We start from the raw sequence: 139624 nt of genomic DNA, 5'->3' as shown, positions 1-139624 counted from the left end.
TGTGTCTCCAGTGCTTGGATCTGCTCTCAGTGATTTTATGGTAGAATGATTCTCCATAAAAATGACACCCAGAGAAGGCAGGTTTTACGTCTTCTGCAGTGGGTGATGGAGCTGACTGCTTTTCTCCACGTATAGCTGAGGCTGGAGCCACTGAAAGAGGGGGATGTTTGTAGCCTGAGGAAAGCAGAGCCAAGATCTTTGGGAACCTAATCGCTCCTTCAGTTCAGGGCCCTTTCCGCCATTTCTGAGTCATGGTCCCAGCCTGGGAGCCAGTTATGCCGGTGGGTCATCAGGCAGCAGCAGGGGCACCCGGCATTTGTTGGTGTGTGGGAATTAGAGGCTGCAGGCACCAAAACGTCCACGCATTGAGTTTGGCATGGTGTCCTACGTGCTCTTTGCAGCAATTGCCTGCGAGCACAGCACCAGCCTCGCGTGACGGCTGGCATGTCCCCGTACCTGCCTGTGGGTCTGTGGGTAAAGCCCGCAGTGTTGATTGTCACCTGCAGAGCTACGAGCAGTGCTGCTGAGTCAGGCAGGATTTAGAAAGCAGAAATGCTGTCAGGGTGTCCACAGAGGTGCAATGGCTGGCTATTTACTGCCTGTCGCGTTGGCTGACACAGCCTGTTAATGTCTGGTGGAGCTCTGGTGCTCACGAGAGAGGGGCTTCGTCCTGGACTGAGCAGTTTTAGCCTGCGTGGTGAGCACGGGGCTGGCGCTGGACTGCAAGCAGCACCCCGTCCCGCAGAAATCACGGTGGAGGGACTCATTTACAATCGCTATAAGGAGAAAAAAAAAGAAAGGAAACAAAAAAACTTGCTGTAGCAAAGGGAAAATCTGTCACTGGTCTAGCCTTACTCTTCCTGTTTATTCCTGTTCCTTGGCTTGGTGTTTCTATTTAAAGAAATAAAGATATTTAGTGCCTGAGATAAGCATCCATTTATAATATTCTTGCAAAACAGCTATATGCATTTCCAACTTTTCAGGGCATTACCCATAAAAAATCAAGTTAAATAAATATACAAAAGGGAAACAACGCTGTTCTCTCTGGGGAATAATTTCTCTTGAAAATAGATGATCATGCAACTGTCAAACTACTCTGCATCAGCCAATTTGAAAAACTCTTGAAATTCTTCCTCTTTAATAGCTTGAGAAGACATCATTTTATGAGAGTGAGGGAGAGATGATCTGTAAGTAAGCTTTTTGAAAAAGCTGCATTCAGAAACTCATTCTAGGTCTGTCAGCTTAATTTAACAGAATTACATCTTCACATGTGGATATAAAATATAAATATGTAATGTCAAAAGTAGGGATGGAACCCAGCTATTAGATAACTTAGGTTATCATTTATGTTTGCATTAATTCCCTGAGCCTTTATTAAATGTTTATTCTTTCTGCTGTGTAGCATTAATCTGAAGAGGGGTTTGCTGTTTGAGAGGAGACAAGAAATAAACACAAGACTTTCCTCAAGTTCAGTGTTCAATGGCCATAAATGGAAATATCTTGATTTATTTTTTATTTCAAAGGGCGCATTGCACACATTGTGCATATTTGCACAACTTCAACACTGTGTAGCTTCAAGTCAAAGCTCAGGATCCGCAGGGAGGTTGGGCCAGTAGGTCAGACATATGAGCAGCGGTTATGTACAAATAACTAAATGCAGAACAATCTCTCTTTTTATGACACTCAATAGCGGGTGTCTCAGAAGTCTAGTGATCATCACGGATGAACTGAGCATGATTTTCAGATATTTCTACCCTTCTAGTGTACTAAAGAGACACAACCATTGGTAAAGGCTTAATGCCTGCCTTCTGCTTGTGTACGCTGCGATGCTTCTGTTGTCGCCGCTGGGGCGGGAGATGGGTTTGTAGGTACTGACGGCTGCTGGGGGCTTCTTGGGAGCAGTAGGCTTGAGGCCTCCTACTCGAGTAGGAGGCAGCAGGACTTTCCAGGAGCAAAAAGGGGAAGCTCCGTTCCTTCCTATGGGAACAACCCAGACCTGGCCTCAGGAGCATGTCAGCAAAGTGTGAGAGGGCAGGTAAGAGCCACTGCAAGAAGCAGGGACGGAAGCAGGCAGGAAAGGAGGAATTACAGATACTTCTACAGCCAAAAAGTTTAGAAGTCCCAAAACTGGCCTCATCCTTCTTCACACATTTCAGTTTAACTTCTTTTACATTTATATGTAAAGGGTTGGTCCCGTATCCCTTAAGCAGCAGACAGCATTTCAACTAAGAGAGTTTAAACTCTTTTGATTTACATCTTGCAATACAGATACGCTTTGCTTTATTTCAACAAAACATAACGCAGTGTTCTCTTCAAATAGCCTCCAAAATTTATTTGAAAGGCTATGGACTATCATGGATACCCAGTGCAGTTAAAGAGTAGGAGGAAAACAAACTGTGCAAAGAAATGCAAGTTGTTTTAAAGAATGCTAGGAAAGTGGTGGTGTGTCCGCTCATGACCCCTTGTTTTGTATCCATCTGTGCTGAGGTCTGAAAGGGATTTAGAGACACTGTACCCAACCATACCAATGTAAACCATGACTTTAGCTTGTCTATCCTTTTCTTAAAACTTATCGTTGATGAAGAGTCTACCACCACCCGTGGCGTGTCTATCCTTTCTCTTACAGGTTTTTCTGCTCTCTAGCCTGGTTCTTGCTGTAGATTAACCCATTGTTTTGGTTGTGTCCACTACAGACATGGGGGACAGATTATTCTCTTCTTTGCAACAGCCTTGTGCAAACTTGAGAGTTTAACTCTGTACCAATTGCCCTTCACTCTTTCAGCTAAACAGTCCCAATTCCTTCAAGCTTTTCTCCTAAATTTTGTAGGCTCCTATGTTGAGTAGATCGCCTTTTCCTATGGACTGTGCACCTCTTTCCGGAAGAGAAGTACACAAACACCTCCCCGCATCAGCTGACCAGCATAGGCTACTACGGCACTTGTCTTGCAGACTGTATTACTCTCTATATCATAATGTGATCTTTGTCTGATCCTTTCCTGCAGAACTCCTGTCTATGCAATTGTTTCCATTTTGTATTTCTTTAGTTGGCTGTTCCTGCCAAGTATGGGATTTTACCTTTGTCTTAATTGAGTTACCTCCTTTTTTTTATTTCCCCCACTCCTTATTGTTTCTCCAGCTTGTCACGAACATTTTGAATTCTAATCCTTCCCCACAGTGTATTTACAGCCCTTCCAGCTTGGTGTCAGCTGTGAATGTAATCAGTTTACTTTTTGTTCCGTCATCCAAGTCATTAACAGAAGGGCTGAATAAAACCAAATCACAGACAAACTTCTGCACCCGAGGCAGGCTGTCCTCCCCATTGGGAACTGACTCGTTTCCAGACTGGGTGCAGATTTCCCACTGTCTCTCTGTACCTGCTTTATAGAAGTGTGATCAAGATAATTTTTTTTCCCCAGCTTGTGTGTAAGAATGTCATGTGAGATAGTAGTTAAGATATTTAGTAAAGCAAGTAAAGTTAAGATAAACATCGACTTCTTCTCTATCTGCAAGACTTCTTATTCTCTCTTAGAAAGAAAATAAAAAGTTCCTGATGTCTTGTATTTATTTCCCTTTCTGGCTTTCAGGTGAACGTAAAAAGTGCCTCTTTTAGTGGTTTTTCTGTGGCTGTGACTCCTAGCATCGCCTATCCTCCCTGAATCCTCAGACTTCATAGGAACCAAAATCCTTTACTGGCCCTATCTCAATGTATCTGCATTACCACTATTCCCCTGGGAGGGGCGAAGTGTCTTTGAAGTGCTGCCTGACACTAAGTGGTGTCTGAACCCTTAGGCGTCCAAAAACTAATGAAAAGCCACCTTTTATGTGCACGTCCCCACATTGCTGTATCTCCCTTCTGCCAAGAGTCGATGGGACCCATTGTATTTTAATGTTACATCAGCTATGGAAGCAAGGATGAGGTTAATTCATGCAACTAGACTAAATACATTTCCAAAGGTTCACATTTCTGACCCCCTTACTGCTCGCAAGCAGCACCTGTTTGTAAAAGTCTCCCAGTTTGTCCTTGTTCCTCATCACCTTCATTACAATTGCCAATAGCGTAAGGCACACTTCACCAAAACCAGGACAGCTATGCCCACCCCTAAGTTTGCATTTTAATGTAGAGTCATATGTGCATGTCAAGTTACTAAATAAAGTGAATAATTATGAAGTTTTATTTACAAACTCAGAAGGATCTTGGTACTGCTGTGCCACAGACAAGAAGCATCCCCTTAGCACTTAAATTCTTGCTGAGACCTGCGGGCACCAAAGGCTCTGCTTTGCACGGGAGCAAGCCAGAGCTCAGCAGAAGCTGAGGGCCATCATGTTTTATGAAGATAAAAGCCCACCTGGCTTTGACAGGAGACAGCAGTTCCTGCTCTGGTAAGAGCCCACCTGCAAATGTCGTATGTGGAGGCAGGTGCCATTGACCAGCAGCTGTGAAAGGCGACAGCCCTGGGCTTTTGCTGAAGTCATCAGCGGCATCTGGGAGGCTCCTGAGGAGGTTCCTCGTCCTTGAACACTGCAGGGTGCAGGAGAGCAGGTTGAGTTCCTGGAGGCTTTCTCAAAACAGGCCTTTCACCACAGGTGGTGTGGTATGCTACTATTTAAAAAAAAAACAAACCAAAAGTATGGCTTATTGTTGATACTCATCTCCTTTGACAATTGCACAGAGCAGTTCAGGGCTTGAACTTCTGAGTACTTTACAAAGCAGTTTGTGGTAAAAAACATTGTATTTGTATCTTTTGGAACAGCAGAAAAAGAAAAAAAAATGCATTTTTTTTTAGAGTAAAAATTGTTTTCATGGTAAAGTGGTTCCCCACCTTTTTAGCCGTATTTATTCTAGTGGGTTGATTTTTGTAAGCGTAACTGAAACCCTGGGAGACTAAAGAAGTTTAACAATGTGTGTTAATTATATCCACTTTTGTTGTCTCAGTGAAAACACGGGATCCTAAATCCTATTTACAATCTGAAATGTCAGAGGTTCCAGACCCTCATCGGACATTAACACCTCTTAGTTTCAGGCAGCTTTTGTAAGCCTGTGCACACATTTAAGTTCCCCCGTGGAGAATGGTTTTGGAGATCAGATGTTCAGGAATTAGGAACACAAGAGTTTTTTACCTTGCTTAAAATCATTTTGACATTTTAGTGTAAGTCATTAAGATTGTTTTCTTGAACTGTCAAACAGGCCACAGTATGGGTGAACAATTTTTAGGAAAATTAAATAAAAAAAATTGAATTTCTAAATGACTCACCTTTAAGAATTTTAACATAAATATTTTGCACACCCTGAAGTTTCTATCTAAGGTAAATGTTGTCACCTGAATTCCTCCCCTGGGAAGATTAATTCACAACTAAGTAAATAATAAAGTCAGGGCCCATCCTGAGGGACAACAAGTAGGAATGGTCACTTCTATCTGAAGACGCTTTTAGTATTGGTTATATTTGCATTTGCTTTCCTTTTTTTTTTTTCTTTTAGCTGTGCTGTGAAACAGTTTCCCCAAATGGTGTGAGGTTTTAGGATCTCTGCAGAGATGCAGCGTGGTTCTGCGGATTCTGATTTCAGACCAGGTGAATCCCATTAGTTCCAACCCAGCAGCACAAAGGATTCGAGCATCTCTGAAGCCGGGTGTTTGGCTCTAGAAAAACAGAGGATAGGTAGGAGGCAAAACACATGAAGGGACTATGTTTTCGCCAGCTCCGATGTATGCATTAATACGCAAGACTGAGAATGCCACCTGCTTACAGAAAGGTTTTCAACTCGCAGGGCATGGAGTTTTTAATAGTATTCCATTAGATATAATGAGGTATGCTGGTGCAGATTTCCCCCATGAAGTTATTACACATTTGTACAAAATAAGGCTCCTGCTGGGGTGCTTTATGAATGTGAAGTCTTTCAGTTCCACTTAAATAGGATAACCAGCTGTTTTCCAGAGCACATGGAGAAATCCTTGGCTTGGTTGTTCCTACTTTCAGCATTAGGATGCCTGCAAAAAAAAAAAAGAATAAAAACACAGAAATATTTCAGTGTGGCCTCCTTGAAGGGAAAGCAATCCTTCAAATGCATCAGAAATCCTTCTAATAGATGCAGGAAAAAACAAAGAGAAAAATCCACTTTCTTTGTCCTTTTATTTTGTTACAAACCTGCCTTCCATTTTCAGCCTCCAGGTTTTCCTCCCATGAGTTGTCATCTGTTTTGTCACTTGCAAGACTTTATTCCCAAAACCTGCAGATGTTATTAAAACTGAGGATTATAAGGTTATGTAGTGTGTGGTAGAAGTCAGATACAGATTGGATGTTTTTATTAGAGGATTACCAAATTTTGTTAGCAGGAGTGCACCTGAGTAATTCCACTGGACGCTCTGCTGTGCTTGTTATGAAATGTCTGACCCCGAAGCAGATACAGAGCTGCACCTTAGCAAAGTCCAGTTCTCTCACCACGCCGAGGATAGGTCATGTTTGTGATGTGTAAAGCTGGATCATCACAAACCATGTATAATGGTTTCAGTGGAAAAAGTGTAGTAGTCATGGCAGAAAGTATCTCACCTACCATAAAATGCCAAATATCCAAATGTCTTGTTCACTTCAGAATCCTTTCCCACTGCTGGTACACATTACAGGCAACAAAATCAGCATATGAGGTATGTACTTCAATGTTAGTTTTAAATATAGTGAAAATATCTAACACTTTTTGTAGCTTTCTATAACTTGCATATCCCTAGTACATGACACTAGCAAACTTGTTGCTCCTAAGGCATGAGATTAGGATGACATATAACTAACTCTCTTAATGTCAATACATTGTTGTGTTTATGAGTGAGGGGCTAACTCGAGTTAGTGAGCCTAAAGCAAGAAATCAGAGGAGAACATCAACACTAAAAAAAGAAATAAGATCTGACCTTAGAGCCACCAGTTTCTCACAGTGATGAACTTGTCTAACTAAGGCCACCCAAGAGCTACTGAGGTGGTAATTTGATTTCTACAGGCTTTTCATTTAAGAGGAGGGTGAGTCAAGAAATTTCCAGAACCTTCTAGCATTTTGCATAACGACTTGTACCCTGCTGCGGTGGGTTAACCCTGCTGGGCAGCCTAGGAGCACCCAGCCGCTCGCTCGCTCCCCCCAACATGGCGGGAGAGAGAATTGGAAGGGCAAAACCAAGCAAACTTGTGGAGTGAGATAAAGGCAGTTTAATATGGGGGGGAAGGCAAAGACAACATGTGATGAAAAAGCAATCACTCCCTACCAGCAGACCAGTGCCCAGCAGTCCCTGAGTCATGGCAACATGCCCCTAGGTTTATTGCTGAGCATGATGTCATATGGATTGCGGAGTACGACATCATATGGTATGGAATATCCCTTTGGTCATTTGGAGTCAGCTGTCCCAGCCGTGTCCGCACCCAACCTCTTGCCCACCCCCAGGCTATTCGCTGGTGGGGCGGTGTGAGGAGCAGAAAAGGCCTTGATGCTGTGTAAGCACTGCTCAGCAATAACTAAAACATCCCTGCTTTATCAACACTGTTTCCAGCACAAATCCAAAACACAGCACCATATGACCTACTGTGAAGAAAAGTAACTCCATCCCAGCCAGACCCAGTACGCCTGCAAGGCTGGATGTTGGCATAGCCCTGTACTGGAAGGAAAAAGAGAAAACAGATCCGTAAGTCACAGCTAATGTGGTTTGCAATTCCAACACGGAAGTGAAAGGTATTGACTAAGGACTTTGTTTTGTACTTCCAGGTACACCTTTCCTTCCGCCACAGGCCTGAATTACTGCTTCTATGATAATAAAGTCCACTTGATTTATCTAAGCAGACTCCTAATCACTTAATAAATCACTTTAAAAGTTATTTGGTAGAGTGGCAAATTATTAACTGGCTGAAGATCCAGCAAGCAGCAGCTGTTTCGTACTAGAAACTTGACTGGGAGAACTGGCCCAAGAATGCCCATGTTCAGTGCCATAACGATGATTTTTTCTAATTTTTAAAGTTGTTCCCCACTTGTATCCACAGGGAAAGGGAAAAATTGGGGTCCAGGTATATAATTTTAAAGTGTAATTAGTGGCATAAATGAACATTTGCTATTTATACTATATTTATGTATTTCCTAGCTGTGAATTAGTCATACAGATCCTGCTCTGCTCTGAATCTAGTCATCAATTTCAGTTCTTGTGGTTACTCAGTTTATTAAAACCCAGTTGTATGTTTCTGCAGGAAGGATGAGTATCTTTTGCCTTGGTTATGGAAATTTACTGATGTTTCTGACTAGATCTAAGATGGCATAGTAGGATTCTTAGCTTTGTTTTTGATTTAATAGATAATTATGAAGTTTAAGATTGCTCTCAAAATATCCAACAGGGTGGGGATTTTAAATCCGCTTTGGGGGAGTTCAGCTAGAATTCCACTACGAAATTCAGATTTTAAAAAAACGTCACATCAGACAGTAAGTCTATCTATGAGGTAGAATAGAGGATGCGTGCTATATGTAATCTCATAGTTACACGTTCCTCATTATAGCCATTTAGTCTCATTTTTCAGACAATAAAAGAGAATCTCTGTCCTGAACGCTTCTGATATGGTGGTACTACATAGTTTGATAATTGCTGTATGTAGCTTCATCAAAGGATATTGTCACATCACAACAGGAAATATGGTCCTAAGATTAAAAGCAGATCTGGATTCCGGATGCATTTTAGTCAGTGTCTTTCTCTTGACATGGAATAAGCCAGCTAACCTCCTCCTACCTCCAATTTGCCCTCTTCAAAATGTTGATAACAATGACTCACTTCCTCATGGGGGTACTTTGAGGCTTAGATGAAGTCTGAGAAGTTGTTTTTGACCCGGAGAAAATTGATGTCAGAAATTGCAATATTGGAATGCTAATCTTTCATGGATTGGATAAATAATTGTCCACAAATGAAAAGCTATTTTCTCTGCAATTTTTTGGCCCCCTCTATAATATTCCTTGAATTAGCAGAGTCCAAACTTAATACAGACAACAGAGGAGACAGTGGACACTGCTTGCTTAAGTAAACAACAGCCAGAGCCCAAATTACTAGTAAATACCAAGGCTTCATTTAGGTTGAATAACGCTGCAATCCAACAAATAAATGAGCCATCAAGTTTGAATTTATGTAGCATACGAAACACATTAAAGCCATCTGACCATGACAAAGGCCTTTTCTGCTGTGAATAATGAGGCCAACACATTATAATATCCTTTAGATGAGACATTAAACCCAAGGTCCTTTCTGTTTGTCTCTGGTGGCTGTCCAGGTGGAAGTTAAAGACTCCATGGCATTTTGCTAAAACCATAGAAAATCTCCAGCCCCCAACGGTATTGCTTTCCCTGTAAATAAATAAAATAAATTAAAAAATTAGAATAGCCAAGGCTGTGTATGAGTGGAATATCATCAAACAAAATGCCAGTTTTGCTATCCATGAGGACAATGGGGAAAGTTCTCTTGCTTTAGTGGGAGCAAGGTCAGTGTCCCTGGTACGAATGTAGGACTTGGAAAGTCCTTTGGGTTCCTGAGAATGTAAAGCACAGAAAAATGCTTCATTCTGATCATTAACACATACTGTGGTAAAGAAGAACAAATCAAAATAATTATGTTTGCATGTGTCTGTACCTTACACGTGTACTGTCCAAGAAGAAACAGTTTGGAGACAAACAGAAAATAATTATACCAGGAAAAATTTCTTACCTCAGCCTGTACAGGTGTGATTCACTTCACAAGTCCATCTCAATTTTCAGCTGCTTTTGTATAATCCTAATGATTTTGTATCACTTGAGGTATTTTAGGTATATTTTTAGTTTGAGGTGAGCCTCAGTGAACATTTATCTACCAAGTGAAAACCAGGCTCTTGTTCCCTGAGCCTGCATCTTAGTTACGTAGTTTCACACCAAAGTTTCTTAGCATTGGACTCTCATAAGGGTATGGCACAAGAAGTCATGTGAAAGGTAAATTTCAGAGTTCTCTCATATGCGTGAATCTGTTACCTTATTGTTATCACACTGACTGAACTCACTTAGTTGAATTTAAAGGAATTAAAGAGAGGGTGAGAACCCCTTGAAAGGAACAGAAGAATCATGCTAGAGCTGAACCCCCTTAGCAGCAGATATGATAAAGCCTTTAACGAAGAACTGGCTGATGAATCTGGGCATCTTTCAATTTTCTGAATAATGAGCCAGTTCTTCCCTCTTGCCGAGAAACATATGGGATGTGAGGAAATCAGCTGGAAACCCAGCCGTGTCTGTCCCATTCGCCATTCTCTCCAATAGAGGCAGGGAAGTGGTGCCTTATGAGAAAAGATGGTTTGAGGGAAACCTTGGTATTCAGTTAAAGCAAACTCGGTCTTCATGAGTCTTGTGCCCCTTGATGTCTGTTCCCCTTTTATCAACAGGAATGCCACAGAAAGGTGGGGTATTTGTCCAAGAGAGATCAGTGCTGGCTGGGCTAAGGAATCCATTCTGCTTCCTTTTTTTAACATGTACCTATTTGTTTGAAACTCCTGACCCAATGTAAATGTCCCACAGGCCGTATCTTTCAGGTTTATATGAGAAAGGCACTTTCCAAGTGAGGAGAGGAGAGGGTAGTAAGAGGAGGGATGTAAATCTTTCCTAGGTCTAAATGTCTGTCTATTATTTGTGACACATCTTAATATTGATTTAATTGACTTTCATTTCATTCATCTCCATATTGGGGATAGGAAGCTGTAGTAATGAGGACTGATAACACATGCTGGCTTTGATTTTTTCAAAAGGAGTTAAAGACCACATTTTAAATGCATTCAACGACACTTAAAGATGTAGGTTCGTTGTGGCTTTATTTTCAAAGTGCTAAGACCTTAGCAGTATAGACCACCTCACGCGGGACGCATGAAGGTTACTGAAACAAGAGAGAGACTGTGACACAGGACCAGTCTGAACGGGCTCCAGCAGTCTCACCCCTCACACTGCAGAGCAGAGATGTCTAAGCTTTCCTTGGGTGTGAGATTCAGAGTAAGATGTGAGTGGCATCCTAGGGGTTGATGCTGTGGATAGCAACTGCTAAAGGCTCTGCCCATGGAAAAAGGATGGCTGGTGCAGCTCTGAACATCTGATGAGGTTGCTGTTTCTGTACTGGTCTGACACACCGGGGATATGTGTGCCCTGTGACAGTACAGCTGGGTGTGATGCACATAACCTCGGCCATGGCAGAAGGAATGGCCACACAGTTGTGCAGCCAACCCTGTCCCTAATGATCATCGCATGACTCCATTTCACCCTGTCATATGAAAGCCTCAAAAGGTTAAAAAAAATTGTTCCAGATCTTCCTATCAACAATTATTACGTGTGCTATCCATGTTACTTGTCTAAATGGGAAGGACTACAAAGAAGATATTTAAATACCAAATGGCTTTTTAAACCATGCCTTTTCTTTCATGGAAGTAATTAAAAATGCTGTTCTAGTCTAAGGGGCCAGACTCAGCCCATGCTTTGTGACAGCCACTCTGCACCAGGTAACCACAAGCCTTGAAAGTAGCATAAGTGGCCTTCAAAGCAACAAGTGGAGATCTCTTTGTTGTGGGTCTCTCCTAAATTGACACAGATAAGAATTTGTCCCTTTGAATTCAGCTCACTAACATCTAAAAAAAATATTTCAGTGATCTGAAAATTTTGTCTAATTTTTCATACAATCTGGTTTGATATCACTGTGTACCCTTCCACAAATTACCTATGTAGCTTTATTCTATATCTTAAAATATATTCAGCATGAAGTATTCAACTCAACAGGATTTTTTGTAAAGTTACTGATTCCTAACCTTCTTTTTTGCCTCTTTACCGGCTATCCAAAAAAATGGAGGCAGGGTGCTCACAGCATAGGGTCTGTGATATATGACTGGATTGTTTGGACTCCATCCAGCGGAGGGTGGTGATAGACATCTGCCCCAAAGCAATTAACTGCAATGTATTTGGAGAGACAAAATAATCCAGTGGTGATTTACCACCTCCAGAAAGGGGTAGTGTTACAAACAGGGTTGATTATTGTGGATTTTTTTCAGCTGTTCTACTCTCAATTTTCAAGAATTAAGAAAAAGGGAAAGTTGCAAAATATTTTACCATATAACACAGACAACAATATGTAGAAGTAATTAATAGGGACATTTGAAGGGAAAACAGGGTCGCACCATTAGCCCCTAGTAAAATGCATCGGAGTTGATGAATTATTTTAATGGGACAGAATGACAAAAAAGGGACTGTTTCACCCAAGCAGGGACAGCTGGTCCCTATGACAAGGATACATTGCTGTCTTGTGGAGTCTGCCAGCCAGCAAGGCTGAAATAATAGCACTGAGAGAGGTGTGAACACTCCTCGTTCACCTTAATTGAGAGCTAATATGAAGTCTAATTATGAACACTTTGTATTAACTGCTTCATGTCTGAAGGCAGACGTCTGATCAATGGTCCTCCATCATGTCCAGGGAAGGCCTGCTTTGATTTTCTGGACCGTTACACATCCTGATGCCATGATGCCAGCTGTGTCAAACCACATCCAACTAACAACTGTCCCTACCAGTGGCTTTTGATCCTATTTCTGTTCCTGGGCAATGGGAGTTGGGGCAAAATTTCCATCTGGGGACCAAACTGCACGTATCTCAGAAGCAGAACTTCTCCCTTGCTGCAGCCTGTGGGGCCAGGCGGCAGCTCTCCAGGACCTTTACAGGCTGTGCCTGTACAGAAATCCCCCCTTGCTGCAAAGCGCGCTGTGCGTGGCAGCCCTGGCAGCCGGAGGAGCGGGGTTCATCCTGCTGCCCACAGCTGCCCTCACGCCGCTGCCAGGGAGAGCCACCGGCGACACGGGATGGAGGTGCAGGCACAGACCGCACCGGCCAAACCATCTGCCAGGACTCAAAGGACGACAGGTGGGATTAGAGGATTTAGGCGACTAATTGCAGAATTTACTTTCATACAAAGTGTTTGTGTGAGGGGGAGAGAGAGGAGGATTAACTTAACCGCCAGTGATTTCTCCAATTATTTGAAAGGTGGTTGTAAAATGACTATTTAATCTTGCACCTCACCTGCTTCTGAGAGCAAAAGTGCTTAAATTTAAAAATGCCAACTAGATGGGGACGGGATGGCTCAGGGGACTGAGAGTAAGGCTGCGGGGCCTTCATTTGTAAGTCCCATGACCAAGGCTAGCAAAGAATGCAAGGCACCCATCATTTGCTGTCTTTTGCGGACTGTGTTAAATCAGACTGGAAAGCACAGTCCAGTTCCAAAAGAATTAAGGACCTGATCCTTCTTCCACTTAAAACAGTGGTCCAAGATTGAGGCTTAGCGACCACGTTGCAAATCCTCAGTGCTCCTTTTAGCAGCTGTCCTGGCAAGTGGTGCGGAGAGGGCGAAGGCGAGCGGGCTCTGAGGAGTGAGCGCTCGGTGCTGCCTGCTGACCCAGGCTGAGCAGCACTGTCACAGCAGCGCTGGGCTCCTCCTGACGCTCAGGTTTGACAGGAAAAGGTGGGAACTCTCTGCTGTCTCCCGTCAGCATTAAAAAAAACCCCCAACAAACCTACGTAGGAGGGAGGAGGAGGAAAAAGAGGATGGAAAACAAGCTAAGAAAAAACAAAAGAACAAACACAAACAGCAAACCCATGCCAAAACCAAAGCCTTTGGTCCCCTGATCAAAACAACTTTGATCAATGCATCTATTCTCAGAAGCGCCTTATTTTAGAAAGCAGCTAGCTTTCTAACAAATAAAGAATTGCTCTGTGGTTTCTTTCCAAAGCTTAAATTCAGCTTTCTAGAGTAAGATGAAAAGCTAATTTTCTTGAAGTTTAACATATTTGTGTAAGCATGTCAGGTGAAATAAATGACATTGATATTCGGTGTGTATATAGGTGGCACCAGCTCCCAAAACTCTATCTCTTTTTCATCTTACTGGAACATTAACTTATGCTCCTGAGGGCTATGCAGCATGCAGAGCGAGAGTGCAAACTTAAGGATAATTTATCATAGCTCTCTCCTGTGTATCACTCTCTTTCCCTGAACTTTTCCATATCAGAATACAGAATAGGGGGAGTTTACTTTTGCCTCAGCTGCCTCTAATGGCACCCATGCAGGGTCTTATTCAAAACAATTGTTTGCATCCTCCAGATTGACTTCTCAGCTGTGGTCTTGCATGCTCCCTTGGTAAGTAGATGGGTGGACATCCTACCATAATAACTGGATCAAAGGAAGCTTAAGACTCGGTCTTTTGAATAACTATAGTAACAGTAAAATGTATCAAGAGCTTTAGTAAGGGCGGAGGAGGGGGAAGGAAGACAGGAATTTCACGGGAAAGTCTGTCATCGAGGCCAGTAGGAGCTGGTGACAGAGGGGATCAAGGAACATCATTATTTACTCCTTGCTCCAACCAACTGTGAGCAACAGCTCTGGAAAGGCTTGGACTCTCTTTTTATTATGCATTTATATACTGATCGGTGTGACAGAGGTGGTGTTCTACTAAAGGTGCTATCTGAATAAGCACAACAATTAACAAGAGAATAGAAATGTAACTTTAATAACAATGTAGATTATGTAGCACTGGCACCCAGTTTCCCATTTTCATATTAATATTGATAAATTACTCTGCATGAGTTACTTAAACTTATAGGTACTGATCTCTTCTCCCTGGTATCCAATGATAGGATGCATGGGAATGGTTCAAGGCTGTGCCAGGGAGGTTTAGACAGGACATTAAGAAGTATCTCTTTAATGAGAGGATGGTCAAACACTGGAACGGGCTTCCTAGAGAGGTGGTCGATGCCCCAAGCCTGTCAGTGTTTCAGAGGCATTTGGACAATGCCCTTAGCATCATGCTTGAACTTGGTCAGCCCTGAATTGGTCAGGCAGTTGGACTAGATGATCGTTGTAGGTCCCTTCCAACTGAAATAGTCTAGTCTATTCTACAATTTACCTTTCAAGTAGAGCTCAGTTTTGCAATTCACGTTTTGCAGAATGGGAAACTGAGTCACACCTAGGTTACATGACCTTTTTCTTCCTGGTCTACTGTGAGTTTAAAAAAAAATGATGTAAAGGCAGGAGTAGGAGTAGCTGCAGAACAGGTAGAAAGCAATGAGTGAGAGGATGCATGGCCCTTGAAGAGATGTGATCCAGAGTGCAGCGATTACCCTGAAGTATCAAGATCCAGAGTTATTGTTTATCTGCCTTTAGCTGTGTCTAGATGAGAAAGAGGCAGAGCTTGGCATAGGAGCATGCCTTGCAGATTTGCTTCCAAGGCCTTTACTTCTGTCCATCAGAGAGCCAAACCATAGAAAAATAGTCTTTAGAAAATCTAGCAGAATGTGTGACCAGACCAGCAGCAAGTTTTGAGGAGAAATCTGACTGTCACAATAGGTGGTATTAGACAGTCCTCAACACATAGAAACATCTGGGCAAAAATAAGCGCTACAAAGAAAAGTCTGTAAACTCTGAATATGCAAGGAGCTGAATGATTATGTGCGGACGGGGGGCACATAAGAGTGCTAAGCAGCACTCGTCCACCCATAGCCATACCTGTAAGAAAAAAAGCCATTTCACAAAAGCTTGCTGGTAAGGGGAACAGAAGAGTAGAAAACCAAACTCCACATAGCCTGGAGAGTGTATGCTGCTTAAAGATGACTGCACTGCCAGCTATGTGAGATTGTATCAGATTATGTTGTGAATATGGTTCCAATGGTGCGTGATAAAATAAGCTGTGGAAAATACAAGCCCTGTGGTTGGCTGAAGTAAAAGACTATTGATTGCAGAAGGCTTTGAGAGTATTCTCAAGAACGTTTGATGCTGTATTTGTCCTGTTCTTGCAATTTCTCCTTACTCATACATTACTGGCCATCATCAGCACAGGATGCTGACTAGTTTGACTTGTAGTCTGGCTGAGTACAGCCCTTCCTGTGCACCAGTGTTCAAGAGGACGTCTTCAGCCTTTAAGAAGCAGTGGTCATTGCGGAAGCCACAATGTAATGAGAATTTCCAAAAGTAACACCAGCTTTTGATACTGGTTGTTCTATGCAACATACATATCATCCCTGTAATAATCTTGTTAGAGTTTTGTTGGAGTGGAATGGACTGATTGTTCATAAATTCTTGAAGCAAGAAATGTTACATCTGCAATATAGGATAGGTAGATATGGACAAATCTAGACCATAGTTCAGAACCACTCTGTGCAGGGATAAATGGACCTAAATAGAGAACAAATATCAATGGATATTTAAAAAAAAAAAAAATTATCAAAAATATCTGAATGAAAAATCTGGGAGGACAGTTCCAGAAATTGTAAGACCATGGTCTAAGGTTGGCATGGATTTGTTTCTTTGCACTGCAGATGAATATGTATTGGGTTTGGATTATTACCATCATTGGCCAGAGTTGCAGTGTTTGCGAAGGCAGCCACAAAACAGGTAATCTCACGTGCATTGCCAGAAACCACTGGTGGTAAGAAATACGGAGCTGTTACTGAATAGTTATGTGTTTAAATATTTATCAGAAGAACATGATAACAAGCGCTCTCCTCTGAGACAAGAATAGCCAATGGTTCCATTGAAGATAACATTAACATGGTTAAAATAATGTTTTAAATAAAAAGCTAAGGAATGTTATACGCCTGCATGCAGACCTGTCACCTGCAGGAGCGTTGTTCAATAGAAACGTTATTTCCAAAAAACCTGACTGTTTAAGTGTGAATATTATTAAAAACAGGGAGTTGTGGAGTCTTTTAAACACTAGAAGCAAGCACACAGAAAACACAGAAATCACAAAGCACAATCTACAGTCTATGCTATGGCAGAACAATATGCATATTAATATGAAGAGTAAGTACAGGTAAAAAAAGCTTCTTTGGGTTTTTTTTGAAGTTGTTTTTATGTTTTTGAAACCAGAACAGACTAGGAAAATGAAGAGGATATGCCTTCAGAGGAGGAAAGGGATTTGGATGCTGAATCCCAGAATCAGGTGGTCATGGAAGAGCCTGACATCTTTACAAGGATGGACTGAGAAGAACAATGCAAAGACTAGAACAAGCAAGATGTTTTACAGCTCTAGAAGGCTAAGCCAACCACCTCACAGACTGAGAATATAACGTATGGTGTCTCACAGTCCGTACTTTGTCCTTTCCCTTTGGAAGAGAGAGTTATAAAGATAAACAGCTCTTCAGTGGTTTGTACCGAACCGTGGTCTTCCTGGTATAATATCTTGGCACAGCTGTTTGGAGTTAGTATTAGCAGCCTGACAGACTCAGAAATCCCTCTCCTTCTCTTATAAGCTCCTTCCACTGTTACCTGCTGGTCATTATAGCACAGACTCGTCACACCTATAGATGCTAGTCCAACAGGAAAAAGCTGTTGCAGAACAGGAGCAAACTACCACGATGGTAGTGACAAAAAGGTTGGCACTTTAAAGAAGTAGGGTTCAGCCAATCCATTTCTGCTTCTCTTTCACACAAATGCAGCACTTAAAAAAAAAAAAACAACGCCACAAAAAACAAACACAAAAAAACAAAATGAAAAAAGAGATGGCATCATTGTCATCTTCTGCTTCGCTAAAGTCAGCTCCCTTTGGATGTGTTTTTTCTTGAATAATTAGCATCAGCCATGGCTAAACATATTCATTGTACCTTAGACTGCTGACCCCTTTAAGAAGGACACTATTCAAAGTTTTTTCTCCTCTTTCACATTGAAACCCTTCGGTAGGAGGCACAAGGTTAGTAAAAGTCATCACAAAACCAGGAAACCAGCTGCCAAGTGTTAACCACTTTTCTATCCTGCCTAAAGAGCACTCACTGACTCCCCTTACCTTAAAGTCTCATTTCTTTTTTGTAGGTGTTTGGGAAGAGAAAAAGTTTCTATCATCTACTTGATTACAGTGAATGAAGGCAGTGAAGTGCCAGTCAGTGCAAATTCCTAACACATTCACCACAAAGAAATGTATCCAAATACATCCACCGGTCCACTAACACAGGTCTAATGTGCCATAGTGTTAAAAGAAAAAAGATTGACATTGTGTAGTGTAAAAACTATATTTTGTAGTTGCAGCTCACATTGTAAGAAGTTTATGATAATAGGAATGCACAAATACTGGTGCATTTATGTGCATGAAGCAGGCTTATGAGGCAGGACTGTGGAGAAGGGAAGGATTCTAAAAAAATCCATCAGGGTGTGCTGGTTTTGGCTGGGATAGAGTTAATTTTCTTCATAGTACCTAGTGCGGGGCTGTGTTTTGGATTTGTGCTGAAAACAGTGTTGATAAAGCAGGGATGTTTTAGTTACTGCTGAGCAGTGCTTGCACAGAGTCCAGGCTTTTTCTGCTCCTCACACCACCCCACCAGCGAGTAGGCTGGGGGTGCACAAGAAGTTTGGAGGGGACACAGCCGGGACAGCTGACCCCAACTGCCCACAGGGATGTTCCATACGTCATGTTCAGAAATCAAACTGGGGGGGCAGGTTGGCAGGGGGGGCCGCTGCTCAGGGGCTGGCTGGGCATTGGTCAGTTGGTGGTGAGCAATTGCTTTCATTTGCATCGCTGGTCTTTCTTGGGTTTTATTTTCCTCTCTCTTTTTTTTTTTTTCCTCTTTTCCTTATTTTTCTTAAATTATTATCTCTTTTTAATCATTAAACTGTTTTTATCTCAACCCACGGGTTTCTTTCTCATTTCTACCCTTCCCATTCTCCGCCCATCCCACTGCAGGGTGAATGAGTGAGCGGCTGTGTGGTGCTTAGTTGCTGGCCAAGGTTAAACCACAACACAGGGACAATGGTTTTCATTATCATTTCATTTGTCATAAACAAAGGATATTTGTTTATATCCAAGTATCCGGATGGTCTAGATGCTACATATTGAATTAATCACTTAAGCGTGTGGTAATCATCGGTACGTAAAAGTTGTTGATTTCCAAGGTAAAACTGGCATCATCAAGCACGGGGAGCCTAAGAAAGAAGGCTTATGATGTCTGGCTTATCTGCAATCATTATGCTGGCCAAACTAAAAAAGAACCAGGTGCGTAATGTTTCTCTCTCTGTCCAGAGAACAGGGGTGGCAAAGAAGGCAACAGCCACTCAGCTCCATGGTTGCTCTGAGCCAGCAGATGAGGCTATTGCCATTCTACCAAGAGTCCATTAGAGTTGTTGGCTTGCTAGGTCAACCAGTATTATCTATTTACTTATCTATCGTTAAGACAGGAATTATATAGCAATTGTAACAGGAATATTCATGCATGCGCTTTTTTTCCTTCTTTGTTCCCCACTATACTTCCTATAGCATCAAGACTGTGTTAACAAGGATGAGGTTGGGGTTTTTATAAATTGCTCTCTGAAGAGCAGTATTCTTAATACCATGAAGATCTGCCAGCAACCTTAGAAAGTAAAACCCAAGTCTTGGAATCTGAATGTATTCATCAGTATGCCCTCTTGTGCCTATGGTAATAAGTGAGTTATATATCTATGTACATAGAGCTTGATTTGAGAACTGTCTTGGGACAAGTTAAGTTCACATCAGCTACTGTTTAAAGTAAAAGTGGCCAATATATTATCAAGATGTAACAAAGATAGCATTGCGTGTGATGTATGCGTACACCTTTAAAGTATCCTTGCTATAGATGCTCCTCTCTGCTAGGCATTTGACCTCCAGGGTGACAACAATCTGAAATCTGACTTAGATTTTTCAAGTGCAGGCAGCAGTTCAAAACTCCATAGAGATTGCTGAGATGATGATGGAGTACTGGGTACTATAGCCAGCTGGCTCCAGAGGCAGCTTCTACACAAAGGAGGAGGTCAAGTGCAATCTTTTCTCCCTTCAAAGCAAAGTAGGTTTGTCTCTGAGGCTTCCAGCCTCTATGGCTAGCACACTAAAATTGACACCATTTTACCCATGTCTGTGTATAGCATGAAATCTTGTAGGTATCAGCTAAGTCACTTTCTGACTGGAAGCTACATAAAGATGTGCAAGGAGACAGCGTGAAATTCAATGATGAGCTGACCAAAGACACAATCACTGATTCCTTCTTATGTCCAAGGGTTCTGATCCTCCAGTCCTGCTCAGTTTTTCTGTGGTAACTGAAAGATTATCACCCTACTGTCTGCAATGCATTCTGAAATAAGTTACCATTTTGCCTGGATATGACAGCATAAGTAGTGCATTTGCTCTTTAGCTCCCATGGCTAGAGCTCAGTATGAAACAGTAATCTAGAGCATGAACTAAAGCAGTAGCTTATGGACTGATGTATGAACTTCAGCCACCACTGCATGCATCTAAGGGAGAGAAGAGTTGTACCAGACCTTTTCCACAGCCCACAGAGTGCAGCTGATACTCATTCACTCCCTTTGGCTCACTGACACCTTGCGAGAGGATAGAAGAACAATTACCATGTGTCACTGGAAGAGGACTGCAAGTTAGTCCCTCCAGAATGTCCTCCAGAATGACAGCATATTTTGGTCTTTGTAACACCCTTGGTTTTTCAGTGTTTCAGAAACTTGCCTCTCTGCCTCCCTTTTCCTTCTGCAGGACTTCCACCCGCAGGTCAGCCTGGATACTGCAGCTGAAGGGTGACCTGCACTGTGTGGCAAAACCAGCTGGAACAGCAGGTAGGTCCCACATTTCCAGCAGAAGGCAGGGAGAACTCTGGCTTTACTTTGGCAAGGTCCCCCAAAGTCAGGGACAGCTAGAGAGAGGGCCCATATCTGAGACACAGTCATTTCAGCATATGAGAGAAGTGCTGCACCTACCGGCTCTGTATTCCACACATGGGGATTCATCTTCCCATGGGCATAACATGAAGTACTCCTGGTTATTTTAGCCAGGTGGGTTTCAGAAGACAGCGAAAAGCCTGCGAAGCTCACCATTTGCAGGTGTGGAAACAGTTTCTATAACTGACAATGAGCTTTGGCCATTTCTTATTAATGTCTATAGATAATCTCCTCCAGGCATCAAATGAACTAGATAAGAACAGAGACTGTGTAGACAAAGAGCACTATTTGCGCTAACATTCACACTGTGCTCACTCTTAGGCTTCAGAGAAGCTTACCTATTAATTTGAACAGGGTAGGAGAGGCCCTCTTTGCTGACCTACACTGTATAAAATAAAATATAGTTGCTAAAGTGGGATGGCTGACTTTGCTATAAAGGTCCAAGTTTCTCTTCTCCCTTGTTTGATAAATGAGTGTCATCAGAATTACTGTGCTCTCCTGAAGCAATTAGTCATTATTGGATGACCAAAAGTATTTATCAAAACTTCAGGTGCAGTGCAATTGATCTTCATTTGGGTTGGAAGGGCTTCCTTGCTGGATTTTGGAGAAGGAATCCATCAGTGGCACAGCCATCAAACAGAAGGCAGCAGGTATATCCTTGTCAGAGAGATATATGACTATGTAGAAATTCAAAAAGGAGCCAAGAACTGCAGTAGCAGAGGTGGCTACCATCACCTGGCAAAGCTGTTGGAGTTTTGAGTAGGAAATGGAAAGAACAGCTAACCAACCCACCTACATCAAGAACACCATAGCCTACCTTAAAATGTGCAGAGAGGATTTTAATTAAAGGATTTATACAGCTGTGGAATCCTGAAATTCTCTGAGTAATGTGCGATGGACATCAATGGGAACAACATTTCAATATTTCAGAGTCACAGAATCACTAAGGTTGAAAAGACCTGTAAGATCATCAAGTCCAACCACCAAACCAACACCACCATGCCCATTAAACCATGTCCCGCAATGCCACACCCACACATTCCTTGAACACCTCCTGTGATGGTGACTCCACCACCTCCCTGGGCAGCCTGTTCCAATGCTTCACCACTCTCTCAGGAAAGAAATTTTTCCTAATATTCAGCCTAAACCTCCCCTGGCGCAACTTGAGGCCATTTCCTCTAGTCCTGTCACTCGTCACTTGGGAGAAGAGACCAACACCCACCTCTCTGCAACTCCATTCCAGGTAATTGTAGAGAGCGATGAGGTCTCCCATCAGCCTCCTCTTCTCCAGGCTGAACAACCCCAGTTCCCTCAGCCGCTCCTCATAAGACTTGTGCTCCAGACCCCTCAACAGCTTCGTTGCCCTTCTCTGGACACGCTCCAGCACCTCAATGTCCTTCTTGTAGTGAGGGGCCCAAAACTGAACACAGTATTCGAGGTGCGGCCTCACCAGCGCCGAGTACAGGGGCACGATCACCTCCCTGCTCCTGCTGGCCACACCATTTCTGATACAGGCCAGGATGCCGTTGGCCTTCTTGGCCACCTGGGCACACTGCTGGCTCATCTTCAGCCGGCTGTCAACCAGCACCCCCAGGTCCTTTTCCACCAGGCAGCTTTCCAGCCACTCGTCCCCAAGCCTGTAGCGTTGCATGGGGTTGTTGTGACCCAAGTGTAGAACCCGGCACTTGGCCTTATTGAACCTCATCCAATTGGCCTGGGCCCATCGATCCAGCCTGTCCAGATCCCTCTGCAGAGCCTTCCTACCCTCGAGCAGATCAACACTCCTGCCCAACTTGGTGTCATCTGCAAACTTGCTGAGGGAGCACTCAATCCCCTCATCCCAACCATTGATAAAGATATTAAGTAAGACCAGCCCCAAAACGGAGCCCTGGGGAACACCGCTTGTGACTGGCCGCCAACTGGATTTAACTCCATTCACCACGACTCTCTGGGCTCAGCCATCCAGCCAGTTTTTTACCCAGCGAAGAGTACACCAGTCTAAGCCACAAGCCACCAGTTTCTCCATTGAAAACCTCCAGAGGAGCTATTCCAACATGATGTGTTTTATCCACCTTACTCAGAAATCTTCACTTCAAGATACACAACCTGGATCACAGTAATCTACAACGTCACTGTAGCTATTACAACACTGTGTTCTTGAGCAATAAGTATGTTTGAGAAGACATCTCGATGGCAGGTCTTGATCTTGTAAAATGCTTTTCATGCTAGTGAAAGGTTATCAGGTTTCAGAATACTTATCTTCAAGGTTTTCTGGTGATCTAAATGGTTTGCAACTATGGGCATAGTGCAGAAACTCTCTTTGTATGCTAACCACTGTTTCCATAGGTGAAAGAGGTTAATGTTTACTCAGGAAAAGCAGCCTTGCTCCTTGATACACCAGTTTCCTCTTGCTATTCAATAATTCAAACACAAATAAATTAAATCCCCAGCTAAACTGGAAATACAGAACTATCAGTGGGAATTGCATTTGCAGTCATCTTCCTTCCTGGGGCAAGTATTGCAGCAACAAAGCATTATACACCAACTCATTTTGACCATTCAGTGAGCCGGCAAATTTTTCTTCTAATCAGTCTCTTTTCTTTCCTTTTTTTTCCCTACTCACTATTTATTTAAGCTAAAAGGGGCCAATTTTTGACTGTTTTTATAAAAAATCTAATCTAATGAATACAGTTGGGTTACTTTGTATAAACAGTGGTATAAATAACAGCAGAACTTGGCACAGTGTTTCCAAATTAATAAACCTAAATGTTTTTCAACTAACGAAATGGCTTGAATACGATCAAACAGATTTTGCTTTTAATCTGTGAAAGAAAAATGTGTTTGCTTGACCTGTAAAGCAAGTTATGCCAAATTTGATCATGAAACAATATTTATGACTAATTTTTAATGCACTGAAAACAACTGAAGTGGGAAATGCTGATACATTGGTGTAACTATGACTGTGGAAATGGAACTAATGTAATAACTAAAACGAATTGGTGTAATGAAAGAATAAACACACAGAGGTTGGTAATGCCTTAAAATGGTGTGATTTTGAGCCTAGTGTGTATGGGGGGGAATGAAGAAACAAAAATCAGCAGCTACAGCATGTGGCAGGAGTCTTTGCTGACATTTGCAGAGCATTGTGTTGTGCCAGCACTGTTTTAAGCGTCTGAGAGCAAGAACATTGTAAAGTAATGAACTCTGGAGCACGGTGAGAAAGAATTACATGTGTGTGGACATAAATGTGGTCAAGTTCAGCATATTTCTATTGAAATTGGCATAATAGCTGATGTAAAAAATGGACTCAGAACCTTTTCTCGGTGACATGCTATCCCTTCCCATTTGCTATACTTGAAAAAGAAAAAAATTCAGTTGAGGACATACATTTTTGACAGACAGCACATGTGATGGAGTGCTGACTCTGCGTATCACTGAAAATGGAAGTAATTGTACTGCAAAGTAAAACTTGATAAATGCAGAGAGAAATTACTTTCACTGAGAGCAGTGTTTCGTTCTGTTTTTAAAGTATCCTTTTAATGTTCTTAATAGATCTTCTTAAAAACAAATTATTTAAGGAGGCTTATCTTTAAAATACTACTAGAATTATGACTAGAAAACATATGAATCATTGCTGTTCTGTAGCACAATTAATTTTCATTGCTGTGTTTGTGACCTACTTACACAGACCGCAAACACTAATCTCACTGGATAATTAAAAGAATGTAAATATCATTTGTCCAGTCCCCGATGATTTGTTTTAGAAATCCAATGAGCTCTCTACAGTAAACTTGCAGATAAGAAGTCCTCAGTTACATATAGACTTCAATTATCACATACCACTAATGATTCTTAATACTTGGTTTCATATTTTACACTTAGAATAATACAAACTATATTTAACATGCAATTAAATATTTTCACCCATAATAAAAATTTTTCTCTAACTGCAGCATTCTGATGCAACAAGAGGTGGATACATTGTACAAAACAGACAAATATATTTGTCTTGTATTTAGTCTTGGATAAAATATTTGTAATATTTTTGTTGATGTAAATGAGGTTTTCTTTAAAATTTACTACCGGCCTTGTAAATACAGGTGTATATTTCAGGATTGGACCAAAGAAATCAGTTTCACAGTCAAGGAAATATTTGGGTAAAAGCTATCCTGATTCAGTGATAAAATAAACTTAGCAATTAGAAATCATACATATTAGTTGCATGTATAATAAATTACATCAGGAGTCATAAAAAATGGGAAGTGGTGATACAAATAGACTGAATGTTACAAGCACAGCAAATTGATAAGAGAAGCAAAAGAGAAGGAAAAAATCCATGACAGTGAATAATAATCTTATAAAGTATAGTAAGAATGACAGAAATCCCAGCAATGCTATGAGCTTGTAACTAGATAAAGATAGTAAATTTGTTAATAGTAATGAGGAAGTAGAAAGCATTATTTAATTTTGGGGGGCTTCTGTTGGAAATAAACTGGATGACATACTTGTATAGCATGAAATGCTTTCAAATCTTAGTAAACTGTGAATAGTGTAACCACACTTACTTGGTATGTCTCTGTTAAATGGATAGATAAATATGTCTTCTGTCCTTAAAAATAGCTTTGAAAAGCATTCCAAAGACAGATCGTGAGTCCTGCTGCATGTTGGTTATTAAATTATTTAAATACAAAGTAATTAAATCTTTGTTAAATACATTACAAATAGTTCCAAAGATCAAAGCTCCATGCCAGTAGTGCTCAAATTGTGGGAAAAGCAGTTAGTTCCAGGAAACACAAAGTTGGGGTGAAGCATGCAATGGCCTTCAGTATGAGACCTCAACAGGGGGTGTTAAGATAGTTGTTTACGTGGTACCTTACTGTGCTGTAACCAGAAGAGCATATGGTGTGTTTCATCCTTAAGCGTTCATTTTCTTCATCTACTTACAGAGTCCAGGTACCAAGCAATCACCATGTAACTTATGCACTTGTGCTGGTTTTGGTTGGGATAGAGTTAATTTTCTTCATAGTAGCTAGCGAGGGGCTGTGTTTTGGAGTTGTGCTGGAAACAGTGTTGAAACACAGGGATGTTTTAGTTACTGCTGAGCAGTGCTTGCACAGTCTCAAGGCCTTTTCTGCTCCTCACACCACCCCACCAGCGAGTAGGCTGGGGGTGCACAAGAAGTTGGGAGGGGACACAGCCGGGACAGCTGACCCCAACTGCCCACAGGGATATTCCATACCATATGATGTCATGCTCAGCATATAAAGCTGGGGGAGGAAGAAGGAAAGGCGGGGACATTCGGAGTAATGGCGTTTGTCTTCCCAAGTAACCGTTACGCGTGATGAAGCCCTGCTTTCCTGGGGATGGCTGAACACCTGCCCGCCAACGGGAAGTGGTGAATGAATTCCTTGCTTTGCTTTGCTTGCCTGCGTGGCCTTTGCCTTCCCTATTAAACTGTCTCTGTCTCAACCCATGAGTTTTCTCACTTTTATTGTTCCGATCCTCTCCACCATCCCACTGTGGGGGGAGAGAGCGAGCAGTTGTGTGGTGCTTAGTTGCTGGCTGGGGTTAAACCACAACAGTACCTTACCACTTTTTAGTTTTCTTTAAATATCTGGAATGCAGATGTGCTTTCAGTGTGAAATAAGACACTATTTACCTCCAAGTATTTAACACATGAGTTTCAAGACCTACCTTATCATTTAGTACAACTGAAAAACATGCAAACCTTCAGTAGAGAAACTGCTGAGAGCTGCCACTTGCGTCTCCTTCTTTATTGCCTATCATTTGCTCCCTCAATTCATACCAGTTTTCTGGTCCTCCCTACTCTCTTTACTCATGGACTAACTATGAGTGTTTGGAAACAAAGCTAGCCAGCCAGGTCGGGGGTCATATGCTGAGGTAGGTGTGACATTTTGGACACTGAGCTTTCCACCTATAAGGTCACCAGCTAAAACCAGCTCAACTGAACAATAATTAAAATTTCATCTCTAAGAGCTTCTGTGCAAAGAGACCAATATAGGAATCATTACGCTGAACACACTGGAAGCACATTAAGAATTGGAAAAGGAGTTTCTTCAGCTCCAGCTGGTGTTTTTACACTAGGAATTATTGTGGAAGAGCTGTTCCTTATTTAAGCTTGTACCTTACCTTTTCCTGGAGTAATGTTTGTGTGTACACAAGCCATTAGACCCATCCACAGAACTCTGTATTTGAAAAATTTCTGTCCCTAAATCATGTTATTATTATACTTCAGTATAATTTGCAGGTTCATCAAAGAGGCTGCAAATTCAATGAGAGTTGGAGACCAAATCAGTTATTTCCAGATATAGCCTTCTCAGACTGGGGTGCAGTCATATAGGCATAGTTGTATCTGTGGAAAGCTTTTCTTGTAGATAAACACAGGATTTAATTAAAAAAAAAAGCTATTATCTAGTACTTCTAATTGATACTAATTTATTTTTTAAACTGATGTTTGTAATTACTCTTATATATGCAAAACAGTCTATTTGCATAACATACACACAGAGCAACACAAAACACAGCAGTCTGAGGTTCTACATCTTCTTTCCCTGGCCCACTTTGTCATCTTTAATTTTTCTTTTGTCTCTTTTTGGCCTTCTCCATTCTCTTTTTTTCTTGATAGAAAAATTCTTCTCCCTTATTATTCTTTCATGACTCTTTCTTTTTTATTTCCTTGGTTTTCTTATTCCTTTTTTTGATCTATACCTACCTACTTGTTTCTTCATTTTTCCAAACTCCATCCTCTTCCATGAGGTAAAGATATCCAGCAGTTGTCTTAGAATTCTGGCTGGCCTATCTACTAGTTGGCATTTGCTTTCATAGAGGGACTGGGTGAAATTCCTGCTGTATCTGATCCCACAGAAGAGTGTTTCTCCTGTGATGGTTGTACACCAGTTGCCAGATGCTCAGTAGTATGATAAGGAACCACATTTTAGAAGTAAATGTAGTAAGTGTCGCCATAGCAGGCTCTTCAGGCCCTAGGTTTTTCTTTAGTAAGACTGATGGAAATAGTACATTAACCTAGAAACTATTAATAAGAATTGCAGATTAAAATATGTTAAGTGACTAGGTTTCATCCTGTATCCACAGTGCATCACCCTCAGGGTTCCTCGTCTCCAGGACATGTGTTCCCAGCCACCCCACTCCTATAAATCTCCCTGTCATCCTTGGCTTTCTGTCCATCACTAGAGGTGATGTTTAGGCTCATTTGCACTGCCCTGTCATGTTCAGACCATCAGGAGTTACTGCTCCACGTCCTCCGTCTGCCTCTTGGTCCTTCACCCCAAGTGTCAAGCTGGCCACACCTTGTGACACTGCAGAACTCAGTCTCTTCCCAGTCCCTTTTTCCCTCCTCCTTTCCCTTCTTTGAAGGCAGTTGTGCTCCTACTGGCTAAATGCACAGGTCCATATCAGTACAGTGCTGACATGAGACTGTAAAATGTTATAAAAAAGCCATGAACTCTTTATTTTACTTGATCAGTGGTGAAAGTCACAGCATAGTTATGTGAATTACCAGTTTCTTGCATGACTGTCTTGATATAACTTTTACAGGGGGGTTTACTAAGCACTGGAATTTCATCTCTCTCTACAGGAAAAGCTTACACTGGCTTTCTAACAAGAACAAACAGGCAGACCCTGCAAAGATATTGACATTCTTCCACACCCTAAGCTGAAGTGAATGCTATTTGGTCACCACTTGCTGTTGTCATAGCTCTAGCAAGAGTAAAGATGCAGACACTGAGCTGAGACAATAACACCCAACATGTGGAAATTACCATCAGAGACTGTTTTGAGAGCAAAAACTTACTGCAAGCAACACAGAGAAATCTGAAAAGAGGTTGCACGCAGTGAGATTATTCTTCAGCTGTGGCATGTGACATGCCTAAAGTGAATAAAAAAAAAATACTATTTTTGTACAATTTTCTCCTGCATTTAAAGAATTATTTTAGCAATTGAAAAATACTTCTTTACCACCTAGATGACTCAAAACTTGGTAAACAGGTTTTCTTTGAACTTCCTAATTAAATTAGTTTTGGGTAGAATGCAAGCACAATAAACTCCTGCTCTAAAGGTCACATTTTGGAAACATTATAAGCCACTTAACAACAGAAGCTTAGAGCGAGAATGCTTTCTCAGCCTTTATGACTGCCTTGCGATGCTGTAATAGCACTGGGACAGCAGTATTACTGTAATTAAATATCCTTTGCAACAGCCTGGAAAAGCGGAAACGCTCTGGTCATCTAAGATGTGTAGTAGAGCAACACCCTTGGGACTGCGATGTGCATAAGGATTAACTCTTTCTCAGGCATTGTAATGTGGCAGTATCAGCTCCCACATACATAGCTCAGTCAATAAGCCTGTACTGAGATAACGGTTGAATTTATGTATTTTATTGGTCAAAACTTTTATACTTACGGAAGAGGGAATTCTTAAAGCTGTTCGTTATGGGATTCAGGAGATGTAGCTTTAGCCATTTGAGACTGTTCCCCTCCTCACCCTTCTGTGGTTACCCTTTCAAGGGCAGAGAGAGTAGGACGGGATGTGTGTCTGTTACATAGTCAAAACAGCAGATAGATTTCCAGTTACAATACACGTGGAGTGGAGGGGTGGCAGAGGCACACAGAGGCCTGCCACTGGGCATGAGCAGCCTCCTACACAGAATGGAGAAGATGGCAGACCAGGAACATCCAAAACTGTCCCACCTGCATCCTCCAGAGCCTGTCTGTTAGGGTCTCACCACTACACCTATTTCACTTTAGAGAAAACAGCTACTCAGCTACTGCTCCCTGTCTTATTAGCTACAGGTTCTTAAGCACAAATCTGAAAGCAATAGGTACGTATCCATATGCAATACGAGCTTCTGTGCTCTCCAAGAATTCTTTGGTGACAAAAGGTAAGGACAAACTTTGGGAACTGCTCACTCCAGTAAGTGATGATTTATTCTATGGGAATAAACTTGTATACAGTCACACAATCATTATAATGAAAAATATAGGAATTTTATAGGAATAACATGGTTTCTACAGTGTAAAAAAAAAAAAATAGCTAAGGGATAAATTATGGGAGTAAACAAGACACTTTTCTGTCCTTCAGGTTCACCTGGACATCATGGCTGATTCAAGACTTGTGTACCACCTATGATGTACCTGACTGCATCCATGGCAGTTTTTGTATACCTTTGATAAACAGCCACAATTTGGGCTGATAGCAAGTTTGGATCTTAATGAAAACTGGAAAAAAATGCGTAGCTTACACACCAAACTATGAAAGTAAAAAGTATGAGAATACTATGCTCTCTGTAGAGAGAACATAGGAACACATTTAGAAAAGTGGCTTTCATGTTTCCTTGAGATATGCAAGTTCATTCTACATATCTCTATCCCACAGCAGCTTGAATCTTCTGGGAATATTTGCTTCTGTGGTATCTCCCTTCTTGACCAACACTGGAGGTTTTCACTGTTGCGAGCAGAAGTTTCTAAAACCTGAGCTTATAAGTGAGGCTAAGAGGTTTAGCTGAGAGCTACAAAGAGGAGGCTGAGGGGAGACCTTATCGCTCTCTACAATTACCTGAAAGGAGGTTGCAGAGAGGTGGGTGTTGGTCTCTTCTCCCAAGTGACGAGTGACAGGACTAGAGGAAATGGCCTCAAGTTGCGCCAGGGGAGGTTCAGGCTGGATATTAGGAAAAAGTTCTTTACTGAGAGAGTAGTGAAACATTGGAACAGGCTGCCCAGGGAGGTGGTAGAGTCACCCTCTCTGGAGGTATTCAAGGAGCGTGTGGATGTGGCATTGTGGGATGTGGCTTGATGGGCATGGTGCTGTGTGGTGTGGGTGGGTTGTTTTGGTGTGGGTGGTGGTGTGTTTTGTGGTTTGTGGGTGGTTTTGGTGTCTCTTTTTTTTTTTTTTTTTTTTATGGTTGGACTTGATGATCTTACAGGTCTTTTCCAACCTTAGTGATTCTGTGATTCTGTGATTCTGTGAACAGTCATCCTCTCTGGTTTGGGCATGGATGACATTGTACAATTCATACTGTAGAGTGAGTAATACTTGTACTGACTTGCTGCATTGCATTTCATGGCTTGTATTATATTCTGGTTCCAAATATAAAGTACAAAGAGTGGGATTATACTAATGTAGTAAGTTTGTTTCTACATGTTTTAAAAATCGGCATTTGTTGGATTGTTTACGGCTTACTTGTGCATTTAATTTATTGAACAGTCACATGTGATTTAAGTTGCAAACTCCAATACAGTATTTCTACATACTATAGAAATGTAGAAAATTTCCTCATGCCCTTCCCCCGCTACATATTCGTACGTCTTATGTCTGCCAGATGGTGTGGAGCAAATTATTCTAGCACTCAGACCATGTGAATTTTAAGCAGATGAATATAACAGTCTGCACAGCACTTTGCCTTCTTTTATCATTGACTGTGGTGCTGGCCTGTTTGATCACACCCCAGAACAAACAAAACTCATTAATCAGTGTTTTCCTTTTTTTTCCCTTTGGCTGCTTCTTTCTTTCCATTCACTTTTGGATAATTTCTTTGGGAAGCCTTGTTTTTAGAAGGAGATAAATTTTCCAGTCTGTTTGTTGTTTTATTTAAAAGTGAATTTAGCTTTAAGAAAAAGTGCCACCTTGATAAAACTGACAAATAGTGCAGTTCACATATAAATGAAACTTGGCCTGGACATCTACGATGTAAGTTATCCGCTAGTAATCTGCAGCAATTTACCTCTCTATAGTTGAAAGGGTAATGTGATTTAAAATCCATGTACCTTACATTACTAGGACTCTTACTGAAACTGTCATTGAAGATTCTGAATTATGCAATTCGAATATAGTTACTTCACTGCAAATGTCAGCAGCATCAGCCAAGCAATAATTCGATGATATCGCTTAATTCACTCTGCCATGACTGAACTGGTCTTGAAGCACTCCTGACTTTTTGTTTTACTTTCAGTTCATGGAGTCATAAAAATATTGGTCAGAAGGGACCTTTGGAGATCATCTGGTCTAACCTCCTGTGTGACTTGGGACTCTTGCCAGCACTGGCTCAGGTCAGCTATGGCTTTATCCGTGAGAGTCCTGAAAAGCCCTAAGGATGGAGATTTCACTGTCTCTCTGGGGAAACAACGATATGAACCTGCTCCAGTGCTGCACTGTCTTCCTAGTGAGTCCAAACCTCCCTAACTGAAATTCGTGCCCATTGCCCCTTCTTACGTTTTCTGTTACAACGGAGAAAAGTTTTCTCCGGCACCTTTGTGACTCCCCTTCAAGCATTGTAGGCTGGTAATAGATTGGTTAGCTCTCCTTTGCCAGACTGAACAACCCCAGCTCCCTCATTGCTCACTGATGGCCAATGACCAACCACTCCTCCTTTATGCCCCAACTGTCCTGGTGGCTCAGATGGACCCTCTCCAGTTTCTCCACAACCCCTTCAAAGTTGGACACAGACTCCAAGTATGCTCTGTTCAGTGCACCTCACCGACAGTGTTTGAATGAATCACCCTCTTCACAGCTGACTTAAGAAAACAGGTACTATTTAATACTGTTGGCTACCGAGTTCTTGCAGTAGTTTTCTTGTATTAGGACTTAGAACCATGAAGACCTATGGTTCTTAGAGAACTGTTGTGGAATACACAACTTTTGGTAGTCTTGGCTTTGCTTCTTCACTGTACCGGGGCTGCTTACAGGTTTCAGGAAGATCATTCCTGTAGGAAGTTTATCTGGTAGCACAAATACATTGGTTCTACTCCTCCTCCATACCAATAAGAGAAGTTAACAAAGTCAATTTGCAGGCCAAGGCACTATCACTTGAGCACATTTCAAATACATATTGAGCAAAAATACAGTCTTTTGCTCTGTTGTTTTCCCTAACAAGCTCTTTGATAGGGTGGGAAAGAGCTGGAGGTTTGGGGAATTTCCGGGGGAAGGCAGGTTGTAATGCTAGTTTCAAGAGCTAAATTTAATGACGAGGCAATTTTTTGCCATATAATAGTATGTACATATTTCTGTCAGTGAAGACCTACCCAGAAATGTAGAATCCACACTGGGAGGGAGTCTTAATGTTGAAGGTACAGGAATACTGTAATAAGTGATAAAGAAACCCTTACTTATCTCCTCTTCAAAATTAGAAGCCCTTGTTAATATTCTAGCACAGACCTGGTTTATGGAGCTGCTGGCAACAGCAGCAGATCTATTTGAATTGAAATGAAAGCTGATGGAAGAAATAAAAAATACAGTGCAGCAGCACAGTGCTGATAACCGTGTATGGTACACACCACATTGAGAAATGGGCAGGAAGGAAAAGGCACTAAGAGTAGCATCAGTCCTGACTGGGATGTGTTGCATCACAGGTGTCTTGAAAGAAAATACGATGAAACTCAGAAAGCTGTATTCACTGAACAGCAAGGTCAGAATTTAGGCTAATGCTTAGTTCTGATCTTGACTCAGTGTAGGGTAATTAGATTTATGTGATATTTAATACTAGGAATTTTTCTCTTCCTATTTCTTCTTTCCTTCTTATTCTCACCTGCCTCAATGACAAAGTCACAGTTGCATTCTACATAGCATCTGGGCTCATCTCCTGGGAGATCTGTGACATTGTACCTAGAACATATGGCCACTTTGCGCTTTCCCTGAACAAAGTTTCACCTGCAGCCTTCTCTCTTAATTTGCTCTATATTCTTCTTTTTCCTCCAATGAAATATTAGCTCTGCTTCTCTCCCCTTTGTGGTTTAGAGTTGATTTCTCAACATTGGTAACTTGCAAATTATTTTTAATTGAAAATACATGTTGGTGCGTGGGAGTATATATACAGCCTATGCAAGCCTGTGCATGCGTGCAGCACAGAGGAAGACTGCCGAGGACAGGCAGGGCTGTGTAGCCACAAGCTGCATGTATTTTAGAACATTAGGATAAAGGGGGAACAATGGGTAAGAAAGAGGTCTGAGGTTTGCAATTTCATACTAATGTGCTGGTGAATAGACACAAGCTTGCACATTACATGTTTGATGGGGGCTTTAAGCCAAAAGAAGGCTTTCCTTAAGTGATTTGTCTTTCAGTCTTACTTCCTGTGACTCTTCAGTCTTCACTTCAAAACTTTATCCCTTTAGAAAGTCTGAGAAGAGGCTCTGTTCAGAAGGCTGAATTTTTCTTCATCTTTCTTCTGTTTCTGCTTCTCTTTCTCTTCTAACTGTCAGCTCTTATGCTCTTCCGTCCCTTTACCACTATTGTTTTTGGCCTTGGTGTTCTCATCTTTTATACACCCTGCTCTCTTTCCTTCCCCCTGGGGGAAGACAATGTTGGAACTGAGATAAACCCAAAGAAGTTGTATTCCTCCAGGGAGCATCCAGATGATTGGCATGAGCAGAACTGGATGATTCTGTGAATGCAAGAGTGCATAGAACAAACTATATCTCAAAAACTTCATGCTGAAGTAAAATAGCATTTTTCATACTGACCCTATGAAACAGCACAATTTTCACATCGAGTCAGCAGTTGTTTTTGAAAGCACTGACACCAATCTCAATCTTAACTGTTGTGAATTTGTTATTAAGGTACGACAAAGTAGATCATGAACATGACTCTCGGCTATTTCTTAGTATTAACTCCTGAGAATATTTTAATTCAATAGTATTAATCACCATGGCATTAGCCAAGGGTGGCATTTACTCTCAGTTCGGATAGAGATGGGAGATGCTGTAGTTACAAATAAAGCTACCATAGACCACCTGCAGAATTTGTACTGGTTATTGTTCATTGGTATTCTTAAAGCACAAAGCAGCAAACCTCTCCTAGATCCATCCTGGGGATTACAAGACATTATTACCCTCAGCTTCCTAGCAATGTCCCTCTGCTGGACTGTTAACACTTTTCTGCTACCCTGATCTTCCAAGAAAGCCATTTATGTAAGTGCTTCCTAACTCATTTCTGTCCAAATGAGAAAGGTTAACTTAAAACAGTCCAAAAATCAGCTCTTTGTTAATGTGGCTTATTTGACAAAAGTAGATCAAAAAGCTTATAAAACCTACACCTATGGGAGAACTTTAGAGTTAAAGGATGTGTAGGAGAGATATTAGAGCTTTCTGTTGAATGAATGTCTATCAATAGACAGGCAACAGAGCTGCTCAAGTCTTGTTCTGGTTATTTTAGATTTATTTTTAAGTGTCCAAACAGATACTGTTAAAAAGATGAGCACATAAGAGTCTCAGTTGATTTAACAGCCTCTACAAGGTCCACAGTGTTTCAGCTATGTCTTGGAGGACTTGAAATGTTTTTTCCTACTTTACTGTTCCCACAGACCAACATGCTTTGCTGTAGGATACTGCATGCTTCTCATAGAATATGAACACTTTTCAGAGAATATTTGTACTAAAGATTCAGTCCTTACCCCATCACTCTCCCACACAAGGTGCTAAGCAGCACTGCCTTCTTTTAAAGGAAAGAAAATTCTCCAGGATTCTCCACTATATATTTTCTCCAACGTATTATTTAATGTCCACTGGAATAGATGGAAAAATAAAGCTAATGTCAAATATCTGAATATTTCTGAAAAAAATACTGAATAAGTGTTTTCCTAAGAACAGCTCATATTATTCATGTAAATGTATCCAAATCAATCAGGATGTCACTTTACTGTAGGATCAGTCATCTGGTATGGAAAAATGCATATTAAAAAATAGCTTTTACAAGAAAATACACAATTCTTTGGTCCTGATCCTCCAAAGATATATTCAAGTACTGAACTTTATTCACTATGAGCAGTGTCAGGCTGTTATGTCATGGATTTTTTCAGGCGATCTGGCAGCTGACACAGCGTCCTGTCTCTGGTTGCTTGTCTGTGTCCCCATGCTACTCCATCTGTTGTCCTTGTTGGGAAACCAAACAGGCTAAGAAACTGCTTTTATGTTGTTGTTGCTAGGCTATTTTTTTAGTCATATCAGTTTCACAGCCTGATGCACTGCATGACTACCCAAACAATCATGCCATAGTGAGGAAAAGGGTACTGCAGAGATGGGACTGAGCAGTCAGGATTGGGAAGGTCAGGGACTGCTTAGGTAGTGCTGCAACACAATCTTGAAAAACCTTGTTTACTCCTGGGGAACTACTTGCTACACGTTAAATACAGCATAAGACTGGGCTGTGTGTTACCTATTTCATGTACCATTGCATAGACAGAAGGTACTTCAAAAATGTTAAAATTGCAGAAGAAAGCACTTTACCTGTAATAACCTTAATTCTGCCTCCCTTTCTATTATAGTAGTATTACAGTAACAGTACAGTGCTGCTATAATGGTAGTATTACACATTCATATAGTACATGAAAAGACTATACACAATGCTATACAATACTATACACAATATAGTAGTATGACACATTCATAGAAGACAAAAAGAAGTTTGAACCAGCATTGCTTTATTTAGGCCATGTAGGCTGCGTAACACCTAACAAGCACAGCTGAGTCCCAGTCATTCTCTTTTCTGGAGGTATCTCCACAACAAGGAAATGTTCACTGACATAATGCAAGATGGAGCCCAAGAAAATGAAGCCTGAAAGCAAGCTGCTGCCTTCAGAACAAGTTATCTGCTTTGCAGTCCAGGTCCAAAGAGTCTGAGCAAGACTATGGCAACAGCATGCTCCTCACCATCCTCTCTCCCAGTATTTTCCAGATCTGGGCAGAAACCAAGCACTTACATAGTAAATCCAACCTGCACATGCATAGATCAACCATCCTATGTGCCCAGGGCAGGCCCAGTTATAAGACAAGAATGAGGCCATACATACAGCTCACCTTTCAGAATTATGTAGAAGACAAGGTCACCGCTACTCTAAACACAAAAAGGAGCCTCAGGGCACATGAGACAGTTCTTTATATTAACCTAGATACAGCTGTTACAATTTTTAAAATGCTGCAAGTATAGCATTCTCCTTGCTTTCAGTTGAGAGACAAGTTGCTCTACCTCTACAAAGATGGTCACCCACCAAAGTACTGTATCAGTTCTTTTGTTTTTGCAAGAAGGAGCAGCTCTAGCAGCACCCTCTCCTTTCCCTTGGGGAACAGTCTTGCTCATTAGAGGGAAGGATATCATTACACGGTATGCAATGTAATATAATAATGCATTAATCCCCACCTGCCAAAAAACCTCCATAACTTCTTTCAGCTCCTTTAGGACTCTTACACTGGTTTTCAGATTATACTAAGGTTGTTACTCCCAGCTGTAAGCAGGGGGTAAAATGACACACACTAACAAACAACCTCACTTTTACAAGGCTGGGGCTTTATGGTAATAAGGTGTCAAGACAGAGGCTACACAGCTGCAGAAGTTTAAATCTGCTTTCAGTGTTTTCATTGGCTGCTGCGGATTTTTCTGCAAGTGGTCTTTTAACACAGTTGGGAGAAAAAGTTTTGATCATCTGGGGAAAGAATAAGGAAGACCACTTGTTAAAAAATTGGGCCCAGCTGGGCAAGGTATGCTTGTTAATGTTTATGGTTTGTTACAAACTGTTTCTAGGATATGATGGATTTTTAGTCTGTATAATTTTCTACTGCTATTATTTTGTTAAGTAGTCTGGAACTTATTATGAAGATAAGGGTTAGTATTTACCACTTTAGATGTTAGCAGCCCATGAAGTTGAGGTTATCAGATCACCTATTTCACTGCTCACTAGCTTTTTTGTAATCTTAGCTTGTTGAAATGGTGTATGCTCTATACAGATAGCAGAAAACAAGAAAATAAATTTCCTAACACTTAAGCAGATAGTCAGAGTGAAGATGTACCACTGGTAGATCCAGCATGCCTATTCTTAAGCATGAATATGAATGTTTTACAGATTGTATTAAAGAGAGGACTTTTTTAAAAAAAAGTCTTATAGAGCTAATGCAATAGTGAATAAGAGATGATTGTACTCAGTACAAAAGGAATGAAAAAAATATACCAATGTAGTACATTTTTTCTTTCTGCTCATGTGAAAAATTTGCATGGAAAATGCAGGAAAGAATCAGACCTTTGCAAAAGAAGTGCCAACTGAAAAACTTCTATTTGCTCTTCTTCCTATATTCTAGCACAAGACCAAACAACAAGCTTGAAACTGTGGTTTTCTCAGACTTTAAACAGTTCCCCATGAAATAGTTACTGCTCCCTAAAAACACCTTATATTTAGGGAGCTTCTCCCAAGATTTCAGACTTGACCTAGAAAGCAGTCAGATTGTAAGGAGCTTAAAGGATAAACTGCTTTCACATACAACATATTAGCCTGTAGTTTCAGAAGTTTCCGAAGGTGGAAGGTATTGAAACAATGACACTTTAACCACAAAGATCTAGACGTTACCAGAACAATGTGTAAATTCAGTGTATAATAACTGTAAAGTAGACATGCAACCTAATTTACTGAGGGGTGATATTTTGTATTTACACTGCCTCTTCAACTTATTTTCAAAGTGCATAATGAATACTTGCTCTTGCAACGTTTCTCAGAGGGTACTACAGGTGACCATAAGGACTTAGCAGGTGACTAAGGGGCTTAGAATAGCAGCTGGTTGTCTACAACAATGTATTTCCTTCTACAGAATGGGGTTTGTTTTAAAAAGTAATTTGTCACTCCAGTAAATGTTCTAGTAGGTACAAAATCTGCAGTCTCTCTCCTTCTCTCTCTTTCTCTCTTCTTTTTTTAATTCTTTATGAAACTTTACCGAAACCATTCAGACCTTTCTGACCTGCAGACTTAGTTACAATGGTGGGATAACATGTAATAACCATTCACAAAATTCAGATAGTGCCTGTATGGCTGATAAAGTTTGCTGTCATGGCAATACTGCTGTTGCCATGCTGGCTTCCTACAGTGTACTTCCCAGAGCAATTCAAAGTGTTAATTTACATATATTTGAAGTGTTGCAAAGTTTAGTTTCTGTAATTACAGAGAAGCTGTCTCTTTTCTTCACTGCAGAAATTGAGATCAGTTCACGTATTCATCTTCATATTTTTAAATTTGAAAAATGTGGAAGTCTGACATTTTTAAACATACCCTGATTGTGGGTTCTTGTCTCAAGTATTCTTTCTCTGATGACATGACAGAACATGAGGATAATATCCATTTATTTACATGGGCTTGGTGGGGGAGGACAGAATGAGAGCTTGTCTGTGATGAGCATTTGCATTTAAGGCTCCTGTGTAATTTTTGAAGGGTATTACCCATTTTTATATATATATATGTATATATATTTTTTCTCTTAAAACAGTGATTGCAAAGATAATTATCCGAAATACTTCAAATTTTAATATTTTTTAATTAGTTTGCAGGAAATGACTTGATACCATGTTTCGTAGATTTATAAAAAATAGGGGTTAGACTGGTTTTTAAAAAGCAAACTATTAAAAAAAATATATATTGGCAGCACAAGTGTGGCCATAGCATGGGGAGCATATAGACTTAGGGTCTACTGCAAGCCAGCCAGCCATAGAAGAAATATGTACTACAGAGGTTTTAGGGCTCTAACACACAACCTTTAGCAGATTTAACCTCCCCTAGCTGTCTGACTTACAGCTCTGCTCATTATTATGGCTTCCATTGCAGCAGCGGTTTGTGGTTTCACTTCACCATCCCCTGTTTTAGCTTAAGCCAGTGAAGAAGGTGTGTTTCAGCTAAGATGCTAGTCTGGATAGATCTCTTTTTCTGCCCTTTATGGACTTGGTAATCTCTAGCAAAGGGGTGAAGCAATTAGCCACAGGCAATAATATCCTAAACTGTGACACCAGACTTCTCTGTCAGAAACCTCACCTGATCCAGGGTAGGTCTTTGAATTACAGCTTGTCTGAGACCCAGGTTTATTCTTTTGGGGAGAAGGCAATGCACAATCATTAAAAAAAAAAAAAAAAATTTACAGATAATGTTATTCTCCTAAGCCACTGTTTCAGTTTTGAATGTTAATGCTCCTTTCAACCCAAATATCATAGTAAGTATTATGCCCATACCAAAAGCAAAGAAATATTCACTGAAAATTGGCAAAGAAGATTTTGATACCAGTGAGTATCCTTTTTAAAACTAGGGTAAGAAATGGAGAGTAGAAGAGTAGATAGTCAAATGGCAACTCATATAAATTTCTCCTGTTTCAGTAATCTAAGATTTTCATTTCTACGGATGGATATAAAAGACTTGGGGGGGGGGGAGATAAAACTTTTATTTAACAAATGCCTTTGAAAAGGCAGAAAATATGCTTAAATATGCCCTATTTTACACATTCCTTTCATCCTTTAGGCTTTTGACGTAATGCTTATCACTTTGTCATTATGTCAATTTGTGCTTACCAATCTTTTTTTCTCATCTCATCTTATATTTAGGCTGTGATCCTGCAAACACTTACCTACATGCTTAGTTTTGCTACTCTTAGTAATCCCTTTGAAGTTAAAAGGATTATTTGCATTAGTAAAATAAGGCATGTGTGTGCTTGCAGGATGAAGGCCTTACATTGTAAACATTTTGGGATGGGACCAGATAATTTATTATGCAGTCGTATACCTCAAAGCATGGTTAGTGGAGGATGAGTTCAGGAGTTTGCAAAGTATTGTTAACAGAGTGAACTAGTAGTGGGATATCAGTGTGGGGCATAACACTCAAGTAGCTGCTCAACCCAACTAACACACAGTCGTCTTCCCTTTTTTTTTTGCATTTGCTGCTGAGGTAAAGCCTAAGATCTCAGACCTGCTGAGATACCTGCTCCTTTTTTCCTACCTCCTAAAGCAGAAACTTCGCTGGTGTTGGCCATGTGGTATCCTGGAGCAAGACTGTAAGTAGCTGTACGCTGCTGTGCATAGGGGAGAAGCAATCAAGGTCTGGAATGTACAGCTACAGAGCTCTCCAGGCTCCCGTTGTTGGACAGTTGCTGCCTTCTGAGAACCACACAGCAGTAGCTGCTCATCCCAACTAATGCATGTAATGCTTTTATCTTCTTCCCCTGTTTTCCCACTTTCCAGGGAGACCTAGCCACTATTTTCTTTTCTCCCTTCTCTGAGAAGCTAAATGTATGCTATTCAAACAGTCTATTTCAATAATTGCTTTTGATTAAGAGAGACCTTATTTAAAATCTGCTTGGGGAGATGTGTAGAAAGCTTTCCCTTAGCTGCATTCTGAGAACACAGCTCTATGTACACTGCCACAGCATCAGAAAAAATAAGCTTGATATTTGGGATAGAGAGAGACACCCTGTAACACTTACCCTCTGGTAACTTTTGACACAGATATTCCAGTGGTTTTTGTACTATAACTTGAAAAATTACCTTTAGTTTCACATGGAAAGCTCAAAATCCAGTTTTCCAGGAATATTTGTTTCAGTTGTTAACTCTAAGCAGACAAATGTCATTTTTATTACACCAGTGCTTAGAACTCCACAGTTGAGCCGTGGGTGCCATTTTGTTATATTATCTAAAATTAGGGACAGGAATGCTCTTCTACTAAAGAACATAGTCTAAGGACTTGTCTACATAAAATATTTTAGTAGTTATACTGATGAAATCCCAGAAAATCTTTGGAATATGAAGCTATGGACAAAAACCCACTTGCTGAGCTGGCTGTACTTGTGGAACAGGTCACTGCTGCTAGATGATCTTTCCTGACCACTTTTGTATTTGGTAGCTGAGCCGTTTATGTGAATGCTCCCTTGCTCTCACAGTCAGATACCATTAACAAAAGTGTATTATTTAAAACATTTGAACTCACCCAATTCCTTTGACCAAAATGCTTAGGGAGCGAGTGCTCACGCAAGTAGCTGAGCAAAGGTTGCGGAAATCTCTGGCAGAAGGGCTGTGAAGAGTGATGGGGAGCAAGCCTTGCAAGTTCATGTTTTTCAACAAATGTACCTAGATGAAGAGAGATACTGATATGATGGTAGTGCTTTTAATTTCTATCTTAAAACTACTTCTCTATGGTATGAATTTAAATCACTACAGTGGTGCTGAAGGAGCTTGAAATAGACTGGGAACGGAGAGGAGAAGAATAGAGAACAGAATGTCCAATGGTTGATGTTCTCCAAATAGCTGTCAGAAGTATCAAGAACAGTGCCTCTTGTGCCTTTCCAGAAGCTCTTAGAGACTGGCTTTTATGAGCTGCGCTGAAGTATCAAGTGACTGCACTGGAAGGTGAGGCAGCTGCTGAGACTTAGTGCTCGGAGAGCAGAAAAGGCTGAAGGAAGTTGCTGTGGGAGAGCAGAGGCTGGTCAGTTGAGCACTAAGTGTGCTTCTGACCTGAAGACATGGTCATTAGAAGCATTTCATTGCCTGACTTCATCTTCTCCTGCCCAGGCTCATCTGTGCCTTCAGTTAGAGAACAAGTTCTGTTTGTACAGACGGTTAAGCCAGATCTTAAAAGATGCTGGGTGAGGCAGGAGATGGGGAACACAGCTCAGGGGCACAAGGAACAACTCTGAGGACCAACCCTTCTGGACCAGGCTTAAGCCTCCAGACTTCTGCTGGTAGTTAACTCTGGTTGAAGTGTGAAAAATAACTAAATACAGCTGTAACTGTCCAAGCAAAATCTAACTTCAGTGAGGAAATGGCACTTGAACTTACGTTTCGTTTCTCTTCAGGAATTGTGTTACTAAATGCCATTGTAGCCGTGCTCACACTTACGAGACTTCGATGTAGTAAAACTAAACAGGCCTACTGGTTTTTGTCTTGCGAACATGGGCTTCCCTGGGTCTTTGAAAGACAGTTGAATTTTTTCCTCATGAAATACACTGCCATGAATACTTTTTCCTGACATTTGAGTAGTTAAAGGCTGTATATGCTTTTACAGTACGTAACTTTAATGTCCCTGGTTTTCTAACATTCCTGCTGCTACAGACGCCTTGTGAAAGACTGCCCTTTTCCACACGCAAGGCTAACGTACCCAGGGAGGTCCGCAATGGCCTGAAAGAGGGCTGTGCCCAGAGAGTTATCCTGATCTAAACTCCCTCTGTGCAAACTCCCGTTCCAGCACGCGCGTGCGTGGGTGAACAGAAAGGGCGGTGGAAAGGGGTTTTTCTTGCAGACCATCAACGGTAACGGGCAGGCTGCCAGACCCTAAGAGGGCTGCTCCGACCGGCGCACAAGGTCCCTGCGCGGCCCGGCCCCGCAAGCGCTGAGCGCGGCTCCGCCGCCATCATGGCGGGCCCCGCGCGACCGTTGGAGCGCGCGGAGCGGGGCTGACCATTGGGCGCGCGCCGAGGGAGGGCTTTTGCAGGCGGACGCGCCCGCGCGCGCTCGCGCTCCGCCCTCTTCCCCCCCCCCCGCCACCTCGCCGCGCGCGCCAGCGTCTCGCGCAGTCCCGGGGCTTCCTTCCGGCCGCCATTTTAGTCGCTGTGCCTGGCCTCGCGGCGCCGCTGCTGCTGCTTGAGGAGCAGAGAGCGCGCCTCGCCGCACCCAGCCTCGGCCGGCCCGCCGACCGACTGACGGCCGCATCGAGCGGCTGCTCGCCACCTCGCCCGCCGCCATGTCCAAACGCCACCGCCTAGATCTGGGGGACGATTACAGTTCCAGCAAGAAACGCACCACCGACGGGTAAGGGGCGGCGCGGCGCGGCCCGGCCCGGGGAGCGCGGCCTGCGGCGGGTGGGGGATCACAGCGGCTGCCGCGCAATCCGCTCCCCATCCTCGGCTCTGGCCGCTCCTGGCGGGGCTGGGTCTCCCCGGGGAGCGGGGCGGCCGCCATGCGGGGGGGGGGGGGAGGAAAGAGTTGTAGCGGCCGAATTCGCGCGGCGAACCTCCAGCGATGCCGCCTCGGCTGGGCAGGCCTAGGAGCCTCGGCGGCTCCCTGAAGCACTAGTCCTAGGCCCGGGATCGGCCTTTTTGTCGGGGCCGGGCCCCTCGGTGGGGGCGGAGGAGGCGGATGGCGGCAGCGCGGTGGTAGGGAGCGGGCGGTGAGAGCCTCGTGTGGCGGTGTTGGGAGGGGGAAGGGGAGGAAGCCGCCGGCCCAGCCGCTTGGGCGAGCTGGGCTGGGCTCCCGTCGCGGCGGAGCCGGGGGCGGCGCGCTGCTCGGCCCACTCCCGCGCCCGGCTTTGTCTGCGGTTCTTTTCGTTCTTTATCTCTTTTTTTCCCTTCCTTTTTTGTTTGTTTCCTTTTTCCCCTTTTTGGCTTGAGAGGTCTGGCAAATGTGGTCCTAGAGGTCAGCGTGAGGTTTGTTCCGCCTGCGTAATTAGTGCCTAGCCTCGTAGGAACGTTATTCCTTTGTTAACGTTCTTTCACTCAGTAACCGGCAGGGATATGCCTGACTTCAAGTAAGACTCGATGGTGAGGTGGCTTTTGGGGTAGGGGTCACGGTAGGGATTATATTTTTTCCCTTAGTGTTGCAAAGGTTAAAGTTTTAGGACTGTACTGCACAAGGTTTAGCAGGTTGTCATTATCCTTAAATGAAGTTGCAGGAACACAGACAATACACTGGCTGTCCTTTTATACACAGTTGTTTTAGAGCCTTCTCTGCATAATCTCTTAACCTCTAATTGGTGGGGAGGGAGGGTGGGCGGATCTTTAAAGTAAATTGCTGAAGTCTAAAGGAACACAAATACTATGTTTATCTGGTCTGTCCTTCTTGATGGAGCACAAAAGACTTCCGTGAATTAATCAATTTCTAAAGTCCAACAGCATTGTTTTGGACTAGAGTATTTATCTAAGAAAAATGCTTAATCTTGTTCTCAAAGCTTGCAATAACTAAAAGTCTACCATAGCAGTTAGTGTTCACTGGTAAACAGTCTTTGCAAAACTTGCCTTTTTTTTCTTTGAAGTGAGCTTGTATAGCTTCAGTTTTTCGCTCCGAGTTTGATGCATTTTTCTCTGTTAAACAAAAGCAGGTGTTTATTATTGAATATCTCTTTCCTGGATGTAGGATCACCATAATCTTATTTTTTAAAAAATATATATTGAGCTATTTATCTCTTTTAATACATTTTTTGCATGATTTGCCAGAAGCTGAAATAGCTCTTCTGTGTATACAGAAAAGTTACACATATGCAGCTTTTTTGTACATAGAGATTCTTGTAAAATTTTCAAATAGTTATGCCAAAACTGGGCATTATTTAAATGTGGTACAACTGTTACGGTTGGTTGTAGAGATAATCACAGGTCAGTGTTTCCTTGTTTGTATGTTGGTGAGTTTTGTAGTTTTGGTATGGTTTTATTTGGCATTGTTTTTACTGATTATCTACTGTCATCCTGAACTCTTAGTCTTACCATTTTGTATATACTTCAATCAGCTCCCACCAGTGGTAAAACTTTTAAACCAGGAATCTTTGACCTTTATGGCACCTGAAAACTATACAAGTGCTGGTCTTGTGAACCTTCTTTGTCCCCTCCTCTTCTGCCAATAAAAGCATTAAATGGCATAGGACTGAGAACAAGTCACTCTGAGCATAATTTTTGAGCGTGGTTACTTCTAATATTACTTGAAGTCTTAATTCATGTGGCACAAGCCATACCAATGTAACATTGTCTTGATTTATTTTAGGGTAGTTTGGTTTTACAGCTTATGGAAGGCTCTAAGAAAGATGCATGGGGAGATTCTTGTTAATAGCATGTATGTACATGTCTTCCTCTGTGCTGAGAGTGCCTTTATGCAATTTAGTTGGTTTTTGAGCTGGATTAAGCTGAATTAGCTCCTTCTGGATGGTTACCACTTCACATGCAGAATAGTAGTTTATCTTGCATTTAGGCTGGACCACCTGATGAAATATGAAAGTTGTATCAAGTTACCCTGTGGTTTTTTAGTTCCTTTTTAATTGAGGCCTGTATTGGTATGTGTTTTTAGTTCCTTTTTAATTGAGGCCTGTATTGGTATGTGTGGCTCTACATGGCAATGATGCCAGGCCAACAGGCTTATAATTGTTGGTGTAACCTTAAGCATTGGCACAACATCTGTTTTCTTCCAGTCTTGAAGTATCATCTATGAAGTAAAAAACTATTTGGAAAAATGGGAATTGTATGAAAGGTTTTTGGTTACAGTGTTTGTGTGAATTGCATACATATTACTTAAAATCTGTTATTTTTTTCCCAAACATACTTAACTTCAGTTGTTGCTGTGTAACATCACAGTTCCTGTTTTAGTGGGATGTATCATTCAGACTAATTGTACTTTGGTTTTTATGTATAGAACAGAAATCTTCCTTTAGCTGCATTGGCTTTTTTGCATCAACTGCAATCAACTACTGCCATGTCTAGTAATGGAGAAATAATGCTGATGTTCTATCAGATATGCTTAGACTATCACTGTGATGATCAGTGGTTTTACCTTGTGCTCTTTGTTTCCATTTTCATTTTTATATGCTTTTCATCCTCAGATTTAGTGATTGCTACAGGGTTTCTTTTGTATCCATGTGTGTATATATATTATATATGTGTGGACATAAGGAAGTGAAAGCACATAGCAGACCAGACTACTTCACTTGGAAAAAAAAGCAAAAAAACCCAACCCAAACCCTTCTGATTATGGAGGCTGTTATGGGATTCAGGCACAAGACAAAGGTGATGAAATTAGGATTCTTTTATTGTTAATTTCTGGGTTTGAGATCAATCTTCTCTGTGCAATAATGAAAAGTAATTTAAATGTGACAGTTCATAAATGAAGAACTGCAATGTTGCATTTTTAGGAAGTTTAGAAAATTCATATGGCAGCATAACTGTCATTCCTCTTTTCCCTTACTGACCAAAGGAGTCTGGATGTGTCTGCTAAGTTTCAGTAATAACGGGAGACTGGGAAACTTTTTTTTTTTGGGGGGGGGGGGGGAAGTGCTGCTGTAAAATGCTAAGTATTAGAGAGTAAATTTAAGGGTATGTTATACGTTGTGTTTTTTCTGTGCTGAGATCTGGTTGCCCCCACTTCTATTCTTTCTTTAAAGCAAGAAAGAGATACAGCTCTCTTGATTAAACTGTAAGTAGTTTTTTACTTCTGAAATGTAGATAGGACTTGATAGGTTTGTTTTCTTATTTGTACGATTAAACAGCTGTAAGAGTTCAATGAGGAAACTGAGAAATGGGTGATTAACAGGACTTCCCATTCTGGATCATATTTGTAGTCCATTTAATCTGCTGCCTTGTTCTTGAGGTTGTATTTTTATCCATGCTTTAAAGCCCACAGAAATTGCTAGCAGCACAGAAGGCGATAGTTGTCTCCTTTGTGCTGTGAGTATTTGGGAGTCTAGATCAGAGAACTGATCTGAGTTAGAATAAACATTGGTGGAGGGGGTCTAGGGAGGACTTGTTCTTCACAAGGCCGTTGAAATGCTTATACCAACACATGGGAAAAGTTGGCAACAGTGTGGGTCTGTTCATTTTAGCAATAGGCCTGGTTTATGTGAAGCATACCTGACTATACAGTTGATGATCTGCAATGTAGAGGCTTCTGACATCATACTGTTTAAGTAAATGGTTATGGAATAGTTTGCTTTGTTGGTTTTTTTACACTTCGACTAGATACTGATGAAGAATAAAAATCCTTCAGAAGTGCGCGCACACACATAAAAAAGCAACCCCAAAAAACCAAACCAAAAGCCCACTATTAGTAGTGCGTCTTACTCATTTCTTCAGTGAAGTGTGTGCTGTTACCAGGTTGTTGCATTTTACCCTGCCTTTACCATTCTTAAATTGCTTTTATACCTTAAGTTCTTTTTTTATTAATGATGTTACTGTCTAACCATGTGCTTGTTTATCCCTATACCTGCAGATATTTAAAAATCTGATTGTGAATAGCTGATTAACTACCAGACCAAAGCTTCGTTCCTGTCTGATACATGCTATTAGACTCTTCTGCCATTAAGTGTAGCATAATGGAGCCTAGTTCCTTCAGTTTGTGACAGGGGTAACTTTTCCATACCAGAGAATATGAACCTATTGGGTACTGCAATATTTGCCTGCCATTTTATGGTAAGAAGAGACTTCTAGCTTGTACAGTATTTGACTGTGTTAGAAGTAATGTTGAAGCTATGGTATCTCAGATTCAAGCAAATTATCTAAATGACAGTAAACGCTATGTTTTGTAATCCTTCTTTATTTTCAATGGGTCTGTATTAAAATAAGTCATCTTAAAAAAAACTTACTGTGACAATCTCTGAAGCCATAATGTGTTGAAGTATTGAAGGGGAAAAAATACAGCCTGCATAGATGACATTAGTTTTTACAAGAACAAGAGTGGTGGTTGTTTCCGATGTGCAGGACATTTTGAATTAGTATTTATAGAATCAGTGCTAATGTAATCTTGGTTACTTCATCTTCCCTGTAGGTAGGAATTTGCTTATTACTTCACCAGCTACATTTGAATGCCACCTGTATCTTTTAAAAAAAAAAATAAATCTGTGGAGAGGAGTGCTGGCCAGCAGTTTTATTTAGAAATTCTCTCTACTCTTTCTTTCAGGCATGCCTGAGTGGTGGTAAAGAAGAGGGAGAGGTTTTGTTTTCCCTTAATGACTATTCCTAAAAATGTTTATATGTGTATATACTACAAAGCTGGTGTTGACTTAGTTTGTTTTGCCTTTTTGATGGGATTTCAGTTAACATAATGCACAGAAGAAGCTGAAGCTGAGGTTATCTTCAGTTTTGCGGGCAAAGATGCCACTAATCTTTTGACTTACACTAGTTTAAAATGTGATGGAGTGTTTTTGTTATGTGGGGCTTATTTCAAAGTGCTGAATTAGGGTAAGTGTGGGATTTTTATTAAAAGCATGTAGCTATATTTCTTTGGGTCAAACTGGAGATTTCTTTGCAAGTGTTTCAGTGTTTTCAGGGAGAGTGAGATTATGTGCAAGAACAAGTATGTGGTTTTGCAAAATCAGAAACTGCCACTAAGACTAAGGCCAGAGATTGAAATTTGAGTGGATGACTATGGTGAAAATAATACTGTTTTTCTTTTGCAAGTGCGATGAACTTTTTTGACTTAGTATTTTGAACAAATGGGAATGCATAAGCGCTGGTTGTTTTAAGTGTGTGGTAGGAGGTGATACTAGAGAAGATGGTACAACTTGACAGTGTTAGGTTAGTGGTTGGACTCGATCTTAAGGGTCTTTTCCAACCTAAATGATTGTATGAACTGTAGTGGCTGGTTTTAAGTCTTAAGTTTCATACCCAACAACCTGTATATCAAAGTTATTGAGTCAGAATTGAATGGAAGACTTTGAACAAAAAAAGCTATAAAGTGATTGTGGGATGTTAAAATCAAACTTTTCTTCCAGGGCTCACTTGTCATATTGAGTGTTTTTGTGGGTGAGCGTAATTACCTTGCTAGGTAGGCAAGAAGACTATTTAGTGTTCTCTTATTTTTCTGCAGCAGCAAGTAGGGATGGGAACAATTGTGAGAAAAGTCTAGAACGTACAGCTGATTCTTTATAGTCATTAAATGAAGAGGGTTAAGATGATGCTCTCTTCAAAGCTTTCCTCATTCTTGCCTGCAATGAGAGGAACTGTGGCAGTGCTTATGTACAATGAGTGTAGCTATGTCTATTTAGTGTCCAGTACGCATCATATACTGTTGGTCTTTGATGCTTATCCTTCCAGGTAGCTCTTTGCAAAGCTCTTTAAAAGATTTGGTTTATATCCACTTTGTGCTAGATACCTTTAAAGTTGCGTTGTATTTAAATTCCTACTCTGCGTTTAAATATTCAAGTATCTCATTTTCTGCTGTGTCTCTTAACTCATTTTAGGAAAGATCGGGACCGGGACAGGGACCGTGATGACCGTTCTAAAGATCGTGACAGGGATCGTGACAGAGATAGAGATCGTGACAGAGAAAGGGACAAGGAAAAAGATTTGCGACCTACATCTAACTCTACATATTATGCGGCTGCTGGGTTACCAACTATAAAACCAGCAATGATTCCACACAGTATTAACCCTTTCACAAATCTGCCACATACACCACGATATTATGACATCCTGAAAAAAAGGCTACAACTTCCTGTCTGGGAATATAAAGAAAGATTTACGGATATTTTGATTAGGCATCAGTCATTTGTGCTGGTCGGAGAGACTGGGTCTGGTAAAACAACACAGGTGAGTTTTTGTCTATGATACAGCATTTGTTTTAAAGGTTGAGACTGTCGCTAGGTGTGTGTGGGGGTGAACTTGCTTTGGTTTCTTGAAATTAATTGTGTAAGAACACATCACAAATTGTGAGCAAAACTAATTTGATGAATGTTTTATTTGCTTAACGAATACAAAAGTGAGAAGAATCTTTCAGCATCTTCCCCTTTCACAATGTAGTCCAGTTCTCTGTCCCATACTTCTGTTAGGCTTTATGATTGGTAGTTATCTTTTGGGTAAAGGAAGATAGAGGTTTTAATGGCTAGATGGAAGTGTACTAATCCACAAACTGAGGTGATGGTTCCAAATTTACATCTGTAGTTTATTTACCTGTTTGTGTAGATAGCAGCTGGAAAGTAGGAAGAATGTTACAGAAGTAGGGACTTGTTAGTGTTTTATGAAACTTACAGATATGAACTTAAAGGGACTTGACATGTCAGATACAATTCTGACATGATCTCATTGGATCATGTGTTTTGGTGATATTCAGACTTGAGAGGAAGAGACTTGTGTTTCCTTGGTACTGAAACTTCTCAGAGGTCATATAGCTTTCCAGTGCTGCAGTTAAAATCACATTTTTTTTGTAGATTGATGGCTTTAAAAATCTTCCTCAGCACTGAAAATAGTGATAACAGATCTGCAGAGCTTCCTTAACCCTTAAGAAGAATTTTGGGGACCAGTAAACACGGAAGATCTAAGATACAGGGAACACCCCTGTGTGTCTATATAGCAGGACAAACTTGCTCAAAACTTTCATCTGTCCTCTTGATTTGCTGTTTAAAAAAATCTGTGTGGAAAAGTGATGTAAAAAAGTTCTTTGTTCCGTAACCTGATAAATTCCTTTTATCCAGGCAGAAAATAAAAACTGAGGAATATTTTAGTCTTTATAAAATGAATTATAGCTAACTTACAGGAAGTCTTACAGAAATAAATTTTTAGTCATAAAATAAAATTTGGATGTCTAGAAAATGTGGAGGACATAGTAATACCTTGGATACCTTTTATAGCTGTGCCTAAAACATTTGAATTTATATGCCCTTCTTGCTGCAAATTTTAGGAACCAGTGTCTTGTTTGGAAGGTACTTTATGGCATTATTTGTATTGCTTTTTTAACGTGTATAAGCTGAGACCAGGATTTTATAGAATACCTCAGAAAAGTTTGATTATCTAGTTGCATGGAAGAGATATTATTCTGAACATTCACGTAAAAAAAAAAAAATTGGTGCTTATCTGTATGAAAACAAGATTTCTCATTGCATGATGTGAGAATTTGAAGATCTAAAGGGTATGTGTTCTTAATATCTATGACTTAAATTTCAAATACATCTTACTGTTGAGTCACTCCACAGGCATAAAGCTTTTCCTGAATTGTCTTACTCCTTTACCCTCTTTCTGAAAGGACTTAAGAAACCTAAGGCATCTTTCCTAAAAATGGGATTTAAGCTACCAAAAGCACAAGAGCTGTCTTGGAAGCTTTACTGCTTCCTCTGGATTCTCTCTATGAGATTGCAGATATGTTTTGAAATGATTGAGAGTGTCTCTGTAGGAACATATCACTGAAAATGATTCTGCTGCCACTTAATGAAAACCTTGTTTTGCATGTGATAGTGTCACATCCTTTTTGTGATCAAGTGCTGTATTAAAACCAGTTGGGGGGTGGTGGTTTTTCTTCGCCTTACATTCACTGATCAGAGCAAGATAAATAATTATCCGTGGTTAAGAAACCCTCTAATGCTCAAACTGAAGGTGTATATGAACTATTTATGCTTGCTTTTATTGGTATAAAGTTGGCATTATTTGAAATATAATGAATGGTTCTTCCAAAATGATTATTTTCCCTTTCTTGGCGATAGTAGAAGGCTATGTAGTAGTAGACAATCTTTTTGAGAGCAAGCTGCTGCCTGTCAAGTCCCTTCCCTGATTATTATGTGTACGTTTTCCCTTTAGTCTTGTAGAGCACCCAGGTTTGGGAACGCTTGGCTGACAATGGAAACAACAGGAGATAAAACTTTTCTGAAAGTCTTGTTCCACATAGACTTAAAAAACTCCAAAGCACTGAAGAAGTATATTGGAAGTCAAGACCATTAATTTTGAAGTCTTCAGTGTTTGTAATGGCTTGATTTGTAATTTAAACTTAAGCTTTTAACTGTTTTCTCTAAGTGCTCTGAGAGTGCTCAGTGGTGGAACCGTGTGCTGAATTTCTTTTAGAAAGAGGTTAAGTACTTGCTGTAATTGCAACGTGTGCTCCCTTTTAAATGTGCGATCATGTGTGGTGCTGGTATAATAATTTAAATTTCTTCCATAGATGGAGTAGTAGAATAGCATCTGCTTTCACTTGAGAGTCTTAACTATAAAGGGTAGGATGTTCGTTGACATAACATAAGGGATGACACTTTGTCAGCAAGTTTTCTTGGCAGGTGAAGTTCAGAAGCAAGGTGATACTGAATATAGCTTAATCTCCTGCTGTCCTTGCAGTCCACAAGAGAATTGATACGGGTAAAAGTCTGACACCTTTTCAACTCATAAAAATTCTCATAATTCTACCATATAACTTTTAACAGAGAAATCTTTCAATAAATTGAAGTGGCTCTCAGAAAAGCCAGAAGGACAGAGCTCTTCTCTCTCTTACCCTGCATCCCTTTAAAAACATGACTTTCCCTTTGACTTCGGAATAGTCTTTAACAGCCCTCAGTGCATTTATCTTTGGATCTTGGAGGCCACTCTGTGTAGTCTCTATTTATGTTTATGGATGTTATATTTCAAAATATTGCTTAATTGAGGAAGTCCTTGAGAGTAAGGGGTGCTAACTAAAGCTATTCTTCATGCCTTTGATATTGATAAAATGGCTTTTTTAAGGACAGTCAAGGGTTTTAGTGATTTGTAAGTTTTTTTGTGTCAGTGGAGTTAACTTTATGTTAGGTTTTATAAGAACCAAATGATAAGTGTTCAGTATGTTTCCAGTCATGAGTGAAGTAGAAACTCGTATGGCATGGTCCTTTTTTCCTAGTGTTTGTATGTCTTTTAAAGCTGGACATGAAAAGTATTCTGGTGGTCCATCATCTAAATCAGCTTAACACATTGAAGTCTATGTTGCCTTCTTCTTTCACTTGGCACCAGTTCTGTAGGTTTTACTGTTTACTGAAAAACCACTTCTAAATTATTTTTATTTCATACTACTGTGGCCCGACAGATCTGCTGTTTTAAAGTTTATTTCAGGACTTGCTCTGTTTAAAGTCAAGAAGCTTCACCTACCTAATATGCTTGAGTTGAGTTTTTATTAGTGACTTGTGCAGTGTAGAGAAAGGAATTTGCTTCTCATTAGGGGAGTGTGTATGTGTTACAGGATAGGGTTTCAAGCACATGCTGTCAGTGTTCAAGAACTGCTATTATTATTAGTTTTGAATAGGGTTTCCAGAAATTTGAGTTCTTTTCTTCTCAGTAGTCTAGTAGTCTCCTGTCATATTTTGATAGTCTTTGCTTTCTTTTTTTTGTATTTGTAATGGAAGTATGTTCTTAATTTAAAAACAAAAAGTTGTTTTTCCTTACAGTCTACACTTGTCTGCTTGTGGGTATGTTTTAGTGTTCACTTATGTCCATTTTGCTATGGAAATACAGTATTTTAGAAGAAAAATTTTCCTGGTTTAATTTATACTGCTTTTTTCTGCATTGGTGCAATGTATAAACTTTTTTTTCCCTCTGTAAATGTGAGCTTTTAAGAATACTTGAAAAGCAATTACTAAGGAGGAGTGGATTTCATTTGATCTGTAGACTTGGAACTAGTGCCTGGAGATGTCTCCTCATAAAACTGAGAACATGTTAAGAATATTCTCTCTTCATCAAGCTGTTACTGACCTTAGAAATTTTTCAGAATAAGGCTGCTTATTTTGGGTGATTCTTACTGTTGCCAGTTTCCTTACAGGAGCAGAAAACTGCTGACTGACAAATAAAATGAGTGCTAACATAGGAAGGAAAACATAGGGGTTTCGTATCTGGTTGACATGTCAAAAGAATAATAATTAACCAAAATAACTAATTATTTGTTCATTTTATTTGTTGTGATTCCTGGCTAAGACAATTTTTATATTACTAAAATACTTCTTTTTGCTTAATATATTAATAAACATTACTTTTTAAAGCCACAAAGTATAATTTGGTTACTATAAAACTTAAAACAAGGAGCTGTGCTACGGATCTCAAAATTCTGAGTGTTAACTTTAATTTTGATTGCTTTGGAGCATGTTGGCTGCTGCTAAGCATCTGTATAAGGTACTGATCTAACAGTGCTTAAACATACTGTGAACATATGTATTTCCTTGATAAGTTCAAAGATAGTTATGTACATGCTTAATGTGGGTGCTTTATTTAGTGACACTGGGTCCAACTAACTAGTCTAGCTGCTCTCATGCTTTTGATATTTTTGTGCATGCAGTTGGCATCTCAGTGGAATTGTAACTAACTTTATTTGATGCAATAAAAAGGTTGCAAATTACATCTGGCCGTTTGAAGTACGTTTAAAACTGAATTTTATTCTTGGCAGATTCCTCAATGGTGTGTTGACTACATGCGCTCATTACCTGGACCAAAGAGGGGAGTAGCATGTACCCAGCCTAGGAGAGTAGCTGCAATGAGTGTGGCACAGCGGGTTGCTGATGAGATGGATGTCATGCTGGGCCAGGAGGTTGGTTACTCTATTCGATTTGAAGACTGCAGTAGTGCAAAAACCATTTTGAAGTAAGTATGGTAACTGTCAGGTAAAGGTATAACACACCCTACTTGGAGGTGGGGGGGAATCCCAGGGTAGTGAAGGGTGTGAGCCAAGTTACAAAAGGAGTAATGAGGAGGGGAGTCAATCTATGGACAGATACTTTCTGTGTCTGAGTGGAGAGACAGGAGCCATAGCATGAGTAGAGAGAAACCTGGGGCATGGGGCTTGAGTAGAATTGAAAATGAGTCATTCCTACTAAAGAAATTACTGCACCCTATGGAAATTAATTTCCAAGTGATCCATAAAGAAGAGGGTGATCTGAAGAAGTGTTTTAATGATTAAGATGCTGTTCAGAATAAAGCCCTTCAGCATTCAGTTTCTCTTCATGTTATGCATTCAGCTGACCTTTGTCTCTGGTATCTTTCTACTCAGGGTAATCCTGGTGAAGTTCAGTAGCTTACTTTTACAGAATCACAGAATGATGGGGGTTGGAAGGGACCTCTGGAGATCATCTAGTCCAACCCCCCCGCCAGAGCAAGTTCACCTAGAGCAGATTGCACAGGAATGTGTCCAGGCGAGTTTTGAATATCTCCAGAGAAGGAGACTCCACAACCTCTCTGGGCAGCTTGTTCCAGTGCTCTGCCACCCTCAAAGTAAAGAAGCTCCTCCTCATGTTTAGATGGAGCTTCCTGTGATCAAGTTTGTGCCCGTTACCTCCTTACTTTGGTAAGGAGAGTTTCAAAACTGGCCTATTCCTGACTCTGGGACACATTCATAGTGTTTTAGTTGTCAGCTGTTCTAGATTCCTGTGCTGTGTAGGTGGAACCAGGCCCACTTAATACATCATTTACAGATGACATTCAGAATGCTCACTTAAAAAGAATTCCACAGTGTGGTTCAAGGAATAGTGCTTTTCTGACAAAAGATGTCTTCTCTTCTGCTCATACAAGTAGTTGAAGGCTGGGAATAAAATTACTGTGTAAAAAGAAATTTAACTGAGACGGAAAAGCAAAAAAATGAAGATACGATCTGCAAACAGAAAAGGGGATAAACAGTTGCAGAAATAGTATTTCTAGGATTTCAGAGGGGTTTTTTTCCCTTTCTTTTCCGGTCTCTGATTGTAGACTAGAAGTCTGCCAGTTACAGTCTACAAACTAGTTATAAGTGTTGCTAAACCTTGTTTTCCCTTTCCCCTTTTTCAGGTTTCCCCTCCTTTACTCCCAGATTTCACTTATACTCTGCAGTAATTTCTATTTGAAAACTTTAAAATGGGCTTGTTACCTTGTTGGAAATAGTTTACTGATGTTTTCTATTTTTAAAAAGTTGATTAAAGGCCTAGTTCAAGCAACCTAGTGAATGATATGGAAGATGATTCTGCATCAGACTTACTAAATAAAATTTGCCTTTGGAATTTTTTTTGTGTTCAGGTATATGACTGATGGTATGTTACTTCGTGAAGCAATGAATGATCCTTTGCTGGAGCGCTATGGTGTTATAATTCTTGATGAGGCCCATGAGAGAACACTGGCTACTGATATTTTGATGGGAGTTCTGAAGGAAGTTGTAAGACAGAGATCCGATTTAAAGGTCAGTAATGGTGAAGGTCAACAGCATCTCCTTTCTAGTTGCAGGCACACCAAATAAGGTATCTGTGTGCTTTCCATTAGCTGATTTTTATAATCAACTAAAGTAGATCAACTGTTTTTTGATCTAATGATAATCTGTATTGGAAAGATAACCCTAGGAAATTCTTAATGCAGTTTGCATTGAGGAAAATGCTAGAAACAACGTAATCGTAGCTTAACCTTTTCGTATTTGACTGGGATTTTTTTTGTAACAAGGGTGCTGTATTCAGGCAATAAAAGCATGCTTAAATCACGGTCAGCAGTTGAGTTTAGTTTCTTACTATTACATATTGTATGCATAACATTTCACAAATTCTTGTTCACCTTTGGAGTAACTTTTTTTTTGTCCTCCAAACCTACAGGTTATAGTTATGAGTGCTACTTTAGATGCTGGCAAGTTTCAGATCTATTTTGATAACTGTCCTCTTCTAACTATCCCGGGTCGCACCCATCCTGTGGAGATATTCTATACTCCAGAACCAGAAAGGGACTACCTTGAGGCTGCCATTCGAACAGTGATCCAAATTCACATGTGTGAAGAAGAAGAAGGAGATCTCTTACTCTTTCTTACTGGACAGGAGGTACTTTCTTCCTTTTTTTTTTTTTTAATCCATTGTTCCATACAGAAACTGTTTTAAGGGGCTTGTGTGGACTGAAATGTTTAGTTTCCTTTTGTAGTTTATCATTTGAATGACCTGAGGCTTTCTACCTGCCATACACTCCGGGTCCTTAGTCATTGTATGTATCTGTAATAAGCATATGCTGTGCAAGCCCTCTCTAAAATGAAAATTCTCATCTTACTCATATACTTCTAAAATAAAAACCTCGAGTATGAACCCTGGGTTTGTACTGATGTGAACTCAGAATTTCTGGGTACCTGGTAGAATACATATTTTTACAGAAAATGTAGTTCTGTGCACTTTTGGATGTGTATTGTACAACTTATCTCAAGAATAACACTTTGGTTCTGCTACTTAGCTATCAGTAGTAGTTTTAATAAAAATGTTTGGGTTTTGTTTTTTATGAATAGATTTGAGTATTGCGTTGTAGTCTTTCTGTACCACAAATACTGGGAGTTATGTCTCAGAAATGGACTCAGTGCCTTGCAAAACAGGACTGTACAAAAGCACTTAATCTAAACTACATCATAGAATCATAGAATGGTTTGGGTTGGAAGGGACCTTAAAGACCATCTTGTTCCAAATCCCCTGCCATGGGCAGGGACACCTTCCACTAGACCAAACTGCTCAAAGCCCCGTCCAACCTGGCCTTGAACACTTCCAGGGTTGGGGCATCCACAGCTTCTCAGGGCAGCCTGTTCCAGTGCCTCACCACCCTCATGGTGAAGAATTTCTTACTCATAGCTAATCTAAATCTACCCTCTTGTCAGTTTAAGGCCATTCCCCCTTGTTCTGTCACTACATGGCCTTGTAAAAAGTCCCTCTCCAGCTCTCTTGTAGGCCCTCTTCAGGTGCTGGAAGGCTGCTCGGAGGTCTCCCCGGAGCCTTCTCTTCTCTGAGAGAGCCCAACTCTCTCAGCCTGTCTTCATAGGAGGGGTGCTCCAGCCCTCTGATTATCTTCGTGGCCCTCCTCTGGACTCACTCCAACAGGTCCATGTCCCTCTTATGTTGGGGGCACCACAGCTGAAGGCAGTACTCCAGGTGGGGTCTCACCAGAGCAGAGTAGAGGGGGAGAATGACCTCCCTCGACCTGCTGGTCACGCTTCTTTTGATGCAGCCCCCGATACAGTTGGCTTTTTGGGCTGCAAGTGCACGCCGCCAGCTCACATTGAGCTTCTCATCAACTGATACCCCCAAGTCCTTCTCCTCGGGGCTGCTCTCAATCCATTCTCCACCCAGCCTGTATCTGTGCTTGGGATTGCCCCGACCCACGTGCAGGACCTTGCACTTGGCCTTGCTGAACTTCATGAGGTTTGCACAAGCCCACCTCTCGAGCCTGTCAAGGTCGCTCTGGTGGATGGGATCTCTTCCCTCCAGCGTATTGACCGCACGACACAGCTTGGTGTCGTTGGCAAACTTGCTGAGGGTGCGTTCAGTCCCACTGTCCGTGTCGCTGACGAAGTTACACAGCGCTGGTCCCAGTACCGACCCCTGAGGAATGCCACTCATAACTGGTCTCCACTTGGACATCGAGCCATTGACCTCAACTCTTTGAGTGCAACCATCCAGCCAATTCCTTATCCACTGAGTGGTCCATTCGTCAAATCCATGTCTCTCCAATTTAGAGACAAGAATGTCACACGGGACAGTGTCAGATGCTTTGCACCAGTCCAGGTAGATGATGTCAGTTGCTCTTCCCTTATCCACCAACGCTGTAACCCTGTTGCAGAAGGCCACCAAATTTGTCAGGCACAATTTGCCGTTACTGAAGCATGCTGGTTGTTACCAATCACCTCAAGGGGGAAAAATGGTACAAATAACTTGTGAAACTAAAGGTACACAGGCTTCTTGAGTAGATTTGCCAGTTATAAAGATGTGTTGCCTCTTAAATGAGTTTTAAAAGACATTTGAATAAAATACCTTCTGGCAGGTCGTCTCTTCCCTTAGAAAACCAAGACAATGACTGTGACTGTAAAAGCAGATACTCTGGCCTTTACATTTGTCCTTTTTTGTTCAGAGTATTGCTGTGAGTTCAAGTATACGGAGGAAAAAATACTTCAACAATTTTGTCTTTGAAACCTGCCTGTTTGGTTTTAGTTAGGAGTTCTAGTTTAGAGTAGTCTGGCAGGTGGATGTGAGAATTAGTGAAACAATTGCTTCAGGTGGGTGAATGAACTAGTGGCAACAGAAAGGAGCACTGTTGTCTAGCTGTTTCAGCACATTTTGTTTTCTCAACAGGATGGTAAATCAGACTGGTCTTTAACCTTTCATGAAGAACAAATACTTGCCCTTCTAATTATCAATTACAAATTACGTCCTTGCTACATCAGTTGCTATGTATTGCTCTAAATAACTTGTTATAACAGTTGTGGGGTGTGTGTGAGACGAGTGCCTTTCAGATGTTACAGACTCTGAGCACCACTCATGTTTGGCAAATGGCTCTAAACCCAAGTGGACTAGTACCAGCCAGTGCTACAAAGGTGCTCTTTTCTACTGTATGAACAAGTTCTTTGACTTCTGCTGGGTTAATTTACAGGACATTATTATAAACAAATAAAATCATGCACATAATACATGATCATATGTACAGATATAATTATACATAAATGTATCTAACAGTATCCTTGTATTGCCTTACTGAATCATTTAAAACTTGTGTTGGTAAGCCACCGTCCTCTATTTTTGTCTAGAGTTCTCCAGTCCATGTATCAGTGTATGATACTGTTCAGGGGCAGTGGAGTGGCTCTGCCTGGAGCTAGCTGAATTTAGCTGGTTAGCACGAAGTGGAAGTCTGGTTTAGTTTCTGTAGAGAAGCTTTAAAGTGTTATATCCATTATGATTAAGGATGTTTTGAGGCCTCTGAGGCCTATCTTGAGACTCATAATACAGTCTATGTGTGTACTACTGTTGAATCTAAAGTGATAGGACCTGCTGCAATCTCAGGAACTGGAAAGTGTGCTCTGGGTAGCACTATCGCTCTGCAGTTCAAGTTCAGTAGGCGTAGTAGCTTGAGACTTGCCATTGATTTTTGCTGGGCAGAAATGCTTTGTAGTTCTTTTGGATTCTGGAAAACAACACTAACAGGGTGCAGGATGATTTGATTTTTCTTGTCAGAAAGATGCATTTGGAAAGCCACATGAAGTTGCATAAAGAGAAGATGTTTTAGGTGGAACCATGTAAGTGTGAACTGTTTTGAGTTTAAGAGGCTTCAGACAAGGAGTAATGGCAGTGCTCTAAGGCAGAATGAGGGTCCTTACTGGCTACTGCCTTCACTTCCTAGTGAACCTAAAGTAAATTATATGGGCAATAAAATGGATAGCAGTTGATAAGTACAGATTAGTTAAGACATAAAGTTGATGATGGAACCTGGAGATACTAGGGAAGATCCTGTGTTGTCAGGCACAAAAATAAAAAGAAGTTCAAATACGTTTAGAAACCAAAGGAATCTTAATTGTATAAGCCTGTTACTGGGTGAAGATAAAATTGTTGTTAATGGTGCAGAAAGAAGTCTTCAATAAAAACTTCCTTCCTGAATCCTGAAAGGAGCAAAAGTATATGATTATGTTGTGTGAACTGCTTTTCAGTCCATTAGTAACAAAAGAGGATGTTTTAAAAACAATGTTTATTAGGAATAAACATTTTGAAACAGGACTTGTCCCACAGTCCCTGTAAGGAGGAGAGCTCATCTGTTGATTTTTAAAAACAAACAAAAAAACCCACCCTGGTTTTTCATCTTCTGGAATCTCCCTGATACAGTGGTCATGTTTTGTGCCAGTATTCAAAAAAGGTATAACCTGGATAACTGTAAGACAGGTTGCCTGATGTCCATCACAGGCAAAATTGGAAACTCTGACAGGGAATTCTGTTCGCAAGGAAATCGTATAATTACATTTCAGTCAACATGTCTGTCTTAGACAATAGGTTTTGTCAAACTTGTTCTCAGTCATTGAGATTACAGATTTGGTAGTCTAGTTGTGTAGATACGTATTTGTTAAACTTGACTTTAAATGTGTCAAGACTGGCTCACCCGCCGATCTCAGTTGGTAGTTGGTCTACTGGAGTTCTGCTAAAACAGTATTAGATTTCACACTCCATTAAGATCAGTAATCTAAGAGTATGTGTAAAATCCTTACAGATGAAACTTGTGGGATGGGGGAGGCAGAAATAATGACACACAAACTGTGTAGATCTGTCTTACATATCTTAGTAACCTAGGCACTTAGGAATGCAGAGTGCGTTCTCTGCCACCCCAGCACCCTTTTCTCCATAAAGCGAAATGCATCATTACACATTTAGGAGGAAGAATCCAGGCTGCCTCTGGAGATCTGAAGTACAGATCAGCACTCCTGTTTTTGAGTGTAGATAAATATACTGAAAAATATTGCTGTGAAGTTCTGGTGTCAGTGTTCCAGAAAGGTTTAAAGTCATGTTGGTAAAACTTACGTTGGTGTAGAAGAGTTGCAAAACATTTTTGAGGTTTTGGTAGAATGTTTTGTAAATGAGGATTTAGTTTAAAGGTACGCTTTCTTTCATCACAGTGAGGCTGGTTAAGCACTGGAACTGTGAAAGAAAGTAGCAGAGACTTTCTTATGAGGAAGTTGAAGTCAAAATTGATAACTTCTTCAGTCTCAGTGGTAGCGATTGGGTGAGGTGAAGGCAGTAAGTGTACTGGGCTGCAGGGGACACAAGTTGTGTCTTGTTTAGCCTCGCATAGAAAGTATTGAGGAGTTGGGGAGCATAAACTGAAAGAAGTAATGGTATTAATTGTGTTCAAGTGCTAAAAGGAAGAAGTTTGGGTGGTTTTTTTTGCTCTTCATTCATTTGAGATGATGTCAATACTAAATATTTCAAATAGACCAGGTCAAAAAAATCCTGAATATAGGAATCGTGCTGAGACAAGTTTTGACTTGTTGACAGAGCAGTTCTCAGTTATGATCACATGTTGACTTGTTCCATGGATGACCTTTTTCTGTTTAAGTACATAATTTTACGAAGTTTTGTTTCTCTGAATTTGTATTCAGAGCATCTCCTGAAATGGTGCAGATCTTAGGGCCAGTTCTTTTTACTATTGTTTCCTCACTTCAGCTTATAGCAGTTTGCTTTCATTCCTGGAGGAATAAAGGGAAATTAGTGAAGTTCCATGCAGCTTTAAGGACAAAGACAAAATTTCTAGAAGGTTCATGTCATCAAAGCCAGATATGGCTGGCAGTGCTCCTGTCTGTGACAGGAACTCCAAAGAGAAGGGGGAAGGTTAAGGTGTCTGCCAAATATTTCTGGTTTGGGAAGTACCTTTTTATTTATGCATTTAGGTTTTTTTCTCATGCGTACTCATTTTACACAAGGTAAAAATGCCTTATACTTTTTTTGGCATTAGTTTCCTTCAGGATTTAAGAGTTATGTCTACTTGACTCATTGATCCAAGGTGAAGCTAAATCTAACTGTGTGTAGTGTAGCAGCTGATCTGCTGTAGGTAAGACTGTCATCTCGTATTTAAAAGAGTTTAAAGTATGTTCTTACTGGAGCAGTCTTGAAGTTTGCTCACCTCATGAGATTCTTTGTAAGTGCTCCAAATACAGGGTCAACTGAAGGGTTTCTGAAATAATGTTCCCAAGGACCAAGTTTACAAAATCGTTGAATTCTGGTTTGTGTGCCAAGTGCTTGAATTGTTCTGTTAAATGTGCTTAAAATGACATCACTAGTCACTGTCTTTTTTGTAGAAACAGTTTTCTAAAGATAATGAGATACAGTTTAGATCTTAAGATTGAGTGGAGCCTGACCAGCAAGTTAAATGGGTGTTTACATATACCAGTTTGGCTTGTGAGCCAGAATGAATGCCAGCACTTAAAGTACTTTGGTGGCTCAGGGTAACTTGCGGTCAATCATTTGGTAACTGCTGTTTAGTATCAGTGTAATTTCAGCTGCCATCCGTCCATGGCAGCACGGATGGGAACTGCACACAAACAAAAGGGAAGGAAATTCAGGTTATTGGATTGTTAGCTTAGCGGGAGTAATTTAACTCAGTAACTTCATTGCTGCTAGTCTTCCTCAGTTTCTTTTTATGTTTGGACTACCATTCAATAGAGCTGCTTTATGTAAGAATCTTGACAGTATTTGTTCAGCATAAGCTTGCATCTTAAAAGATGTGGTGCACTAACTCAATAATATATGCAACTGCTTCCATAATCCTTTTCTGTTTCTATTCTTGCTAATAGTAACCTTTCAGTATGAGCACCTTACTTTTTACTGCAGAAATACCATCAGGGAAAGAAATGGAAGTGAGTTTCTGCTGAGCATTCACTTTGAATAGTGTAATAAAGACTTTATTTTCAACAGCAGATAAAGAAAAAAAATGCTGTGTGTGGTAAGAAGCAAAATTAGTCTCTTCTGTGGTTAATTTTATACAGCTCCTTTTAGATGAACTGCTAATGATATGTTCAAATCCTTAGTTTTTGATGCTAGGGAGTATTAAGTATTGGAGTAGTGAGATGATAAACAGTGGAGATGTGGTATTGGAGGCAGCTGGTGAGGTGTTGGTTTGTGGTTCATTTATTTCTGAGTCTCACTTCTCTTCACTGTGTGTTCTGACACAGAGCCTGAGGAACCAACATGTTTCTAAATTAAATTGGCACAGACCATCTTTAAAAGTCATACCTAGAAGACTTTCTGTGATAAGGCTTTCAAAAGTGAGATCTTAGTAATATTTAGTAATACTTATTTTTTCTTAGTAATACTAAGTCCTGTTCATGTTTTCAGTCTTATTAGTATTTACTAATATAAATCAAAGAGAAGAGGGTTGGGGATTTGGTGGGAGTTAAGCATTAGTCCTGTAAATGGTACTCTTGAAGTTAAGCCATAGGAAAACTATTCATTCTGTCCCTCTTGCTTTCAAATACTGACAGCTTTTCATCATGTCTTCCCAGATAATTTCTTTTGGGTTAAAGAAACAGGCTTCTTAGGAGACCTCCTTTTACCCCCTTCCCATGCTGTCCTTTGAGCAATGTGGAAGGTTTTATATTTACTTTCTGCAATGAGGAGTAAAAAGGAAACTTTAGCACTGTTGTGGTGATAGAACAAAAAAAGATTTAGTTTTACAAATAAGAGGGGTAGGAATTCAACTCTACCCCCTGTGTCTTGTTCTAGTGGAAGTAGTTTTTCTGCATGTTCTGTGATGAGGGATGCAGGCAGTACTGGGCAGTAAGAGAGAGAGATAGAAGACAAAGCAGCAGACTGTGAAAAGACAGTCTTGAGCATTAAAGAAACTAACCTGCAGCTAGTGCTTTCTGTGGTTAATTTAACTGTTGCAAAGGAGTAACAGGCTGTTGACCAGAGAGCAGCATTCAATACTCATTGTATAAAGAGTAAATGCAGCCGGGTCTGTTTCCACGGTTAGAGTCCAGCAATTTTAGCTGTGAAATATCTCCAGGTGACATCAAATATGTTTATCTCACTGAATGGTTAAAAGTGCTTTGGAGTACTTAATTTTGACCACAACCTGAAGCATTAGATATGCCTCCTTTATGCCCGAACAGGACCTATAGCTCTTTTGTTTTCTTTGTTGATACTGTAAGATGTGTGTAACCTTTTTCAAAGTGTGTGTATATTTTGCGTACTGTTAGTATGGTATTTAACGCTGTTCATAAGTGAGTGTGTGTGACTCAGGACTGCTGTTTTGGCTTTTGACTACTTGTGTGTGTAGTTATACATGCTTAGATGAAGTTGCCTCTCTGTATTTCACTGGAGCTGGAGCAAAAGTTCTGCTCTCTGTCAGCTTGAATCATTTAATATAACCAGTTATTTCACTTCTAGATGTATTGGTCTGCCATAAGAAGGGGAAAATCAAGCACCATGCCTTTAATTTCTTGAGAGCTTGATGTGAATAGTAGGTGTTGCTGTCCCCATCCAGAGGATGCTAAAATGGAATATAAGCAGCAAGCCTGGCATTCTGAGAATTCAGGACTCCTTTTGTCAGCAGGCTTCAAATTCAGAGGTTCCCTCTGGTCTGGTGGATCTTTGGATTTCTAGCTGCACCAAAACACAGCTTCAGTGGGAGGAATAAAAATTGCTGCATCCAAGGATTTTTTAGACACTAGTCATCAGCCTGCCTTTTCTTTGAAAAAGTGGGTTAAGATGGAGTAAAAATCCTGTCAGATTCAGGAGGCATAAGTAACCTACTTACTGTTACGTAAAAATATAGATGGCTGCACTACTGTTTATAATAAACCAGAGGGAAACTGTGCACACTGTTCTTGCTTTGTTTTCTAAACAAGACCCTGCTATGCATTGGTTCCCATGCAGACTTAGGTCTTGCTGAAATCTGGCATAATGAAGTTCCTGTTGAAATTCTGAAGCTTTTTGGTGTCTCAGAATTGCTTTCTGATACTTCAGCTCCTGAATGAAATCCACCTAATTGGACAGGTGTTCTAAATATTGCCTATTGTCTACCAGTTGTTTGAAAACCAAGCAGCCTACTCAGGATTCTGTGTAGAACCAGCCTTAATCACACCAATTTCTTGGAAGGAATACCATTTAAATTAGCTTAAATTTTGATTTAATAATAATAATAATCTTGATTAAATTATTTTTCCTGGCTACTGCTTTTTTCCTTTTGTAAACTATCTTTATTTAGCTGTAGGTACAAAATACAAATTGTTGACTCACTTAGATGTTTAGATGACTTTGTTTTCCCTGGTCGAAAAATATTCACCACCCCATTACCTCCTCGATCACTAGTACATCCATAAAAAGAAATATTTTCTCTTTGCTGATTCTTGTCTGTCTTTGGAGCTTTTCCAAGGAGAATTGCTTATGCTGTTGAATGTATGGAAGAATGTTGACGACTCCATGCTAATATTCAAAGTGTACTACTATGGAGTTCTTAACTGCTACTTGATTCTAGTTCCATAGTATTGCAGCTGAACTGTAGATATTGTGTGTATATTGATAATTCATTTTGATTGGATAAAGCAAGAAGTTTTTGGAAGCTTAAAAGTACATAACAGACTGTCTGGGACAAGTCTGATGATTAGATGTTGTAAAGTATAGGTATGTTGAGTCTATGTGGCACTTGCAGCTTGGGATAAATGAGCATTTTAGCTGGCATGTAACCTTTCCCTTTTTTGTGGTCTGTTTGCCATTTACCTTTTGGTAGCCGGCTCTTTTCAGAATGAGTGCATCAATGGACAATTTCATTGACTACAATTTTACTGAGAACTGTTTCTACAATAATAACTCCTAAAAAGTCTTCAGTTTTGTGAGGAACTAGGATCAAGTTCAGTCTAGTAACTTCAGCATTGCCTAAGCCTCATGCTTTTTGCAAGTTAGGTCTACTTTCTTCTTTGATTAATTCTGAGGTAGGTCTTTGTGTTGAAGCACTGGGCAGTCATGGGTCTAACTGGTTCCTTTGATCCAGTGTCTGTTCCTGCTTCCAGTACCCTGGTATCCGCTATCTCAGGTAGTCAGGGCTCTGAGGAATTTTTCAGGCGTAATCTAAATGCAAGGCAAGTTTGCTCTACCTTCCCTTTTTTCCCTCCAAGAAGAAAAACCTCCTCTTACATGTGGGTTGATAGAACAATCCCTCTTCAAGGGGTTTTGTAATGGGTTTGGAGTAGATGGTGTGCAAATATTTATATGGATGTGGGGTTTTTTTAAAGAAAGCCTTTATACTTGAGTAAGTCGGAACTATTGAATTAGACTTGCTGAATCTTCAGAGGATTAAAGTTAGGATTGTGCCTTCAACTGTATCTTTTGTATCTCCAGACTTAAATGTTTTTATGTGATACAAACAAATCTATAACACTTAAATGAATTCTTAATACTTTCAAAGTATTCTTACTACATGTATGCCTTCTAGATTGTGTACTTTAGGATACCAGTTTTAGACATCTGCTGGAATTGGAGCGTGGTTGTAGATACAGCTGAAGTAGGGATACTGTTTTCTGCCAGTGTGGTAAATAAAAGGAAACCACCCTCTTTTCTTTCCTTTTTTTTTTTTTTTAGATAAAAACAGTTTGTCACTAAAGAACTCTCTTTTACTGTCTTTAGGTGAGTGCTGGTGGCTCTTGATGACTTGCATCCTTCTTTCAGCAGTTTATGATGAGAGGTCCGTGGTTACCTCTGCAAATCTGCAGAGAGTAGCGGTTATATATGCACTTATCTTCTCTGTGTTGAAGTATTTTAATGAGTCCTGATGAGGGATACTTTGAAACTACATTGGGAAACTCTAGGGAGAAACACCACTTTTATCTGTTCTGAAAGATGATAGGTGGCTGTGAACACATGTGGGCTGAAGAATGTAGTGCTTTCATTTATCACTGCTTGCTTGTATTTTACTGTGTCTTAAGTATAAAACTGTCCTGGAGTGTCTAGTCATTGCTGTTGAAGATTAAGCATTCTGTCCAGCATCGGAGCTTTCCCAATTACACAGTGTAATCTGCTCAAATTCCATGAAACAGTGTAGTGACCTTGGGAACTAAGGTCTCTGCTGTATTTTTATTTTAGCATTTGGCTTGTGGGGTTTTTTGAAAGATACAGTCTAATTTTGTATTAAATGTTCAACGGGCCCAAGTATTGACTTGTCAAGATTTTGAATGGGTGCATATTTGAGAGGCAGTGTCGCTGCCTAGTTAGTCAACTGTTTCCTTTTAACATACTGTCTTTTTACATAAGCACCATTGTTAAAGTATTAATTTACTGAGCTACTGGATATGATCTGTCAATTAAGTTAGGTTTTTCTTTTTCACTGGGAGGCTATTAATGAACTTAAAACAAGGATTTATTGGCAGAACACCAGATATTAACATCTGTGTAAAGAAATTAATCTTTTGTTAGTAAACCAGTAGGGGGCATTCCAGCTCGGTTTCTTGTATGCCTCTTACATTTTGTGAAGGGTGTGTTGGATTTGTTGGCAAGGTGCACCTTCGTTTAAAAGGTTTTTTGTAAGTATCTGCAGTTCATTCAAATTGGCAAGATAATGCCAGAAAGCATTAGGCTTACTATTAAAGGGATCTTTGATGTCAAAGAGGAAGAGCCTTCATTTTGCCATGCTTACATTAATTATATATGCTGATCAATACAGATCATGAGTATTGTATTGTGTGTGCTTCTTTAAAACAGACTCAATACAGTTGTGCTGAAAACTTACAACTGTCTTTTAAAAACAAATAAAAAAGACCCAGATTTGTTCCAGGATCTACCTGAAATTACAGTTTCTAAAAAGGAGGTTGCTTTTGCTTTTCTCATTACAGTTTAAAGCAGTAATTTTACAGAGCCTCTAGATTAACCTGTTCTGTATATTTGCTTGAGGGTCTTAAGCATCACTTCAGCTTCAGGCTGGTAAATTATTCGTGATATGGGAGGTCTGGCTTCTTTTCTTGGAGTATGTTGTAGCCATTTTTTGCTTTTGCCTGCTGTTGCTTCCTGTCATGATGACTTCCTTCTCCCATCAGTGGTTCAGCTGGAATATCAAAAGTTGGTAAGTGTGCCTCTTAGTTATACCAGTGGAGGCTTTGTTGTAATTTTTAAGTTGGAGTTAATGAATTGTGTTATTCATTGACCTAAATTTCTGTGCACTTTGATTTTCATTAAATCTTGTCATAACTATAGGTCACCTAGCTGACTTAAATGTAGTTGTATTAAAATGAAATGGAATTATAAATGATTGGGCTGTGGTGATCTTTTTTGTATGGTAAGCTAGTCAGAAAAGAGGCTAGCAAATACTGTAGAATATACTAAGGTAAAAAAGGCATGAAGAATCTTTCTCATCTTCAGAGTATTTCACTGACTCTTCTCAAGTTTAAATGGGATTTCAGTTAAAGTAAAATCTGAAACACTGGGTTGAGAGGTTTGGTTTTGAGCATCCATGTTTATACTGTAAAGGTGTTTGTTCTCATTAGGTACAATGAAGCAAATCTTCCATATAATTGCATTAGTGATACGTGACATTAAAGCTTAATTGGCTTATTTTAAATATCTTGCACATCAATTTCTTTTAGATTGTGAAAATTGAAAAGGTCATGAGTGCAGTTTAATATTCCAGGGTGAGAGATTTCAATTTTAGTACAATTTGTAGAGAATTAATTAGGAGACATGACTGAAAGAAAAAGGATGTTGAATGCAAATTAGGCTGTTCATTATAGTATAGAAGCTGAAGTATTGTGGAAATTCCATTGCAAATTCAGTAAGCACAGTGATTGATTTTTTTTTAAATTATTTTTATTTTTTAAAGTGGCAGTTATTGTAATTGTTCTTCAGGGCGTAGACTTAATATAATTGTCATAAGGCATGCTAAAATAAAATGCACTGCCTTTTTCATGGAGTTCTCTTTTAACCAATATTTTTGTTTTGCAGGAGATTGATGAAGCCTGCAAGAGGATAAAACGTGAAATTGATGATTTAGGCCCTGAAGTTGGTGACATCAAAATCATTCCATTGTATTCCACCCTTCCTCCGCAACAACAGCAAAGGATTTTTGAACCTCCCCCACCAAAAAAACAAAATGGAGCAATAGGAAGAAAGGTAAATAGTATGCTGTTTTAGTAGGCTGTTCAGTAACTACATATGCATCTATTCATAGTTGTGTGGGCAATTAAATAATAATTTTAGCTGTTTTAAGCATTTTTGGACAGCAAAAGTAGGGTTTTTTTGATGAAGCCTTAATAATCCAGTGTTTCATTACATTAAAATTTCTAGATAACATGGAGTTTGTTTCTCAGTGAAATTCAAAATTCTGGCTTCCATCTATAAGGCCAGAATATTCTAGTAACAATCTGATTTGACTGAATGGGAGTGTCACTCATTTCTTATGAGTTTCTTATGAGAAGTACGATAAGTCAGATTAAATACTGAATTTTACAACCACGTGGTTTATGTGGAGGGATGGGATTTTTTTCCCTAAGTAATTATTCCAAGACGTGGGGTTTTTTGAAACAAAATGGACTATCTCCAAGGGACCTTATCAGGCAGATTTTGTCTGTTTCTGAAATGCTTATGAGAAGGTGCAAGTTAAAACAAGTACGTTGAAGTTAGAGGTTCATGTTTTCTGTAGTTGTAAGCAAGGAATTGAGGTTCTTTCATTGGGCAAAATGGATTGAGAAACTGAAAAACTTGAAATGTCACTAGGGACATGTTCTTCATAAAATTAATAGTTCAATTCCTGAATGCTCACATAAACCACGTTAGAAACTACGTCGTTATTTCTCTAAAACTGAATATTTGGAAGGAGTCTTAATAGAGCTTCTTCAAGTTAAACTAATGCTATATGAAACTGTAGCTATCACAAAGTTAAGATTTTGAAGGTCAAAGCTGAATCATACTGTCTGCTCGAGGCAGGGTTTGTTTCTTGATTATTTGCCCTTTTTTTTTTTTTGCAGTACAATGTATGTAGATACTAGTGACAACTTTCTAGTCTTCTGGACGAATAAATCACTTAATAAATCTAAATGAAATGATCCTCTTTTTCCTATTGAAGTTGATTGCAGAAAGCATTCAATCTGGAATTATGAAACTAATGCTGCAACAAGATTGTATTAGCAAACGACTTAAATGAATGAAATTGCTTTTCAGTGATGAAGTGATAGCTGTGTATTTCATTAAATTTTCATTCATGTTTAAAACTGTGCACTTCAAAATAGATAGTTTCTGGTTTTCTTGATAAGAGAGTAACAGATGCAGTGTGTAGCTTTTGTTATGTTGAACGGACAAAGCCAGTACCAGTGTCTAAGAGGAAGACACTCTCAGTGTAGCAGCTATTTTACTACAAGAAAAATTGCCATACTGGAAAGATGTCCACTGTAGGCAAAAGCAGGCAAAAAATACGTAAGCAACAGAATCAGACATATAAAGCCATTATATTTTAAAAAACAAACAAAAAAAACCCCAAAACACCACTCTTTGCCTGCTTTGGCTGAAATGTTCTGGCTTCTGTGTTTTTGGTTTTTATCTCCATAACAAATCTAGCAACAAGTGAAAGTGTGTCTGTATGTGTTTGTAAATTTGTTTAAATGTTGTTTTAGTTTCAGTTAGTCTTAGTGATCAAGATAGGACCATGCGTTGCTGGGCCTCACTATCTTACAAAATGTCTGCTTTCACACAGTCTCCTGTGGGAGTTGAACCTAGTTTTTAGAACTGCTGAGGACAGAGAGCTAGCAGGAGGTCTGAACTATTTCAAAAGCTCTAATGGTCATAAAAAAAACCTAAGTGAAGTCCTTACGGTTTCTGAATAAGTATCTCCCGGGCTTTAACTTTGTGAAAGAAAAGTAAGATACTGGAAGTTGTGTAGCATCTTGCAGTAGTGGTGATGGTAACAGGTAGTACTGCTATAGCTTGATAACTTAGCACTTCTTTTGTCCTATTAAACGTGCTAGGCAAGATCAGCTATTATTGCTAGAAAGCTTAAGATTAAAGATAAAAAAATGCTTTTACTAGTTACAGTTAATCAAGGTGTATTCCATTTATACTGTGGAGGAAGATCAAGATGACTTAACAAGGAGCCTTTCTACTCCCCTTTCTTATCTTATCCCTTCTTTCCAAACTGCATTCTATTTTCTGTTTCAGGAGTCTTAAGCATTACTAGTTAATACATAACGCAATATAGATATGTTTTTGTATATAGATAATACATAGACTTTTAATTTTCAAACTTGTTTAATCTCTAAAACTCTTTAGTGTATCAAACTGTTAATCTGATATTTTAAAACGTTTTTAACGTAACTGTGTCAGCAACTGCAGAACTGCAGTTAAAGCTAATTAGGTACAATTCATTATTTTATGTAGTTTAGCACTAATTTAATTTGTTTGATTTCCAGGTAACTTTGTACTTTGATTAAGGCTTGAAAGATGTGGCATAATTTCCTCAAGTTTTCTCTTACATTTCTTGTGGGTTTACATTCATTAATTATGGTTTTTAAGCAATGTGACATTAAGAAATGAGATCTGTACATACAACAGAATCCACTGTGTAAATAACTGGTTTTTGCCTTCTACCTTTGGAAAGTTCTGTACGATTCAAATACAAGTTAAGTAAACTCAAGTTAAATTGCTGGGCCTTTGTGGACTAAGCATACTAACAGTATTGAGTTATTGGTATTGAAGTGTCCTGATAGAAATTGGTGATTAAAAGCAGGACAAAAACCTTTTGACGCTGCTCTGTAATTGGTATTTGGAGATTCTGGGTATGGACGTTTCTATAAGTTAGTAGATCTGGCAAAACCTGAGACTTTTTAGGTAAAGTACACTCTGTAACAGCAAGCTGAATGTGGATTGACTAGCCTTTCAACATGGGAGTGCTAGTTTAATTTGCATTTTTAATGACTTGCAGATTTTTTATGAAAATGTATTGTGCTTTTCTGTTGGCACTTAATTACATTGAAGTTTCTGGCTTTTATCTCTGACTAATCTGGGCAGGTGAAAGGTGTATGGGTGGTTTTTTGTTTGTTTGAGGAGTTTTAAGTAGCACATTGTTTCAGGGTGGAACACTATAATTCCAAATTAATTTCAAATTTTTTTTCACCAAAGCATTGCTTTCAATATATAGTAGTATTTGGGCAAGCTTAGACCTTAAGTCTACTTAAGAATAGACAAACTGAGGGTAATAAGTAGCTGATTGGCAAAGTGATCAGCCAGTAGGAAGAGAAATCAGCAGGATTATCAATCTAGTGCAGCCACCGGCCTCATTGTAATTCTGAACAAATGGTTAGAGATCTCTCAAATTCTAGTTGCTAAACCGAAAACAATGACAGAATGCTTTGAAATTAAGAGGTGAAAGGTAAGTAGTTTTGATGAAGTAGTGATTGGGTTTGGGTCTTTTCTGAGGTAGCTAATTAAACTTCCTAATAACATCTGGTTTAACGTGGTCACTACAGGCATGAGAGCTAATGATATCTATAGACTGTTAGACTGCATCTCTGAACATAAAATTTAGATGATGGCGAATCAAGCCTCAGAACTCAGATGCCACCTTTGCTTTAATTTTTGCATGAGACTTAACCTTCAGAAAGTTTATAGAAATTTAAGAATGTAACCTTAAAAATAGGTAAATATGTTTGAATATCTGGTAATTTAAAAAGACAAAGTTGCAATTAAATATATGATGTTCAGGATTTTAGCTGGAATGTATTGATAACTGGTTTATTCCAAACAAAGTAGAACAACGTACTGTGCTGGTACAGTTATATAATCTTTGTTTTAATATTGTTTAACCAGTTGGCCCTGTTCAGGCTTTTAAAAAAAGTTAAAAGGCTGGAATTAACAGATGACAAGTGACAGTGGATCCCTTTTAACATCATTTTGTACCAGAGATGTGAAAAAAAATTTGAATAGTGGTTTTGTAGGTAAAATATTTGCTCTTTTTCTCAAAGCTAACGTTTGTTATATTGTTAATAGGGACATAAGGGAGCAAAAACAGTGGACAGAAATTGCTCTGACTTCAGAAGTAGTTCATCTGGTTGATTTCAGATTGTCCTGTAAAAGCGTTGGAGCGCAGCTGTGGTAGTTACTGATGCAGTGAAGGAAAGTCTGCTGAAAATTCTTGGTGCAGAGGCAGAATCAGACCTCTTCATCTTCAGGACAGAGTAGTTATATTTACTGTTTTATTTTTTGACAGGTTGTTGTGTCCACTAATATTGCTGAGACATCATTAACAATAGATGGTGTTGTGTTTGTGATTGATCCTGGGTTTGCAAAACAGAAGGTAAATACTACTTAATTTTCTCTTTCTTTACAATAGGAAAGATACTGGAATCTGGTTTGCTTAGGTAACTCTTCCCTGTGTAAACACTAATAGGTCTTTTCCCAATTGAAATCTTGATCTTGATTGTTTTTTGTTTTGTTTTTTCACTTATGGTAGGTTTGCACTTAACCTGCAAACTTTAGATATCTAGAGCAGTCCAAAACAGTGCAACGCAGAAGAATTTTATTTTCCAAAAATTGAAATGTGAGGATTTTGAGAGTTAGGCCTGGAATATGGATTTCCTAGATACTTTAGGAAGGGTGGGTTTGTACTGTGTGTCTGTGCTTGAGAATGCTCAAGAAATCGTATGAAAGTAAATAAAAATGGTGCTAGAAGCCACCTCTTCTTCTTTTAAGTCATGTTAGCGTAGAAGAGTCCAGTACTAAAATGAGAAGAGAGAAATGATACTTAGGGTAGTACTGTTACTTTTCAGTATTTGTAATGTACTGTTGCAGCCCTGAAGATTGTCATGGAGCTTGGGTTGTGCTTCTTGGAACATCATGGGATGTTTGGAGAAACTGAAGTAGCTTGTCTACAGCCAACCCAATAACTAAAGAAAGCATAAAATACAGATCTTCTAATCTTCATTTAGTTTTTTTCACTGACTATAACTGTCTTTATAACTCGGTTTCTTACACCTTTCCTTGAAAAGGCTGACAATGTGTACGAGTTAAACTTTTGCAAAATGAGAGATACAGCAGAATGTGAGTACAGCCAATGCATCTTCATACACAAGTTTCAGTCACCATTTAAGCTGAGGTTTTTTCACAGGTAGTTCTTATACTGGAAGAATACCTTCTGTAATAGGAAATAAAGCTTTGGAGATGTTTTATACCTATTCATACCAGGAGGGTGTTAAAACATGGACCAAATAACCTCTTCAACTGAAACTACTATCTGACTACTGCTTTTTTTTTTTTAGAGTATAATCTTTTCCATGAGCTGGCAAGGCTGCTGTTTATGTATGACTGCAATGGAAATTTTACAGTAAATTCCAGCATATATTTCGTACTGTGACAGTCTGCGTGTACCCTTGCTTTGTCATCGGTCTGATTTTTACAGTTGCGTTCAGCCTTAATGTTAGATTTTTCTGACCTCTCGAACATGATTGTTCAACCTTATAATTGTATCAGGACAACTCTTTTTTTCATTGAATTATTTGGGAACCAAGAGGGCATTTAGTGTTCCGTAGAACAAGTTGGACACATTTCTTCTGCCATGAAAATCTTACCTAAAAATACACCCATTTAAGGAGGACAGGGAGCCTGGCAGGAGTTGTTACAAATGAATAAAAAGTAAATGCTGTTCTCTAGGCAGTTGTATTTGAAGCTTTCTGTCACTGATCCAAAGGCTTTTGTAGCCAATTTTTTTTTCTCCTTTCAGATACATACAACTTGTGATTTTTCCCAGTCAGAAGCTCTGTTTTGAAAATAAGTTTAAAGCAGTCTTTATTTTTTTTAGATAGCTGTCTTATCCATGAGCGGTGTTAATTCTTTTCCTTCTTTCCTGCTCTGATTCCACTTTCAAATAGGTATACAATCCTCGTATCAGAGTGGAGTCTCTCTTGGTGACTGCAATTAGTAAAGCTTCTGCTCAGCAGCGAGCTGGCCGTGCTGGTCGTACTAGACCGGGCAAGTGCTTCAGGCTTTATACAGAGAAGGCTTACAAAACTGAAATGCAGGTAAGATTACTTTTTTAGATTGCGTATATAAGAATATCTGATCGATATAGGTAGTTGAGTGCTATGCTACCAAGCCAAATCAGAATTTGAATGCTTGTGTAGTTTAAAGTGTTTGGAAGAACAAGTGTTCTGAATTTTCTATTTTTCCCTCCCCCCTAGGACAACACATACCCTGAAATTTTGAGGTCTAACTTAGGATCTGTAGTATTGCAGCTCAAGAAGCTTGGTATAGATGATTTGGTGCACTTTGATTTTATGGATCCTCCAGGTACCTATTTCTGTTTTATCTCTTTCCTCAAAGTGTTATGCTTTGACTTCTGAAATCTTTATTTTGGTGAATATTTTATATAACAACAACATTGGATAAATTCTTTTATGTTTTTTCACTGTTTTTCTTGTAATCCATAAGGAATGTATTTTGTTTATCCTGAAATTTAGTGCTCTGTGTTTTATCAAAGCAGGCTTTTTATGTTTCTGTCTGTGTAACAGCTTTTAATGGAACCAAGAAATCTACTGAATGCCCCTTACCTGCAGAGGATAAGACAAAATTATGGGCATTAGAAAATCTGTTACTTGATGGAGTTTTTTACTTATCACCTTGATTACACATTCTAATTGTGCATCAGTTAACAATTGTACATAAATAAAATTGGCTAGCCTTTTTCAAGCTGAATACATGTTTTTGGCTCAAACTATAAAGTTAATGTGCGTCTCCCTTCTAACAGTGTTAAATGTTCATATAGACTTTAAAAATAACTGGGTTATATTGCTAATTAAAAACAGACCAGCCATATATAAATACATCGAAGTTGGTTGGTTTTTTCCCCCCTAAAATAAAATTATGATTTATAATCTGTAAGCTTTTAAATAGCTCTACAGAACAATTGCATTCTTTGTGCTATGCAGCATGTATGATAGCTTAGCAGGAGAGCTTTTGGATTTCCTTCTGTTTTTCTTTGTTGGTGTGATACACACTCGCAATGAGGAATGCAGGATTAAGAGAACATTCTTACAGGCTTAGATTTGTGTAAAGCTGATATAGCTGAGATTTTAAACTGTATCGATCTAATTTTGTATGGAACAAGGGAAAACGCATCACTGCATTGGGGAGGGGAAGTGATATTACTATGATACTGAATATTCACAATGCCACTGCTGTCTGAATTTTGAAAAGCAGTGATCTTCAAACATTCAAAGCTTTTGACCCAGTTAAGAGCTTTTCTAAATAAGTGATATCCTTCTCCCCCCGCCCCCCCCCCCCCCCCCCCCCCCCTTCATTCACGTCTGGATGTATATAACTGATTTTAGTAAGAATTTTGTGTTTGGAAGTCAGTTGAATGCAGAAAGAAAAATAAGATGGCTTATAATAGTCTGTGCTTCCTCATTTTTGCTTATTCCCAGGAGTTTGATTAATGTGCCTGCCTAAATATTTTTTTCTTTCAGCTCCTGAAACTCTGATGAGAGCCTTAGAGCTTTTGAATTACCTGGCTGCTTTAAATGATGATGGAGACTTGACTGAGTTGGGATCCATGATGGCTGAATTTCCATTGGACCCACAGCTGGCTAAAATGGTTATTGCAAGTTGTGACTACAACTGTTCTAATGAGGTCCTATCTATTACTGCCATGTTGTCAGGTAATAGCAGGGAGAGAGATACTAAACAAAATGCAGATCTTCAGTTTGGGAAAAATTTGCGTTTTCCACTTCAAAAACATAAACAATACAAATATATTTCTAAAAAAATTAGAATTGTTTTTTAAAACTTCATACAGGGGTTTAATCAACAATTATGGGTCTAATCAAGCATTATGGGTTTATGTAGAGACCTTGAAGCTAATGAATAGTAATGTTAAGAAATTAACATGCATAAAATGGTCAAACAGTTTGCTCCTAACTTTAGTTAAAAGTGTATATATTTGAGTTGATAGAGGGGAAAGAATAAGGCTAATGGAACAAGGTTTCTTCTTAGACTCATAGTCAGGACCAGAAATGTCAGCTCAACCATTCTGTTTTTAAGGTAGTGAAATCTATTTTGTATTGTGCATTCTTCTGCACTTTGATAAATTGCAGTATTTCCAAAAGGATTACAGTGTAATTTATATTAGACCATAAGTTTATACATGAAATTATGATACTTTTTTCAGTCATTAAGTGGCAAAGCTGAAGAACAGCCATTACTTTTAAAGGGAAGAAAAACTTTGGGGGAGGATATATGTTTATGAGAATTAATTTGCGTGCACAGCTGTACTTTGCTGTGTTACTTGAGTAGCACTGCGTCAGCGCAGAGCTGCTTGTCGAGAGCTTGATGAGAGAAAAATGTTATCAAGCAAGCCTTGTATTTCATTTCCCATTATGTAGAACTGACTTCATTTTGTAGTTAGTTGTCATAGGACAAGCAGCAAGATTTAGTCTACTATGAAAACGGGGATGTTCTTACTCATAACTACTCTTGTCTTTTGGGTGTGCTATTTTACCAGGTTCTCCACAATGCAGGTGTACTGGTTACATGCTTAACTTGGTTGAATAGAGAGGGGAAAAAAAATGTTGGCTAAGTGTAAAATCTGTTGCTTCAGTTTAGTCTTACAGTATATTTGTATGAAAGTTATTTAAGAACAACCTAAAATGTTTGTTGCAGAGTTATGATTGTTCAGACTCAGAGCAGATGGGCAGGGCAGAATCGTAATAATTTTTTTTAATTAAATGGTAGGCTTAATTGCGGAGGTGGTGGTAGGTTGGTGCCTGTCTTTCTCTTCCCTTCCCTCTCCCTCCCCCCAGTCTCTACTACAGAACAGTAAGTCTAGTATTTTTGTCTGTGGTCTTCAACTGATTTGTCTTACTTATTTTTCTGTTTACCTATTCCCAGGCCATGATACTTTTTTTGCTTTAAGGCATAATTAATGTAATGATAAATAAGTTAAAAAAAAAAACCAAACCCCAGAAAACAACTGGATTGAAGCTGATTAACGTATGGGTTGTAACTAAAATTCTGCTCTTAAAAAAACCCCCATAGTCCTAGTATTTGTGAGGACTATTTCCCAAAGTAAACACTTTTTTAAACCAGGGGCATGACTGTATGTTATGGTGCCTTAAGTCCACATAAAGATTGTCAGGCTCTGGATAGCGATCCATATGTTAATAGTTTGGACTGAACGGAAAACTAGATAACAGAAAAGAGCAGAGAAGAACATTGAATAAATGAGCAGATTAAATGACTGTACTTTGTTTTATAAGAGCTGTGGGGTCTTGCTGTGGGATAGAAAGTGGTATTACTTATTCAAAACAGTGTGTTAAGCCAATGATAGAATAATTTGGAATTTGCTTTTATTAGTCTGAGTTTGAAATTGAAATACACTTTATATATTTTCAAATGCAGGACCCAAAATACAGGGTGTTTATTTTGCACCTGCATTTCCATTTTCTTTAATGCATTGGTCTTTCTGATTTGTTACCATGTGATTCACTGTTGCAGAGTGTGTTTTTTTCTCAAGTTCCATCCAGTATTCAACTCAACATATGTTTGAAATGTAGTGTTTTGGGGCTTTTATGGGAATTTAAGAATAAAATAAAGTAAAACCACATAACACCCCACAAAAAGGCCCTCATCTGTTAGGGTGTTCTCATGTGAAGAGGAAGGATTTGTAGCATCTTACTTAGCATTAATTTTATTGACATTTAACCTCTTAAAAACTACATCTACTTAAAACCAAACAGGAGAAAAAAACCCAGTAGATCTCTAAACTGAGGATCTCTTATAACTCCTTTCAACATCTCTTGAATTAGTATTGATATTACAAACCTATAAGAATGTTGACAGACCATGAATTAAGTTGGCTGCAATACTGTTTGGTAGTCTGTATTTGGAAAGGGAATGTTAAACCACGATTTTTGGATTCAAGTCAGACTGAGTCAGATTTATGTAAGAGAATATAATGATAGAGAAAGCTCATCACATCGTGATTTTTTTGTTTGTTTGTTTTATTTCAAGTAGTGCCAAAGGACAGTTTAACCTTCCACCACTACCGCTACCATCACAACCTTTAGACTTATTAATACCTTCATTCACATGTTTCTGTATACCAGTGCTGATAACAATACCATCTGGGGAAGAGGACTCAACTTTACTAATGTGTTCTGTCTAGTAGCAGACTTGTGATAAAACTCATGTTTGTTTAGACTGTGCTAGTGCAGTACAGTTTCAGAACTACCTTCTTCACTCTGTCCATAGAACATTTCTTTGGACATTTCTTTGTCCATTTCTTTGCATAGAAACCAAATTTGCAATTAAAGTGTTTTGTTCCATGGGGTACTAGCACCTGGTAGAGCTATCAGCACTGGGTCTTGAACTAAGATCTGTTTAGCCTTCCAGTATACATAGGCAATCTTGATGGCCTTCAGACTAGAGATTTTGATGCCTACATATAGTTCTATTAAAATAATCAGGTACTTTGTAGCTTTGAAACCCTCTTGTCTTACAGATGTGGTTAGGTGTTGATGTACCAAATCAAGGTAGTAAACAGTCCAAGATGCAGTTGGAGGCCATCCTGCCCTGCCCTATGCTCTGTGAACTGACCTAGCTAGGCCTTGTTCCTCTATCTGTGAATGCGTGACTCATCGATATGGGCGTTTGTGTTGGGCCCATACCAACCTTGTTTAGTCCCACAGTGTTTTGTTCGCCCCACGGAAGCAAAGAAAGCAGCAGATGAAGCCAAGATGAGGTTTGCCCACATAGATGGAGATCATTTGACATTGCTGAATGTCTACCATGCTTTCAAACAAAGTAAGTGTCCACCTGTTTTAGCAAAATTATTTGTAATTATTTGTAATACTTTGTGCCAGCTTTCATTCCTGGGTTCCAAGGACAGTTGAAAGGCTTCTATTGTAATCATCATGTTTTTTTTCAAGTATGTAAAAGAGCTATTTAAGTACTACTTTCCTTTGGGGGGGGGGGGGTGAGGAACAAACAAAAAACTAGCCAAGAGATCATGTAATAAACTGATGAGTATGGAGATAAGCCAGGCTTTTAAATCAATGCTGGGTAACCTTGGACAGAAGGAAGTAAGCATTCCTATAATTAGGAAATACTGGAAGTTTGTTATCTGACATTAATTATAGAAAAATCTGTATAATTACTTTGTAATTTTTCAGGGAGAGCTGTGCAGAAAATACTTTGACTTTGCAGAAGGATATGTTCCTAGAACCAAAACCTTTTTAATCCTAACTTTTTAATATAGTTAGGAATTCTGTAATAAGGCCTTGGGATGGATTGAGAGGCAAAGGGGTGATACATCACCGAGAAGTAACTTAGAGCCATACGATAAATGTGTTTCGTTTACCTCGTTTCTGTGTATGGATTTCAGGGAAAATGTATGGTCCTCCTCAGTGTAGTGAAGTATATTTTAGCAGTTTGAAAAAGATGGGAATGGACAGGTGAAGCTAGGAGTTCTCTTGAAAAATGACTACATAAGTGGCACATTCTTTTAAAACTGACTTATCCTGGTGGTAACTAAAAAGATTACTCTTAACTGCCAACCAGGTTAAATTAGATGCTCCAGTTGCATTTTCCTGTAAGCAAACGAAAAAGCAAGTCTTTAACCCTGTGTTTAAAAAAAAAAAACAAAAATAAAACACAAAATGAAAAACAAAAATCCACAACTCAGTGCCCCTTTTTTGTTGCAGCTTTGATCTAGAAATTTTGTGTTGAAACGTTCTAACACACTATCATTATGTGGCAATCCAAAATAAGGGTATCTTCAGAGTAAAAGGCCAAACAAAAGTATTCAAAACTGTTAAAACAGTAGCTAAGAAACTGCTACTGAACACCTGTGAATTGGAGACATCTGTTGCTTGTTAGTTACTAGGATCCAGTATCTTGCAGACATTTTGTGTGTACGTGCTTCTGGATGCCACTGCTTTCGTGCTCAGGTTACTGAGGGATGGAATTATTTGGTGAATAATCTTTTGTCCAGTTTCACTGTGATATTGAGTAGGATTTCTGGGATTCAGGATCAGAAGACAAAAGGCTGCTACTCTTTGTATCTAGAACAATATAAAACAGTTACGGGTCATCTAAAACGCACCGTTCAAATGGCACAGAAAGTAACATGCTATGGTACTTCAGTTATGGTTCTACTGTATAGAGTACAAGAGCTTCAGCGTTTGTACTTAATTTTAAATATATTCTGTAAAATAAAGCACAGAAACAACTTAAACTTTCCTCAAATTATGTAACTTTCTTTTCAGTGCAAATTAAGAATAGTCTCTCTCTGAACAAGAGATACTTTAAGTTTTAAATTTTGTTAAGGCTGGTTTTGTTGGATTATTAAACTGACAAAGATTAGAAGAGCATCACTTGAAAAGTAACGGAATTGTTAGGAAGAGCTGTGTTTCTTGGCGTTAAACTTGCAGGTTTTTATCCTGACAGAATAGCTTAGGCTTGCTGTCTTAACAGATTTCTTCTTAGAGCTATCAGCAGTAGAAGACTTAAGAGTACAGAGTTATGTTGCTACTGATGCTGTATTTTACCAGGCACCTACATTTACTTAAACCGCTGTGAGGTGCGTCACGCTTAGATTAGTCTGTTTGTATAGCTCTTAACTGTTAGTTGAATGCTTAAAGGAGAGTTTGGTTTCTCAAATACATTATAATTATGTACAACCTTCTTGTGTGTTCATTGCACGCTGCAGTTAAAGATTGTGCAGTGTTCCTTATGTTGAGTTGCGTTTTACACTGCATGTTTGGAAGACGATTTTTGTAGTTGCAGGATGTGGTTTTTTGAAACGTGTGAAATTTATTGATGTGGTATTTCAGAAAAACATCAGTGATTATGTGTATATTATGTTGGTGAGGGGAAAAAAGCTGATTTTTTTTTTTTTTTTTTTTGTCCTGACCATGTGCTTCCTGAATAGAAAACAATTTGGGCATGTTATCTAATGCAAGAAATTGACTGAATAAACCAAGAGCTGTTGTCATTTATAAAAGTTTATGGATTTTTTTTTTCTGGTTCATCTGACTGATCAGTCAGTTAGCTGCTGTTTTATTTACTTGTTCTAATTGGATGAAATACTCATTTTTGATTCATGTTTTTTAATGTTGCAGATCATGAGTCGGTTCAGTGGTGTTATGACAACTTCATTAACTACAGGTCCCTGATGTCTGCAGACAATGTACGCCAACAGCTGTCACGAATCATGGATAGATTTAATTTGCCTCGTAGAAGCACAGACTTTACCAGCAGAGACTATTACATCAACATAAGAAAGGCATTAGTTACTGGGTATTTCATGCAGGTATGTGTGCATTCTTATAGGGAACATAGTTCAGTGTTTACGTGGCTTTTAACGTTAGTATTGTTATTATAATTTATCAAAACTTTACGAATGTTACTTAAGTTATATATGGCTAACTATGTTACCACTTAGTCTTGTCAGGTTGCTTGGTTATTACTCAAGTAGTAAATTTTTTAGTCAAATCTTACTTGGAAGAGAATTTGTAGGCAATCTTACTAGTATCAAAATACTGTTTCTGGCATGACCAGTCAGGAATTGACCACTGACTTCTGAATGGCTGAGGAATTAACTTCATAAAACATTTTCAAAGTAACTGCAGAATATGTAGATTTTAAATTATTTGTAATCTGATACAAATAGGGGAAGTATAGTTGTATCTAAACATTAATTATATGTAATCCTTATGGAAGGAGAGTATTTTCTTGTGCATACTTTTCCATATTTATATTTCACTTTTAAACTACGTGAGTCACAAGTACTGGAGCAGGTGTGTAATCTCAAGATGTATGCTGTTTGAACTTGCCTCTTGAACCAGGATGGCGTGGAAGCCAGTCTCCCCAGCTACCTCCTGGATGCTTTGCATTTCATGTTAAGCATTCCTCCAAGCTAGAATGCAGGCTGTGTTTTTTCTTTGGTGGTGGGTGGTGGTGGTGTTTTTTTTTTTTTTACATAGTCACTTCCTGCAGTGTTTTTTCTCTTCAGTGTTCATCCCTGGGGCTAGAAGAGTCCCTTTGCTGGCTCTTGCAGATGCAGGGGTACAGAACCTTTAATAGGAGTGAGTCTTCATCCTCATTGACTCTGGACATTTGAGCACAAAAGCTTACCAATTGAAAAGGGAACCATTGGTCAGCGCTGTGCAGCTTAGAATAGCAAGCAGCTTGACAGGCATGTGCTTACCACATCCTGACTGGGGCACAGACTTGGGTACCACATATGTCTAAACCCCCTGCCAAGGAAACAGTGCCTTTCCCAGGGCTAAGCCACCCAGCCAGTCTGTAGCAGAAACATGTTTCTGGGTTTTTGGAATACAGGATTATCAATGTCAGCAACTGCATTTCACTGTAATGCAAATGGGAGAGTAAGACTGTTGGCTGCTTTTAAATATTAAAATGGTTCTAAAGACTGACTTGCTGTAACCCTTTGGACAAGCAAGCTAGTCACTGTGTTCAGTCCTTGCTTTTTGGGACATGTTTTCCTCATCTTGCTTGGGGGATGCTTTAGTATACATTCCCACCCACACCTTTAATTTTGTGAATGTTTTGCAAGACAAAGAACAGTTCTGCCGAACAGTTCTGCCCAACAGTCCTTGTTGGGCCCCAGCTGGGATTGCCACAGTTGCACTTTTATTTGGCAGAGTATGGCTTCCTTCATTTGCTTGGATCTATAGGAGGTTGTTCCCTGTCAGGTTTGGTTTATGTTACTCAGAGTGAAACTCTTCCATCCTCCCATGGATGTGGAACTGCACTGTTGGTGTAAGTAACTTTTTGTCCTCTGCTGCTCAGGAGTTGGAGATCTGACTTTATATTTTTTCTGTGAATAGAGTAGTAGGCTCACATAGATGAAAATGAAAGCCTTTGCAGAAGTCTCATTAGGCTTCCATGGTCAACAGGTTGTTTACCACCCCTCTAACCCAGAATGCCTCATTGAATTTTTGGGCTCAATCAAGAGATAGCTATGGCAGACCTGTTGAAGGCATTTGGAGTTGAAGCCATTTCAACAGTTTCTCTTCTCCTTTGATGCATTTGAGTCCATTTTATTTTGAGTTTCTTTCACTCCTTAACCTTCGTGATAGTGTGGTACATGTTTGACCTTGACTCTGAACCTTCTCTCATGAATTCCATGTTCCTTTGAGTAACCTTCAGTAGAAAACTTATAAATACTTACAAAAACTTTAAAATATAAATACTCAAAAGAGACGTTATTTACCAGCAGCTCAAGTATTTAAAAAATGTAGTCTGCATGCACATTGTACTCTCTCTAAGCATATATTCAAGCTCTGGCATTTGGGCGCTCTTGTTCAGGAAACCTGCGTGATGAAATGCATGCATCAGTCTTTGTCCTCTTAGTACAGAACATATATGGATTTCCAAGTCTGAGCACTTGCAGAACATGTGCATGTATGGTAGATTGTCTCTGCATGTGAAGTACTATGGTCTGAGCAACACATGGCAGAAGTTGATTCTTCAAACTCTTAAGTTTAAAAAAGCAGTGTGAAGTGGAAAGAACAGTAGCAGCCGTTCTTCTGAAATAGTTCTCATTGACTGCATTGTTTTCTACTTTGTTTTTAGGACACCAAGCAATTACCAATCATAAAATTTTACCGTAGAAATTCCTGTACTAATCAAGACCTGTGGTTGATGTCAGACAGTGCGAGCCTGTTACCAACTATTGAAATAGTATTAATTGTATAATTAGTACTAAGGACTGTAAATTTGCCTGCTTTCAGTTGTGTCAGTGACTGATAAATGTGGAATTTCTGCTGGTGACGAATCATCTTTTTACCCCTCATATTTAAATAAAAACTTGAATTCCAGTAAATCTTGAAAATAAAATACATCAGAGAAATACTGCTTTCTCATAATTTAGTGCTAGACATATCCTGTCTTAAGAAGGAAGAGTGTTTGGAAAATTGTACAGCTTCAAAATAATCGTAATTTAGCAACAAAACTGAAAAACTAGGTATAGATGATTATTTACTGCTAATTAAAATCTCATTCTTGCTGCTACTCAGTCTTTGCTATTTTGTGTATAGAATGATATATATTTTGAAGTCTTTATGTAATCAGGCTCCTACAATAATAGAATGGTAAAAAAATAAACTTAGGACATGAAGGTGGTCACCAGTGCAGTTAATAGTATTCATTTTGCTCTATAAGAATGCAGAAGAACAGTTTAAAACTTTGTAATAGCTTCAGAAACACTGTTGTGTGCTCTGCAAGCAAAAATTGCAGAAGTCCAAGCAATTGACATTGCTCCTTTGGTGCATGCTAGCATTCTTTTTTCAAAGACAGACAAGAAACAATCTTTTCTCTAAGCTGTCTGTCAAGGCTAGCCTACCAAAATTTTCAGCTTTAAATCTAAAAAAGGTTCGATCTTATGATGCTATTCTTCCTTTTGCCCTTTTAAGTGCATTTGGATTAACAATGTTTGACTAAAGAGCCCTGGTCTTTAAAGCCCCCCCTCTATGTTCAAGGGCATGATAGATGATAATAAATAAGCACACTTAAAATTTCAGAGGAGGGTGTGTCATTCTTAATAAAATTGTGACTTCCTTGAAACCTCTGTTATGAGAACTTGAACTAAAACTTTTTTTCCTGTGGTGGCATGTGCCATAGTGGCCACTGTTTCCATGTGGGTTTGTCATGTTGATAAAAGCATTATAATTGTCTCTAAATCATCAGCAGGTAGGCTTTCTCAGTCTGTAGAGTAACCTGTTGCAGAGAGGCATGGGCTGGCTTGGCTCTTTGTGATCCTGTTAGTCATGTTTGTGTAGCTCCTTGTGCTGTGTAGTCAATAGCATTAATAGCTTTTCCCTCCGTTTACAGCCCCGTTTTTTGTTCAGGTAGCCTAATTCACAAATGTTCTATATGAATACATGACAAATTCCTTGATGATCTTGGGGTTCAAGTATGTTCCCTGGTACCTTGCATACTACCACTACTCATTGAAAAATGAACGCATTTCCTGGGCGTGCTTTGTATGATTCTGTGCTTTCTGTGGAAGCTCATGTCTTCTATACTCTGAAAAACATCACAAAAATCACAGAATGGTTGAGGTTGGGAGGGACCTCTGGAGAATATCTGGCCCAACCACCACTCCATTGTATTTTACAGGCTTTACAGAATTGGTTGCATGCCAGGGGTTCAAAGGAGCATAAGTGCTGCCTCCTGTGCATCCTTATTCGCTCCCTTATGTCAACCTTGGTGCTTGCCTGAGCCCATTCTGAATTCTTCTAGCATAGTGATCTGGCAAGCTTCTTACACCTTCAGAGAAGCAGGAGAACCAGCTCTGTTAGCTGTGCTGAAACAGCTTGGGCCAGGAGGGAGCAGGAAAATGTAGTAGCTGACAGATCATCATTGCTTGCTGTGGAGCCATAGCTTCGCTGTACATATTTCATGATAGTGTTGCGTTACTGAACCTGAAATTCTTTACCAATCTGTGTGCTAACAAGCATACTTAATAGAAACATCTAAATAGGATAAATACTATAGCGCAATGTCAGCTCAGGATCCAAGTAAGTGACAATAGTATGTAACCACTTAAAGGTGACTTATCCCTGATATCCGTGTTCTGAGGAAACACTTTTTTCTTAATTGGGGTTATTCCAGTCCCTGTCCTTCCCTGGAAATTAAGAGCTAACTGTACATTTCTGTAGCATTTCTTTTTCTTTGAGTAAGCTTAATTAGTTATTTCAGAATCTTTTTACTTCAGAATGATACAAGGTAAACAAGAAATACAACTCTTTACTATCATTATAAATGGCATGGAAAAGGAAATTGGGAAAGCTAGATGATGAGACTTCACTATTTTAATCCATCTGAGTGAGACTGAGGTGCTAAAGGTAAATTGTATTGATCTAAATTTAACAGCACACTTTCTAGAATGAAACCTAAATAAATGAATTCTGTCCTTTTATAGGAAGAACAGAAACAGATGAAGCATCCAAATATTTTTGTATGCATGCTTTACTTTTGATCTGAAAAATTAAATTGATTTTTTAAAAAAATACATCCTTAAAAAAAAATCATAATCCCACCGCAGCATATGTGCTGTGATTGTGCTAGGACTGTGACAGATGAGTTTCTAGTCTAGTCTGGCTTGCAGCTCTACTGCTATTTAATTTTGCAAACATTGGATTGAGTTGGGTGAAATCAAGCCTACATCATTACAGACAGTGCACTGTTAATCTCCATTTAAAAGAGCCTCTGTTGGCTCCCAAGACTTGAAATACAGTAGCAATATAATCTCTAAAATCTTGGGTGAAAAGATTTGCAGGCTATTGAAATACTTTGTTTCACTCCTAAAACATGTTCTAGATATTAATGTCATAAAATATAAGAGAAGCATACTCAAAAGTAGTGATTTGTTACTAAGGAGATACTCTGACTTAAAATCTGAGGTAGCTATTGCTTTAGAAATCCTGGGATTTTAATCTAATAGATGAAATTAACCTTTGACTAGGCAAAAAAAGAAAAAGGTGAGATATATCTAGGAATCAAGAAAACAAGGAAGTACCCAGACTATGTTAGAGGAGAGCAGCTAATGATGATCTGATTAAAAGTGTGTCTTTCAGGCATCTTTCAGCCATTGTCCGTCCTGCTTAATCTTTTTACGGTAGTGTTTTGTGTGTGTGTGTGATATGTAATGAAATAAGTACTGAGGTCATCTTGAATTACCAGTATCAAAAGGTTAATTTTAGTTACCTGTTCTGTTAGATTAACTGTTCTTACAGAGGATATCCTTCTAAGGATAACTGTCTGCTTTACCAAATCTTAATGAGCTAGGTATCAAAGCATCTCAGCGAGGTAGGCATTATTCCCTTTCATAGAGCAAGAAGCTTGGTCAGAGAGAGGTTAATTGATTTTTCACCAAGGTCGCAGCAGAAGTGTGTTGCTGAACCTACATTTTCTAGCTCTGAAGCTTATGCTCTAACAAGACTGTTCTTATTTCTGACATACTAAACTTCCCATTATTACTGGACTGACGTGTTTTCAGGCCCACTGTGTGAGAGGATTTGCAGAATAATATGTGCATCGGTAAAGTTACTTCTGAAACACTGCACTAATAAAAACTTGAAAGGGTAACATTGCAGCTCACCAGTCCCACAGTAGCTATGGCAATGAAGTGCTTGAGGCAGATGTCTGTAGCAGACCACAGTTGACTTTGTGTGTTGTGACAAACCTGTACAATATTCCCTTCCAATACTTCTGTTTGCATTGCTGCTGTTCTAATAATGATTCTTCTCTTTGGGTGGTAACTATTTTTGTATGTTGGCTAATTGTATATTAGAATGTACACTTACCATGGCAGTTAGCAAAAACATCTGGCATCTTGATTGTGTCTATAGAAAGACCTGAATAGTTGACGTGGTCAAGTAATGTGCTAAATTAGATGAGGTTTGAAAGTTGGGATAGTATATTTTGTATAGAACACTTAACAGTCAGTGTGATACCACTTCCTTTAAAAATTGCCTGTGGTAACAAAAGAATGTCTTTTTACTTAGGTGGCACATTTGGAACGAACAGGGCATTACTTAACAGTAAAAGATAACCAGGTGGTGCAGTTGCATCCTTCCACTGTTCTTGATCATAAACCAGAATGGGTGCTCTATAATGAGTTTGTCCTTACAACAAAGAATTACATCCGGACGTGTACAGACATCAAGCCAGAATGGTAAGCCAAAAGTCTTAACACAGTCATTACCTACTGTAAAGCTCTAGTTTTTCTTTCTCCTTTCTTAAATTGAGGTAATTCCTTTCACTTTTCCTGAAGCTAATATTGTTAAAATGGTTTGGGGAACAGCAATGGCATGGATCTGAGCTCTTGTAGATGACTAAAGGTTTTCTTTGTGGATACTTGTTTCTGTTTGTGGGAGTTGTGTGTGAAACTTGGATGCCCAGGCTCTGTATGCAGTGTGTGGAGGGATGCTTGACTTAAAAACAGTTACTTTAGTAAACCTGTTGGGAAGGAGCTGCTTGGAGGTGCTAGGTTTGGGGATATGTCCTAGCACCCACTTGTGTACTTCAGTTAAGAGATATGGGTAGATGTCTGTGTTCTCAAGATCTAGGACCTCTGTTGGCCATAGGTGTCTGTAATTTTTCTGGAAGGATCTGAACAAGTATCTTCCAGCTGAAGATGAGCCAGCAGTGTGCCCAAGTGGCTAAGAAGGCCAATGGCATCCTGGCCTGTATCAGAAACAGTGTGGCCAGCAGGACCAGGGAAGTGATTGTGCCCCTGTACTCGGCGCTGGTGAGGCCGCACCTCGAATACTGTGTTTGGTTTTGGGCCCCTCACTCCAAGAAGGACATTAAGGTGCTGGAGTGTGTCCAGAGAAGGGCAACAAAGCTGGTGAGGGGTGTGGAGCACAAGTCTTATGAGGAGCGGCTGAGGGAGCTGGGGTTGTTCAGTCTGGAGAAGAGGAGGCTGAGGGGAGACCTCATCGCTCTCTACAATTACCTGGAAGGGGGTTGCAGAGAGGTGGGTGCTGGTCTCTTCTCCCAAGTGATGAGTGACAGGACAAGAGGAAATGGCCTCAAGTTGTGCCAGGGGAGGTTTAGGCTGGATATTAGGAAAAATTTCTTTACTGAGACAGTGGTGAGACACTGGAATAAACTGCCTAGGGAAGTGGTGGAGTCACCATCCCTGGAGGTGTTCAAGGAACATGTGGACGAAGCATTGTGGGACATGGTTTAATGGGCATGGTGGTGTTTGTTGGTTGATGGTTGGACTTTATGATCCTACAGGTCTCTTCAACCTCAGTGATTCTGCGATTCTGTGAACAGGGTTCATTCCTTCCTTCATATTTTAAGAAAGCAGGTAGTAATACTGGTAGAGCCTGCCTTGTCATAATACTTACTAGGCAATAGAGCGTATATGAAGGAAATCAGAGGCCTGATCATCTGCAGACAAGAAGAAATATGAATTGTCTTGCCCATCTTTAAGGTTGTACTTACACTGCCCAGTTGGAAGCTTTGGGGACATGGGAAGCTCTTCAACTGTTGTTGAAATTCTGCTGTTGTGCAGAAAGAGTTTAAAGATTCGTAAGCCAGAAAGCTTAGCATACATACATTGTCCATAGTATTTTAATGGAAAATGTATTTGAATTCTTCCTTAGAAAGGTTTTTCTGAACAAGTGCTGTATAGCCTAAAGCAGGATCCTATGATAGGCCTTAGCTGCGTTTTTAAGCTTAAAATGGCTAAGGCCAAACTGTACTCTTGCACAAACTGATATTTAGGTGGACTTGTATGGCCTGTGGACTTTGACATTAAGCAGCAGTGTGGGTCTGTAAGGGATGTGTGGCTGAGCAGGAGCATCTCGCAGTTCTCAAGTGGGTGCTTTTTTGCTTTGGACTCGGGCACTTGCACAGGATGGGACTGAGATGTAAATGTGTGTGCATGAGTGTAAAAGTTTGTTAATCTTAGAATCGCAGAATGAGCTGAAAACAATGGAGAATCTTTGTTTCCCTCAGTTGTAGGATTTCTGTAGGATGCATCTTAAAGTTTGAGTATTAGTAACAAACTTTTCCTTTTTTGACAGGCTGGTGAAAATTGCCCCTCAATATTATGACATGAGCAATTTCCCACAGTGTGAAGCAAAGAGACAGTTGGATCGCATCATTGCCAAACTTCAGTCCAAGGAATACTCGCAGTACTGAATTTATGCTTTGAACTGAAGTTATTCAGAGGACAGCTTTAAGAGATGAAAGGATTCAAAGTTCAAGTTGTGCTCTTCACTTTGGTTCAATAATGGCCTTTATTTGAAAGCTTTTTAATTTTTCTTTACAGTAAATATTCCATTCTGATTTCATAAATTAAACATTTATGCCTCCCTTTTGTGTTGACACTGTAGCTCATACTGGAAAAGCTGATCAATGTTTTGCAGTTTATTGAAAGTAGTTCTATATATAACAATGTTATAAGCATTTCTTTAGAAATGGTTGAAAATGCTTCTAAAAATGTGATTATCGACCATGGTATGCATGATCGTTGTAATTGTTGACATTCCTTTTAGAAGTTGTGAAATGTTACAACTTGTGCTTATGTAGACACGATCTTCAGCTTCAGTACAAAGGTACTGACTTCAATAAAGTCTATTTATACTAATTTTTTGCCACAGTATGTCAGTATTTCTATTGTTTTGATCAACACGTGAGAAGCCATTTAGTCTCCTGTTAAACTGCTGTTTTATTGACATGGCAGTAGTTCAATAATATTAAAAGTGCAGATGCTTAAGCTACCACAGTTACGGTGACATCAATATAATACATACAATTTTGATCCCTTGCAAGCTTGTTTAAATTATGTAGGAATTTGTTTTCGAAATGAAATGCATGCAGAATTTTTTGGAGAATGCTTTCTTCAAACATACTCCTAGATGTTTCTTGGACAGAACTGTGGTAATATGTCCTGTTAAGTAAAGTGTCTGTGGCCAGTTAGAAATTACCCTACTGGGCAATATTCAGATACAGTTTAAGATCAACACAAATAATACTTAAGTGACACTGTAGGTCAGATTACATTGCGCCATTGTAATTTTGTAGTGATTTTTAGTGAAACATGACTTGACAGCATTTTCAGTTTGGAAGCTAATCCCATGTGGAATTTATAGTAAGATTGATCAGAGGGCTAGAACATCTCTCCTATGAGGAGAGGCTGAGCAGCCTGGAGAAGAGAAGGCTCCAGGGAAACCTTCGAGCAGCCTTCCAGCACCTGAAGGGGGCCTGCAAGAGAGCTGGAGAGGGACTTGTTACAAGGCCATGTAGTGACAGGACAAGGGGGAATGGCCTTAAACTGACAAGAGGGTAGATTTAGATTAGCTATGAGTAAGAAATTCTTCACCATGAGGGTGGTGAGGCACTGGAATAGGTTGCCCCGAGAAGTGGACGCTCCAACCCTGGAAGTGTTCAAGGCCAGGTTGGAGGGGGCTTTGAGCAGTTTGGTCTAGTGGAAGGTGTCCCTGCCCATGGCAGGGGAGTTGGAGCTAGATGATCTTTTAAGGTCCCTTCCAACCCATTCTGTGATTCTATAATTTTAACATATTTGGTCAGATTGCAGTTTTTCCTCTCCCTGGAATACCCTGAGGTTTGGTCCTTCAGGCAAAGAGGAGCTGGAGCAGCACTTGCTGAAACAGGTTCCCCTGGAATTGGAACTGTGTGTTGTCATGCTGTAAGGCTGAACCAAAAATAGGTTATGTTTGGAGAGCTGGCAACTAACCTCAGTTGTAAGACTAATCTCTAAGCACTGATGTTTGGGGTATCCTATTCAAATCATAGCAGTTGGCTACAAAATTACTTGGAATCAAGTAACTTGAGGATTCTGTTCTAATTCCAACTTCTTTCCTAAAATACCATTTATGTGAGGAGGAGTGGAGAAGTTCTGAGAATTTATTTTTTGGTTAGCAATGAAAAGAGTATTGTGAAAGAAAACATGTTTGAAGATGAAAATTTGACTGAATTTATAATAACACAAGTGAGGCTTGTGAGTCTGCCCCAAGTTTGATAAGCAAGTGAGGGAGTGGGGGATGTCCCCCTCTTCAGGCATTGTGGGATAGGTCTGGACTTTCCTGCCCTATGGAATTTTCAGTAGGAAGGAGGGAGGTTGGCTTTTTATAAAATCTTGAACTGCTTTAAGTTTTCTGAGTGCAGTTACAAGAGTTTTTATTTAAAACGTGGGAATCCTGCATTCAAACAGTTTGATTTCAAACTAGTATTCCTAAACATACAAACATTTGTTTTGCAAATTCCTGCTCTAGGATAACCCAAGTTCAATGTGTGGGGTTTCACGATGGCTTGTTTATCGTCCTTCTGGGGGGTGGTGGAGCTACTTCGTGCAATGCTGAAAAATGGCTGCTCCCCAGGTAAGAATTTCTCTAGTATTTGTGTGCAGCTTTCAGCTAAACGGTGTAGAACTGCCTTCTGTACCACTCTTTGGAGGTATGGCAAGGTCCATGAGCACAGCCAGTTCTCAGTGTGACATCCCTTGAGGACCCCAGAACCAGCTGGCATAAATAGCAGTGGCTTTGGTACTTGCAAATGGGGGAGCAGATGGCTGTGGCTGAGAGTGGAACTTGACACGGGAGAGGCTTTGGCCTGCTTTTCTTTCTCTTTTTTTAATTGTCATACCCACGGACTCAGCTTGGGCTGTGACAGCCAGCCTGGGATCTTTCCCTCCTCTGCCTTTGCTACCAGGAGTGCAAATCCTACAGGCCAAATTAATGTCCTCTGACAGCTGTGCAAGCCTGCCATCTTCCAATTAAGTCTGTGACACCTGTGCAGTCCAGCTAAAGGCACAGGGGTGCACCGGTGTCCCTGGCTTAATTGGAAGGCTGTTGGGTGTCCTAGCTGTCACTGGGGACAGAGCAGGCCCAGTGCCCTCTCACCTCCTGGCAGTGGGAGCGTGAGCTATGGGAAGCAGCTTGGCTCTTGGGATCCCCCTGGGATCGGGGGGCTGGTGCTTTGAGGAGGTACTGAAGCTCAAGCATCTTGGGAACCTAATGGATTTGACACTTGCTTGACGTGTATATGTCATTGTGATTCCCTGGAAAACACTTCTTTTGCTGAAGAGCTGACAAGCAAAGCACTGGCAGTACTTTAGGACTAAAGCGGCTTCTCATACTGGACTGTGTGCGCTAAATACGCAGTCGTTCCTTCACTAAGGATCATGTAGTGGAGAACGGCCCCAGGGCTGGAGCAGGGAAGCTCAGTGACTGTGCAGGCATCTTGCAATCGCTGTTCTGCTGCATGATACCGATTTCTAACAACTGAGCGTACTGAAGGGTTTGGGGCAGTAACATACAGACTTGCTTAAATCACTGTGCACATCTTAAGAGTTACTGCACATTTCACTTTTTTAGGATGTAATTTTAGAGCCATATAGCAGTGGGAAGGGAGCAAGTTATCTAAGAAGTCAGTGGCCCTCTGAAGGAGTAATGAAAGGGAGAGCATGGCTTCTTAGATATTTTCTAGGTCCTAAAGGGAAACTGTATCAGGAACCCTTTATTTAACTACAGATATCTCAGGGATACCACAGATGCATGCAGAATAACTTGGTTTTGAAGATAGCCCTGGGTTTTTTTAAGTTATGTGTTGAAAGGTAAAAACCTCATTGCTGTTTTTCTGGTGGAAAAACTGTCAAAAAAGGTTGCCCAGAGAAACAAGCGGAGCCCAAGAAGGAGGTTTAGGAATGAGGCTGCTTTATCTATGAGCATGTGAAGGTCACTGCCTCCCTCTTAGAACAGTTAAACACACCCGCAGTCGTGCTCATCATCAGCTTCGGCATTGGCTGCTTATGCTGTAAAGTACATCCGCTGCCCTGACCAGCTTCAGACGTTTGCTCTTCTGCAGCCTTCCATGCCTTACTACTGTTGCTTCAGAGCGTACAAACTACTAGCTAGAGTGTAAGCATGTTTATTTTGGAGTACTGAGGAATTGCTCCCTTAGGATTAGTTGGTTATCTGCTTAGGAACAATCTAAAAGGAGAGGCAATGCTTTGTTTACTTACAGTGATTTTTACCAGAGGAGTTCTGGTGGTTTTTGAAAATACGTGGTTTGTATAAAACTATTTACAGTGTGGGACTTTTGAAAATATAGATGATAGGAAAATAGTACTAAGTGGAAGGAATATATTTTTTGAAAAGAGGAGAGTCTTCCATCTTAATCGTGCTTCTGTATGATACCTCAAAGCAGTAAAGGGCTAATATTGATGTGAGGTCATAACTATGTTTTTGTTAGATGCAAAGGTAGTTACTGATGACTGAGTACATAAAGCTGTGTTTAGGTACATAGCTATTAACAATATGAAGACATAAAGGAGTGGCCAGTTACACTGTGTTTAGATTTCTAGATTTTCTTGCATTTAGAATTTTTGTCAGAAAAGAATAAATGGTGACATCATGCTTCACTATGTCTTGATGTCATAAAAACCCCTGAACTTTTGCTTTTGGGAGATCTGTACGTAGACCAGCACAAGAGACGCATGCTGAAGTTCCTTTTGGGGTTACAGGAGTGCATTCATTTATTGGACCTGTGTTCGCTCACTGAAGCGGATGTGCCATTGGTGTGGGCAGGTTTGTGTTGTTGGTATGTTCTGTGTCGGTGCGGTCAGCTTTGCCTGGTGGAGCAATACCAGCGATTTCTGATCACCACCTCCCTTTTTGGGTCAGGGCTTGTGAAACACCCTTAGTTTGTGACGTGTAATTTTCAACCTGCGCTGCTGCACAGTGCATATTGGAAACTGCTAATTACTTGCCGTAAGAAATGCCGCTTAAAGCAAAAATGCTGAAATCAGCTTTCAGTATGTCACTTAAAAAGATACCTTAACAAAAGTGAAAGGGCAAATAGTTTTCCTTCCATCCAGTCAACCTATATTTATTAATTTGTAATCAGGTAGCTATAGTTTCCTTCATTTTCTGACAGTTTAGCAATAAAAAGCCATACCACACCATGATCCTAGGAGGCAGAGAGTTGTATTCTAAAGCACATGAATTTATTCACTTTCTGTAATTTGTGAGGAATAGCCGTTTATCTTGCTTTTAGAACCGCTGAAGGTTTTAATAATAAACATCTTTTACTATTAGAAGTATAATCTTGTATCAGTACTTTGACCTTTTGAAATTGTTTAACTTCAGGACTACGTATGTGACATAAGATTTATGTGAAGCAGAGAGGGGAAAATTATCTACTTGGTCAACGTAGTTCATTTTTCTACTAATGCATCTTGCACTGGTAGCTTTCTTTTGCAGTATGCTTCCTAGAACCAGCCATTGGTCCCCAGTAATAGAAACGTCAGATATTTTTGAGCTTTAAAGCCAGGATGAAGCCATTACACGAGAGCGTTTGCCCCTCTTTCCACTTTCCTTTCACGAATGACAAGCTTGGGCTGCCTCTAACTTGCACTGATGAGTTTGAGATAAGTGGTTGGCATCAAGGAGATCCCAGCTTCCAGTATCAAGGGATTAAACTAAATATGGTAACAGCAGTAAAATAACATTCCTGTAGCAGCAATAACAGACTAGTTCTGCTGCTTGGAGGCATTCTCATTTTGCAGTTTCAACTCAGATATGGTAGTTTCTCAGGAACACTTGAATGTATGTGGGACAGATGATAAAATAATTTTCATTTGTGTATATCTTGGCTCTGAGTGATTCTTTAAGCTTTTTTCCAGCTATGAAAGCTATGCAGTAGTTGTGTTGTATGGAAAAATAAACCATAGCACAAATTAATGTTGATAATAAATATTTCCTGTGGCTCTAAACATCTATTATTTTGGGTTGGTCTTTTTCTTTTAGCTAAAGTACGCTTTTGCCTTCCATTTGAATTCAGTGTTTATTTTGTAAGCATATCACATTAATGTACCTAGCCTCATTGCTTCCAGCAGCATAAACAACAAACACTTAAAGCATCAAGCACTTACCGGGCTCCATAGAGTGGAGGGGTGCTGGTGGACCTATTTCCTGGCTGCTTTGTCTGCTTAAATATTCAGCCATGTAGTGAAACCACTTCTGCTTATATTAGTAACCAGTTTTATCCTCGGAAATATCAACCTTTGCAGCTTTGTGAAGATGCTAGTGTTTGCTATTGAAATTCATGGGTGATTTTAAAGACTTACAAACTAAACTTGACCCTTCAAAACTTGGAATGGTATCTCTGAGGTTGTTTCATTTTGCATGTTGAATAACAAGCAACTGATAAGCCTTTTACTATGACAGGGATAGTATCGTTCTTCTAAAAAAATGTAATGTGCTGTGAACCTTTCCTGAAAGGCTTACAATTTGTACAGCGGCAGGAGGTTAAAAGCAGTGTGATTCACAAAATGTTTCTATGAGCAGCTAGCTGTCCAAGAGGATATTGACAGCTTTGTTCCAATGAGTTACTGGGTTATGTAATATAATAGAAGTAAACTTAAATTACTGCTACTTTTACATACTTTAAAAAAAAAAAAATTGATTAACAGCAGAAATCAAAGATAAGAATTGACAAGGATTTAAAATTCCAGTCTTAATGTTCAAAATAATATGTACCCTGTTTGTTGAAAACAGTCATTTTGTGTTCGGTAGATTTATGGACAATGAACAGCTTCTCCCTATAAGCAAACCAGTGTTAAAGAAAAGTCCATACAAGAATGGAAACAAGAATATTAGCATATTTATTTCATTTTGGATGTTAGATCGGGGCTGTGCTTCACATGTTTCTGCTCTGAAGCTCCTTGTTGGACTCGCCGCCGTGTAGATCCAAACACTCTATTCAGATGTCTGCTCTCTACATGCTCGAGCATTGTCAAATACAAGGTTAAACGGTAACGTGGCGGTAGAGTTGTGATTTTTCTGCAGCCTAGAGAAATCCTGTTTGTTTCTGGAGGAGAATTATGGAAGGAAAAGTGAATAGGAAAATATTCCATTATATGAAATGGTAACGGCCTACTTCATGATCTCTTTCATAATCATGTCTGTTCTTCACACAATAACTGCCTGCAATTAATATTATTTTTGCAAGTGAAGCTTAAGAATCCAACCGTTTGTAGTCTCCTGGCTTGATATGAGACTAATGTTTAGATCTCTTATTAGGTACGCTGAGGTTTCGGAGATTAATTTGCTTTTTTTAGCAGTCTCTTGATCAAACTAATCTGATTATAAAAACAACTTTATCAATGCTAGGCTGTCTAGACTCAGAACTTCCTAAATTAGCAACAAAGCAGCAAATCTTTGCTCTTACTACTTCCAAAACTTTGACACTAAAAAAAGTAAAAATTTGCAGAGACATTCTAATTGCCTTTCATTACGTTCACGTTAATCTGCTTTAAGAAAAACCATTATTCTTTCCCTTGATTTCGGGCAATGTGTAGCAGAAAGGACGTGTGCTTGCAAGCTGAAATACAGTGTCTGGTACAAATGCCTGCCTAACTCAGAGTAGGTTTTCTCCTGGTGAGGTTTGTTTATATTAATTGGATCAAATAGGATGATGTCAGCGAAGAAATCAAAAGTTAATGATCTGTCAAATCCCTTTGAAATATCTATCAATTATTTCTGAGGGTTTGCTGCCTCTTTGTGGTATTTCTTGTGTAAAAATGGAATTCTGTATCGATCAAAGCTTTTCTTGGGATTGTGCAAAAGACAGTTAAATGCAATTTCCCCGAGTTCTACAGTGTGTGACTGGGAGTCTTTCTTTCTCCCTCCTTCACATTCCTCCCCACACGATACAACATACAGTGCCAAAGGAGTCACCAAACATTTTTCGAATGTCTGTAATATATTTTGTGATGATGGGGTGCTACTGCTTTATCAGTAAGCTTTGAATAATGTGCTGAACGGTGAAGCTTCTTACCTTTTTCATTATCTGAGGGATGACAAGAGATCTTGTCATACCTTTCAGTACCTTCATTTTTAGACATCTTTACCATGATTGATAAAATAGTGGTGAGTCTGCTCTGTTTATGTCACTCAGCATTTTGCTAATGAGCTGAATGTATCCAGAAGCAGGCAGAATAGCTGTGGGGTTTTTCTCAGATGTAAAGATACTTACACTAGAGGCAGAGACTCATAACAAGCCAACCGTCTTGATTCCTGCTAATTTGGGTTATTCTAGGATTTTTTCTCCCCTTTGATTAGTTACTTCATATAGTTACTTCATAACTATAATCACAGAAATCAGAGAAATGTTATTTTTGGGAAATTATAATCTGATAGGGCTTCAGTAATTTATTTACATTGTTAATTGGTGGTGAGACTATAAAAGTTATGAACTACCTCATAAGTTCATGCCTGCCTACATCTGAATGGCACGTATTCACTGGTTATTATTTATAATTTTGGGGGTATTGAACTGCTGGAGATTACTCATGTTGAAAAGCTGCTGGAAGGCCTGAACTAGGAATTAAATTATCATAGTGGCTTCATTTTGTTAACAGTCACGTTGAAAATATCTTGCTTGCAGGACAATCAAACTCATCAGTGTTCTGCTCTTCCACTTCAGTAGACAAAGTTTTAATCAGTGGCACACTCGATCTTGCAGAATTCAAGGAAAATAATTTCCTGCATTTTTGAGATGAGCAAAAATTCGGGTAATCTAGCTTTTAAACTCCTGGCACTTTTTTTCTTTCTTTTTGAATAATCAGCTTTAATTCATTCAGTTGCCTATTTCATGTAACTTCAATTATCAAGATGACCCAATGCTTAGATGGGATTAGCTCACGGATGAAGAGCAAGCAACTGAATCTGAACTCGGGGAAGGCAAGTAATAGACTGATGGGGAGATCAAAACATTTTGAAGAAATGTACCATTTCCTCTGAAGTTGTGTATCTGCAATTGGTCTTTGCATTTAGATGGCTTTAGAGAACCTTGTTGTTCATTTCTGATGGTCACACATAGCAGCATTTACAAAAAAATACTTTTCTACTGTCCTCTTTTTCTTGGACCTGCCATCCTATCTTAGCAGTCGGTCATCTAGCTTCAGTTATCTTTCAGATGAAGCACAACAGTGTATACAATCTGCATCATCTAGCAAGCTTATAAAAATGAGTTATATTCTAGGTCTTGTTTTTCTTCAAGACTCTTAGCAGCCTGGACTCAGCTCTGGGATGAAGACCATGAGTGCCAAAGCCAGTGCCAGTTAGTTCTTTGGTGTAACTGAACTTTCTGAAACAAGGGTAAAACTTGTCTGTGCAGTAAGCGTGCAGTAACTCTAAGTACAAGATGGTATAACAAATTTCAACAGTAACTAATAATCATCTAGAATCTTACCGCCTTCTGCTTTAATTGGAAGGACCATTTCTTCTCTCACCATAAAGACTCCAACACAATACTGCTGCCTTTTTGATGAGAGGAAGACTGAGCGGATGTTAGTCACCTAGTTTAGTGTACTGTGTGAAAGTATTCAGAAATACAGTGATACATACAATCATAAGAAGGATATTGGACATAACAGAACTTTAGAAAAGCCGGCTCTGATAAATTCCTATACCACCACCATTCAGTGGATGGAAAGTATCCATTTTCTGAATTTTAATCAATCACACTCAGTTTTCTGAATGCAATTTTCTTTCAGCAGAACCTTGTATTTTTTTGAATGGTAGCATGTAATTGAAGTTTGGGAGTGTTATTCCAGGATACTTTAGAAAAGCTGTATTTTGGTTAATCTTGATCTGTTATGCTAATATTGGAAAATCTGCACAAGTAGCTCGTGTGGTTGAGGCTGATGAATCCAATGTGCGGAAGCTGCTCTGGAAACTCCAGGTCTTTCAGGTAGCTTGGAACTGGGCTGTCTAGCCATGTGAAGGTGAAAAACGTCATCTGGATTTTAGCTAGAATACCAATGAGAAGCCAAGGAAAAAAAGCAAAATACTGAAATAATGTTTTAAAGGTGACTGTGGTTGCTGTGTTCTCGTCCACTGGTGGTTTCATTCATTAGTTATGCCTCATCTTACATTTTTGTATCATAGACATGAGTTATCCTGAAAGTTAAATAGAAACCTAAACACTCTGTCATCTCCACTTATTTCTGCTGTAAGTAGGTTTTTGCTCCTCCAGGGCTAATTGCTTTTATAAACATTGTCTAACAATGTTGCTTGACTTTTCCAAGGGTCTGGTACTTAAACTGTTGATCTCCTCAAGTATTAAAAGGATGTAGTACCTAGCTCCAGAGGTGTTCATAAAGCGAAATGAAATCATTTGATGGAAGGTGCTAAGGAAGCTTTAAAGTATTAGCCTAATAGAAAACCTATCAGTGGACTTTTAAAGCCTTTCCTCTTCAATTTTTATGGACTGTCTTAATTAACTTTAAAGGGCTTTTATGCACTTATGAACAGGCTAAGTAGAAAAATTCTTTTTTTTTTCAGCTGCAAATAAGATACAGAGACGGCGTCTAACTTTATTTTAGAATATCTGATATTATAGGCTTTTGCCCTGTGAGAAGGGATTTTCAACTAATGAAGTCTAGTAAAGTCGGGAATAAAAAAAGTTACATGTGTCTGCAGAGGCTGAAAACTTGGAAAAAAGAAAATGACAATGGTGAATGAAAGAACAGTAACCATAAAACATTTTGAGGTATTTATGATCACAAGCTTTAAAAATAGTGGGGACCACAGCACTCAGTTTAAATGGTACACTGATTATTGGAGGGGTATTAAACTGCCTAAACAAAATGTACAGCCATAGAATATCACTTTGTGTTGTAGAATCTTAATTTAGAGGCTACAGCTGAGTTGAATCCTGATCCCCTTGGGATTGTTCTGATACAGATCTGTCTGCTTACATGGAACATGTAAGTTGAAGATGAATGACTTTTCTGTCTCAAATCTTCCATACGCTTCTCAAACCACAGACCTCTAGAAGCCTCACTTTTCAGGGAATTTCTCAAGAGATCACTCCGTGTAAAGAAAAGAAAGATGCGTTCGTGATGCTCTGGCTTTTGCCTGCAGCAATGGGGTACATTTACTCTTTGAGAGGTCTCTCCAAAACTTGGCGCTTGGTGATACCAGATCTGTTATTGGCTCAAACAGTAGTCCCTGGCCTTAGTCTTGTCTCTGTGCACCAGCCTCAGGGGAAAGAGGATGTGCTGTCTGTGAGAAGACAAGTCCAGCCTCAATTTGAAAGATTCATCCTGATTCACCTTATTCCCATACCAGACAGGTTTTGCAGGTAAAAAACTCTCAAACCCACACACACAGAAAAAAAAAACAGTTTCTAGTTTATTTAACAGACTTTGGAAGTCCTTAAGCTGAAAACATGGACGCAAAGAGCAAACCAAATTAAGTTCTGGACTGTATTTAACAAGATGCCTTTCTAGCTGCTTTGCTATACTTAGTACTCTGGCACATTCTAACTGCACGCTATTATGCTGTGTGCGTCTCTGAAGAGATGTGAGTAATTGTCCCTGTTCCACCTGCACCAGGCCTCTTTCTTTCAGCACAGATGAGGTATTAATAGTTATGCTGAGGTTACTTTTGTTATTCAAACATTTCCTGGATTTTGCTGTTTCCTCCACCCCTCATCAATCCATTTGTCCCAAGTTCCTTGCAAGAGTTTATTTTATCTCCACCTTACTCCTTCCTGCCCACAGGACTGAATACACCTTAGCATCTACTCTGTGGAGCTGTTAGCACACTGGGATATTAGACAAGGGTTATTTGTGGATTTTATTATGTTTGGTTACACACTTCTAGTAATAGAAGTAACATACAAAGTTTTTTGCTTCATCACCAACATCACAGTAACAATGTTAGCGTGCTAAATCATGCGATAGACAAATAGATTGTTAGTCATTTCAGTAATGGCTGGTTGACTGAAAACATCTACAAATGGTCTGGAGGAGCAATACATAGTGCTATAAATAAGTTTTCAGATCTTGTTTTGCTGCCAGCAGAGGTGTGCTCTGCAGAGGCCTTCAATAGGTTCTGAGTACTTTGCAGCTATAAGACAAGACTACAGCTGGATCTCCATTAGTAACAGATCGCTGTGCGATTAAGCTTAACCTACCAGTGATGCTCCCAGAGGGGCAGCTCTCTGAACTTCAGATGAAGAGATTTTGAGCTAGAGCAAATGGTTAAGAGCAGGATGAGGAACAATGTTTGAAGGAAAAAGATAAGAAAAACACTCAAATGTTTAAGAACCCATAATCTGTTTTGAGACTTTTAAAGAACATTGCATTGGAGGGACAGATAGTATGTCTGTCGCCAGAGGAGAGGAAGTAGGGTAAATGCCACCTACTGAAGTGTATAAATAATCAGGTATTAGGAAAAAAAATAAGGAAAAGAAAAAACAAAAAAGAAAATGAGACAAGAAGAGAAAGGAGAAGAGTCCAAACTGTAGGATTTTTCCATTCAAAATGTAGGAACTTTGGTTCAAACCACAGAATTTTAGTGCAGACTTTACCTCAACAGCATAAATAGCTCAGAGGTCAGGCTATGCTGGAGTACGGATTCAGGGTGGAATGCACTAAGACTTAATACGAAGACAAAACGTGCAATGTCAAGTTGCTTAAAATTTTAGAAGTGAGATGCTTTAAACACTGACACCTCAGAGGGAAGAGAAGAAAACAATTCAAGAAGGATGGTGAAGTAGAAAGGAATTTTATGCCTTAATTGTTGCTGTCTGAAAAGTTGAAATAAATTCTTAAACCACATGAAGTTTTGTGGGCCACTGATGAGCAGCCTTGACAGGCTGAAGTCTCTGAAGGAAAATACTCAAGCAATTTGAGAAACAAATCATTGTGGACATAGTGAACACCTTGTTTCTGATGTAGTTTCCATATTCTGTTGCTGGGAACCTTCCTGCTGTATTTTTACCTGGTTTAGGCCAGGATGAAAGGCTCTTTGACCTCATATGGAACAGAGGTGCCTGTCACAAAGGTTCCTCTGGATGACGAATTCAGGTATTCTTGGCTAGCTTTCCTTCAGACAAAGTCAAATCACATCAAAAAGCTGAGTTTCTGCTACACTCAGGTATGTTTCATGGTATTGCATGTTCATGCCACATTTGGGGACTGAAGAAAATAAGGTTTCCTCAACAAATAGAATAGTCAAAGGATTCCCTGGGTATTACTAAATGGTGGTTTCTTCCTTAAAATATCAGGCGAGGGGGAGCGAGGAGCTTCAGTGGGCTTTTGATCGGAGTTGTGGCAGAAAACCATCTTCAGTCTTTCCATTGATGGCTCTGGGCTGTTGTGAGTGTGCTGGGTGCTGCTCAACAAACCCCTGGCCCTCCCAGTTACGATCTGGAAGCAAAAACAGTATTTTTTTTTTAAATGAAAACCATATAATATGTTCTTACATCAAATAGAACATATATTCTGAAAAAAATTACCACCTACATTATTCGCTTTCCATTTATAATTTTCTGAGTTTTGTGATACCAATGTTAGCTGATGGGGAAAATGTTCCCCTTGTCAGAGGACCGCGCTTGAGGTGCTGGGTATGCGATCAGGATAAGGAGTACTCAGGGAACGTGGGGTCAACGCAGTCCGATCTATTTCCGCTAATCGTTTGGCAAACACTTTACAATCATTATATTCAGTGTGACTTCACTGTGTCCAACGACGAATTTGACGGCGGCTTACCGGCCGTCAGCTTCACGTTTCCTTACGGCCGGGAGGGCTCCCCGCTGGTCTGGGGCGCCTTTGCAGGGCGGCGTTGTCACCACGGCGGCGACAGGAGCAGGCGGCTGGATGCACCGGCACCGGCGGGAGGGAAGTCACGTCGCCGGTACCACTTCTGTGGTCACTGACACGCTTAAAAAAAAAAAAAAAAAAATTATCCTGCTTTTCTCCCGCTCCTTGAAAACGGGGTGCTGAGGAAAATGCCCCCCAAAAACGGAAAGAGCGGGGTAAATCGTACCTGACAGATGGGGACTCGCTAGCGACTCTGAGGCGAAGTTTCCCGCGGGCGGGCGGGAGGGAGGGCCGGAGGCGGCGCCCCGCCCCCGTCCCCTCAGGCGCCCGCCGCGGGCCGGCTCGGGCCGGGCTGCGGCGCCGGGGTCACGCCTGTGCCCGCACGCCTCTCGCCGGCCTCGGGTCGTACGCTGGAAGGCGAGCTCCAACTTTTCCGGCGCGGCGCGGCACGGCTTAGCGCCGCTCGACGCGGGGCGGGGCGGGGGAGGCCGGGCCGCGGCCGGGAGGGCGGGCCCGCCCGCGGCGGCGCTGGCCCGGCGCGGCGGGGGAGGACGCGCGTCGCCACTTGCCCGCTGCTTCCCCGCCGCGGTGCAGTCGTAGCTCCCGCAAGCGCCCCCTTGTTTCCTTGCGCAGGCTACGCTGCCGAGCAGGGACGGGGGTGGGTGGGGATGGAGAGGTCGCCTGGCGCCGGTGATTCAGTGCCGGGGTCCGTGGCACAGCCTGTCCCCGGCGGCGGCGGCGGCAGCGGAGCGAGCGCGCGCACGTGACGCCGGCTCCGGCTCCTCCGTGCCGCCACAAACAGAGGCGCACACACGCACACGCGCTCCCCGCTCCTCCATCCAGCCTCCGCGCTGCCGCTCGCTCCCTCTCGCACGCACCGCGCAAGCCGCCGCCAGGGCGAAGCCGTCGGCGCACTCCGCCGCGGCAGCACCGGCAGCAGTGATCGCGCAAGAGGCAAGAGTTTGCGAAGGCTGCTGCGTGCCTTCCCGAAGAGGTTTTGCGCCCAGAGGATGGCTGGCTGCGGGCTGTCAGAAGACGCTTGCTTCTCCTCCTTCTTTTACAACTACACCTCCTCCTGGGAGACCTCCTACAACCAGGTAAGGGGTGGCCGGTGCTGCGAGGCGCGCTCGCCGCCGCTGCGCCCGCCGGGCTCCTCGGGGGAGGCGAAGGTGGTGCCTGTGCGTGCAGGAAGGGGCTGGAAGTGTTTCTGCTCAGCATCTGTGGGGGGCATCGGCCGAGGAAAGAGAGGAGAGAAAGGAGCCTTTTTTCCGTGTGCCTTTTAGCCCCCGTCCCTCCGCCTCCGCCCCTCCCGTGAGGAAGAGGAGCGGGAGGAGGGCTGAGGAGCGGGAGCCGTAGTGCGCGGAGGGCTGCGCGCTACCCGGGAGCAACTCGGGGCACAAGAAGGCAACTCGGGCCAGGCGTCCCCGAGCCTCCCCCTCGGCTGCGCTCGCCGCCGTCCTCCGCGCGTTGAGGGCCCCCGCTGAGGGCAGCCGGACGAGTTTGCCGGGGCGGGGGGAGTAGGCGTGCGAGAGGACCCCCGCACACCCCGTCCCTTCTCCCTGCGAAATGGCTGCATATGCGTTCAGCCTCGTAATTTCGGGTCCTGCCTCGGTGGAAATAGTTCGGCGTACCCGTCTCTCTTGATTCAGCCCCCCACCCCCTCCACGTACTTAACTTTGATGACTGTGCAATGCGGAGCGCGCAGCCAGATAACGCCGGCTCCTCCGGCCGGGTCGGTCTCTCCCGCCCGCCCCCTGGCTCGGGCCGCGGGGGTGGCTGGCGAGGTGGTGAGGGAGAGTGGGGAGGAACCAGAAATCGCGCCTCAGAGGTAGAGAGCTATTCTGGGAGCCTCCAAAACGTCTTTAATTAAGTAACTGTTGTAGTCTGCTGCCCCCGCTGCTTGTTTGGTGAAACTCTACAGGCAACTGTCGTTTATAACTACATCGGGGTGTGTGTGTGAGTGCGTGCGTGTGGAAGGGGGTTTCTGGTGCAGGCGTGAGAGGAAAAGTTGGGCAGCGGGTGGAAGCGGGCTGCGGGGCAGGTGGAAGGCACCCCCGAGCTGCGGAGGCGGCGGTGCCCGCGCGGCGGCGGGAGAGCCGCCCGCGGCCCCTGAGGCGGCCAGGGGCTCCGGGCTGGGGGGGGGGGGGGGGGGGGGGTCGCCTCCCTGCGGGGGGGCAGAGCCGGCTGAGCTCATGGAAGAACGCGCAGCCCGCAGCCCCGGTTTCCAGGGAACTGAAATCCCCAAACTAGCAGTTGCCAGTTTAAGGTTACACCTCGCAGCGAGGGATCGAGAAACCGCGCGCTCCTCCCTGCCTCCAGGAGTTAGTAACACCGAGCAGCGAGGAGCGGGGCCCCTCCTCGGGCAGCAGCCAGACGGCCGGCCGGCCGGCGAGCCCGGGCGCGGGCGGCCCGCGGAGTTCGGGGGCCGGGCCGTCGCCGTGGGGCCCTGGAGCCCCGACAACCGGGTCGTCCCTTCCGGCAGCCGAATAAATACTGATCTCTGGTGTCCGGGGTGCGAGCGGGGCACTTGCCGAGCCCGTCTCGGAAGGCACCTCGCGCTAGGTTAAGCTGCCTGCCGCGTCTGTCGCCCCAGTCCGGGGGCAGCCTTCCTAGCAGGGAACAAGTCAGGCTCGCTTGCGCTGAGGAGAGGGGGGTTTCGTGTGGGGAGCAGACACACACAGGCACGTATCAAACCCGGAGCCACCGCTGCTTGCTGTCTCCCGAGTGCGCCGGAGCCCCTCGGGCTCGATGAAGTCGTCAGGTGTCGCCGGTGGCCCCGCGCCTGGCGGGGCGGGAGGGCGGCAGGTGCGCGGGGGTGGCGGCCGTTGGCGGGTCCGTAACGGCCAGCGCCGGCTCGCGGCTGGCAGGCCCGGGCAGGGCGCCGCCTGAGAGCCGCCGCTCGGGGCGGGGAGTGGGGGGGCTGCCCGAATTCACGGTCCCGGTCCTCAGCAGCACGGCGTGCCCGATGCCCGGGGGTGGCTGCGGTGCACACGGGTGCCGGTGTGTTTATATGCGCAGCGAACGTACATTATTATCCTGCTAAATACGAGTCCGTGCAAGTAACAGATTTAAGAAGGGCTTATGCCTGGAATAAAAGGCAGGCAGTCATACGAGGAGTCCTTTGAAACCATCGGAGGAGGAAGATGGTTAGGAACGCAGACAATAAAATCAGGCTTAAACCAGTTCCTTTATCTAAAGTTAGTTTCATTCTGTAGCGAAACAGTTCCGTGCAAGAATGGCATTGTGAAATGATAGGTTCGCTTACATTTCTTTTCAGGAGAGCAAGCCCGTATCACAATGGAAGCAGGAAGAATTACTGCCAAATCCAGAGTTGATCGATTCTAAATACCAATGTTGAACTGTATCTAAGGGAAAACGGGGGAGATAATTCAGGATGCAGAAGGTCTATTTATAGAAGGACTATATAAACTGTAGGATATATACCCAAAGTTGAATTAAATATGCATGATTAGGAAAGGAGTTTAGAAGGAGAAGGTGTAGTCATTATATAGCATTACAATGGGAACAGATGAGCTTGCAAGACTTTCCTGGGTGAAGATGAGAAGAATTTTTAAGATACGTATTCCTTCTGGTGCTCAAGGCTCCTTTCTATTTTCATCTTTTGCGTATTACGTTAGCATTTACATCAGTCAAATTCATCAGCTGAGGATTAGCAGTAGATGTTAGTCTGAATATGAAATCAAAATGAATATGGGATTTTGCTGCAAATAAATTTTTCTCACGAGTTTTAACACTTAAAAAGGCAGAGTTGCCTGAAATTTGAGTCAGCCATATTCATGTTTGTTTCTTTTTACCTGAATTGCATCCCCCCCCCAAAAAAAAAAAAGCTTGCAAACCATTTCTTCTTGCTAAATATAGCAACGTAGCTGAAATAAGATTTGTTTTGTATACTCTGTTTAAAACAAAACAGCAAACAGAGAAACTTTAAAACAAAGTGCTGAGATGAGAAGATGGGTCGACTACTGGAAGAATAGTTTTTTATTCCTAGATCAATATGATGCACTCTTACCATCTAGTATGAGGTAAAAGGATCCCTTGTATAATATCAATAGCAGTTCAGCCATAGCTTACTAAAAGAATATTTTCCTGGCATCTCAAGACTTTAATGAGAGTATAAGTAATCAAAATAAGACTTAATAATGGAACCAGTCAGGTTAAAGAGAACAGTGATTTCTTCTAGAAGCGTAACATACTATCTGACAGTTGGAAAGCAGAGATCGGACAGGAAGGCTGAGAGATGCGTTTCAACTTCTGTATTTTTGATGCATTATTGCAGTTCATTTTTTAAGCACAAGATTATATGCGTGATTTGTTGGTAACGTTCTTGGAAGGAACTTTTCCATTGCATGTTAAATTCCAAGTGCATCACAGAAAAGCTTGTATTGGAAAAATTGTGTCTAGAAACTTTATGAAGTCTGTTTTGAATCCATTTCTGAGACAGTCTTCCAGAAAATTAGGCTCTATAATAGCTATAAATAAGACTTTGCATTACTAAGGAGAACTCCAAAAAGATCGACTATTCTCCTGAAGTTTGCTATCTTTTTTTACAGTTATTTTAGTACAGGGACTTAACCGTTATGCTAAATTCTAGACTAGACAAACTTGTAGAATTATATCCTGAGAACTATGAATTGTGGTTGCCTAAACTTACCTCTGTTGTCTTGCCAGTGTGTGTAAAGCTGAGGTGAAAGAATATCCAGCAGATTTCCTGTTGTTTCATTTTGTGATCTGCATTTTTAGACCGTCAATAAACACTCTACTTTTAGTTCTTTATTTTGTGAATATGTGTTCGCCGGAAAATTCCTGAGTGTATCTTCTGGCTTACTGAAATTCTCTCTACATCTATTTCTTAATTAGTAGTCATGAGGAAAGAACAGCTATTTCTAAGTACTGCAAAGGGGGTATTCAGCCTTGCAAGAGCAGTAATATTCTTGGGCATAACCTGTCCATGCTGAACTGGCAGCATTATTTGTATTAATTATTTTTCACTCTCCAGCCCGGGACTGGATACGTTGTTGTGTTACTAATCTATATGGTTGGGAAGTGCTTGAAAATAATTTGAAATGTAGTTCATGAATGAATTCCTATGACTAAGGCATAAATCTGGATACTTACTTTAAATCGACCTCAAGAAAATCCCTGCAGTATAGAAGTAAAATGAGAGTATGCTGCCTGATTACTGCCATTATTTCGGAGATTTTTTCCCTGCAACCCTCAGCTGAGGGCTTGTTACCTGGCACCATCTCTTTGTCCTGTGTTTTCAGACGTGGCAGTACTTTGTACAACATACTTTCACGGAATGTATTCTGTGGATGTAAGTATATCTTGTATTCTTGCATATAAGCTTAGCCAGCTTTGTGGCTTGGCTCTTTGTCTTTACGTATGCAGGCGCAAAAGTATCCCAATGCAGTCAGAGCTTTCTGCCAGTATTTTTAGGGTGCTGGACTGAACTTAGTATATTGCTTTTATGTATTTTCTTCTTTTAACTAGAGTAGGTCCAATGGCCATTTCTATTTGGTCCACAGCCAGTGAGATTTTTTGACTTGTTTTTGTGGTTTTGGGATTTTTTTTTTTTTTTTTTTTACTTGAATAGTAGAACTCAGAGTCTATGCAGGTTTGGAGATATGTTAGATGAGTTCACGTTAATGCACTGCACATGTATAACATGTATTACGTATGTAAGTGTATGAGGATACTGTATCAATCTCTGCACAAGATTGGGCAGTGCACTTTATGATTTTTGCAGACCTTTTTCTTTAATGGAAAAAGACTCAGTTGGTAATTGTACATTATTTGGCTGTGAAAACCAATGGAATAAAAACATCATTCAATTTCAGTTATATTTTAGCAAAGCCTGTAACATCTGTGAAAATTTAAAGGACACTGTCAAAACTAAATTAGTTAAGAAAAAGCAGCAATCCTGGTTTAGTATTAACAGAAAAGACTAGGTAATTAAAAAAAAAAAAGTTAATCCTGGATTTGAAATTTTCCTGACTTTTCTATACCCAAGGGGTGTTGTTTGCCAGGGCATAAAGCCGGGAAAATGGAACACTATAAAAATGAAAGTGAAACTGAAGAGACCAATTTGCTTGGCATCCCAGCAAAAGATAAACAATGGGACAATGAGGAAGATGTAGTTTAATAAAACAGGTAATAGACTTAAAAGTTGTTAAACGTGATTCTCTTTCTTTCAGAGATCAATGCCTTAATTTGTCATTCAACACAGTATCTTTGAAAAGTTTCAGTGACGATTAGTGAATGCTACCATTTGTTTTCAAGGGTTGTCAGTGCCATTGCATAGCATTTAGAGAGTAGATTTCAAAACATATTTTCTGTCCACTTCCTGTGTTGTTATTCTGGTTGTTGTTTAATAAACCTATCCACAGTCTGGGTGAAGAAACAGTGTATTCTGATGGCAGTCTCATCTGGCAAAAAAAGACAGTTTAGACTGGGTACAAACCATTTCCACATGCCCCAGACCAAAACAGCTAAATAGCGGTACAGTAGAGCACAATAATGTGAGTTTAAAGCATATGCAGAAAATGGGCAAGATGTTATTTTGTATCTTAGCTTAGAAGAAAAGCTTATGTGCAAATTGTAAGTTACAGTTATGGCTGTGATGAACTAAAGCATTTTAGTGCTTTATACATAAGACGGGATTTTCAAAAATACAGATGTGTTCAGGAGGAAACGTCAGTAGTTCTAGCAATGTGTTCTGTAGGAAGAGGGCAGGGAGTTCTTAGCTGGTCAAATGTTCGTGTGGTCTAAGCAGAAATGTAAAAGTGCAGAGTTTGCATTGGAATGAGAATGGGGTCATCCACCCTTTGTACTCATCATCAGGGAAGCAGAACCTTCTTCCAGAGAGACCATAGGAAATCAATGAGTACACTTTGCTAGTGTAGAGATAAATGTGTACTGCAGAAGGGTATTAAATATAAAAGGGCAGCAGTAAAATGATTTACTACATGAAGCAGTGGAACTTTCTTTTGGTCACCTAAAAGGCAATTTTCAATTTTTGATAACATAATTGTATTTTTTTGAAAACTAATAACTGAAAAAAGCTGGCAAATAAACTATTTTACGGGGATTTGAGGTATATAATGTAAGCTAGGAGAGGCTTGTTTACAAATGACAGCTTATTTACAAATATATACATGTTTTTGAACATATTATTTGGCATTTATCATTTAGATTATAATCATCTGATCTGACTTACGAAAAGTTAATGGTTTTTTTAATGTTTTTTCCTGAGGCAGTGTGGATGCTTGCAATCCAGTTTGTCTCGCCATGACCAGAAGGTATCACTGAGGGATACCAGCACAACGGATGCACATAGGAGAGAACCTGACGTACATTAGGTGTTGAGGCTTAATGAAATGTGGAAGAGCAGGTGCACAGTCCTAATGTGTTGGTGTGGTTTTTATTTCCTCTGATGTGTCTGTTTGCTGTGTGAACAAATCTCCTTGTACATTTAAAACCTATAGGACTGTAAAATTGCTAAAAAGAACAGAGAACCAATACCTTTACAGTATTTTTTGCGTTTGACTCTGTGTTCTCTACAAGTGGCAACTGAGATTCCCCTTCTGCTAAGTAGCTGTGTGTTACTGTCTCTACTCTCTTCACCTTAATTTTACCTTTAGAGATTAATAGCAGAGTGACCCTTGCTCTGGATATGGCACTTGTGACTCTGTGGTCCTGATTTTGGAAGGAGAAATTGGGCACTGTTGGTTCCATATGAACTCACCGGCACCTGAAATGACAAGAGGTTTGTCTACACTAGCACTTTTCTTGGGAGCAGGAGTGCACTGCATTCATCCCGACTCTGCTGTGGTTTGGTTAGTGTTGTAAACTGGTCTTGTTGCAAATGAATGGAATTCCTTTTGGACAGAACTGAACTGGGAGATGTGTTCCCCAGTGCATTTGCGCTACAAATCGACATTCAACTTATGATGTGAGACCAGAGCTGGCATGAAGTTAAATCATCAAACAAACCACACCCTGAAGTGCATGGTGCGAAGCATGTCGTGTAGATGTCAGATCCTCAGCACCAGCTGTCTGGCTCTTCCAGTCTTACAGTTCTGTATTACTTGCTTATGTAGACAGCCTCTGCACATAGTTCAGTTTACCTAGCAGGGAGCGCATGAAAGCCTGTATTTGGGAGGCTGGTTGGAGGCTCGTGGGTAGAACGGTCACCTGACATGCATCCTTACGTTGCAATCATAAGACCATTATTCCTTCCCTCAAAAAGGGGTAGTTTGTGTTGGCATGAAAAGAAAAGGTTCGTTTGATCACTTGTAATACAGCGCATGAGCGAATTAAGAGGCACTGGTACTTTGGCTCACAAAAGCCCTCCACATTTTTAACCCGTTTTATTATTTGCAAGAGCAATTTAGTTCCTAATGTTAACAATGAGTGATTATGATTCTGTACTTCCTTTTACAGCATAAATTAGCATTTTGTTTTCCATTACAGCTTTTGAATGAGGAATTATAATGTATAATTTGTTGCAAATAGATGTTATCATCTCTTTGGATGTGAACAACCACATAAACTTGAGCAAATGATAAAAATGGAATCAATTACTTCTCAAATGGAAGTAGTTTACAAACCTTCACATACAAAATGGCAATAGTAGCTGGTTATTGTAACAAATAATTAGTTTTTTTTAAAACAACATTTATTGAATTCCATTGACAATTTAGTAATTGTTTATAGAATATTTAACCATCCCCCTCACAAAACATATGCCACATAATATATGCATTTTTAAAACTGCAGATTGCCTCTGTAGTCCTTGTGTGAAGCTTTACTCATGTATATATTCACCTGTACAAATGTTCCAGAGGGGGAGCACTGAGCCACAAATCACACTGATGATGAGATGATTAGAGAGCTTCACAGTATTCTGGAATTAGTAGATCAAGACTGAAATTGTAGAGGAGAGAAGAATGAAGAGTATGTGGTGCAGGCTGTATCCAAAGCCTGCTGAAAGTGATGTGAACTTTTCTGCCACTTTTGAACTTACGATCTAGGTCCTGGTTATTAGAAGGATAAAGAAGAGGAAGAGGCATTATTATGGCTGCTTGAATGAGTGAATGCTGTTAAGTCTCTGCTGGAGGGGAAGGTAATATCTTGTACTTTAATGAGTTTACTAGTTTGAATTTCATGAAACAAGTTTTCACTGTCAGTTGCTACAATATGCTTCTGTATTTTACAGAGTTACTAATTTTTGGAAAAATACCAGTCCACAGCCAAAATGAATGTGAGAAACAGTCCAAAATCCCACTCATTCTCTTTCCCTTGCAGAGACTTGCTTCATATCACTAAAAGACATAATTCAAGCATCATTTCCAACCCCTTCCTTTCAAGGAGGCTGTCTAAATTCTGATGATTTTCTACATACCGGTTTGCATGTATGTTTATTTCTGATCCTCTAAAGTTCTGACCATAAAGCCATCACCTGCATCGCCTCCTGTCGACCTGAATTCACCAGCCTTTTTCTCACAGTCTTCGCTGGTAACCCCATTGCATTAATCCATTCTGTATGCAATAAAAGCCCTGGTTGAACATACTGTCTTGATTGCCCCCAACTTCTGTCTTACCCTTACTTAAAATTACAAATCAAAGTCCATACTTTGCTTCATTTAGTGCTTTAGATATTAGACTTGTTGTCCTTTTAAAGCCTTTGCATAATTTAGCTTTTCACAGAATCACTAAGGTTGAAAAGACCTGTAAGATCATCAAGTCCAACCATCAACCCAACACCAACCACCATGCCCACTAAACCATGTCCAGCAATGCCATGCCCACACGCTCCTTGAACACCTCCAGTGATGGTGACTCCACCACCTCCCTGGGCAGCCTGTTCCAGTGCTTCACCACTCTCTCAGGAAAGAAATTTTTCCTAATATTCAGCCTAAACCTCCCCTGGCGCAACTTGAGGCCATTTCCTCTTGTCCTGTCGCTAGTCACCTGGGAGAAGGGACCAGCAGCCACCTCTCTGCAGCCCCCTTCCAGGTAATTGTAGAGAGCGATGAGGTCTCCCCTCAGCCTCCTCTTCTCCAGACTGAACAACCCCAGTTCCCTCAGCCGCTCCTCATCAGACTTGTGCTCCAGACCCCTCACCAGCTTCGTTGCCCTTCTCTGGACACGCTCCAGCACCTCAATGTCCTTCTTGGAGTGAGGGGCCCAAAACCAAACACAGTATTCGAGGTGCGGCTTCACCAGTGCCGAGTACAGGGGGACAATCCCCTCCCTACTCCTGCTGGCCACACTGTTTCTGATACAGGCCAGGATGCCGTTGGCCTTCTTGGCCACCTGGGCACACTGCTGGCTCATCTTCAGCCAGCTGTCAATCAATAACCCCCAGGTCCTTTTCTGCAGGGCAGCTTTCCAGCCACTCGTCCCCAAGCCTGTAGCGTTGCATGGGGTTGTTGTAACCCAAGTGCAGGACCCGGCACTTGGCCTTGTTGAACCTCATCCAATTGGCCTCACCCCACTGATCCAGCCTGTCCAGATCCCTCTGCAGAGCCTTCCTACCCTTGAGCAGATCAACACTCCTGCCCAACTTGGTGTCATCTGCAAACTTACTGAGGGTGCACTTGATCCCCTCAATCCAGATCGTTGGTAAAGATATTAAACAAGACCAGCCCCAAAACTGAGCCCTGGGGGACTCCGCTTGTGACCGGCCACCAGCTGGATTTAACTCCATTCACCACAACTCTCTGGGCTCGGCCATCCAGCCAGTTTTTAACCCAGCGAAGAGTGCACCTGTCTGAGCCATGAGCTGCCATCTTCTCCAGGAGAATACTGTGGGGGACAGTGTTGAAGGCTTTACTAAAGTCCAGGTGGACAACACCCACAGCCTTTCCCTCACCCACTAGGCAGGTCACCTGGTCATAGAAGGAGATCAGGTTGGTCAAGCAGGATCTGCCTTTCATGAACCCGTGCTGGCTGGGCCTGATCCCTTGGTTGTCCTGCACGTGCTCTGTGAGCGCCCTCAGGATGAACCTCTCCATAATCTTCCCTGGCACCGAGGTCAGGCTGACAGGCCTGTAGTTCCCCGGATCCTCCTTCCAACCCTTCTTGTAGATGGGTGTCACATTGGCAAGCCTCCAGTCATCTGGGACCTCCCCCGTTAACCAGGACTGTTGATAAATGATGGAGAGTGGCTTGGCAAGCTCTTCCACCAGCTCCCTCAGCACCCTTGGGTGGATGCCATCAGGCCCCATAGGCTTGTGAGTGTCCAGGTGGCATAGCAGGTCATTAACTGCTTCCTTGTGGATCATAGGGAGTTTATTTTGCTCTCCATCCTTGTCTTCCATCTCAGGGAGCTGGATTCCCTGAGGATACCTGGTCTGGCTATTAAAGACTGAGGCAAAGAAGGCATTAAGTACCTCAGCCTTCTCCTCATCCTTGGTGACTTCCCCTCTGCATCCAGTAAAGGATGGAGATTCTCCTTGGCTCTCTTTTTGTTGTTAATGCATTTGTAGAAAGATTTTTTGTTATCCCTTATGACCGTGGCCAGATTGAGCTCTAGCTGGGCTTTTGCCTTCCTAATTCCCTCTCTGCATGACCTAACGAGGTCCTTGTACTCTTCTGCAGTTGCCTGCACCTTCTTCCAAAGGTGATAAACTCTCCTTTTTTTCCTGAGTCCCAGCAAAAGCTCCCTGTTCAGCCAGGCCGGTCGTCTTCCCCGCCGGCTCTTCTTACGGCACATGGGGACTGCCTGCTCCTGCACCTTTAAGATTTCCTTCTTGAAGAAGGTCCAGCCTTCCTGGGCCCCTTTGCCCTTCAGGACTGTCTCCCAAGGGACTCTCTCAACCAGTGTCCTGAACAGGCCAAAGTCTCCCTCCAGAAGTCCATGGTAGTGGTTTTGCTGACCCCCCTCCTTACTTCACCAAGAATTGTGAATTCTATCATTTCATGGTCGCTAAGCCCAAGACAGCCTCCGATCTTCACTTCTCCCACCAGTCCTTCTCTGTTCGTAAACAGCAGGTCAAGCATGGCACCTCCCCTGGTAGGCTCCCTTACCAACTCTGTCGGGAAGTTATTATCTTCCAGACACTCCAGGAACCTCCTGGACTGTTTCCTCTCGGCTGTGTTATATTTCCAGCAGATGTCCGGTAAGTTGAAGTCCCCCACAAGAACAAGGGCTTGCGATTGCAATTTTCCCTGTTTACTGTTACCACCACCTCTCTCTGTTTACAACTGATGCGAGATTTGATGCTTGCTGGGTTGCTTCTCCTAACCAGCACTTTTTTACTGTCCCCACCCTTTCCCCTTTTACTTAGTGAAGTCATGAGCCCATTGAGGAAGATCATACAAGCTGTCCTCTAGCTGGTCTCTTGAAAGCCATTGTTGCCTAATTATTAAAAATGGATAAACTTATTTTGCGCTTGGAAAACTATGGAACAAGCTGACCAAAACCCAGTCATCACCCCGACTGCTGCATTTCACTGTATTCATCTGTTGCTTGTTAGTTAAGGTTGGTACCTGCTGCCATACTTTGATCAGTCTGTAGATCAGATAAGCAATAGCTTTTTATTCTTCTAATAATTAAAAAAACCCCTAATGATGTTTTTCTCATTTGCTTCCCTCTAACAAACATTAACAAGTCAAGTCATTAAGGGGGGAAAAAAAAAGAGTGATGAAATGGGAATAGCATAACTTGCAATTCAGGGTGCTGTATTCAGCCTTAGAGCTGTCTTCTGAGACCATGGAGCTGAGTGCTTGGGATGGACCTTCCTCGTAATTTTATTTTTGAGGCAGCTGTTGGTTGTGAAAATTTGTTTCCTCATTTTGACTAAACTGTTTGTTTGGTTGGTTTTGGGGTGTTTTTTTGGGTTTTTTTTTTTTTTTTTTTTTTAACTTTCTAAACAAACTGTCTTGGACTGGGGCAGGAGGTGACTATTATGACACTGCTATTTGCAGTGAGGCTTTTTGAAGCTTAGAATGGTCGCCTGTTGTAGTAATAATTCCTGAAGGGCTGCTGGCACTTGGTTTTAGAAATGCGTGCATGGCTTCATAAAATGTATCCACAGTCATCATGGGATCCCCGGACCGAGCAATTTACAATGTCAGAGGTGTATTTGGATTGTAAAAACTCACTCCAACAAGATAACTCACTTCAAGCATTTGTTTTCAGTTTTTTTTCTTGAGTCAAACAGCACATTGTGATTTGATGTATCTGCTAAATTTTGACTTTTTATTTATGAAGCTTCTTATTATATCTGTCTGCTACCTCTATATGCTCGTAGTTTGCTTAGGCCTTGATCCAGCAGACCACTTAATTGCTCAACTGTAAACACTTGAAGTCAAGGGAACTGCTTACAGGTTTAAAATGAGTGTGTGATGTGTTGGATTGGGGCCTTAGACAGCTATATCTTAAAGACAGAGAACTTTGCTTCCTTCTTGTTTGTTGAGTACTTGCCATACTTCCAGTACATTAGAAGTATTGATGGTAATTATGGCAGTGGGAGCAAGAAAGCAATGGGGAGATCAAGGAGAGCTCTTGAGCCTTAATGCCCGTGCATTCCCCTAGAAAATAAGATTTGATGACATCTATTTTGCTTGCAGGTTTTTATAAATGGAAACTAAAATGCAAAATTATATGCAGTGACAGAAAGCCATGCATGAAAGATACTTAGGGATAGGAAACTCCTTTTGGATCGTAAGCAAGGTTTAAAAAAAGAAAGAAAAAAAGATGGCTGAAAACGTGTAATGGTAAAAAAAAAAAGATTGTAAGTAGGACATGCACACACTTAAATATTTAAGCCATGTGAAACAATGAGTAAATGAACTACTGACCAAATAAATTAGCAAAACAAAAGTAAGGTTGCACTTCTAGCCTTTTTTATTTTCATCCAAAAGACTGTTAATTGCTGGAGGATTAAAATAATTCATATTCAAGGACAGAAAGTGATAACAGTGTGCAGAAGCTTGGATGCTCCAGCTATATAAGAAAAAGTGAAAGGAATACTTTTCTCCTTGTGTGATGTCAAAGCCAAAAGAAGGGGGAAAAAAAAAGGGAGGGGGTTGTGACTCTTTGATGTCACTTCCAGAATAAAAATAATGCTGTAAAAGAAATAGCATAATCTTTTTCTATTTATCTAAGTCCTTTTTTTCTAAAGAGTTAGGGCAGCATTGTTAATTGATTTTTCTGACACTCATAGTAACAGTTGTATTAAAAATAATTTACAAAGGATTTTTTTCTTCCAGAAGCTGAGCCCTGCAGAATCTGTTGTAGAAGAGTGGGTAGAGAGTGGATTATTGTACATCACTGTTCTCACATAATTATAATCTGCTTGATTGGTAAAATGCATGTTGTGCTTTTGCATTGTCCATTTTCAACCAGTGATGTCTTTCCAATAAGATTTGCTGGTTTAGTAGTAATAACATCAGGATATCTCATGCCCTTTCAGTATAAATAAAGGTTGTCCTAACAGCTGTTCAGATTGTGCTGGCGGAGTATCCATCTTTGCTGGAGTGCTACTTTTTGGCTAGAGTATTGTAACACATTGGAGTTTTTCTCTGGTTACCAATGGTTGAATCATTTCCAGCTGTGAAAACAGATGTGTGGCTTTTTTGGGAAGTAAAGTTAATTAGGGGAGGTTTATGAATTGGTTCTTTTTTTAATATGGTGTTAGAGGATACCTTTAGAAAAGAAATTTTATAAAATTTTTAAAAGATACTTTTAGAAAAGACGTTTTTTATGAGCGTGAAGTTGGACAGATTATCAACACACATAGCATTATAAGGAAAGTTTTGGACATACCCATGACAAAAAGAGCCTGCCCATTGCCTCATTACCTCCTAAAACGATGTTGAAAATGAAAAGAAGAAATACTTACTATTTAAATTGATAACTAATAAAACTGAGACAAAACTGGCAAAAAGAAGTGACTAGTTTATCTTCGTGCATATTGTGTATTAGTATTGCTATTTGGCTGTTTTGTAAGGTAGCTTACAGTCTTTTCAAATCTGTATGGGCCAACACTTCACACATGTCTCATTAAATTTTTTGTTTTCTTCATCTTTGGCTTTTGTCTTTAAAAGAAATTCTGTAGGTGAAAACTCTGGAAAATATTTGCCATTTTTCAGACATTCTTTTCCCCTTTGTGTTTAGCATAGTGATTTGTACCTTTAACATTGATGTCTGTCTATTTTTAAGTCTGCTGGTAGGTGCAACACAGTTGTTATGGAAAAGGGAACTTTTTATGTGAAGAAACTGTTAGTATTGTGATTTTTTATTTCAATTTTTGTTTTACTCTTTTTGTTCTTGATTGTTACATAAATGGTGAAGGATGAAAAAAAAATCCAGCAGCAACTTGTTTAATTTTTGTTACTCTTGTTGCAAATAAGTGTCACATGAAGTGGAAAGCTATTTGTTAGAGCATCCTGAAACAAGGATGTTCCTTGTGCACATTGTGTGTATGCTAGGGCTGCAGTGTATTGCACACTAAAATCCCAAATGTACAGATGTGTCTCTAGACTAATCACTAAACATGTCTAAATGAACTACAAACTCACTGAGCAGCATTCAACTTTTCTAAGACTACTATGACTGTAAGCTAGCAATGCAAACAGAAAAAAAAGATTGTTTACTCATGTATTTTGCATTTTTTTTTCCATGGGAAAAATGAGTATTTGGAAAGATCATGGAAGAGACTATTATAACAAAAATACTTGTGGAGATCACAAACATATGTATCCATGAAACAACTGAACTTTTCTTCTCTTATGAGTAGATTGAACTATCATGTCAACCGTAGGACATACTTGGTGCTTTGGATGCATTCCAGCTTAGAGAGTCTCAATGAAAAGCTTTGTGTGTTTGGAAGAATATGTTGCCTATCTGGGATTTGCAGAGAATGAGGAGATGATGTACTTCTCCCATTTTAAAGCACAGCAAGCTGGGCAGTGGTTTTGGGTGTTTTGTATACGGGGCGTTGCCTGCTACTTAAGCAGAATGACTGCCTTTTGATTAGTAGTTGCCCAGGATGAAGAATGGATGTGGCAGTGCTACCTGCAGTACGAGTTTCTAAGGCCTTATATGTTTGTTTCCTATTTTTGGGTATAATTTTGCCAGATATTAACTGTGTGTATTGTTTTTTGCCCCAGTTGTATGTCTCAAGCTAGGTTTTTGGGTTTTTTTTTAATGCAGGTATCAGTAACTGTGATTTCACTGTCTTCAGGAATGTTATTAGGTTAAAAAAAAACATGCAAAATTTCATATGGTGATGCATAATTAAATTTTGTCACCAGGGAAGGCAGTATAAAGTGTAGGTCTGTTTTTTTTTTAATTGAATATTTGTTGTTCTTTTTTTTTAGTGAAGAATTATTAAGTATAAGACAAAAAGCAAACAAGAGAATAAAAGGGCTGGCATATTGAGAACTATTTTATAAAAATATTAATTCTTTTGTAGTTTAGAAGATGTAAAGCAAAGTGGCAGCAAAAGTCAGAGCTGTATTTGATTAGAAATCAAAAGGTTATTAATAGTGCTGATTACTTCAGCTTAGTTATGTCTGCTCTAGTATTACTCTTATTTGTTTGCAACACTAATCAAGCTCACTGTAAGCCCTTATCTTTGACCAGCCAGAAGAAATCATAAAACGAAATAATTGTTTAGTGAGAAAGACTCTGATAACAGCATGACTCTTGTGTGGGAGACAAGGAGATAATGCTGTCTGAACGAAATGATATAACCAAGGTAGCTAAGGTGATAAATTCTTTAGTTGTCCTCAGCAGTGAAATATACAGCAAATTAAAGATGCCATTTTGAGAATCATCCTAAGAACTGATGGTATTTGTAATTTGCATGTTTCACATTTGCATGTGTAGAGGAAAGCGAGGAGATTTGGTGTTAAGAATAATACAAATTTGTAAAGCCACAGATTTACCCACAGAGTTTGACCAGGCGATTCAGCCATTACTTATTACCCAGTTATCTCTCTATGGAACTGAAAACTGTGGTTAGTGTTTGGCTTTTATTTGACCAAAATATTTTCCAGAATTTAAGTATTTATCTGAAGGAAGGCATCAAGTATTCAGTAAAGCTTTTGATACTTATTGTACTGGTTACTCATTCTCATTGTTTGCTTTCTTTAGAAAGCCCTGTTTTTCATTAGAGTTGTTCAGAATTAATTTTCTAAGCAGAGGTTCTCTATATGACTTGACCTGGTAGGTTGGGAAGCCCTTCAGTATCTTTTTGTTTCTCCCTCTGAAAAATACTTTTACTCAAGACACCGCTGTGTCTTCTTATTGTTAAGCTAATCAGAGTGACCTCTTTAAGACTCTTACCCGAGGACATTTTTTGCAGACTTCAAGTACATTTGCATAACTTTTCTGTTTTCCTTCCAATTTTTTGATTTCCCTTTAGGAAAATCAGATGCCAGAAGCGTGAGATGGTATTTCAGTATTGGTCTCTCCAATGCTCTCAATACTCCAGAGAAGAATTCACTTACCTGCCTCTCTTCATTACATTCAAGGTTCAAATTAATTCTTTTTGCTGCAATATCACAATGAGAGTTCACGTTGAGTAACTTGTGCACTTCAATACTTGCTGTCTTAACTGAGTCATGATGATCCAGGATGTAATCCACCATTCTGTACCTACGTTATGTTTTCTGTTCATTGGTCTGCACCTTAGTACTTTGTTTTATCCAAACATACTTTGTTAAATGAGCCTCTTTTCAACGTTATGACTTTTTGCCAATCTTATTTCCGTCTACTAATTTTATCATCATTTTATGTGATGAAATGTTGACTAGTGTGAAGCCTGGCACCAATCCTTGCTGAAACCCAGGAGAAACATCTATGCTCATTCCTCATTGTATTTTGTAATAACTCTCCTAGCCCCCCTTTAATGCACTTAAGAAGATACTATGTAAGAGTATATTAATTTTTGAATCTGGAAGTCATGCTGTATTAAATCAGCTGCCTTGCAGAAAGTCTTCTACAGATGCATAATTACTGAACAAGTGGTGTCATCAAATATTTGAATTAAAATTACTGGATATTTTTAGTGATGAGATGCCAGTCCTTTAGTTAAGTTATATGTGTATGTAGCAGTATGTTACTTAATATACCTTCCATGTTACTTAATATACCTCTCCTGGGCAGAGCAGAAACTTTCACATTCATAGTGTATAAATGAGCATTTTTTTAATAACTTTGGATCTGTAGAGACTACCTGAGTTTTCACATGGTTACACTTGTAGTGCTTGCACCAAAGAGACAGTGATAAAAGCATTACGTGGGAGCAAGACTTTATACATGATGCATAATACTAGTGTGTCCGTGTGCCAGCATGTTGTGTGTGCCCTGGATAGCTTTAAAATACTTACATCTTTTTCTAGATAGGACTTGAATAACTGGAAATGTACTCAGGATTGGTCTAGACAGGAGACACCCTCCCACCCTGTCACAAAATAAAGCTTTAGGATATTCTTGGCTCCTTAGTTCAATGCAAAAAGAGAAAAAAGAAATGAAATATACTAACTCCTGATTCAATTTTGCAGAAGTCAGCTTGTGTCAGGGCTGAATTTATTACTGTATATCTGAAAATGAGCTGGATGTGTTACTTCTCTGATACGCTACAGTTAATTTTCTTTAAATTCCTTCACCCAGGACTGCTTCTGAAAGAGATGGCCCTGGTGGCCCCATCTCCCATCTTGCCTCTTGCATTTATGCTGGTGCAAGTGTTCCACGTTCAGGTTCATTCGCCTCTTGCACGTGGCTCACCTTATAGCTCCACAAACATTGGCCGTGGCACAAAGGAGGGACAGCAGGGGCTCAAGAGCAAACAAGCAAGGAAAAGGCAAATCCACGATTTTAGCATCAGTGATGGTCCATACTGGTTTCAGTATGGTGTCAGTCTGCAGTCAGGTGCGCTGAGGAAGTTACCATGCCAGTTGTTCACCTGTACTGCCCCATTGTGTTAGTGTGGCCTTCGTGACAGAAGCTCCATCCAAATTTGCAGGCTTGACTGCACACACAATTGCTCCCTAACCTGGTTCTTTCAAAATGACCTAAATTAAATAGAAACATTGAAAAAATTCTACTCTTACGAATCTTAACAACCACAGGCAAACCTGCCTTATTTTGAAAGAACTTGGGTACAGTACAGTACTGATGTGCTGTCATGCTGGGTGATCATCAGGAAGTGATGATGAGCAACTAGAGGTCTGTGGGGGTGGTAGCTTGGGTCCGCTGCAGCCTCAAGAGACTAACTGAATTCAGCCTACATTTGCTGTAAAAGCACTAAATGGGGAGAGGTACTAAGTAAGTCAGAATTAAGTGCCTTTTCTAGGAAAGATTTGAGGTGAAAACAGTGAGAGCTTCTTGTTTTCAGTAGATTTGGATTTTTCCTCACTGAAGAGCTATAGGTAAACGAATGCACTTTTCTGTAGGTTTGTATTGAGGATGTGATTTTTATTTTTTTCCCCTACCCCCTTCAAGGAAGTAATGATTTGAGTGTCTGAAGGCTCAGCTTCAGACACCTTAAATAGGGCTGACTTTCAGTAGCTGATTGTTTAGCATTTACTGAATTTTTGGGCTTTTTGAGCAGCTGAATCTTAAACAACAAGAATCAATGTCTCTTGACATGCGTGTCTAGTGTTTAATGCGTGAAGACATCTTGCAACCACATCGCAGGGAAAGCTGTATGGAAACCTTGCTAGGCTGGATTATGCAGAGAATTACCAGTAGTCACAGAAATTGATTACTGTAACTGATGTCTCTCTCTTTTAATAATGTATTCTTATGATGTTTGTTAATCACAGACGGGCCTTTGAAGGCCTGCTGTATAAGTTTTTTAAAATAAGCCTAGCATGCTCACTCTTTTATGTAGTTCCATAGTGCAGGGCTCTGAACTTCATGCACGCTCTTGAGCCTTAATGCCCATGCGTTCCCCTAGAAAATAAGATTTGATGACGTATATTTTGCTTGCAGATTTTTATAAACAGAAATTGAAGACTGGAACAGGCCTGTCCTGATATCTGTGCCAAACTTATGTGAGATAAAATACAGCCTGAAATAATTCCCTGTAAACTGTCAGCGACCACTGAGGGTTTTGATTTGGCAGTGATGACTGTATTTAGAGCTGAGTCCAGGGGACTTAGGGTAACATTTGTCAAAGGTGCTGAGTCTTATTTTCTGAAGGCACATGGGTGTGAGAAGCAAGGTGCCTTTCACAGGAAGACTTTAGGTAAGCTCTCCTAAAGTGTGTAGTGCTGTGTAGGGATATTTGAGATAGTTTAACTACCTCAGATAACAAAGGCAACACAGCTAGGTGGCACAGTCTTCTGTCAGCGTATCTTCTTTTTGTCTGCTGTCCAGATGGAAGGCTATGTTGGATATCTCTGTTCAACATTGCACTTCCTATATAGTATATGTGTGCTTTTAAACTGATGTAAGTAGGAACTGAACATGAAATGAGGGGGATTCTGAAAATTTTATGCTTAGGAGAAGACTTACGAAATCTCTGCCAAGACAGACTTAAAAGATGATACCTGAAGTTCGGGTTGAAAAGTTCAGGATTTGTATTACCTGAAAGAAAAAGGCTTGTTCACAGGTGTGGCTGTTTTTTTTTTTTTTTAATCTAATTTAAACCAAAATAAAAGTACACATTGAAGTGCCTAATTTTGTGTTAATTTAGATGTATTTGTCTGTTTGAAAACTCTAAGTACTCTACTGCCAAGCAGTAAAAATTCCATCCACACAACATTTTCTAAAATAAGTTTTAAATATGTGCCTTAATTAAATTCTTAATGTAAGAAAGAGGTGTGACTATGTTTGTAGCGCAAAGTACTGCTTTCAAACGAGCAAAAAATACTTAATACTCTGAAACAGAAGAGGTATGCATCATAAAAGCATCTAACTCAAAGTTAACTTAGAGTATGGCAAAACATGTTTGAAACTGAGACATGTATAGCCAGTTGTGTGGCAGGAGAGTGCAGAAATTTCCATTTTTACAAATGAAACTCTAATGAAAGTTTTAAGCATTGTCTTGCTGTTTCTGTATTTAATATTCTCCCCAGCATCTTCCTGTTCAGGAGTAGCACAATGTGTGGTATTTAATATGTGTTTAATCTCTCTTTTGTTTTTGAACAGATTTTCTTCCACTGGTAGCAGCTTTAAGAATTATGTGAGTAGAATTGTAGAAATAAAAGCAAATGAGAGAAGACAATGTAATGATGCTTTATACTTATTTATCAGTTTTCTTTCATTTGGAAACTCAAGGGCTGTTGCTCTTGGTTGCCAAATGTTAGGCTGATTGCTTTCAAGGTGAAGCTGTACTATGCTGCTTTGAACTGATACTGCGTGATTAAGGTAATAAGTAAGTGCCACTTAATTGGAACAGGCCTGATCAGAAGACATTCCAGGTAACTGATTTAAGCCAAACAATACTTAATTGCAATGACTGTTGCTTAATGGGGATGGTAATTATGTGCATTGGGGATACCTTCAAATGATTCATTGGTGGTTGGGTCTTTTGTGTCTCCCTCACTGTTGGCTTTTTTTCCTGTTATTCAAAACGGCTCTCAGTGTCTTCATAAATAGCCATGGTTCATTCAGAAAGCAGATAAACCATTGCTGGTGGTTGGCTTTTAATAATTCTGTGCCAGAGCTTTAAAATGAGCTTGCTTAAAATCATGATGCCTCTAATGATTTTTTGAGGACCTTTTTATTTGCTTTCAGGATTTTGAACTTTTGGGTTTGCTTTTTCACTATTCTGCTCAATCAGGAATGTTAGAAATTGAAATTAGAAAAGACATATCACATAATTTCTTGGCTTCTGGATCAGGGCAGGTTCTAACATCATGAGACTTACTAAATCATAGAAGTTGAAATGTTCTCTGCCCTTGGCAAATGATTGGCTTCGTTTAGTTCTGTCATATTTTCTTTGCCAGGTTTGCCTGTTTTCTTCTGCATGAATCCACCTGATCCCTTACATAATACACTTCACAACTGAGGAACCCCCCTTTGTAGTTAAAACTGGCCAAAGATAAAACTTCGGCCTTTTCCAACTTTTTCTCAAACTTTGGCCTGCAGATGCATGTTTGCACCTTCATAATTTAGCCTTGCTCTGCCTACCTTCTCTGCTGCTTTATGGTATCATCAGTATGTGATGCTGATGTTTTCAGGTTCATGTTGCTTTCTGCCTGTCCACTTTTTCCACACTTTTTCACACTTTTACCCTGTATCTTTTGGGGGAGACCCCCTTTTAAATAGGTGTATATATCGAGTATTGTGGAGAGATGTAGTGTTTTCTGAGTTAGCCTGGCAGACAAGAGTTTGCTCCTGATGCAATTGTTACAATTTGGTTTTAATTCCAGAAATCTCAATGTTCCATATTTTTCAGTTTTCTGTCTTGTTTACAGAGTGAATGTGTTGGATTAACTTAAGTAAATGCATTTCAGTTTAAAAGACTAAGAATCTTTCTGGTTATTATTTCTAGAATAGCTAGTGCTTTTATGTCTCCGTTCCCGCCCCCCCCCCCCGCCCTTATTACATCTAGCACTTGACATGTGGGTAGATTTTGACAATGGCTCCTGCAAGAAGTGATTTTCAATGACAGGAACATGTTTAAGACATTTTCATTATTTGAAAACCAGACATGTTTCTCTGTCAGCAAATCCACTGCAAATATGAAAGCAGGACAGTATTTTTATCATGAACCTCAGAACCAGACTATATTACCTTTTTTAAAAATGAAAGGACAATCCAGGGTTTGTAGGATTACACTTCCTTCTGTTCCTCCATTTCTCAATCTCTCTTCCCTTTAGGAATATTTAAGAAAGAAATTTAGAGTGACACATACAAAAGGTGGCACAGGAGATTTTGTTGGCAAAAACAGAACTACACATCTCTAGAGTGCCAAAGTTGTCTGTTGATTCCAGCTGCAAGCAGTCTACATGTTGCATCATATCTCTTTATTTAAATCGGTTGAGAATATTTAACCCCATTTACTTTGTATGAAAAAATATTAGAAATATGAAGCATTATCTTTATCTGCATTTTTCATATAGATACCTATAGGGAAGTCGAGAAGCTCTCAGGTATTGTCTAGACTACCTAATTCATTAGCCAGTGCCTCAGAGAAGGGATAGTTAATAACTTTGTTTGTTTTGTTTTGTTTTGTTTTTCTCTGCACCTTTAAAATGGTGGATAGCATTTTCAAAATGTCTCTCAATTTTGGTGTCTCTATTATGCTTCCACCCCACCTTGAGATTCACTTAAGGGCCTGATTTGCAGTGGTTAGAGATGTGGTACTTTCACAAAGACTAGGCTTCTTTAAGGTGTCTAAAGGTTGGTTCCATTTACCTGTAGAAATGAAAAAATAAACCAAAATGATTTAAAATATACTTGCAAGCCCACTTAGCTCAGTAAATTTGATGTTTTTAAAGCATATTAGTGAGATCTATACCCTTGTTTTGCTAGACGTTGTACTTACTAATACAATCTCTTTTAAGTCAAGGACTTATGTTAAAAAACGCCAAACAAGTAAATTAATAAATAAGAAAATCATAAATCTGCATCACCCATGTAGCAGCCAATTATTCTAGTTCTCTGATGTATAAAGAAATACACATTTTTATCACAGCATGACTTACACTTCAGTGCAACATAAATGCAATTCTTTAATCAGTAATTTCCACATATATACACAAATCTTGAAATAAAAACAATCATAAAACATAGATGAGTTAAATCTGTTGACCAGTCTGTAGAACATACATACTTGTTTCGAGTAGATGGTTTTGTAGTTTTTCCATTAAATGCTGTGCTAAATATTGTTTTTAGGAGAGCAGTAATTGTAAATATTTTTGAGTAAAATTAGGAGTAATTACAATGTTTCTTATTCAGCAACATCTTTTAAAATAAAGGTCACAATTATTAGAGAGTTAAAATGTAAAATAGTTTGTTTTAAGGTAGCAGAACTAGTAGATAGGTCGTAATGAGTTTCAAATTCGGTGGTTAGGCCAGAGTACAGTTGATGTAGATAGAGGTGGCTGACTTCTGCTGGGGACCTACCCCACTGCATGTACCAAGAATAAGAGTTCCTTGACTTGTGGGTGCATAGTGGAGCTATTTGAATGAAATACTGCATTTTTACTTTTTTTTAAGGTTTTTCAGACTCTAAATCAAAGTCTGTCCCTTACTGGTTGGAATATCTGTTGAGACTGGAAGTTATCTGGCTCAGCCTGATGGGTGTGGCTTCTTGTGTAAGGGCAAAAGAGAGAAATGACATAAGGATGCCTGCAGTCTCACAAAACTGCGTTACAAGATTGGGTCACATAGGAAATGCTTTCTTTGCCTAGCTGTCACTGTTTGTAAAGGGTCCTCTTGCCTCTCATCAAAAGGAGGGTGCTTCCATCTCCAGCTGCTTATCTTCCTCCTACAAATCCCTCCTGGGGATTTGATTACTGAAGTGATGACGTGGGGGAACACCAGCAGCCATGGCTACAGGCCATTGAGGCTGGAGCAGAGGTGCTGTTTTGATTACCATGCTCTATCTCTTGTCTAATGATGCAGATGAGAGCGCAGAGTGTTTCTCAATTGTGCTGTTGCTGATGCGGTTGTTCTGGGATCTGAACCTTTCATTTTTTCATAGCCTTCATAACCTTTCTTTTTTTATCCTCCCTTGGCATCTCACAGTTCAGAAAGGAAGAGTCGGTGCCCAGAGGACCTTGCAGTGTGGCGACTGGTATGTGCATGATTGTGTAGTATACTGCAGAGCTAGGAGGTGGAGAAAGAAAGTGAGTTACCATGACTTGCTCAGTTGAGACCCCTTACTCAGAGGAGAGGTAACTGCATATCTTCATGAGGGGGTGGTGGGGGAAGAGCAGACAATTTAATAGGCTTTCTATATTGGTTTAGCTTGTTTACTGTGGGAACTGTAGCTGAAGAGAGTCTTTTGAAAGCTGTGTTATGTGAGAGAAGATAAGTGCCCTCATGAAACACACATAAGGATGTAAGAAAAGACATGGAGGGCCATGTTGAAAAAAAGGACAAATGGGCCATCTGTAATATTGGAGACACTACTACTAGATGCTGGTAGTGCTTCTAAAGTCTAAAGTCATAAATTGATAATGCTATTAGTGTTAGATGCCAGAACTGCTGCTGGTGTCCAACAGCAGGAGTGATTTTCCCACTGGGAGAGTGAGTCATGCTGTCCCTGTGGAGAGAGGTGTATTAAAAACATGGAAACTGGTGAATTATGTTATTTTTTGGAAAATACTGAAATATATCTTATACAATGCCTGCATTGTTGCATTTCAAATAGGTTCAGATATGTAACCTAGAGCAAAATAGGAGAGTGTATGGGACAGGTTTGTGTTAGGCACTAAGATGGTATGTAGAAGGGCATGAGAAGGAAGGGAAAGGACATAGACAAAGGATTTAAGCTGGAGATAGATAAAGGATAAATTAGAGCTGGCTTTCCATCAGTGATGTCACCCCTCAAGTAGGAGAATGCAAAAAGTGTCTTCTTCAAGGAGGAAATTTGTGGCAGGAATGGAATTTAAATTGAATTGCCCTTAATGATAGGTGTCACATAGCAGAACAATTTGAATGTTGCACTTGTATTTAAGAATTTTAGAGTCACTGATGTCAGTAACAGGAGGAGCTGCAGTTTGGAGTCCCCCAAAATGCTACCATTACCAATTTTTCAGTTGTGGCAGTGTTTAGGAGTCCTGTGGAGGTGTATGTTATGGTGTGGCAGGGGCTGCTGCTCCCTGTGGGTCAAGGAGCCAGGAGCTGAAAGGGACAGCATGGTCGGCAGGGCAAGGACCGTGCCAGCCAGGGCCTGTCCTGCCAGCCCCAGCAAGGGATCAGGGCAGTTGATGACAGCCCAGTGTTCCCATTGCCAGGCAAGTCCGTGGTAATGAGGTAAGTCCAAGGTCAAGTTGGGAAGTCGGCTTGTGGGTCAGGGTCCGGGTCAGGATCGATGGAGCCCATGGGCCACAGGTACAGTGATGTGGTTGGGACTGTAGCTCGGGTGTGGACAGGACCACGCACCAGAGTGTCAGCTTAAAGCAGCTCTTACAGGAAGAGGGTCAGTCCTGGCTGAGGCATCCCAGCAGTGCTGTCTGGGAGCCTTTCTTTCCAGCAGGAAGGGGCCGACCCTCAGCTGTACTGTCTTTAAGTTGGCTCTGAGCCCGGGCAGCCAAACCTCCAGGAGGCAGATGCTGTCAGGATGCTGACACTTACTAACCTAAAAGTCTCTCACCTGCAGCATGTCCTCTTCCAAAATCTTAGAATCTACTGGGTGAGACATAACTGGTAAATGAGACAAACAAGGGTGTAGAGGGAAGAGCAAAGTAACAGGTCAAAAAGTGCTTTCTGCACATAATAGCTGTGTACACAGTTTGTAGCCAAACTGAAGCAGTCACCCTGATCAGAACTTGGTGCTAGTTGTTTATTGTATTACTTACATACTGGACTACTTACAGGAAAAAAGTCTCAAATGTTGCATCAGAAGAAGTAAAAGGAAATGTTGCAGTCTTTGACAGGAGCAATCAGGAGAGAGAATTTGGAGGAGAATGTACAAAACCAAAGGAAACAATGATGTTGTGGGCATGGGAAGGGTAAATGAAATGATGATATGGCAGGTCCTCTCAGGAACCCTGAAAGACTGGAAGGAATTTAATAACATAGAAGTGGATGGAGTGGATGAAACACCATGTGTGACAGAGCTGCTGTCATTTTTGCCTGACTGGGAGAGCAACTTGATACTGGTTTAAAGTAAGGGCAATATAACGCTCTGCACGAGTCGTGGCAAGCCAGGACCATATCTAACACAACTCTGCTTAGGAGTATTCCTTTCTTCATTGTTGCAGTAGCAGCCCTAGCTATACATGGGCACCCTGTTAAAATAGGCTGTGTACAAATGCCAAATGAAAGAGGATATCTGCCTGATAGAGCTTACCCTGCAAATATAACAGAAGATATATATGATAGGTGAGTGCATGCAGGTGGGGAGGTGCAAAAAGACATTGAAACAGTCATCTCTAATATCTGTATGTGCTAATATACTGATCCTGCTGTGAAAACAGATAGGACAGAGACCTGTTCTCCCAAGGACCTGGTGCCTTTTACAGCAGTTGTTTTCTCTTTGGCGTAAGTGGTGTTGCTTTGGGAATGTGTCATAGCTGCACAAGCCTGTTTTAGAAGAGACACCTGATAAAGAGAGTTATGAGAGAGCCATGTGACTAAGTCAGCGCCTACTTGTACCAACATAATGAACACCTCAGTAAGGCAGACGGAGTTGGAGAGATGTCATAGGTCCACAGGTGAAATAACTGCTTGAGGTCTCTGTACTCCCAGAAAAGTATTACTTCAATGACCACAATAATGATTTGTTTGTGGTTATACAGCATACTTCAGCTTCAGAGCAGTGAGTCAGAGCATTCCACAAACGGTGTGATTTTAGTGTAGTATATCCCTTTGCAACTTATACTTCCATGTTCTTTTAAAACAACGTGTCTAACTAACTTTACAGAAGGTGCCTTATAGATGCAAACAATTGCATACTGAAGAAATTCTGTCTGGGTCCCAAGAAAGCAGTCTCTATTCAATCAGACACCAGAAGGTCTTCTTGGGTCATAAACTATGTTGCAAACCATAAAATCATTCTGACTTTTCGAAAAGATTTTGTATACAAACAAGTAACAAGGTAAGGAAGTCAGTGTATTTGATTCCACTTTTGTAAACCAATAAACTTCAACCCCAATCTGACAGTATACAAAAAACCTGTTGACATGCAGCGTGCTCTTTTTTTTTCCTTTTTTTTCTGATTAGGGACAAAGATCTTGATTTTGTTCATGTTTATATCAGGTAAACTCTGCATTATGAACCTTATCATGTAGTGTTACACAAAGAACCAAGTTCATTTTGGGACTTTGTCATGCTATAAAAGGATGAAAATATTGTCGTGTGTTTGACAGCAGACAGTTTGGTGACATTTGGGTAACTTCATTTACCACTCAGGAGGTCAGTGGAGGCAGTTAAGCAGTTGGTTACATGTACAAGTAAGTAGATCCCATGTGGCTAAATGACAGTGACAGAGCGTTGCAGACTGGACGTCATTTTTCATTTCCTGCTTTTAGAATAGCTCCATTCAAATCCCTTCTCTTTTAGGTTTTGATGTATCGCAACCCATGTGTTTGGAAGTTACAACAATGAATATCTGTGAAAATTAGGTATGAGCAAATCAAGCGGAGAAGATTTGGAAAATGTATAGTGGTTTTTAGATTCACAGAATTTATCAGTCTTCTGGAAAATTTTTTACTCCCAAGAATAAGCACTATATTATGTCCAAGGAACGTCAGTTGTTGCAGGGAATGGGGAGTCAAGGGGAGAAGAGTAGTTTTATCTGAATAAAAGTTCTATGCAAATGCTGAAGAAGACAAGAGATGACGTTGCATGGCAGAATTCATCTGTTCCAGCAAGTATATATGCTGTAGATGTAGCAGCTGATTTGCTGTAGAAATTAATGTGCCCCACACAGAATAAGTTGAATAATTTACTAGAATAAACATGAAGGGCCATGATGGGAAACCATCTATCCAGTGTATCTATAAGGAGACAAAAGATGAAAGTAGTCTTGTAACTTGCTCTTTTCAAGCAGAGAGGGAAGACATAAAAGGATTTCTTGGGCTGTATATGTGACAGGATGGAGAAGCAGGATGGAGAGAAGCCACTCTGCACACAGCCATCTTATTGAGCAAATACGGATACCAAGAAAAATGGGCTCACCAACACTCACACCTAACAAGACAAAAGAGAAGTGTTTAGTGTTGCTCCTCGTATCAGTGCATGTTTGTTTCCTCTGGAGGAAGGAAGAACCGGAATCTTAAGAAATCTATCCCTGGAGCAATGCAGCTGTGTACTGTTCCTTACACAGGACCTGTGACAGTTGTATCTGGTTTCTGTATGATGGCCACAAAGCTTATATGGTTACTGCCAATAATACGGTGGTGCAGTATAATGATAAATTAATTAGAATAATTTACAAAGGAAAAAGTGTATGGTCTGATTTTATTTTCCTTCACAGCAAAGTAATAGGATGTCCCAGGTCTCCAGCAGGAGAAACCTGACAGAGGGTGCGTGAACTCCTTGTGTAGGTATATGTGTACGATCTGTGAAATTAGGCCTTCACCTGCCATCTTGACCAGAGCAGCGTGCTGTATATCTAGTGCATGCACAGCCAGTGGAACCAGGGGACACAAGTGTCAGCTTGCTGGAGAGCAGTGAGTGCGTTAGCGCTCTGTGAGGCTCCCTTTGACAGGCAAGCCACAGGCTTCTGTGTGATAATTGTGGAGTGTGTTGTGCTTATACCTGATGTTTAAGAGAAGTATAAGGCGAGATGCAAAGCTTTAACAGTTAAACAAGGTGCTCGTCAAAATAGACAAAATATGTTGAAATAAAACATAGTTGTTTCTTGCAAGCAGCTGGGAAACGTCAGCCTCGGTGCTAAATCTTTTGTTGGATAAATAAAACTTAATCAGAAGAAAACTATTTAATCCTCCTTCATACATGAGAAAGACGCAAAAAAGATACAAATCCACTCTTTGCTTTTACATGCCCACCGTTGTTTCTGGATTCTCTTGGCTTCTGTCTAGAGGAGAGAAAACTGTAGTGGTTTTCATTTGGTCTGTATCAGAAGATGCTTATGTCTTTTACACAATATTGAGTGGTTAATTTCCATTGAGACCAATTGTATCAGTACATTGTTTAGGAGACTTTCTGACTTCTGCTGCAGCCTCATGTCCCATCAGTAAGCACACATGCAGCTGTCCCCAGTTTTCCCCAAAACATTATGGAAGTGTTATATTGGGTTTGGCTGTGCATGTAAAACATACCCTCTAAGATGAAAAGTTTTTGTGTTCCTGTTGGAGAGCTTTTCAGGCGGCTGAATTTGGTGAAGTGTATATACTTGAGGTGGAATGCATTTTAGGCAGCGTTAACCAGTAGTCTGTACGGAGTTGTTTGGGCTCCCTTAATAGCCTAAGAAAAAAGAGATGTGTCCATAGGGTGATTGACCCTCAGCCAGTGGTTGAATTTTAATGCACTTGTTTAAATGCATTACTTCTAGATGGCTGGAGGTGACATAAATTTTGTCTTTACTGGTGTGATAGCAAATGGTTTGATCATAGTGAGTAGCTGAACTGGGAACTGCTGCGGCAGGTAAGCATGTTTGCCTTAAGACACAGTATAACTGGTGTATTAGAGATAACAGCTGATTATTACTGCTATCTGACTGCATGCTAGGAGTGCTGGCAGAAACACTCTCTGAAGTTACACAAAGATCTTTGTTAATGATCACAGTCTGGTTTTCTGACTTTGTAACATTTCCCACCATACCAAGTCTTTTGGAATATGGGCTTGCATATGGGCAGGTGAAGTAATTAGTTTTAAGTTGGCAAAAGGGATAGTGTGGTATCCAGGTCTTCAAATGCTTGATTTCAGTAACGTAGCTGTGTACCATTCTCCTTCTGCTTGTTTTGCTATCAAAAGAGGAACAGCCAGATTTCTGCTGCTGCTGATGCCTATAAAATTTTGACTCACAGAACTGCTTCTCTAACCACTGCTGGGAAATAAGTTCAGTGGGGTGGTTGATGGAGCAGCTGCTCCCTGTGCCTTGCCCAGCTGAGAAGATTATTCTGCTATCAGTTGATTTGCCTTTCCTGCCTACCTGAAGTTCTTCCACTGTCTTCACGTGGATCATCTTCTGGTGAATTTGCAAAGCCTTATACCTTGGATCCATTAGTGAAGCAGACTTTCTTGTGCACACTTAATTCGTTGTGCTCTCATGAGAACAGTTTCGTGCTACCCAAGGCTTATGATTAGTCTGGCTTTTGAAGGCTGATTCAGCAGACATATCTCCTATAGCAGTCTCAAGTGCAGCAAGTATTATGCGTATCTGCTGTATCAAATTCCATGGAGCTTGTGGGTGGTTTGAAAATAATGTAAGCTAAGCAGTTTTTGAGCACAGCTTGTTTCTGTAGATGAAGGCACTGTAGCTTCTACAAAGTTCAGCTTTTTAATTTTTTTGTCATGTATGCTAAACAGGGGCTTAGAAGTGAGAAGTTTCAGTGAGAACCACTCTTCCTTTATGACTGGGGTGAAGTGGGAGAATCGAATTCATGGTGTTCAGTAATTTCTGGAGGAAATGGAAGTAGAAGTTCAGAAAGTTTGAAAGGCAGTGCCCTGACAGAGACAGAGATGTACATCAAGTTTTGCTGATTTTACATGTGTGCGGATCTACATATGCATAGTGATTCCACTCTATATCATTAAGAGATGCTGCACACAGGAGACTTGAGTCAGTTTGGACTCTTAAGGTTTTTCTCAGGTTATACCGAACTTCTTAAAAAAGAGCTGGTAGCCCTGGGTAGTGAAGAAGTACCTGCAAATGATTTTTTAATTTTAATATGAGGAATTATGACATATTATTTTCTTTTTGATAAGATCAGTGGCTCTACAAAAGAGTGGTTGCATTTTTACCCTAAGTGTGTGGTACACCACTTTTAAAAACAATGAATGTAAACTGACTTTCTTTTTTAAGTTCAGACTTGTAGTTTTAGAAGGGGTGCTGCTGCCGTTTAGCTCTGTTCTCACCCACTAGCATTTACTGCTGGAGGGATGCTGTTTATCATGTCCTTTCCTGTCTTTATACTTTTGAAAAGGGAAAGCTTCATGTGCAGATAGCATGTTGTTCTCTTCTGTGGGAGCAGGAATAGATATGTAAACTAGCCCTTCATGTGGAACCTATGAACAAATAATCTCAGCGGCCGGAAGGGCATAGCTCACAATAGTATGACAGAGGCTTGTTCTACAGCCTCCCTGTGATCTGAATGCAGTAAACAGTAGAGGGGAATGTAGCATGGGTAATGAATCTTTGTAATTTTTCCTTATCTTACAAGTCCATTAGCTCCATAGCTGCTGGTCCAAGGCATCCTTTTGCAGGAGGAGCTGAAGGCGTGGTATAGCTTGGGTAGTCTTCCTGAAGATGGAGGCACACTGCCAGTGCTCACTTCTGTGCAGATCTCTTTGTTGCTGTGTTGTTCAGTGTTGTTCACTAGTTTGTATAGACCAGTTTGTGCTCCTCCAAAGAATCTACACTTAAGAACTCTCCGTAACAATTCCCCGTGTTACCTGTGCACCCAGCTGCAGATGTATCAGCCTTTCTGCTGAAAAACACAGAATCTGGAGAAAGTAGAGGGCAGAATTGCAAGCTGGCTTATTTTATAATCCAGTTGGTTAGTAATGCTTCTTCCGTAACCAGCTGATGTTTCTTCTTTGAGAAACAGTGTTTAACTGGTATTTGACGTTTTTGCTTTTGCTGATCCTGACATCTGACAGTGCCACTGTCCCTGTTTCCTGATTGTGTCACTTTGATGCTCTTGGAAAAATCACTGAGTTGCTTCTAATACACACTATTTTTTGTGAATCTGACTTCTCTTTTTTTCCCCAGGTATGGTAGACTTGTGAGAAGAGGCTGCTCTTTTAGCACGGAGGATGCAAGTTCAGAGGAATGCCTGTTATGGCAGTATTGTAAACGTGTCAACGGGCAGTTCTTAGGAGCAGCAGGGCAGTAACTCTCCAGTAGAAATACAAGTGATAAAGCACATGTTAAAGAGGAAGAACAACTTAGCCTCTTAGGCTGAGAAAAACAGAAATTGCCCATATTTGAGGGATTGGAATTGTAGTCAGTACCAAATACAACATTATAGGCATGGCCTGTGTAACATAGGAGCAGCACCATGCACTCTAACATGTGCCGTAATCCTAAAATCAGTTGCCTCTTTAATGCCAAAGGAGAGTATACTGGCAGAAGAATTATCTCAGTATAATAATAAGGCCCAGATGCCTCAGTTATCCAAATGTCAGAGCTGATCACTAAGGTTTGATGTGAAAATATAAGTCTTCAAGTGTTGGTGCACTGGTTATACTCTTAGCACATAAATCTTTCCCTGCATTGGCAGATAAATGAACTTGGTGACCTGCTAGGTCTTTTCCATCTCTCTCTTACATGAAGCCCTAGAGCATCACTATTGTTGCCTCCTTCTGAGCCAGCTGGCCTCAGGGAAAGAATCTGTCAGTGACTAGGAGAGCTCACCAACTGGCTGTGAGTTATGTGCTGGCTCAGGAGACCCCTCCTTCACACTTTTATAGCCTGCAGAAATGGGCCTCTCTATTATCTGAACCCATGATCGTTTGGAGAACGCTGGGCTTTGCGACGACCCAGGGATAATAGCCTTGTGCTTTATAGTGTTCTGTTGCCCTTTAAATTTGAATTGTAGTGAGAGCAAAGTGTGGCAGTTCTTGAAACAGCATGAAAATGGAGCCAGCCTGGGGCCTCTATGGAGATCTAAAGCAAGTGGGGTGCAGCCACCATAGCTACCATACTGCTGGACCAGTGTATCCCTTTGTAGCCTCTGCCTCCCAGTTCTTCACAGTAACCTAAATCTGCCCTGTCCTACTGCAGCGAAAGGGGAAAGATAACTGTGGCATTACAGCTGGCATTCTGTCCATGAGATGGATCCCGTGTGTAGCATGAGGCTTTCAGGCGGAGGGAGCACATGTCTCCCCGTGTCATCAGTGCACTGAGATTAAGAGAGTGTGTAACTCATGAGCTGGGAGTGTACCACTGTATGAATCTTTCTCCTTCACTCCTCTAGCAATGGCTTCTAGAACATTACTACAGTGGAGGAAGAAGCCTTTGAATCCAAAATGTATTTTCTTTTTGCTATATACACAGGCTTCCAGGTGTTATAGAGGAAAGGATAAATGTGTGAAGAGATGAATCTCCCTTAAAAGAATGAAGAAAAGAGATAATTAGGTTGAACAAGAGGATAGCAGAAGTAGGAGAACAAACAGATAAAAAATATATGAAGACAATGAAGAGAGAAGATGGTATCTGGAGAAATGGCGATATTCTCAAAAATGTCTAGGAGTTTTGGGACCCCCCGGTCTCACTTTATTTCTCATGAGAGTTAAACTTCTGTGAATCTAAGCCACTATTGGAAAGGCCTTTTAACTTCCTAAATCACTTCTGATGGTTTTCAAAGTTTTATCCCGAGTCTGACATACTAGGAAAAGCTTCTCTTTGTCACTTGAACTATACAATATTGGGAAATACAGGAAGCAATTGTGAAGGTTTCCTGTATGCTACCCATATAGGATGCTGAGGGAAGTGAGATGAAGGTGCACTGACAGTACAGAGCCAGGTGGGATGTGATGTCCTTTACCACTTCCAGATCACAGAAGGAATAGTGTTGAGTTTTGGAATGTCTGGTCACAAAGGTGTAACAGACAAGTAGCTGTGCAGAGTCAGAAACAAAGGTTTCTACAACCTTGTATATAGATCTTGGGATCTAATTTACAAATGTATATTTATTCCCCCCCCCCCCTTCCTGTGGTCAATGTAAGATTTCTTCTGTCAACAGGTGCTCTGAGAGTATGCTTTTGTGTCTCATGAGCAACAAAAAGCTGATATGTCTGATATGACTTATATGCCACAATAATATCTAGACTTACAGTGATAGAAAGCACCTTTGGATGCTGAGTTCATATTCAAGGAAAACCACAAAGTCAGCCTACATCAGGGTATGTGTAGTCTAAGTCTGTGTCTTTGAATAGCTAATTCCTATGCACCACACTCTGCACTGCCCTGATATCTGGTGATTAAATAGTGTTCTTTAAAGTGGCACTAATATTGTGCATCTTCTGGCAGAAGTTCTTAAAATCTGCACTGATTGTAGTTGTTCAGTAAAAAGGTAAGTATGCCCCTTAGGAGAGCTGCAAGGGAAAACAGCTTATCTGCACACACCTGAAACTGGAAGAGTCAATTCACTGGAACTTAATTTGCTGCATGCTGGAAAGACTAATGATGATTCTGCATTCCATTGGCAAAGAAATGAGGTAGATGGCAAAAAAAGCTCTTATTATAGTGCCTGGGTAGTAGAAATTTATGAGAAGCTTGTTCTGCTTTTGCAACCTGTGATGTCATTTCAAAATCTTGCTGTAAGGATTTTGAGGGAGAAAGCTGCGATACTGTAATCTAAAGAAAAATGACACCTGTACGAACTCTGACAATAACTTAATTTCTATCACGTTACATCCTAACTACTGCAAATGTACTGTTGCTGTAGAAGAGTAATTTAATCTTATTTGCAGTGTTTTTATACTAAACCCCTAGGAGAAGCAGCTATTTCATGTTACGCTGATATAATACTGACAGTGAGGAAAGAACGAAATTACTTCTGTCACATCTCTTCTCTACTTTTTCTTCCAGCAGCTCTTCCTGTTCAGTGGAACTTAGCTATGACGTTGATCAGAGGGTGAAGTAGCTAGAACAGATATGGTATTGACATGTATGATGGGGTGC

At 40.4% G+C, this 139624-nt stretch overlaps 1 protein-coding gene across 2 annotated transcripts; it reads left to right on the top strand.

Annotated features, from left to right (window-relative positions):
- Positions 1 to 43132: 43132 nt before the first annotated feature.
- DHX15 (DEAH-box helicase 15) lies at positions 43133 to 91208 on the top strand. Of its 2 annotated transcripts, XM_059817393.1 has the most exons (14): positions 43133 to 43248; positions 49367 to 49715; positions 54283 to 54476; positions 55878 to 56037; positions 56438 to 56656; positions 69041 to 69208; positions 73293 to 73379; positions 74950 to 75099; positions 75259 to 75367; positions 76543 to 76734; positions 79754 to 79876; positions 82195 to 82385; positions 88609 to 88778; positions 90643 to 91208. In XM_059817393.1, the coding sequence occupies exons 1-14, from the start codon at positions 43181 to 43183 to the stop codon at positions 90758 to 90760; spliced, it is 2298 nt and encodes a 765-aa protein (XP_059673376.1). In that variant the 5' UTR covers positions 43133 to 43180; the 3' UTR covers positions 90761 to 91208. The 2 variants fall into 2 exon arrangements, with proteins under 2 accessions (XP_059673376.1, XP_059673377.1); XM_059817394.1 differs by lacking the exon at positions 49367 to 49715 and having other exon boundaries at positions 43221 to 43248.
- The last annotated feature ends 48416 nt before the right edge of the window (positions 91209 to 139624 follow it).

Source organism: Gavia stellata, chromosome 5, assembly GCF_030936135.1.
Source record: "Gavia stellata isolate bGavSte3 chromosome 5, bGavSte3.hap2, whole genome shotgun sequence".
Taxonomy (NCBI): Eukaryota; Metazoa; Chordata; class Aves; order Gaviiformes; family Gaviidae; genus Gavia; species Gavia stellata.
This window is presented reverse-complemented; position numbering and strand designations above follow the sequence as displayed.

What these genes read in the sequence shown, in the direction of transcription:
- DHX15 (XM_059817393.1), top strand. Translation starts at nt 43,181, where the DNA reads ATGTCCAAACGCCACCGCCTAGATCTGGGGGACGATTACAGTTCCAGC. An exon ending in GGTCTGGTAAAACAACACAG is followed by an intron (nt 49,716 to 54,282) that starts GTGAGTTTTTGT and finishes TATTCTTGGCAG; the next exon opens with ATTCCTCAATGGTGTGTTGA. An exon ending in CTACCATGCTTTCAAACAAA is followed by an intron (nt 79,877 to 82,194) that starts GTAAGTGTCCAC and finishes TTAATGTTGCAG; the next exon opens with ATCATGAGTCGGTTCAGTGG.